Raw genomic sequence first — 144,179 nt, forward strand, 5'->3', positions numbered from 1 at the left:
TGTCTTCTCAATCAAAGTTTTTCTTTATTGAATTCATTTTCTACACTGTAGATTAATATTAAATACATCAAAAGAATTATGGTACACATATGGAATTGTGTAGTAAATAGGTTAAAAAAAAAAGTGTCCCCTGATCTAAACCTGATAAACTGAAATGATGATTTGGGATGAGCTGGAGCTTTACAGTGTGAAGAATAGGCAGCAACTTTTGTCCTGCAACTCCTTCAAGAAAACTATTCTAGGTGACTCTACTTCATAAAATCACTGAGATTAAAATAACAAGAGTATGCAGATCTGTCCTCAAAGATAAATATGGTACTATTGAATCTAATGTTTAAAACTTATTCGGTTTTGTATAACACTTTTTGTTTAGCATGTGTTTCTGTATAGACTTAATATAGTCTTCAATATTAAATTTACAATGTAAAAAAATCATAAAAAGAAAGAAAACACATTAAATGAGAAGAGATGTGTCCAAACCTTTGATTGATACTGTGTGCCCACATAGAAAAATGTCCCACACTTTTATTGGAATATGATAAAATTACCTCATGTTTGATCTTATGAGGATCCTCTTGCTGCTGATTGCGCTTTACACTCTGTCTTTGGTACCATAACTGCTGCTGTTGTTTCTGTTTTTCAACATTCTCCATCATTATCTTCATATCTTCATCCTGTTCTTCTTCCTGCTTTTCTTTCATCACCTTCTGCAACATCTCCTTAGTGAAGCAGCTCCCTTCATTTGCTGCCACCATGGAGTCGATCTTCTCCAGTAGAGCAGTGACCTGGGTTCGGTCGCCATGGTTTCTGTTGTTGAAGACGTGGTACCTGCCTTCACATCTTTGGATGAGGTCTTTAGTGTCTTGTCCAGAGTTTTCCATGAACTGTTCAATGGAGTCATCTCTAAGAAAGTCTCCTTTGGTGAACAGCACCATGGTGTATGTTCTAGAGTCCTCACCAAGTGTGTTGAGGATCATCTTTGTGGTTTTATTGGTGTCTCGGTTGTATCGTTCAATCGGCACTACCAGCAGGAACACATGTGGACCTGGTGTCACCATAGTGATGGAATTTGTGATTTCTTTCCTAGCGTTATCTGTTACAACGCCTGGATCAAACAGTCCCGGGGTGTCAACTACAGTAATCTGTCTACCGTTGATTTCACCTGTTTCTTTCTGGCAAACATTGGTCACTGTTTTTCCAAATACTCCCTCCTTGAACAGATTTTCTCGACCTAATATGGTGTTTCCTGTTGCGCTCTTTCCAGCTGCAGTCCTTCCCAGCAGGATGATTCTTATAGTTCTTGGAAAATCTGTTTAATTGGATCAATTATTTATTATTTAAAAATAACAGGTAAACATAAGAATTACTGTATTTTACTGCAATCTGTAGAGAAAACTTGAAAAAAAATGTGAAATGAACATGGGGTGTAGTGATACATCACTTTTAGCTGATTCTAGAGATAGGGGCTTAGTGTTGGCCATGCAAAGAAATGGCAATTTTTACACCAATAACAAGCTCAAAATAACTCCACACTTCATTGGTAGAATTCCGAGGGCCCTGAAATGTATATAAACACTGCTTATATAAACAGTGCCTTCAGGCAGTTCTCAACTAATGAGCATAATCAAATAGGCAAGATATAGACAAGATATAGAAAAGATATAGTATATGTATATTTTGGAAATATTTTAAGCAATAGCTGGAATTCATGCATTTCCAAAATAGCAATTTATTTGCATTATTAGCATTGTAAGCCTGTTGGGAGTATCAGTTAAAAACACTGTATTTCGGAATCCTGGGGGTGAATGAAATCTTTCACTACACGCCAAGTCCATTCCACAATGGATTACTCCTTTAAGGCTGAGCGGTTTTCAACAAATGAAAGTTGACATTTTAAGAAAGAAAACAAATAGTTTTTTTTCTCACCTTTATTTATGAGCATAGAATTTGTTCTTTTCAGCCCATCAACTTCTCTCCAGTATTTCAGGTGGCTGTTGAATTGTGCACTATAATACATCTTCGTGGTGTAGTAGCTTTCTCTGTTCTCTGAAAGAAGCTCTTCAACATGCTCAATCAGCTCTAGAACCTGTGAACTGTAGTTAAAGAACAGCCGCCGTTCTCCAAAGTCTTTTATCACAGTCGTGACAGCCCCATCCAGCGGTTTGTTCTGAGGATGCTGAGTGATCAGCACTACAGTGTGATCATTGAATTTTGATCCAAAGATGTTCTGGATCTTCTCCAGTTCTCCTTTATCTTCGACAGTGAGACGTCCCTCAGGGAGGACGAGGAGAAAAGCGTGAACTCCAGGAGAGAGACACAGCAGAAAGTCTCCTGCATCACTTCCTCCTCTGAGAGCTGAGAGCTGTAGAGAGCTGGAAGCTCCACCAGGGTGATCAGACGTCCACATACTTCTGCTTCCCTTTTCACACACACTGATCTGGACTCTGATCTAAGCTCTCTCTGACCCAGTATCAGATCTGATATGGAGAACTTCAGCACTCTGTTACTCCCACACAGGACCAGATTCAGCCTCTCAGACCCTGAATAAGAAATGATGATCTGTGATTTGATTCAGATAATTACAGTAATGAAGAACTGGGTACATCCTGAGCCTGATCCTCAGGGACACAGATGGTTCATATATTTTTTTCGGTAACCAAATCTCGAAATCTCAATACATACGGATGATAAAATGTGGTTCATCTGGTGACCCTCAGGAGCATTTTGAGAACCTCTGAACAAAATCACCTCACTGTAATATCTAAAGTTTTAAAGGTGGTCACTTACGTGCTTTGGTCTTAGGGGCTATGCTTGGTGTCAGGTGCACCACCCCTCCAGTCTGCTTCTTCTGGTCTTTCTCATAAGATGACTCTTCCATTGCACTGTCCTTTACATAACCCTTCTTATTCTTTTGCACCAATTTTTCCACTGCCTTTACCAGATCAGAGGGATTACCGCCTGTGTCTAACTGAAAATGCTGGCCTCCGCATTTCTTAATCTCTTGTATGAGCTTATTCAGCTCGTGCGGATCCGTGCCAGTGCCTTGTTTCTGTGTTATCACTGTGGTGTGTTTTAACGCTGTATCAGAGAAACTGTTGAGAATGATTCTGATCTGTTCCCTGTCCCTCGATGTGCATCCATCAGACTGTAGCACCAGTACAAAAACATGAGGTCCAGGAGAACACAGAGCCAGGTACTCTCTCACTCTGCTGTGTATTGTGGTCAGGGGGAGCTGAGGATCGAACAGGTGAGGTGTGTTGATGAGAGTGATGTATTTTCCCTCCACCATTCCTCCAGCTCTCTCACTGTGCTGCTCTACTGAAGGGGGCGGAGCCTCAGTATCAAACGCGTCTCTTCCCAGGATGAAGTTCCCCATTCTGCTGATCTCTGAGCTGTTCTTCCCCAGCAGAACCATTCTCACTGCAAGAAGATGCATTCAACATGTTTATCATTACATCATTAAATCTCTCACCTTTTTAAGTAGAAGAACTTGACTAAATATGTGTATGCCCCACTGTATTTGTAAGCTCCATCACTATTTAATCAATGCAGACTCAAGGAATGAGGGTATAAGGTGGCAATATGTATTGTGACACGCCTTGCGCAGGGAGTAGAATAGGGCCCATAATTTGTCAAGTACCACAGATTTATTAAAAGTTGGTCAACCTACCACGTTTTACGGTTTTCGATGGAAGATCTTCCCGTTTGATCGGCAGCTTCTTTTTAACTTTTTTAAGCAGTTCATTAGTGTCATAGGTCAGGTATCCTCCACTGTTAGATTTCACCACCTGCTCGATCTTCTCCAAAAGACTCAGCACCTGCACTTTACGATCTCTCTCAGATTTTCCGATGATGAGATGCAAGGATGGATTACTTCCCTTCTGGGCTTGAGCAGCAGCACGGTAATTAACATCTTCATCTGGAGTTAAAACAATAGTGTACTTCATAAACCAGGGACTGTATGAGGTCAGGCTGTTTTTGATTCTATCCTGATCCTCTTTCTTTAATGTTCTGGACAGTACCAGTAGAAACATGTGAGGTCCAGGAGCACAGAGATACAGAGACTCTTTAATCTGCTCTGTGATCTGATCCAGTGTGTCTTTAGGATTAAGTTGGTGAGGTGCGTTGATGAGGGTGATGTATCTTCCCTCCACCATTCCTGCAGCTCTCTCACTGAGCTGCTTTACTGAAGGCAGAGTTTCTGTTTTAAACGCTTCTCTGCCCAGGATGAAGTTCCCCACTCTGCTGATCTCTGAGCTGTTGTCCCCCATGAGAATTATTCTCAGTTCAGACACTAAAGAGAAAATACCACAAGAACGTTACAATTGAAATAATTTAACAGTTCATTGCAAATGTAGGTCCTCTCTGCAAGAATACTACTCTCCTTTGCTGGCACCCTCTGATTACTTTTATTTTTGTACATAAGCAAGGGTTGATCTACAGATACAGTAGATATAGAATCACCAACGTAATCTGTTGTACCCATATTGCTGTTTTTCTTCTGTTTTGATTAAAGGCTGTTTTGTTTAAAGGCTACAGCGTAGATTTGATGCATAAATTGGCCTTTAATTAGCATCACTCCCCCAAGCACTATGTCAGGACCATTGTGGGTTGCAACGCTCAGGTAAAGGACAATAAATCAATCATACAAAAAACATTTAAATAGCTCAACACAACTAAAATTAAAATTTTTGTTTCTTCAAATTCAAACACAAAATACCATTTTAAAAATTATTAAACCCCTTAGTATTTATTAGAGCATTTACTCAATATTCTTGAGTTTGCATGCAGGCACCTTCTTCAAAAGCCAACAAAGATTCTATAAGCGATTCTCAGGCGACTGTGAAGGCCACTCCAGAATATTACAGGACTTTTTTTCTGAAACCAAGCTTTGGTGGTAGAGGAACCAAAGCAGCTCCATAGCATCACAAGTCACCACTATAAGTGAGGTGTCCTTTTCCCAATTGTTTTATTTTTCCACTTCCAGACATCCGCTGATATGTAGGGCCAGAAAGTTACAATTCATTTTTGTCACATTCATTCCCAAACTGAAATGAAACAAAACTGAGCCTTTATGGGTCTATATGAACCAGTAGTATGACGGACGGAGTGAATGAAATAATGTAAGTATGAGGAACTCTTCTAAAAATACATGTTGCTTTCTGTGTGGAAACTGAAATTTGAGCCTCAGTAAACCTTCCAACAGGACAATGATCCAAAGTCTTCACAGTCACATGACTTAAAAGAAAATCTTTGATGGGTCGTGAAGAATGCAGTTGCAGCAATAAACACAAGAATATTGGAATATAATAGAGGTCAGTGCCCAGGAATGGGCACTTCATTTACTTGAAGGCTGCAGGGTAAGCAAATTAAACCTGTTTAGCTCTACCCCAGCAAAGTGTGCATTTTAATTTTAGTTTGATCAAACTTTTCTAAACACACCCAGGGCCTTATTTTAGTGATCTACATGTGAGCTGTTAACTGTGTACCGTGCAGCTTGATTTATATATTGTATAAAACAATATTCTTCTGTAAATAATATTTTGGGAATGTCTTCACTGCACATCACATATTTTAAACATGTTCCACAGAAAAATAAAAGTTATTAAATTACACAGATCCATTTTATAACTGCACCTCAAGATATGCTGTTTATTTGTGAGCACTTCAACCTGAGGGGATGATCAGTTCTAGAGAATGTGATGAAACAGATATACTGTGCCATCTTTCAATGTACCTGACCAACCAGTTTGACTGAAGTTCTGGTGTGATGCCAGTCAGTGCATTCCTCAGATGGGTTTTTAAAGGTCAGTGAAAGAAAACAAGTTGCATTTGGTTAGAGAATTGTACTCACGTACCCATGATTTCTCTGGAGGCCATGAAGTCTGATTTGATTTGTTTACTCTGCAGTGTTGGTAATCTGGATTAAACAGATTCAGATTTTACTGAACAATGATAGGCTTCTCCTGTTGGAAAATAAAGATGTGTTATTGAGAATACTGTGATACATTAATATGATTTATGTTAACTGGAAGTAATTTTTACTTTTGAACCAATGTTTTCCTAAATGTTAAAATAATTAGATTTTTAATTCAGATTTTTTACTAAGAGTATTACTAAGAGTAATAACACCATATTCTGATGATTAGGGGGCAGCCACGTTTGTTTACTTTGATTTACAATGTCCAGAGCAGCAGACCATTGATATAGGTTACATCCACGTTAATATATGTACAGAATAAGTAATATAATATCCTCAGTTAGTTAGTTAATTCGTTAGAATAAGAGGAGAATTTTGCTTGAAGAGCAGTGTTTAAAACACAACACAAACATATCAGTGTCTTGAGGAGTTCCATTTAACTTATATCCACCACCTTTCACAGAAGAGGAGCTGGTAAATTAGCTAGTATTACATTTAATAAATATTAAATTAAATAAAAAAAATACTAAAATGGTTCTGTTTTTCACTAGCTAGCTAAGCTATATTGTACAAATAACTCTCAAGGTTGGCACACAGTGCTGTTGCCAAAATCCACATTTGTAAGTTTCATGGAGCTGTGTCTGTAACTAAATTTAACACATTTAACCAAACACCCATACTGCTCTTACTATTTTATAGATAATAAACAACACCAAAACATCCTAACCCAAGTTCTCGGTTCTGAAGCTCCAGTAAAGCAAGTCACACACACCACAGTTTCCCTCCAAAGAATGGTAAGAGCAGACATTTGAACATTTATGTGTATGTGTTAAATTTAGCTCCTTCAACCACAGTTGCAGCTCCTCTTCTCTGGAAGTCAGTAGATATAAGTTAGCTAGGTTAGCTAGCAAGCTCCACACAGCTCTCCTATCTTTTTGTGTTGTGTGTGGAAGCTGGTTACGTACAAGATTAAAAGGTCTTAAATTGTCTTAAATTTACTGTAAAATAGCTGTGAGTATTACATTTTCAGATGGTGAGTGTAATGTCAGTGAGAAAGTACATAGTTACTAAATATTAACTAAATATTATCAGGGAGAGAACAAAGGCTAACGGACAGCTAGCTAGCTAACAAACAAACATTAGTGTGAGTTAGCTAGCTATGTTACCGGGAAGAGAATTAAGGATAGTGGAGCGCTAGCTAACATTAGCGGTGAGCTAACTTATATACTATCTTTAGCGGCAAGCTAGCTTACATCCAAATGTTAGCATGAGTTAGCTAACATACTAATGTTAGCAGTGAGTTAGCTAGCTACATTACCAGGGAGAGAAAAAAGGTTAGTGGAGAGCTAGCTAACATTAGTGCTGAGCTAGCTAACATGCTAACATAATAAAGTTACCCACCCTACCTGCTAAATCTGCAAGCTTTACAAGTTTGTTTTTTGTGAGTTTCATGTTATCAAGCACTACTTTTTAAGATATGCCCAACATATGCTGTGTTGTCTCTGTTCTGCATCACAATGGACCAACATTGAAAAAAATATATTTATAAAGTATATTATGACAACATTGTTGGGTCTTAAATTATATCATATTATATTTATTGAGGTCTTACAAAGGTCTTAATAAGCATTACATTTGACTTTTAAAATGGTGCAGAAAGCCTGAGGTATGCTGTAAATAGCTGTAAATAAGGTTAAATAGCCTGTTGGAAGGTTAGGTTAGCATAGCTAGCTACTTTATTATTAGTATCCACAGCAGTACCTACTTCAGACTGCATTTTCTTTAAATATGATATAACCATAAACCATTTAATATAAATTGAACAGATATTCTAGTATACATTTGGTAGAAAGGGCCTCTAGAAAGTGGGTGGGTGCAGAATAAGGTGGATAGATGTTACCAGTCTATCATAGTTTTTTATTCAAGTGCCGCACCCACATTATTTGAAACCGTAAAGACCGGTCCTGCAATCTCTGCTGGAGTCGCTCCCTCAGCCACAGGCAGCTCTGCTATTTAATGTTGATTAAACTGGAATCTATTTTTTTTCTGAGAAGTAAAGCTTATATAATTTAGAAACTCTAAATGTATTACTATGAAATAAACAAGTGAGTGTTCTCTTCTGTTGTATCAAATATATATATATATATATATATATATATATATATATATATATATATATATATATAATACATATAATAATATAGCAACATTGTAACCTGAAGTGAGCTACTGGAAATCATTGTGAATAAAAGTAGACATACTATTTACTTTAGAAACTGTAAAAAGAACAACAATTACTTATTTAAGATATATTACAATACATAATAAGTGAGTTAAGTAAATATAAACATGTATGTATTAATATGACCCACCCTGGTGCTGAAATCTTCACTGCATATGCATCTGTTTCTTCTCTGCACTGAAATTAAAAACCTGAGGAGCAAGTGGGCGGCACCTCACTCAGTGAGGACACTCAGCTTATTTGCATAAAAAAGTGAAAGCAAGTTACACTACTGTCTTCATTTCACATTCAGCTATAGTGTTCATACAGTGCTCCATACTCCATATTAATCTGAGGTTTATGACTGTGTAATTATAATTTACTTATGTAAACTGTATAAATGTGTAGTTTAAACTGTGGCTGAATGGACTTTACAGAGAGCAGCTTTAAGAATCATTAAAAAGGTGTTCATACTAGACCCAAAAATAAGTAAATTATTTCAATTAATTGAGTAGCTCATTTTTTTTTGGGATGACACAGTCATATCACTTGTAATGTAAGGCTTTGATGGAGCTGCTCGGCCATGGAAACCTATTGCATGAATCTCTCTGCACTCTTACCCTAATCTGAAGCTACATGAAGTTTGGAGGTCTGAAGTGATGGACTCAGAAGAAAGTTGTTTTTGGCATCCGCTGACCCCGCTCTGGTATTTTACACTGACAGAAGGAGTAGATTTTATCTGCAGTCTCTTCCACTGTGTTATAATATCTCTGACAGTTGGCTGTGGAATATTTAGTAGTGATGAAATTTCATGACTGGACTTGTTGTACAGGTGCTGCATCCTATCACAGTACCACAGTGCTGGAGTTCACTGAGCTCCTGAGAGCCTGTTGACACTGACGTGATCGGAGGTTAGGCTCAATTATTTAGATGGGTGGATGAATATTTTTGGCAATATAGTGTTTTTAGCTTATAGGCTAGAAAGGCTAAATCACATCAGCGATTTTATCATTCTCAGACTTACCAAACAAACTGTAATTAACTTACTAATGTTCATAAAATGTTACATTACATTACATTACATTACATTTGGCAGACGCTTTTGTCCAAAGCGACTTACAATAGTCAAGTACAATGTAAAATAAGTTTAAAGGTAAAACATCTTTGGATAGGGATAAAAGGAGGACAAAGGGGAATAATAGGATAGAGGAGTGAAGGAGAGGAAGAAGGAAATGAGGTTAGAAGTAGTCAGTGTGTTAGAGGTGTTAAGAGAGTAAGTGTGGAAGGTTTTTAATATTGTGGAAAACCAACATGGAAAGGAATTCATGAGCATGAGATTTTCTATATGAAACACATTTCACATATACAGTACTTTGACAATAAGTGCCTTTAAACAGTAAATTCAGTAAATTAAAGAAAGATATGGTCATTTCCATACATTTTCAAATGTATTTCTAAAGAAATTTTAAATATATTTATTTACATGTGGGATGGCTTTTTCATTACTTACCCATCTTTTTAGCATTTCCTGTGCTCTCGGTCACAGGACAGCTGAATTACTTTGCAGTTTTAAAATAAAAAATATTTTCAATTAAAATACTGCAATACAGCAATGTTGTGTCTCAGCATTATTATTATTATTAATAAATGGGGAAAAACAAGCAAAAAGTAGGCTTTATATATCCGCCAATAAAAAAAAACATATTAGTCTATCACTATTCTGTAATAATAAAATATACCAGCCCTGCCTAAAATACTTAAAAATGAGATACAAATATTAATAGAATAGAATTAGATTAATGCTAGCTAACAGTCGAATTCAGCAGTAGACTTGGACTGTGTTAGCCCTGTTTTCTGAGAAGAATTAATAGATAATGTTTGATATCAGAATGATGTTATTGTGCTGGTTAGATATGGTGACAGGATATGTGTATTTTACTCTAGTCTTTATTACTCTAGTCTTCAGTTATAAAGGTCAGAACAGCAGCATAGTCCTAGCAGAGCTGTTTTGTTCACCTTAGTCACATTACAGTGATGGAGGCACCAAGCAAGGCGATTAATCAGAGTTCATTTTAATGCTTTATATCCTCTGTGATTAATTTATCAAAATTAACAAATTAGTTCGACAGCTCTGGTTACCATATGAGCTAATGCCTAGACACAGCTCCTAAGCTCTGCTACGTTTTATGTACAAAGATATTGTATTAAAAGACATAAACATGTTCAGCTGCTCAGCTGCTTCTGCTCTCAGATATCAGGGCGTTTATCTGTCAACCTGGTGGAACAAAGAACAGTGAAATGCCTACAGTATGTCTTAGTGCTTTTTTTTTATATAAAAAAAAAATAAAAAGTAAATCCAAGTAATCTAGTATCCGTAGGCACTGAAGGTAGAACACTTAAACACCACATAAAATGTCTAACATATTTAAATATACAGACATTTGCTCTTCATTTAAACAATAGAGGAGGACTGTTGGAGTCAGCCTCCCTAGCACCACAGACATCTACACGGAGAAGGGCCACCTGCATCAGGAAGGATTCCACCCACCCAGCACACACACTTTTTGTCCCTCTCCCCTCAGGCCGGAGGCTGCGGAGCATCAAGTGCAAAACAACCAGACTCAGAAACAGCTTCATTCCAAAAGCTGTAAGACTCTTAAACTCCACCTAAACAACACACTGTACTGAAACTTTACAAGGACAAATACTGCTTACAAACACTGTACCTTTAAACCGCACTGAGACACTTTATCTTGTACTGCTCTTAATTCCATTATCATGCTGCTATAGCAAAACTTGCACTCTGCACTTCATGTTGCTGCTACCTGTCTACTCTCCCTATTTCTTTTTGGGGGTATTTATCTTTATCTATTTTGTATATTCTATTTTTATGGTATTTCTTTATTTTGTTATCTTATTTTATCTATATATCTATGTTAACAACAGCTCCTGGGTGTAAACTGGATTGTGAGATCACAATTTCGTTCCACCTCATGTACCACATGTGATGCGAATGACAATAAAATCTCCTTGAATAGACATAAAAATAGAAATGTCAACATCATACACTGGAGGTTCCATGTTCCTATGTGAAAAGAAGGGATACATAACAGCACTAAATGTATGTTCAAATCACTTAAAAAATATTCAAAGTACATTTTTTTTCCATATACATTATGAAAATACACATTCAATGTTTTTTTCTGTATTTCCAATATTTTCCAAAAAATATGTTTTTTTAGACAATATGCATACAATTCTACTTCTGTTGTTAGAAACTATATGTACTTCCAAACACAAACACGCAAAAACGTTTTAATAAAAGTATACTTCGTTTTCATGTAAATTAAGGTGTATAATTTATGCTTTTTAAAGTGTGCTTCAGTAAGCACACTTAAATGAATGTATTTCTTCACATACTGAAGCACATTCAACCAACAGTATATTTATTTATGTTAACTTAAGTGCGCTGTTCAAAAATATATTTAAAAAAATGTACTTCAAGGTGTGATTTTGTACAACTGAGGATTTAGCCTTTAATGTATCACATATTGTAGTATTCTTATTTAAAAGTGTATTTGATTCTCATGTCATTTTAGTATAGTGGATTAGTGGTTAGTATGTCAGCCTCCTCTCTTTTTGCTTTCTCTCGTTTACTCACTATGCCACTAAGTGGCATTAAATACGGCTTAACATGCACTTAAGTGTAGTTATTTTTTTTAAGTAGCATGAAGGTACTGAACATCTACATCAATATACAAATTAGTATATTTGTAATAAACTTTAAGTGTATTAACAATTATGTTTAATTATACATTCTTAAATCTGCTTAAATTTGAATATGTTGTAAAAAATCTAAAACAGCTTTTTGCTTTTAAGTTGCACTGAAATATTGCTTAAGTGCAAATTAATTAAACTTAAGTTGCCATGAATTGTTGCAAAATAGTACATTTAGTATGTATTTAGGTATGTTTAAATGTTAATGTTGGAAGTATGTGCTTTTCATATCCTTTTTAGAAAATATACTTAAGTGCACTTTTCTTTTACAAGGGTTGTAATAAACTGCAGCTGAGCCATTTAAAATAATATTCATATGCGAGGAATCACACGTTTTCACCAAAAAATGCTAAACATTAAAAGAAAATGTTTAAAGACATTTCTTCAATTACATGCATTTAGTTACATTACATCCAGAGCTCATTAGTGAAAATAAAAATGTCTGTATAATTCAAGACTTTTTTGAAAATGGAATTGAATACTATTTTTGGCAAATATTCACTCTTCCTTTTTTCTGCGCAGTTTTATTATTTTTATAATACACTATTGTAGAATAATGATAAAAATACTTTTTTAAAAAAGAAAAGGTGTCTAAAATTCCCTTAATAACATTTGATGCTAACACATTATTTCCCATATTGTTACCATGTACTTGTATTAATGTAGGAGCTATTTGTGTGTTTGTTTGTTTACAGAACACAAATGGCTGTCAGTGCCAAGAAAATGAAAAACTCTATGCAGGGATACATCCACAAAATGTTCTACATTTTAGAGTCAGCCTCTAAAAATATTTAATCGCACTTTTAAAGGTTTTAAGAATCTGTTTAAGTCTGTTGTGCTGAAACTTATGTTGGTCTGATTTTAACAATAAAGAGCCTTGAGGAACTTCAAACAAGAGTGAAAAGATTAAAGTACCTTATGACGTTGGAAGAATTCAAGTTCAAATTTCATCTGGTTTTACAGGATTTACTGCAGATTAGGGGAAACACTTTACTCGCTGTTCTGTCTGAAGCAAACAACAAACAATAGACAAAAAAGTACTGTGATCATAGTACAAAATAAAACTATACCACAACAATAACAGACAGGACAGTGCAGTACCGATACAGTATAATAAAGTGCAGAGACATGTAACATACTACAACATATAGAACATACATGATCACAGCCAGGGGCGTCGCCTGGCCTGGGCTTCCAGGGCTTCCGGGGCTTTAGCTCCGAATAATTTTCTAGCAGCCCGGAATCGTTTTGCTCAGCTCAGCTGTACTATTAAAGCTCACCTTCCGTCGTTTTTTCTTTCATTTTAAAATGTCTAGTTGTGGTCTCTAGTATGAATGAATGACATGTGAGCCGTTTTTGTAAAAAAAAAAGGGCTCAGGTGTCTCTGTATAGCTCTTTTTTAATGGACAGTTTTAGGCGTGTGTCCAAAATGACCGGATTCCAGCTTTGCTCATGAATATTCATACATGCAAACAGCATGCAAATATCTCTCCTCTGATTGGCTAGGAGCACTGCGACGCCCCTCCACCGCTCTGCCGCTTACTGCCTCTCACCTCCTAACTGATGAGCGGTGATGTTGCGTCGCTTCAGCTCCGCCTCTGGGAGTTTCTCGAGCCAAGGTGGGCTGGTCTGTGAGTTTCTGCCTACGTAGGCAGAAAGATAATTCAAAATTCACCCGTTTTTCGGAGGGGGGGAGGGGGGATTTCTTTGCTTAGCTCCTGCAGACAATGGGGGCTGCAAAACAGTTTAATGTGCAGGTGTACACATTCAACTCGGAGAGACCTACTGTATTCCACAAAAAACAAGAAAAATCGGATTTTCGCGGAAGATGAGCTTTAATGAGGAGACAGGCCACTGGCCGTGTGTGAATGGAAAATCTCTTAACGCCAATCACGAGCCAGTTCAAGGATAAAGTTTCGCCTTTCAGGAGAAACAGCCAATCAGCTCGCTGGTTTTGCGGAGTGCGGTGGGCTAGTAGGGAACTAGTAGGGTACTATACTTAGTTTAAATAAGTTTCTTAACCCTGGTCTCTGCCCTAAAATTGTATGTTTTCCACCGGATACAACTGATCAGCTAATAAACTACACATTATAGTGTTAAACATTTTATAGCATAATAATAATATATAATATTCATATTATATATTTATATTAATTAAAATATATATATATATATATATATATATATATATATATATATATATATATATATATATATATATATATATATAATTAACTGAGCAGAGCCCTGGATCTTTACATACCCATGCAACTACCATGATTACAGCATTTACTGAGGTAGAGAGATTTTAGGTTTTTTAGAAGTAAGCAGCAAATATTGCTGATAGGAGACATTTCAGTTCCAGTGTGTGTGTGAGAGAGAGATAGAGAGAGAGAGAGAGTAGAGTGATGGGTGGGTTCAGTACAGTTCTTGGTGAGAATGGGAGGTGGAAGGTGATAAAGTATATTGATAAAGTCCCAGCACAAAGCTGAATTACCCAGCAACACTAGTTTGAGTACAGTCAAACCTCTGAAATCGACAGATTTTTCTATTCGCCTAGTATAAAACATGCTGTCAGTGGCTTAAAGAAATATATTTTTCTTTATAATGTTGCCTGTGTCAGAATATGATAATAAAGTCCCAGCGCAAAACTGTATTACCCAGCAACACTAGTTTTAGTACAATTTCTTACTTTTTATTTTATTATCTACGTTATTTAAACGTGTTTAGAAGTTTTAAAAAGCTTTTAATTAGTTTTAAACTGTAAATATTATTATTTCATACTATTTCATTTACAGCCTCAAAACTGATTTTTATTACATTTTAGGGGGACTTTTATTTTGACAGGAAATCGCTTTGGACTCCTGCCAAGTGTTGCTAGAATCACAATGCTGGAAGAAGCTCTTTCCTCAGTCTCCGCAGGAAGTAGAGGCGCTGCTGGGCTTTCTTTGTTATGGAGCTGGTGTTGAGGGACCAGGTGAGGTTCTCTGCAATGTGAACAGCGAGGAACTTGGTGTTCTTTACAATTTCCACAGCAGAGCCGTTGATGATCAGTGGGTGGTGGACACCTGGAGCTCTCCTGAAGTCAACAACCATCTCTGGTTTTATCCTCGTTTAGAGAGGTTGTTGGTTCTGCACCAGTCCGTCAGCCAATGCACCTCCTCTCTGTATGCTGACTCGTCGTTCTTGCTGATGAGGCCAACGACAGTTGTATTAGACAGACACTTCCAGTAATTTCTTTCCAAATGTGCTGAACTGTTTGGTTTACCGCATTGCACTCCCAACATGCATTTGCATCTTCATTTGAAAGACTGTGTATTAAACTATAGCAACTATAGCAAAGTGAGTTGGCAGAAAAAGTGACCGTAGTTCTGCCACTTTGCACAGTGGTTAAGATATAGGTGCTGCACACAAATTAAATAATCAAAACACTCACCATGGGCACAAAATTGTTCTCATGGGAATGTTTTATTTTATTCTTCCATATGCAATTTTAATGTCATTTCTTGTTATTTGATTAATATGAATAAAGGAAGTGAAACCAGACTAAGGAGTGGTTATCTATTTGTTCTTAGAGTACATTGTGGCATTATTGTTAATTTTTTTCAGTAGGTCTGGGTACTTGGCAGTTGAGGTAATTGACCATGAACATAGTGTTATACTGTGATTCTGGATCCTTGCTCAGCCAGTATCAGATTGTAGCTGTATTTCTGATCTGCTCACACAGCTTTGTATTTTATATTTTCTGTTGTAGTGTACTGATGTTGTTTGTTGGGTTAACAATAATACAATATTGCTACGCTTGCTGATTCATGTAAACATTTAAACTGTTCATTTTTTTCTTTGATACCATTAAACACAAAAATATGTCGTAGTCATTTACAAGAGTTTTCAGTCCTGTCTGCAAATTCCTGTAAATGTATTCTTTCACAATATTTTACTATGCCGGTTACTGTTATTAATATAATAATAATAATAATAATAATAATAATAATAATAATAATAATAATAATAATAATAATAATAATAATTATTATTATTATTATTATTATTATTATTATTATTATTATTTATTAAACCTCTTTAACTACTTTATGTTAAGTCTCAGAGTTCATCACAGGAACAATCATTGTACAAGATGTTATAACTACAGAATACCTTATATAAATAATTAAGGCTGTATTCAGGTTGTTTTGCTGTGTAGGTGGTGTAATAAGTGATCTTTGCTCTGTGTTTGGAGTGAATGGTTAGATCTTTGAACCGCTATAAAAGTATAAAGTTTATAAGATAAGAAGGTTCTGATGAAGAGCACAATTTGAGGAGAGCAGTGAAACCTGTTCCAGAGACATCAACTGAAGAAACAGATTACTCTGGATATTATCGGGATCAATTCCAGTAAAATAGAGTCTGATAAGTGTGAGTATTGTACAGTATGATAAGTGTGAGTATTGTACAGTTTGATAAGTGTGAGCATTGTACAGTTTGATAAGTTTGAATATTGTACAGTTTGATAAGTGAGTATTGTACATGTAGCCCTCTTTTACCACAGAGGGGGTGGTGTTTTTTTATTCTGAGTTCGTGGGTGTGGTTCTCACCTGTTACGCTCCAATTGTTTATAGTTAGCTTAACCTTACCCGATCTAACTTTACTACCGTACCAACCATATACACATAGAGTGGACACAGACACAGTTTTAGAAAGTGATTGTATTATAAAAAATATAAAACTCAGGGCAATGAAAAAACATCAACACAGTGTCAAATATAAAAATAAAATGAATAAATCTTCGGGATTTTCAATAGTCTATAATAAACCACTGACTCCCAATAGCAAATTTAAATAACCCAAGTGATATACACTCTATTACAATGTAGTTTAGCTTAGAGAACCTTAGCGTATATAATAGATCAGATACACTTAGCTTATAGAATAGATCAGCTATAGAATTTGTAGAAAGAGCTCTTAATGATTAATTTAATAATATTTAAACTAAGTAAACCAAATGCAATTGAAAATGAACAGATTTAAACAAAATAAGTCGTTTTCCCTTAAACAACTGTGAATAAACTTCTTTAAACCTGGTGAACACCCAGTGAAAGCTCACTTAAATGTGAACTCTAATATAAAACTCAACTCTATAATAGCTGAGTTCCCTTATGAGCATTTAGCTCTGTCTGTACTATATTACGGTGACCGGTCACTCTTTAGATACCCTTTATATACACTTTTTTAAAGCCGGCAAAACAAAAGAATAAAATAATAAAAGGTGCAGGCCTGTGCGTGTGTGGATCTCTTATCTTCTACTGAAGAAATACTTCAGTCAGTACCTTGGTGTGGTGTGCTTGCAAACTTGTCCGTCAGCATCTCTTGGTGGAAAACTGCAGAGCGTGTAATGGTGGCCCACCCGAGGAACTCCGAGCAATCCGGTAACTCGGAGCGCTATCGGGCAGCATTCACGTCCCTCGGAGGCTAGACTGAGGAACCCTGAGTGTTCCGGTAACCCAGGACGCTATCAGCTAGCGGTTCTTCCCACGTAGGTTGTTCCACACGGTAAACGCGCCAACTACAGTCCAATACACTGGATTATAAACTGTGTTAGAGCTCGTGCTGCGGTTAGCAGCTAATGCTAATGCTAATACGGTCAGCCTTGGTGCTGGGGAAAACTTCTCTGAATGACTCACCCTTATAACGCTATGAGCTGAGTGGCTCTACTGCTCCTTAAACTTGACTAGTAGCAGTTTTCTCTAATTTAAACAGTAACAGAACTGAAAATATATCAGACTCGGAGAACTGTGGAGTCTGCAAGCCGCATAAACTCCTCTCCTTCGTCTCTTTCCCTCTGCTTCTCCTTTTTTTTTTTCCCGCTCTCTGTCCTGAGCCCGCGCTTCTCTTTCTGTGTGTGAGGCTGCTTGTCCCTCCCCCGAACCACAGGACTACCCCGATAGGAGGAAACGCCCGACAGAGGATCTCCCCACCAATAACCCTTCAGAGCTCTGGCAGTAAAGCCAGATACTGTGACATACACTTCACTTTACCCTATCACAACAAATGAGTCAGCCAGCTACGCCCCGCCTGCCCAAAAGTCCCACCCGCTAGAACACCCCTCCAACAAAATATATTTCAATAAATGTTTAAATTGCACAAGGTTAGACTAGGGTTATGGATTTAACCCTGGGCTACATCCCCCCCTTTCTAAAAGGTCTGGATGTCCTCATCAGACTGCAGTTTCTACTCGTCTGAACTCCGTTCTGAGATCTTGCCCTTCTGGCTGAACTACGGTGGCACCCGTATCACTGAACGGTGATATGCCAATCCTAAGGCCTCGGTGTACAATCTCTATTGGTAGGTCTGCAGGTTTTCCAAGCTCATCATAGCTCAACCTAACTATTGGCTTAACTGTGCGCTTCTCTTTAACAACTGAGGGAAACCTCTTTAGAGAAGTTGCTTCTGAGAAACAATCACTACCGGCATGGCGTGACATTTCACCCACATTAGGGACCAAAGGCACTCCCCCCTGTTCAGGCAGCACATCTTCGGAACAGCTCTCCACAGCCTCCTCATCATCCTCCTGCTGCATCTCAACACACTCTGCATCAGGAAGTTCGGCTGACTCAGCTTCACTGCTGTCCTCCACTTCACTGGGGTTACTAGGGGTGTCAGCTCTGGTCGGAACTTTTCTCTTTGGAAATAAGCTCTTTAACTTGGACAGTTCACTTCTCCAGTTGGCAGTAGGCCTAGAGTAGAACCTCTCACCCTCAGACTCTGACAGATCACTACCGCTCTCTCTCAAAGGATGTTCACTCTTTCTCTTGGATATCTTGTTCTGTCGGGTGTGTCTTGCAGGAGCTTGTCGGGGACTGTCGTCTTGTTCAGCTTCTGCTCCTGGCAAACGAATCAGGCACCCCACAGGCAGTAAATGATCTCTGTGAAGGGTCTTTATCAACTTTTTCCCTCTTTCAGGCTGCAGGCGATACACAGGCAGGTTGGGTAACTTTCCCAGCACTACATATGGTTCAGAGCTCCACTTGTCTTTGAGCTTCCCACTTTCTCCAAAAGCACGAATAAGGACACGGTCTCCCTCCTCAAGCTTTTGAGGGCGTACACAAGCATCGTACCGACGTTTGTTTCTCTGATGCAGTCGGTCAGAATTCTCTACAGCCAACTGGTAAGCTCTTTTCAAATTACTCCGTAACTTCTCAACATACTGCTGATGGTGAACACCTTCTTCCACCTGTACGGGTGTCTCAAAACAGAGGTCGATTGGAAGGCGGGCCTCACGTCCAAACATCAGAAGGTATGGAGAATACCCAGTAGCGTCGTTACGAGTAGAATTGTAGGCATGCACTAGCAGTGCAACTTTTTGGCTCCATTGCCGCTTCTGGCTTGGCTTCAAAGTACCCAGCATGGAGAGGAGGGTCCTGTTAAAGCGCTCAGGCTGTGGGTCACCTTGAGGGTGATATATGGTGGTATGTGACTTTCTCACTCCAAGTAACTGAAGAACCTCCTTCACCAACTTGCTCTCAAAATCCCGCCCCTGATCGGAATGAATCCGCGCAGGTAACCCGTAATGGACGAAGAACTTCTCCACCAACACTTTGGCCACTGTCAAGGCCTTCTGGTCACGGGTGGGGTAAGCCTGGGCATAACGTGTAAAATGATCAGTCACAATTAAGATGTTAGAGATGCCTTGAGAATCAGGCTCCAAGGACAGAAAATCAATACAGACCAGGTCCAATGGGCCATTACTGGAGATCTGTTGCAGAGGCGATGCTCGGTGTGGAATAGTTTTTCGGACCACACACCTACCACAATTGTTGATGTAATTGGTGACATATGACATCATTTTTGGCCAATAGAATCGATCTCGGGTCAGCGCTAATGTTCTCTCAATGCCTAGATGACCAGACTCATCATGGAGAGACTTCAAAACTTTCTCTCTGTACTGCTCAGGCAGAACCAACTGAAGACCTGTTTCCTCTCCTGCTTTACTAGTCTTTCTATGCAAGACGCCATCCACTATAGAGAGTTTCTTTTCCTCTCTCCTGAACAACGCAAATTCAGGGCCAACATCGGAACTGCTAGAGGGCCATTCTCCCCTCAGCACTGCTTGACGCACTTTACCAATGACTGGGTCATTTTCTTGGGCAAGTCTCAACTCTTTCGAACTCACTTGTTCTGACAAACTAGGAGTTAGCTTAGTTGGGTAAGCGTAGCACTCAGGTATAGCTTGAGGAGATGCTCCCAAGCTTTCAATGCATTGTGACATCTGTGGGGACTTACTAAAGTTGACCTGTTTGCACACAGTCTTAACAGTGTGTGGAGACAACCATCCTTTGTCCTCAGCCGCGTTTCGGGATAACAAATCAGCATCCACATTCTCTCTACCGGGCCTGTACTGGATCCCAAAGTCATACGTGGACAAAGCTGCTAGCCACCTATGGCCCGTGGCATTCAGTTTAGCAGATGTTAGGACATATGTGAGCGGGTTGTTGTCTGTCCTCACAGTGAACTGTGCACCATACAGGTAGTCATGCAGTTTATCCACCACTGCCCACTTTAAAGCCAGGAACTCGAGTTGATGAGCAGGATAGTTTCGCTCTGAATTACTAAGCTTCCTGCTGGCATAAGCTACAGGTCGTAGACCCTCTGGAAACTGCTGGTTCAATACTGCACCCAACCCATCTAAGCTGGCGTCAACATGGAGGATGTAAGGCTTGTTGGGGTCTGCAAAAGCCAGGACGGGAGCATGAGTGAGGCAGCACTTGATCTTTTCAAAAGCTTGAGTGCACTCTGGTGTCCATCGCTCCTTGAAGGGTTCAGACTTTCGGAGATATGGCTGTTCCTTCTTGAGAGCTTTCCTTTTCTGAGTAGGAGGGTAACCTCTTGTTAGGTCAGTCAGTGGGCGCACAATAGCAGAGTAGTTGGCGATAAATCGCCTGTAATACCCACAAAATCCAAGAAAGGACTGCAGAGACTTCAAGTCAGTTGGTTGTGGCCAATGTGAGACAGCATTGATTTTATCAGGGTCTGTAGCGATCCCAGCAGCAGAGACAATGTGTCCCACATACTTTACTTGAGTCTGACAGAATTGACACTTATCAATAGAGACTTTCAGACCGTGCTCTTCAAGTCGGTCAAGGACTCTGAACAACCGTTCTTCATGCTCGGCGAGTGTCCGTCCAAAAACTATGACATCATCTAAGTAAACTAGACACTGCAACAAGTTCATGTCTCCCACCACCCGTTCCATCAGTCTCTGAAACGTAGCGGGGGCCCCAGTGATCCCTTGCGGCATTTTTTCGAATTGGTAGAATCCAAGGGGACAGATGAAAGCGGTCTTCTCCTTGTCTTGATCAGCCATCTCTATTTGATAGTATCCACTTCTGAGATCGAGGACAGAGAACCACTGACTGCCGGATAAACAATCAAGAGCATCATTCACTCTTGGGACAGTGTACTGATCTGGAACAGTTCGGGAATTTAGCGTGCGATAGTCAACACACATTCGGATCTTCCCGCTTTTCTTTCTGGCAACTACTATAGCTGAAGCATATGGACTTCGAGACTCTTTAATAATTCCTGCGGCCAGCAAATCCTGCAGGTGGCGGCGGACATCGTCAAGGTCTGCAGGTGCAAGTCTACGGGACCTCTCTCTAAACGGTCGTGGATCATTGAGGCGGATTTCATGCTCTACGCCCTTGGCAAGGCCCACGTCCCACTCGTCTACTGAGAACACGTTGGTCCTTTGAGCTAGTCTATACACCAACCTTTCTTTCCATGCCTTAGGGATGGGAGAGTCTCCGAAACAGAAGAGCTTAGGATCGATCTGGCCTTTTGTGCTTGTTGTGGCCTTAACTTCAGTCACTACATCAGCTCTGTAGATGTGTGCTATAATAGAACCCTTTGGAATGGCTCTATCCTTGACAGTCTCATTCTTGATCCATAACGACACAGTTTCTTGCTGTAAGTCAGAAGGAAGCAGTACACATGGAGGAAATGTGACACCAGACGGTAGCATACTTTGTGAGTCGATGACCAGAATGCTTGGTTTCTCTCCCTGGTTAACCACTGCTTTACAAACAGCATGACAGGACTCACCAGCAGGGATGGTCAGCGGGCCTGGACCTACCCACTTGACATGTCCTGAACATTCATCCACTGGCCTGTTTTTCAGACAGGATTCTCTGCAGCGTTCTGGAACAGTATTAACACGCCATACTTGAGCTTGGCGAGGGGGATCTTTATGTTTGGACTCACTCGGACCATGATAAAAAGATCTTGCATTTGTACCAATGATCACAGGCACCTGGTCGGGTCCTGGGGGGTCTGGACACACCAGTGCTAATATGGTCTTGGGCTTCTGACGCTTTACGTCTTCGAGGAACTCGATACTAACAGCCACATAACCTCGGTAGGGATAGCTTGAGTCTCCTAATCCCCAGATGGCAAGGCTAGAAATGGGTTGGAGAGGTATATGCTGCAGATGTTGTAGGTACCATTGTTCAAAAATAATGGTTACCGTGGAGCCGCTATCCATCAAAGCAGTACAGCTTCGCCCTTCAATGATCACTTGGCTCAATGAAGACTTTCCCACTAGACCTTCAGGGAGACTTGGAAGCTTGGGGGTGTACACTGTACTGGTCTTGACTTTACAGGCCTTAGCATTACTCTGGCTCACTGGAAGTTCAGCTTTGACATATGAAGCTTCAGTGTGTCTTTGTCTTTTTAACGCACTAATCAGCTTAGAGATGACTTTACTGGGGTCTTCAGCAGCCATACATCTCCTGCTTACATGACCATCTTCCCCACAACGGTAACAAAAGAAGGTCTCCTTCTGACTCTTCTCTGTAAACTTGTCTTGTGCGTCTCTGTGGGCTGATCTTGGAAATCGTGCTGTAGCATCTTGGCTCTGACTACTCCTCTGAATTTTTTGGGTAGTATCTTTAAAGGTGACTGCCATGGTCTGGAGTTGATGTTGCATGTCACACACTTGTTTCTGTAGGCACTGGACTACATTTCTCTCTCTCAGGTTGGATGTTTTGTTAGACTGCCTTGGTTCATCCTCCACCTGGGCTTGTGAAGCACCCAATGTTTTCACGGACAACTTAGAGAGTTTTGTCTTTAGCTGCTCAATCTCAGTTCGCAGTTTGGCTGTTTCAGAGGGGCTTGTTAGTGTATCCTCGGCAGCACTAAACTGTCGCACTGTAGCTTTGGATGTTCCGGTTGTGTTCTTTTGTCGCACCAGTAGCCTATCCTCTTCCTCACGTACTTCATTTACCAGCTCAAGAAATTTTGGAGGGCGGTTACGGCGTTCTCTTATGCGTAACTGCACCAGCATCAGTTCAGACTCAGTGGCCCCTCTTAGCAGTTGTTCTATACGAGCCCCATCTCGCTGAGTTGGTAGAAGTCCTCCTTTCTGTACAACTTTGGTCAAAGCTCGCTCAATTCGTCTCAAGAAATCTGACAGTTTCTCCCCAAAGTGCTGTCGCATAGATCTGAAAGCTATGTACATGTCTTCTCCAGACTCTGTGGAGCCAAAAACTTTCTCCAGAGCTGCTATGTAGTCATCAGGGGTAGCATCAGGATCATTAGCCCGAACAGCTTGGGCTATATCAAATGCTGGACCCTTTAAACTCTCCACTATTCTCTTTCGTTTCTCACGAGCTGGGAGCTCAACTTCATCTACCATCAATCGGGCTTGTTCCAACCAGACATCAAGGCTCTCTTCTCCAGCTGGAGTAGGGACAATGCCTGAGAAGGGTCTAAGCCGTCTGAACGCATGGTTGTCATATGAGGGTTTTGCAGACTTTTCGATGAGAGTTTCAACTACTTTGAAAAAGGTATCCATGGGAATGGACGACGGAGTAGCTTGCTGAGCAGGTTCGGAGTACGGGTGGTCTTCTAAAGGGCTTGGTACTGGTTCTGGAGCGGCAGGGGGGGTGTCTTTGGTCGCCATTACTACAGGGGTGATATCATCAGGCCCAATAAGTGCCCACGGCCTACCCCCCTCTAAATGAGTGAACTCACGAGGTACATACTCTGCACTGACCTTACCTTTGCACTCACATAGCACAACAAGACTTTGGGTCTGTGGCTCAAATAAGCGCCCCCGTACACGCACCCTCCCGAGAGCTTTAATGTGTTCCAGAGCTTTCTCAATATCTCCTGTCTCAGTATCTTCAGGTATCTGACTCACTACTAAAGCATGGCTTGGATCTACACCCTCTCCCTTACACCAATTCTGCAGCAGCGACATTTCAGCATCACTTAGAATACTAAAATAAACGTAGAATATCAGTGTTTCCAAAAAAAAAAATTATTTAAATAGTCCACTCACTGAATATATGGAAGGCAAATAATACACAGCGAAATTTACTATGACTTACTTATTAGGTTAACAATAAGAATAGCTATGGTGGGGTATACAATGGTATATACAATATAGTTAGAAATCCCAGCGGTGCCTCCAATTTATGTAGCCCTCTTTTACCACAGAGGGGGTGGTGTTTTTTTATTCTGAGTTCGTGGGTGTGGTTCTCACCTGTTACGCTCCAATTGTTTATAGTTAGCTTAACCTTACCCGATCTAACTTTACTACCGTACCAACCATATACACATAGAGTGGACACAGACACAGTTTTAGAAAGTGATTGTATTATAAAAAATATAAAACTCAGGGCAATGAAAAAACATCAACACAGTGTCAAATATAAAAATAAAATGAATAAATCTTCGGGATTTTCAATAGTCTATAATAAACCACTGACTCCCAATAGCAAATTTAAATAACCCAAGTGATATACACTCTATTACAATGTAGTTTAGCTTAGAGAACCTTAGCGTATATAATAGATCAGATACACTTAGCTTATAGAATAGATCAGCTATAGAATTTGTAGAAAGAGCTCTTAATGATTAATTTAATAATATTTAAACTAAGTAAACCAAATGCAATTGAAAATGAACAGATTTAAACAAAATAAGTCGTTTTCCCTTAAACAACTGTGAATAAACTTCTTTAAACCTGGTGAACACCCAGTGAAAGCTCACTTAAATGTGAACTCTAATATAAAACTCAACTCTATAATAGCTGAGTTCCCTTATGAGCATTTAGCTCTGTCTGTACTATATTACGGTGACCGGTCACTCTTTAGATACCCTTTATATACACTTTTTTAAAGCCGGCAAAACAAAAGAATAAAATAATAAAAGGTGCAGGCCTGTGCGTGTGTGGATCTCTTATCTTCTACTGAAGAAATACTTCAGTCAGTACCTTGGTGTGGTGTGCTTGCAAACTTGTCCGTCAGCATCTCTTGGTGGAAAACTGCAGAGCGTGTAATGGTGGCCCACCCGAGGAACTCCGAGCAATCCGGTAACTCGGAGCGCTATCGGGCAGCATTCACGTCCCTCGGAGGCTAGACTGAGGAACCCTGAGTGTTCCGGTAACCCAGGACGCTATCAGCTAGCGGTTCTTCCCACGTAGGTTGTTCCACACGGTAAACGCGCCAACTACAGTCCAATACACTGGATTATAAACTGTGTTAGAGCTCGTGCTGCGGTTAGCAGCTAATGCTAATGCTAATACGGTCAGCCTTGGTGCTGGGGAAAACTTCTCTGAATGACTCACCCTTATAACGCTATGAGCTGAGTGGCTCTACTGCTCCTTAAACTTGACTAGTAGCAGTTTTCTCTAATTTAAACAGTAACAGAACTGAAAATATATCAGACTCGGAGAACTGTGGAGTCTGCAAGCCGCATAAACTCCTCTCCTTCGTCTCTTTCCCTCTGCTTCTCCTTTTTTTTTTTCCCGCTCTCTGTCCTGAGCCCGCGCTTCTCTTTCTGTGTGTGAGGCTGCTTGTCCCTCCCCCGAACCACAGGACTACCCCGATAGGAGGAAACGCCCGACAGAGGATCTCCCCACCAATAACCCTTCAGAGCTCTGGCAGTAAAGCCAGATACTGTGACATACACTTCACTTTACCCTATCACAACAAATGAGTCAGCCAGCTACGCCCCGCCTGCCCAAAAGTCCCACCCGCTAGAACACCCCTCCAACAAAATATATTTCAATAAATGTTTAAATTGCACAAGGTTAGACTAGGGTTATGGATTTAACCCTGGGCTACATACAGTTTGTTAAGTGTGAGTATTGTACAGTTTGATAAGTGTGAGTATTGTACAGTTTGATAAGTGTGAGTATTGTACAGTTTGATAAGTGTGAGTATTGTACAGTTTGATAAGTGTGAGGACTCTACAGTTTGATAAGTGTGAGTATTGTACAGATTGATAAGTGTGAGTATTTTACAGTTTGATAAGTGTGAGTATTCTACAGTTTGATAAGTGTGAGTATTTTACAGTTTGATAAGTGTGAGTATTCTACAGTTTGATAAGTGTGAGTATTCTACAGTTTGATAAGTGTGAGTATTGTACAGTTTGATAAGTGTGAGTATTGTACAGTTTGATAAGTGTGAGTATTGTACAGTTTGATAAGTGTGAGTATTTTACAGTTTGATAAGTGTAAGTATTCTACAGTTTGATAAGTGTGAGTATTCTACAGTTTGATAAGTGTGAGTATTGTACAGTTTGATAAGTGTGAGTATTGTACAGTTTGATAAGTGTGAGTATTTTACAGTTTGATAAGTGTAAGTATTCTACAGTTTGATAAGTGTGAGTATTCTACAGTTTGATAAGTGTGAGTATTGTACAGTTTGATAAGTGTGAGTATTGTACAGTTTGATAAGTGTGAGTATTGAACAGTTTGATAAGTGTGAGTATTATACAGTTTGATAAGTGTGAGTATTGAACAGTTTGATAAGTGTGAGTATTATACAGTTTGATAAGTGTGAGTATTGTACAGTTTGATAAGTGTGAGTATTGAACAGTTTGATAAGTGTGAGTATTCTACAGTTTGATAAGTGTGAGTATTCTACAGTTTGATAAGTGTGAGTATTGTACAGTTTGATAAGTGTGAGTATTGTACAGTTTGATAAGTGTGAGTATTGAACAGTTTGATAAGTGTGAGTATTCTACAGTTTGATAAGTGTGAGTATTCTACAGTTTGGTAAGTGTGAGTATTGTACAGTTTGATAAGTGTGAGTATTGTACTGTTTGCTAAGTGTGAGTATTATACAGTTTGATAAGTGTGAGTATTGTACAGTTTGATAAGTGTGAGTTTTCTATAGTTTGAGAAGTGTGAGTATTATACAGTTTGATAAGTGTGAGTATTGTACAGTTTGATAAGTGAGTATTGTACAGTTTGATAAGTGTGAGTATTCTACAGTTTGATAAGTGTGAGTATTCTACAGTTTGATAAGTGTGAGGATTCTACAGTTTGATAAGTGTGAGTATTCTACAGTTTGATAAGTGTGAGTATTGTACAGTTTGATAAGTGTGAGTATTGTACAGTTTGATAAGTGTGAGTTTTCTACAGTTTGATAAGTGTGAGTATTATACAGTTTGATAAGTGTGAGTATTGTACAGTTTGATAAGTGAGTATTGTACAGTTTGATAAGTGTGAGTATTGTACAGTTTGATGAGTGTGAGTATTGTACAGTTTGATGAGTGTGAGTATTGAACAGTTTGATAAGTGTGAGTATTCTACAGTTTGATAAGTGTGAGTATTCTACAGTTTGGTAAGTGTGAGTATTGTACAGTTTGATAAGTGAGTATTGTACAGTTCGATAAGTGTGAGTATTGTACAGTTTGATAAGTGTGAGTATTGTACAGTTTGATAAGTGTGAGTATTGAACAGTTTGATAAGTGTGAGTATTCTACAGTTTGATAAGTGTGAGTATTCTACAGTTTGGTAAGTGTGAGTATTGTACAGTTTGATAAGTGTGAGTATTGTACAGTTTGATAAGTGTGAGTATTGTACAGTTTGATAAGTGTGAGTTTTCTACAGTTTGATAAGTGTGAGTATTATACAGTTTGATAAGTGTGAGTATTGTACAGTTTGATAAGTGTGAGTATTGTACAGTTTGATAAGTGTGAGTATTGTACAGTTTGATAAGTGTGAGTATTGTACAGTTTGATAAGTGTGAGTATTGTACAGTTTGATAAGTGTGAGTATTGTACAGTTTGATAAGTGTGAGTATTGTACAGTTTGATAAGTGTGAGTATTGTACAGTTTGATAAATGTGAGTATTGTACAGTTTGATAAGTGTGAGTATTCTACAGTTTGATAAGTGTGAGTATTCTACAGTTTGATAAGTGTGAGTATTGTACAGTTTGATAAGTGTGAGTATTGTACAGTTTGATAAGTGTGAGTATTGTACAGTTTGATAAGTGTTTTTACATTGATGAATAGAACTCAAATATATAACAGTTATTATAAATATAAAAGTTAAATATATAGCATTTTTTCTGAAGGTGTAAAATAGAGTACAACTTGATTTACATGAATAAAGTACTGTATCACAGTGGTATTAAAATAAGTAAATATCAGGAAGCAATATTTTTAGGTTGTTTTTTCAGGTTGTTTTGCTGTGTAGGTGGTGTAATAAGTGATCTTTGCTCTGTGTTTGGAGTGAATGGTTAGATCTTTGAACCGCTATAAAAGTATAAAGTTTATTCAGATAAGGAAGTTCTGATGAAGCAGAATATGAGGAAAGCAGTGAAACCTGCTCCAGAAACATCAACTGATTAAACACATTATTCGGTGTTATTTCTGAGAGAAAAATGAGAAGTGGCTTATTATCATTTAAACCAGATCACTCAAACCAGTTATAAACAGGCATTTTTGTTGTGGTTGGGGTAGATGTTGGACCCAAGTGCAGAGCAGACTGCAATATTTTATTTTATATGTTTTGAGAACCAATTCTACAATTTCTTCCCTCATGTCTATTGCCCCCCCGCCTGGCAGTCTGCAGTGAAGCACTGCCCATCACATTTTTAGAAGAATGAGAAGTGCTGAGAACTATGTGTAGTTTATAAAAAGTGATTCAATCTGATGCAGCAGATGAATAAGTATTAGTCAAGGATGTTCAAAACCCACAAAACAGAATCCCAGTTCATGGTGCACATCAGCAGCCGGAGTCCGAGATAGCACAATTGACCATGCTCTCTCTTGTTGGGTAGATAGAACTTTCTTCCCTCATCACTCCTATTTTGATGTTGGTGTTCCTGTTGTCTGGTGTATCAGAGCTAGGTTGGGTTTCCTCTGAGAGCGTTGGCAACCCAGTGATTCTGCATCAGCAGCAGAGGCGGAGTCTGACTTTACATGTATTGAAGAAGGCATGTGTTCATCTTCACTCTCCAAGTGATAGGGGCTATCGGAGAGTTTCATGTGAATGGGGATGGGGTACTTGACTTTATGAATTAGGGGAAATGTGATGAAATTAGAAACTGGCCATCTTTAAAATACTATGAAAAATGACTAAACTAATATAAATAAATAATAAATGATATTGCACTCCCCACGCCCAGCGACCTCATAAACAGAAGAAAATGATTAAACTATTAACAGTACTTGAACATTCTCTGTCTCTGCTTTTATCATCCATTAATAGACTGTGTGAGGCATTTTTTACCCTTAGTAATTACTCCATGATTACTGCAATAAACAGTACTTGAAGAAGTGAAGCCACCACCTCAGACTATTTCTCTGTTTAGCTTGCCCTCTAACTTATAGCACTATACAGAGACACTGTCTGGTAAATAAGGGCAGTATTAAGATGAAAACATAATATAAATTGGTGATGAGTATGGATTGAACCTTATGATTGCAAAAAGGAGCAGCTGGAGCCATTATTGACTGAACAGAGGTGGGGCAGTTTTAAAGAAGCTGGCTGAGCACTGCAAATTTGGAGATAACTTATCAAGATGCGCTGTGTACAGATGGGTGTGGGGCCTAAGCACTGAGGCCATGCAGGTAAAGCTCTTGACAGAATCTACACCCACATACAAAAAAAGCAGTGGATACAGCTATGCCAATGGAAACAGTAGCAAGAGAATCTTAGCAACTCGGCCATCACCACATGCCCCAGATGTGTCAAAACGAATCACAAGGTGCCTCAAGGACATAAAAAAAAGGCAGAGCAAAATTACACCCAGATAAAACGGGAGGCATTGGGGATTCTCTTTGCTTATAGGCTTATCATGCTTTTCTCTATGCATGGTATTTTACCTTGCTGGCTTCTGTACTTGCTGCCCATAATTACACTATTGTGTACCGAAGCGCTGATGACCAGATGAAGCACTTTTGCCAGATTGCTGTTAGATACGTTGGAAGCAACACAGTTTTTTGCCCGAGCTGTATGAGTCCAGTCTAATGTTTGACTTTGTTTTTTATAAGTAAACCTTTGAAAAGAAGATTCAGACTCTCTCGCGTTTTTTCAAATACTGGTTGTTAGACTGACAGCAAAAGGTGGTACAAAAGAAGTTGCAAGAAACGGAGTGCCACTACAAATAGTAATGCTGATCGATTGTCCCATGTACCACTCCCACCAGTACTTCTTAAGAAAGATTGTTTGATGTGAATAATGCCTCACACAAAAGAGCTCTCAGAAGACCTAAGTTCAAGAATTGTTGACTTGCATGAAGCTGGAAAGGGTATCAAAAGTATCTCTAAACCTTGCTGTTCAAGTGTCCACGGTAAGTAATAACTTGTTCCTCAGAGATAAGTATACCACTAAAGGAAATCAGGTTTACTGTCTTTTATTCGAAGATTTCACATGGCATCCACACTGAACCATCAGCACTCACATTGCACATCTTCTGATCTAGTGTGTGGCTTTTTGCCTGCTTGCTATATATAACTTGTCTGAATAGCGTCACCTAATGGACTGAGGTGGTATTACATTTCTTCTTAGGTGACTTGTAGTAATACCTGGAGATACCACATTAAGACAGACAGTGCACAAATGGAAAAAGTTCAGCACTGTTGCTACTCTCCCTAGGCGTGGTCATCCTGTAAAGATGATTGCAAGAGCACAGCACAGAATGATCAATGAGGTGAGGAAGAATCCTAGAGTGTCAGCTGAAGCACATGCTAACATTTTTGTTGACAAATCTACAATAAGGAAAACATTAAACAAGAATGGAGTTCATGGGAGGACACCATGGAGGAAGCCACAGCTGTCAAAAAAACACATTACTGCACGTTTGAAGTTTGTAAAAGAGCACCTGGATGTTCCACAGCACTACTGGCAAAACTGTGGACAGATGAAACCAAAATTGAGTTGTTTGGAAGGAACACAACGCTATGTGTGGAGAAAAAAGGCACAGCACACCATCATCAAAACCTCATCCCAACTGTGCAATATGGAGGAGGGGGCATCATGGTTTGGGGCTGCTTTGCTGCCTCAGGGCCTGGACGGATTACCGTCATCAACGGAAAAATAAATTCCCAAGTTAATCAAGACATTTTGCAGAAAAAATTAAGACCATCTGTCCGCCAACTGAAGCTCAACAGAGGATGGATGATGCAACAGGATAGCGACTCAAAACATATTTTTTATAGAAGTAAATAAACAACCAAATGGCTTCAACAGAAGAAAATACGCCTTCTGGAGAGTCCTGACCTCAACCCAATTGAGATGCTGTGACATGACCTCAAGAGAGAGATTCACACTAGATATCCCAAGAATATTGCTGTACTGAAACAGTTTTGTGAAGAGGAATGATCCAAAACTCCTCCTGACTATTGTGCAGGTCTGATCAGCAACTACAGGAAACGTTTGGTTGAGGTTTTTGCTGCCAAAGGAGGGTCAACCAGTTATGAAATCCAAAGGTTCACATACTTTGTCCACCCTGCACTGTGAATGTTAACATGTTGTGTTTAATAAAACCATGCAAACATATAATTTTGTGTGGTATTAGTTTAAGCAGACTGTGTTTGTCTATTGTTGTGACTTCACTCTTAATTATACACAAGGACAAAGAAGTCAGATGCTTAGGTTATTAAGTTTCTAAATCATGAGGTCAGAAACTAGTTTTCTTCCCCCCAGGATGTGACTGGTGCCCCAGCACTAATTGCTGTCTTACTTCCTAGTTTGATGTAATGTAATTCTGCTTTTCACGCCTATTTCCTACTTTTCTATTAAATATCTTATATAGATAAAGATAAGTTTTAAAGATAATTCTCAAAACTCCCAACATTCAACAACAGTCTTTTGCCTCCAATCAGCCACAGACCAGCAGAACGGACAGCACCTTCTGCCTTGATGTGCAACCTGTTCATGGTGATGTCTTACCAATAAGGTAGCTTCTTGTGGTCCTTCTTGGGGAAACTAATGAGATATTTCTCTTCCCAGAGTATGTCAGCCAAAGGGATGCACCCTTCAACTCTCAGCAGGCCATCTGCATCTACAATGGGGTTCAGCTTTCTCAAAGGCCTGGACTTGGGGATGACATTACCCCTGGAAATACATTTAAACTCTTCTGCAAATGCATCATGTTGAGCATTTCTCATTATTATAAGTTTTGCTTGTGTCAGTGCACCTGTTTTGCTGTCCAAACATTTCAGACAGGATCTGACCTTGTGTATCAGTTGCCCAAAGCTCTACTGAATGTCTTACAACTTGGAGAAATGATCAAATCGATATGACTCCAACTCAGCTGTAACCTGCTATGGGTGTATATCTTTGTCTACATCATGGTTGTGAGTAGGAGTCTCTGTACAAGAAATCTGAGCCTTTAAGCCAGTTGGTGTCTGCTGGCACTGAGCGGATCCCATGGTCTGCAGTATTTTGTTCTGTGCTGACAAATTTTCACTGTTCAGGACTTGTGGACCTCTTGATACGGGCAACTCTTTTAGCTATTTGGATGTGGGGCTAACTTTGACTTGCCCATGAGAAATCTAATGTGACTGTTTCCCTATGTGTCTGTTGCTTTGAGGTAGGCTACTGCTAATATGGCCATAGTGGATGCAGAAGAAGACAGTTCTCTATATCTTGCAGAGAACAGAGAAACGGGCACATAGGTTTTGTCTATCTAAAGCTGTTCAAGCTTACAGAGTGAGTCAGTCCACAGTTTCCACTGTTCTTCCTTTAGTGCTGGTAGAGGATCATCCCATTCAACTTGTTTATTAGACAGCTCTCTGACCAAAGCCTTTCCTTAGATAGTTACAGGTGACACGATTCCCAAAGGATCATAAAGGCCATTGACAGTTTTCCCCTTCTAGTGAATGTCTTCTGTTCTCTAGATACACAGAAGGTGAAGGTGTCAGACTGCAAGTTCCTAGACTCCATTGTATGCAAGGTGTCTACAGTTAACTCTAAATACACTTTGGCCCTCTCTTCAGGGGGAAAGGCGTCCATCACAGCCTGGCTGTTGGATGCTATTTTGTGTGCTATACTTGAATCTTGACTCTTGATGCTTGACATTACTTTTGTTCATTTTAGGACCGAGATGGCTTCGTCTTCATTGGAGAATGAGGAAAGCCCATAATTGACATAGAAATTCCTCATGATTAATTGTTTAGCTTCATTGTTTAATGATCTGCTTGTTTGGGTTGTTATCTTCAAACCAGAAAAATCTTAGGAAATTGCAATGTTTTTCTTGGACAATGAAACAGTAAAACATCTGTTAAATATCTGCTGTCAAAGCTATGGGCTCTTTCCAGACGCAAGATGCAAGGTAAGTAAGAATTGTTCATGTCAGGCCCTCAGAGAAAAACATTGTTGAGGAAAAGGCCCTCATGCTTGGAGCTAGAGTCAAACTCCACATGCATCTGGTCTCTTTTCTGTGGCTGATAGACACCGAAGATTGGTAAGTACCAGCATCCTTGTTGTGGTGTCAGCACTGGAGCAAGCTCTGCTTGGTCTGCTTCAAACATTGCTTGCATGAATCTGAAGAAGTGTTCCTTCATGTCTTTTTTCTCATCCAAAATGCAGCGCAGGGACATGAAACGATTGATGGCGTGTTTTATGTTTTTGGGTAGACGCGTGGCCTAAAGGGCAGAGGTGCTACCCAGCAGTTTGCTTCATCCATGTAGAACTCCTTGTCCAAGAGGTGAAGGAAATGCTTATCTTCAACAGACATGCCAAGCTGATCATCAAGCCGTGTTCTTTGAAACACATTACTCTTTAGACTGTCTACCTTGTTACTGTGACTGAATGCAGAAATGCTTGGGAAGCTGTGGGGAAGCTCTTGGCTGTAAAATTTCTCTTTTACAACAAGGCTGCTGGTGCATAGGCTGAGAATGGAGTAGCACCCACTCAGCAGCACACTGGTTCTAAAAACATTGACACCTGTCGTTCTGTATTCGTTGCTGAGTTCCCAGTTGCTGTGTGGTTTCTTCTGCACAGTGCTAGCATACTGTTGTGAAATCCAGGTGGCTTGTCTTCAGGGTGAGTGATGGGATTCCAATTCAATAAACTCATGGTCACTGATTTCACTAGATGATATTTTACCCAGATTCTTGCAGTTCTGACCAGGCTGGTGAAGTGGTGAATGTGAGGTTACAGTTCTAAAGCAGCGTAACCTTATTTAACATTGGCAAAAATACATTGACCATTGGAAGAGCTGCCTTTTTACTATTCTGCCCCTGCTCGTGTGTGTCTACAAGCTAACAGGTATGGAAAAATCCATATAGATACTAGCTTTAGCATTTAGAGTTAACTTTTTTCCATTAATTAACAAAGGTGTACATCAGAGATAGTCTCAGTATAAAGTTATACAACAACTAAACATAAAGAATACTCACAGGCCAATGTTTTCCTGGCCATATAATGCATAGTACCAAACTGTGAGTGATTAGTTCCTTTATTCAGCTTAAACTACCTACGGGAACACTGAAGGTTCAAATAAATGCAACTGCAACAAATCCTGACCACTAGATCTCTCTCTTTGCCCAATGTTAATAACAAAACATCACACACAACATTCATTAAACCTGCACATATAAAAAATATTGATCCCAAATAAATATTGCAAAAAGCAAATAATTAAGGAACTGGCATCTCAATATTTTTATCCATGTAGTGTAAATGTCCCTTTAAAAACTGCTCACTGAAAAATTGTCTATCATTGTTTCAAAGCTGTAACCCTTTTAATGCCAACAGAACTTCACAATGAAATATTACTAGTCATATTAATCCAGTGTTTTAATCCAGTGGGTTCTGTGTAGCATTTCCTGTCTATATAAGCATGATGTGATGGAGCTTTTTTTCATTGCAATTCTGTTTTTTTTTTTTTTTTTTTTTTTTTTAAGGTTCCTCCAAAAGCAGCAGAGAAATCCAGTCATAAAGAACATGATGAACATTGTCCTCCTGGGAAAAACAAGTGCTGGGAAAAGTGCTTCGGGAAACACAATCCTGGGAAGAGGGAAATTTTCAAACAAGAGTATAAAGAATCAAACACCTGGAGTTCAAGATGGTTGTGTGTATATTGATAGAGAGATTCTCATTGTGTACGACACACCTGGACTCTTTGATCCAGAAACAACAAATGAAGATGTGATAAAACAATGGCAGCTTCTCCTTCATTCAGTCCCATCAGTCTCCACTGTGTTCCTGCTGGTGATGAAGATCAACAGATTCTCTTTAGAAGAGAAGAGAACTGTTGAACTCATAGAAGAGTTTTTAGGAGATCAGCACCTTCACAACACCTGGATCCTCTTCACCAGAGGAGATGAGCTGAGTGAGGATCTCACTATAGAAAAATGTATATCAGAGACTGAAGAGCTGAAGAGAGTCCTACAGAGATTTAACAACAGATACCACGTCTTCAACAACATCAAACACGATCCTGATCAAGTCAGAAGACTGATAGAGAAAATCAAAGCAAATCAAAGTAAGTATATTTAGAGTTTAAGAAATAAATAATTAAATAATACCTTTTTTATCTTGTGTTTAGTACCATGATGTGTTTTTAGAACTCAATTCAACATTTATTTTAACATATTATTGCAGCATCGTAATCCAAAACTATTTAAGGTAAGAAGCTAAATAATGCTCATAATGTTCTACAGTGCCCCATAAGTGATGTTCAGGAGATTATCATATTAGATTTTATTTCAGTTTAGATATGCTTTACAAGACTGTAGTTTACCTTGCATGTTAATAATAATAATAAATATTATTTTTAAACGTATTAAGTTGTATTGCGTACATGGAAAAAAAAAAACCTTTTTGAAGAGAGTCTGGTGCCACAAACTTGGCAACACAGGCAGCTTGACACTTGCTGTGAGCATAAAGCATTAAGTTTACTGAATTCTATTAGGTGTCTAATGATGATAAAACAGGCCCCTGATTAATAACTGCCACAACTACTCAAAGTCGGAAGACATTTTGAATTTCAGTGATATCCGAAAACCTCCCTCTTTAGGGAAGGCCAATTCAGCTGTTATGGACATTGTTAGAATGTTATCCATGCTAATCAACAGCAGGTCAGACAAACTACAGACTATGATTTACAAAAAAATACACTGGCCAAATTACAAGCATGCATTTGTGTCCCTATGTAAAGATGTGAAATAAGAGGGAAAGTTGAGAAGTCAGGTTGACATGTTGGAAAAGTGCATCACTGAGATAAGGTGGTATTCCAGGTGGTGGAACCTCAAATTACATGGTGTGTCTGAGAAAGTGAATAAGAAAGAGGAGATTAAAATATGTCAGGCTGTACTGCCAGAACCAGACGAGTGGTTACCTGATGTGATGGACGCGGTACACTGTGTCAAGAACTGCACGAAGTGGGGGTGCATTCCCTGCTCAATTAAAGCACATATTTAAGGTGACTGTACTTCCTGATTTCTCCCCCAAATGTCTGTTATTTTACCTGGCAGTCGCGTCTGCAAACTTGCGTGACTAGAGAAATTCTGAGGTGCTCGGCCTAACACTAACACTTCAGAAATCCACAGAACGTAGGCCGTTTTCATATCAGCACTATTTGGTCCGGTGTGATTAAGAACGTGATCCGGTGTTGATCCTCCAAGCTATCAAAAATACTCCTTTTATTTGAGCTAAACTGCTGATAAGGCGCAGTTTAATCTGATATATTAGTTAGATAATGCAAATTACCACAGCTATGAACAAAGTCTCTGTTTCTTGCATGCACGGTCTGTGCAGCTTTCACTGTTCGGAGCTGTGCGACTCGGTTTACTACGCGTACATCTGTGCTGTACGTCTACACTGTGCTACACTTTTTGAAAGTGCAGCATTTCAGCGTTCAGTGTTAAAACAGCTTCACACTGCACAGATATACGTGCTGGAACTTTCTTGCTTCCGCAAAAACATATTTACTTTTTGCTCCCTCGCCAGACAGCTCTGACCAATCAGAGGAGACAGTGTGCTCACGTGGTTTATTGTTGTGCTTTTTGGTGCATTTAGGTGTATGTCTGTGCGAAACAAAACCAAACAGAGGGAGAAAACGCTCCAAGTAAATAAACTCATCAACTGATCCGGACTATAGAAACAAACTACAGATGTGAAAACACCTGAGCATGAACAATACAGACAAGGTCATTTCAAGGCATTTGGGAGCCCCAAGCAAAATGAACCCTATATCACCCCTCCCAACTGCCGACACCCCTAGACCACAGCACAAAAACCTATACCTGACCACCCCACCTGCCCACTGCAACTGTTCACATTAACTTTATATCAATAAAAATTTTTTGATAATTCAAATACTCCTTTTATATGATTCGTTAACTGCACACATAGTAATGTTTACATCTGAACATTTACAAAAAAAAAAAAACAAAAAAAAAAAACACCACCATCCCATTACAACCAACATATCCAATATACATAAAAAAATAGCACAGTAACTTTTAACAGTGTCGTTGTACTTTTCTGCATTGATTGTCACAGAATTTAAAGAGGTGCTCACACAGTTTGTTGTTGTTGTTGTTGACTCAAAAACACCGCGTTTTTGCTGTGACAAGTCAGGGCATTGCGCAAAAGCAGCGGAAAGAACCATGAAATTGCACTCAACCATACTTCAGGATTACATTTATCTCCACATTTGCCAGCTTCTGTGGTTGCTAAAACTGGACATGTGTGATATACTGTCTATTAACAATAGAGAAAAGTTGCTTATTTTCTTGTGCTTTTTTTGCTTGTCCTGAATCTTTCAGGCTCTCCGAGGTTAAACCTGGTCCTGTGTGGGAGTAACAGAGTGCTAAAGTCCTCCATATCAGATCTCATACTGGATCAGAAAAAGCTCAGTGCAGACTCTAGATCAGTGTGTGTGAAGAGAGAAGCAGAAGTATGTGGACGTCTGATCTCCCTGGTGGAGCTTCCAGCTCTCTACAGCTCTCAGCTCTCAGAGGAGGAAGTGATGCGGGAGACTCTCCGCTGTGTCTCTCTCTGTGATCCTGGAGTTCATGCTTTTCTCCTTGTTAATCCTGCTGGTCCTCTCACTGATGAAGATAAAGGAGAACTGGAGAAGATCCAGATGATCTTTGGATCAAAATTCACTCACTACACCATATCAGTCATCACTACAGAGTCTCAGCAACAGTCAGTAGAGTTGAATAAAGCTACTAAACAGATCCCCGAAACATTTCAAAGACACTGTGTTAGTGTTTTGGATGACAGCATGGGGTCAGTGCTCATGAATGAGGTTGATCTGATGTTGAAACTCAACAGTGGAAGCTGCTACACATCCGGCATGTATTTAGAAGCACAGGTGGAAACACAGCTGAGATACAAGACTGAGAATGAAGAACTGAGGGAAACCATCAGACTATTATCAATGAAGAAAGAGACACAAGGTAAGTACATTTTATTGTGTTTTCACAACGAATAAGTAGCAAACAAATATGCTGAAGGATATGGAATAGGTGAATGGGTTTAAATAAAAAAAAGGATTCAGAGAGACTTTATTGTCTTTTTTTTATATCACATGTGTAACATTAGGTGGAATGAAACTGTAATCTCATGGTCCAGTTCCACCCAAAATACCAATTACTATGTAAGATTAAATAAAAAAAAGAATAAAAATATAACATAGTTCAATGGACATAATATAAATAGCAAAGTAGGGAAGTAGCAGCAACATGAAATCCAATTCAAATCCATAAAGAAACTTGCACAAAGAAAAATTATATCCAAAGAATTTCTTTGTATAAAACATAAAGTGTAACTCACAGTAAAATAACTAATTAATTAATAACGTTTTATTTATTCAGCAGATTCAAATATTCTAATAAAAGGAACAAAATGTAAAATGTAAGACATTGTAATAAATTACAGAACTCTAGTCTGTTTCACATTGTAATTAATATTATTTTTTAAGGGACTGACACTATTATTATAAATTTATTTCCATTTTTTCTTTAAATTATTTTATTTAAATGTAAATATTACATTATTTCCATTATTAAACACTTAAGCCTTAAGTTTTTTTTTATTGTTTGACACCACGAATTTAATCCTGTACAGAAAAATGGCAGTGAATGTAGTGTTATTATATAGCAGGGGTGTCAAACTCATTTTGGCCAAGGGCCACATTGGCATATTGGCTGTCCTCTGAGTGCCAGATGTAACTTATAAATGTAATAAAATGTAAACAAATGTAATATATCTATTAACATAAATCCTTTTAATTTGTCATGTTATGAAATCCAAAAACTCCATCAATCAAGAACCAAACTATTCAAGTGAATAGAAATGACATAAAATACAAGTTATATTAACTTTGATCAAAACGTCTGATACTGAAAAGAGGCTTAATAAATATAAAATCAAAAATTGTGAGCTGTTAAGAACATGTGACAGATTTAGCATTTCCTCATCCAACCACTAGTCGGAGCTGCAGCAGCAGCAGTCTTTACTTAGTCAGAGCAAGAGTGTCTGTGTGCAACAGGGGCTTCACAGTGCATGTGCACTGTCAGGCCCCGGAAATGCACTCTCAAGCTCCAAACTTTCCTGCGTGGCCAATGAAATTAGGTGTGGGCTAATTTCCAGCCCCGGAAATGCAGTCTCAAGCTCTTTTTTACACTTTTACGCTTCTGAAGATTTATAAGAGTTTTTAAATCCATAGTGTGTTTTGCGATTTTACAAACGGTAACAGACATGACAACAGCTAGCAAGTGTAAATGATGAGTGTAGTTTGTGCGCACTGTATCTGTTAATAAGCAAATAAGAGACCAATACATGCAGAGAGCAGTAGAGATATTAATATTAATTAACCGGTTATCTCTAAATTGTCTTGTATTTTTGATTGACTTGTAGCTATCACAGATAACTCCTCCTCTTAATCCTAGTTTATAGCGCTGATATAAAAATATTTGTGCACATCAATTTTAGGTTGAGTCAACATTATGTTTTTATATGTTTTATATTGTTTGTACTAAACTTTATTTGTATTAAACATGTACATCTTCGTATTTTATTATACCTTGTACTGACATTCTGGTGTATAAAGGGGAATTTAAACAAAAAATCATAAATTATATATTATTTGAAGGGAGTTTGTCTAAAAGCATTGTGAGTGTAGCGCTTGAGAGTGCATTTCCGGGGCTTGACAGTGCATGTGCACTGTGAAGCCCCTGTTGCACACAGACCCCTCTCGGCTACAGGGCTCAGCTGAGCCAGTCTGGAGCGTTTTTACAGTTTTTAAAGTTCTTCTGTGTAGTGTTGTAGAAATGAAAATGAAAGGTGGGCTACCCCCACCTCTCGTCCGGGGTACAACTCCCCTGCGTGTTCGTTTGATAGAGAGAGTCAGACAGGTGGAGTGAAGTTGAAAGCAAACCAAGTATTTATTACAAAGTGCTGAATATTCAGGAGAACCCACACATGAAAGACCGTCTAACAGCCGTCCCAGCATAAGTTCTGACCCCCCTACTGATCTGACTCCATGTATATACCCAAAATGACGTGAAATCGGCCGATGAGGCGTTGCTAAAATCATCTCATGTCAGCATGCATGGTGTTACGTGTTAGTGCTCAAGATTTTACTGTCTGACTGGGCCGCTGTTATTTGGCCTTGAATGTGTCCAGCCCGACAGTACGATATTGTTCCAGTAATTAGACAGTGTTGCACTCCCATGCGCGCATGTCCTCCTTAATTTGACAGGTGAAGGACTTTACGTGCACAGAGAGAGAAAGACCGTATTGTTTGTCCAAAGGTCTCCTTTGTATTAACTCATGGTCATGCAGAGTGCATTATCTGATGATTTGTAGCTGTTAGTTAGAAAACATGCAATCACACAATGAGTTTCAGTGAGGTGTTACTGGCGCGTGATTCGTCCGCCATACAATAGGTCTATACGTTAGTAAACCCCTTACGTATCATGTGGGTTAGTTTGTCACAATAAGGTTCGTGTTAGTCACATGCTCGTTAAAAACAATGTTTCACTATGTACGTGAAGAATATATGGTGGTTCTTGGTTAGCCTTCTATATAAATGTGTATAAAATATACTGTGAGTAATAAAATGATCAAATATAGTGTGAGTATTGGTTAATGCATACAAAATACAAGGTTTCACACGATGATTATGTAATTTTAGATACTAAGATAAGTAATCATGATTGTGAGATACTTGTCAATATACTCAAGGTAACACAAGGTTTCTTCATAAGATTTCCCACAGTAGGAAATAAAGGTTTTAACCCCACTAACCGGATAATACAGCTCTCTACAGTTCATTTTTCGGTACCACTTTATAATAAGACTACCTTTATAAAGGGTTTATAAATGGTTTACAATTAGTTTATTAATGGTTACTAATTAGGTTGTAAATGCCTTAAAAACCATTAATAATCAGTTATAACACATACGTAGAAAGGGCAACAATGACCTGTTGTTTGCCAAATAGTGAACCCACAGCCATCTATATTGTTAAATTTCAGATCTTTTCAGATACTCACTTACTTTGTCTTCTCCATCTAACTCAACTTGCTTCTCCATCTCCATATCCTCCATCAGTCAACATCAGTTTAACCATTTAACTCCCAAGTTTAATCATTCCACCACTAACTCTTTTAGTCATTTATAATAATGTGGTGTATATTATCATATGAAATAATAAAATTGACATCTAAGGGCTAAGCAATAATTACCCTTACCTTGACATGTTCAGCATACTATCTGAAATCATCCTTGGGGTTGTCACAGATATTGATATAATGTTGCCAGGTGCTAATGTTCAAAGAACATGAAAGTGCTGTTGTGATCCTTAAGGTTGAGTGGCATCTTCTTTAGGACAGCATTCCAGATGTAACCTTCCTTTACTGGTTTGCTGCAGGCAATTTCACTGCAAGTAATTACTGCAGCTCCCAGCATGTAGTTTTCCATTTTGCTTTTGCCTATCAAGATTTTCAAATTGTAGATGAGTATTTGTTAATGAGTTACAAACACTTATAACCACTAAACAGGAGCCTTATTTTAAAGTGTAAAACACTTCACTATTTGTTAATGAGTTACAAACACTTATAACCACTAAATAGGAGCCTTATTTTAAAGTGTAAAACACTTCACTATTTATTAATGAGTTACAAACACTTATAACCACTAAACAGGAGCCTTATTTTAAAGTGTAAAACACTTCATTATTTGTTAATGAGTTACAAACACTTATAACCACTAAACAGAAGCCTTATTTTAAAGTGTAAAACACTTCACTATTTATTAATGAGTTACAAACACTTATAACCACTAAACAGGAGCCTTATTTTAAAGTGTAAAACACTTCACTATTTATTAATGAGTTACAAACACTTATAACCACTAAACAGGAGCCTTATTTTAAAGTGTAAAACAAATCACCATTTATTAATGAGTTACAAACACTTATAACCACTAAATAGGAACCTTATTTTAAAGTGTAAAACACTTCATTATTTATTAATGAGTTACAAACACTTATAACCACTAAATAGGAGCCTTATTTTAAAGTATAAAACACTTCACTATTTATTAATGAGTTACAAACACTTATAACCACTAAACAGGAGCCTTATTTTAAAGTGTAAAACACTTCATTATTTATTAATGAGTTACAAACACTTATAACCACTAAACAGGAGCCTTATTGTAAAGTGTAAAACACTTCACTATTTATTAATGAGTAACAAACACTTATAACCACTAAACAGGAGCCTTATTTTAAAGTGTAAAACACTTCATTATTTGTTAATGAGTTACAAACACTTATAACCACTAAATAGGAGCCTTATTTTAAAGTGTAAAACACTTCATTATTTGTTAATGAGTTACAAACACTTATAACCACTAAACAGGAGCCTTATTTTAAAGTATAAAACACTTCACTATTTATTAATGAGTTACAAACACTTATAACCACTAAACAGGAGCCTTATTTTAAAGTATAAAACACTTCACTATTTATTAATGAGTTACAAACACTTATAACCACTAAATAGGAGCCTTATTTTAAAGTGTAAAACACTTCACTATTTATTAATGAGTTACAAACACTTATAACCACTAAACAGGAGCCTTATTTTAAAGTGTAAAACACTTCACTATTTATTAATGAGTTACAAACACTTATAACCACTAAACAGGAGCCTTATTTTAAAGTGTAAAACACTTCACTATTTATTAATGAGTTACAAACACTTATAACCACTAAACAGGAGCCTTATTTTAAAGTATAAAACACTTCACTATTTATTAATGAGTTACAAACACTTATAACCACTAAACAGGAGCCTTATTTTAAAGTATAAAACACTTCACTATTTATTAATGAGTTACAAACACTTATAACCACTAAACAGGAGCCTTATTTTAAAGTGTAAAACACTTCACTATTTATTAATGAGTAACAAACACTTATAACCACTAAATAATTTTTGAGTGTAAAACACATGAGTAATCAGTCAGTCACATTTAAACAATAAAAATGCAATGACAACAGAAATAAGAAAAAAAGTTTTATTTACACATTACTCCTGAGTGTTAAGGGCACTCAAATTTAAACTGTCATAACTAAACATGCATAGACCTTTTAGCATGGTATTTAAATTGTATAAATAAAATGTATTTGAAATAAAAATATAAATAAAATGTATTTAAAATAAATAAAATTGACCAATACTCAAATTAAATAAGTCTTTAAAGTCTCTTAATCTTAATCTTCACAAGGTCTATGTCTTCCTAAACAAAGAATCCTAATCAAAATCTAAACAAAACCTAAAGAAACTAAAAATATACCTCACATACTGATATATGTATGTACTGATTTTTCTTTTTCACTCAAACTTGAACCAGTGTGCCCAATACACTTTAAACACAATCAAGTGTACATAACCATTAAACAGGTTTGTTTCTCCTCATGGGGAGGAGGGTACCCTTAGCTTTCATGATTTCTATTTTTTCTTTTAATTCTTCATCTTTCTGAATAGCAGCCTCACAGCGCTTAGCAAATGCCAGCACTGTCTCTCCAGTAGACCTCTTGGCCAGTGTCTCCTCATAGACCTCAGGAGCTGCAATAGCGAGCTCTCCAATCGCTGAAGTGCACACCACAGTGTTTCTGTCAATGCCGTGCTTCTGGAACGCTTTGGTCATGGTCTTTGTCTTTGGCAAGGTTTTGAGGATGGATCTGTAGCGGCAGACAATTTCACTCGGTGTTTGTACTAGGCAGAAAAAAAACAAAACATTAAGTTACTTTGAAAAAGGTTTCACTACACAAAACCATACGCTTTGTTTCAGCTAGAGCTGGACGATATGATGAGGTTAGAAACAGACAAAAAGGTACCACATTTATAAAGTAATATCAGCTATCTAACTATTTCTATTCAACATCTTACATACTGCACCACATCCAGATAAACAAGACTAATTTCGCAGTCTTTGCACTTAAACATGCAGCTGGGAAAAGTTTTTAAGTGGGGTGAATACAGATGTACAGTATGAGAACATTGTTTTTGGAACTTTTACTATTTTACTAGACTCTGCAAAAATAAAATGAAAAACATTGAAAATGATCCTTTCATTCTAAAATCAATAGGCAAGCATACTCTTAAAGCTATTGGATTTCAGAGCCTGAACTACCCATTACATAACTGTTCTACTGGGTTGCATCCTTGATTTTAAGCCTGCCATTTAACAAATACTGTCACATGAATTTGTCAAATTAAGAAAGATCCAAAATCTCATGGTTACATGATTAATTTTACGCATCAATTTACAATATTGTTAGCAATAAAATACAGAAGTCAAATGGTAAGAAGTACTTTATTCATCATTGGTAAGCAACAGCATAACAATGTTATTAAAAAGAATTCAGATACTTACTGTACTTGGTTGGTCTTGCATAAAATGCACACATTTACTTTTTTTTTTTTAAACATACTGCATGGCTCTCACAGAATTACATTTTAAACTAGAAAAGGTAAAGTTCGTGAACGAACTTTAAGTTGGCTTGGAAAAGAACACTAATAACGTTAAAAATTTAAAATGGTTGCTAAGCTGTTTCTGTCTGAAGGGTGTGAAGAGTCATTGATATGCTGTTAACCTTTGGCTAAACGCTAAATGCTAAAAATGCTGAAATCTAAAAACGTTTCTTTAAACGCTGAAATCCAAAAACGTTTGGTTCAACGATGAAATCTAAAACCTTTGGTTAAATGCTGAAATCTAAAAACATTTGTTCAAATGATGAAATCGTAAAACTTTTGGTTAAGCTTTTGATTGCTAATGTGTTGCTAGGCGGTTGCTTGCTATCATTTCTGAAGTGGTTGCTAAGCTGTTGCTAGGCAGTTGCTAATATTTTCCAGGTGGTTGCTAAGCTGTTGCTAACTGGTTGCTAGGCAGTTGCTAACATAAACCAGGTGGTTGCTAGGGTGTTGCTAGGTTGTTGCTAAGGTGTTGCTATGGTATCCAGGGTGGTTGCTAAGATGTTGCTAGGTGGTTGCTAACCTGTTGCTAGGTGGTTGCTAAGGTGTTGCTATGGTATCTGGGGTGGTTGCTAAGGTGTTGCTAGGTGGTTGCTAGGTGGTTGCTAGGGTGTTGCTAGGTGGTTGCTAAGGTGTTGCTACTGTATCTGGGGTGGTTGCTGAGGTGTTGCTATGGTATCTGGGGTGGTTGCTAAGGTGTTGCTAGGTGGTTGCTAAGGTGTTGCTATGGTATCTGGGGTGGTTGCTAAGGTGTTGCTAGGTGGTTGCTAAGGTGTTGCTAGGCGGTTGCTAAGGTGTTTCTAAAGTGGTTGCTAGGCAGTTGCTAACGTTTTCCATGTGGTTGCTAAGTGGTAGCTTAGTGGTTGCTAGGCAGTTTCTGTCATTTCTAAAGTGGTTGCTAGGCAGTTGCTAACATATTCCACGTGGTTACTTAGTGGTTGCTAGGCAGTTGCTGTGATTTCTAAAGTGGTTGCTAAGCTGTTGCTAAGCAGTTGCTAACGTTTTCCAGGTGGTTGCTAAGGTGTTGCTAAGTGGTTCCTAGGCAGTTGCTATCATTTTTAAAGTGGTTGCTAATTGGTTGCTAGGCAGTTGCTATCATTTTTAGAGTGGTTGCTATGCAGTTGATAAAGTTTTCCAGGTGGTTGCTAAGGTGTAGCTAACTGGTTGCTAGGCAGTTGCTAACGTATTCCAGATGGTTGCAAAGTGGTTGCTAGGCAGTGGCTATCATTTCTAAAGTGGTTGCTAAGTGGTTGCTAGGCAGTTGCTAACGTTTTCCTAGTGGTTGTTAAGGTGTTGCTAAGTGGTTGCTAGGCAGTTGCTATTGTTTCTAAAGTAGTTGCTAAGTGGTTGCTAGGCAGCTACTAACATATTCCACATGGTTGCTAGGTGGTTGCTAGGCATTTGCTAACATATTCCACATGATTGCTAAGTGGTTGCTAGGCAGTTGCTAACGTTTTTCAGGGGGTTGCTAAGCTGTTGCTATTTGGTTGCTAGGCAGTTGCTATCATTTCTAGAGTGGTTGCTATGCAGTTGATAACGTTTTCCAGGTGGTTGCTAAGGTGTAGCTAACTGGTTGCTAGGCAGTTGCTAACATATTCCAGGTGGTTGCTAAGTGGTTGCTAGGCAGTTGCTATCATTTCTAAAGTGGTTGCTAAGTGGTTGCTAGGCAGTTGCTAACGTTTTCCTAGTGGTTGTTAAGGTGTTGCTAAGTGGTTGCTAGGCAGTTGCTATCATTTCTAAAGTGGTTGCTAGGCAGTTGCTAACGTTTTCCTAGTGGTTGCTAAGGTGTTGCTAAGTGGTTGCTAGGAAGTTGCTATCGTTAATAAAGTGGTTGCTAAGTGGTTGCTAAGCATTTGGTAATGTTTACCAGGTGGTTGCTAGGCAGTTGCTAACGTTTTCCAAGTGGTTGCTAAGTGGTTGCTAGGCAGTTGCTAACGTTTTCCTAGTGGTTGCTAAGGTGTTGCTAAGTGGTTGCTAGGAAGTTGCTATCGTTAATAAAGTGGTTGCTAAGTGGTTGCTAAGCATTTGGTAATGTTTACCAGGTGGTTGCTAGGCAGTTGCTAACGTTTTCCAAGTGGTTGCTAAGTGGTTGCTAGGCAGTTGCTTTCATTTCTAAAGTGGTTGCTAAGTGGTTGCTAGGCAGTTGCTTTCGTTTCTAAAGTGGTTGCTAAGCTGTTGCTAAGCAGTTTCTAACATTTTCCTGGTGGTTGCTAAGGTGTTGCTAACTGGTTACTAGGCAGTTGCTATAATTTCTAAAGTGTTTGCTTAGTGGTTACTAGGCAGTTGCTAACGTTTTCCAGGTGGTTGCTAAGGTGTTGCTAAGTGGTTGCTAGGCAGTTGCTAACGTTTTCCAGGTGGTTGCTAAGGTGGTTGCTAAGCAGTTAATAGGTGGTTGCTTACATTTCTAAAGTGGTTGCTAAGCGGTTGCTAGGCAGTTGCTAACATATTCCACATGGTTGCTAAGTGGTTGCTAGGCAGTTGCTAACATTTTCCAGGTGGTTGCTAGGCAGTTGCTATCATTTCTAAAGTGTTTGCTAGGAAGTTGCTAACGTTTTCCTATTGGTTGCTAAGTTGTTGCTAAGTGGTTGCTAGGCAGTTGCTATCATTTCTAAAGTGGTTGCTAGGCAGTTGCTAACGTTTTCCTAGTGGTTGCTAAGTTGTTGCTAAGTGGTTGCTAGGCAGTTGCTATCATTTCTACAGTGGTTGCTAGGCAGTTGCTAACGTTTTCCTAGTGGTTGCTAAGGTGTTGCTAAGTGGTTGCTAGGCAGTTGCTATTGTTAATAAAGTGGTTGCTAGGCAGTTGCTAATGTTTACCAGATGGTTGCTAGGCAGTTGCTAACGTTTTCCAAGTGGTTGCTAAGTGGTTGCTAGGCAGTTGCTTTCATTTCTAAAGTGGTTTTAAGTGGTTGCTAGGCAGTTGCTTTCATTTCTAAAGTGGTTGCTAAGCTGTTGCTAGGCAGTTTCTAACATTTTCCTGGTGGTTGCTAAGGTGTTGCTAACTGGTTACTAGGCAGTTGCTATAATTTCGAAAGTGTTTGCTAAGTGGTTGCTAGGCAGTTGCTAACGTTTTCCAGGTGGTTGCTAAGGTGGTTGCTAAGCAGTTAATAGGTGGTTGCTTACATTTCTAAAGTGGTTGCTAAGCGGTTTCTAGGCAGTTGCTAACATATTCCACATGGTTGCTAAGTGGTTGCTTGGCAGTTGCTAACATTTTCCAGGTGGTTGCTAGGCAGTTGCTATCATTTCTACAGTGGTTGCTAGGCAGTTGCTAACGTTTTCCTATTGGTTGCTAAGGTGTTGCTAAGTGGTTGCTAGGCAGTTGCTATCATTTCTAAAGTGGTTGCTAGGCAATTGCTAATGTTTTCCTAGTGGTTGCTAAGGTGTTGCTAAGTGGTTGCTAGGCAGTTGCTATCGTTTCTAAAGTGGTTGCTAAGTGGTTGCTAGGCAGTTGCTTTCATTTCTAAAGTGGTTGCTAAGCTGTAGCTAGGCAGTTTCTAACATTTTCCTGGTGGTTGCTAAGGTGTTGCTAACTGGTTGCTAAGCAGTTGCTATAATTTCTAAAGTGGTTGCTAAGTGGTTGCTAGGCAGATGTTAACATTTTCCAGGTGGTTGCTAAGGTGTTGCTAAGTGGTTGCTAGGCAGTTGCTAACGTTTTCCAGGTGGTTGCTAAGGTGGTTGCTAAGCAGTTAATAGGTGGTTGCAAAGCCCTGGCTGGGGTGCCGGGGTGTCCAAACTTTTGACTGATAGCTGCTCCATACAGCAGCTCCTCCATACACTTACAGTACTGGAGGAGCAGGGGAGAGAAGGGGTTCCGTGCGCATTAATTTAAAGATCTCGATAAGATCTATAAGCTCGCCGAATTTGGTGTTTGTATCTCAAAAATTGTGGCGGTTACGGACGTTTCAAAATTCGCCCCATTCATTCCTATGGGAAAAAAATGTCTTTAAAAAAATACCTTTACGAAGTTTTTACGAAAACCGTACGATATATCGCTTCAAAAAGCACAAGCAACCTAAGTTATAGGTACTACGATACTGCAAAATTTCGTGATTCTACGTTAAAAGCTGTAGGAGGAGTAGCGTTACAGAAATTGTGGCGAGAATAATAATAATAAGAAGATTACGAAGAACAATAAGTTGGCTTTTCCAAGCCAACTTAAATATGTGGCATTCATGGCTCTCTCAGCCAAAAAGATTCCCAAATAGCAACAATGTTAACTTTAGAAAACAAGACCTAACTCTAAACCTAAATAAGAGAATGATCATTTTTGCATTACCTATATATTCTGCAAGTACATAGAGATATCTGTAACAATTATTTGATTCTTACCGCGCTGCCGAAACGTCTTGTGCTCTCTCTTGTGTTTTTTGGCTGCCTTGCTGTGCTTCTTTTTGGATTTGCGCTTCTTGGGGGTTGAAGATGAGGATGAGGATGAGGAAGAGGAGGACATGGATGACGTATTGGAGGTTTCCGAATCATTCACAGTGACTTTGTTGTCCATGCTTTCTTGCATTGCTGAAAAGTACAAAAAAGAACAACAGAGATTTTAGCCTATATGTTTACTTATTTAATACAACAACTATTGTTATTTTACTATACTGTAAATATTAAGTGGCCTATATAGTAAAAAGTAAGGATATGTTATTTTTTACTCCCCCAGTACAGATATCATATAATGTTTATAAAACCAGCTCCTTGGTTAATGTCTGAAATGAAATAATTCTAGCCATGTACCTGTGAGGGCAGACAACTGTCCACGAAGGAAATCTCTCTCTTCTTCCAGTTCTTGAATCTTCTTCTTCTGCCATTCCAACTTCTCCTTAAGAAGGTTCAGTTCTTGCTTCTCCTTGTTAAGAAGCACTACTGCAGTAGGGGCTAGGTCAGAAGCTGAGCATAAAAACAGATATATAAAAATCAGAATGGCACAACAGCTATTATCTAACAAATTACACTGTGTGTACCATTTATTAATTGATCCAAAATCAGTCCATGAAGGGCAAAACAAATGTATTAAAATTCAATTTTGAAGCTTTGAAATACTATTACCAGCCTAAACCACATTTGCAAGTTGCCAAAACACTTTTACCAGCCCAAAACCTTTATACAAACAGCCAAATGCCGAAATGGCAAGTCAGATGGAAAAAGGAGGTACATACAGATGACGTTTGTGTCAATCAAAGTGCTTCTGGGACAAAACAAATGGAGGTGTGTAGCACAGCAAGACATGTGGAGGGGGTGAGTATACTTTAAAAACAATGAACATCTCTGCCTAACTAGTGTTATAGTCCACTTACTTTCGTTAACATCTCCAGGGGGTTTAGACTCAGCCTGTGCATTTTATGTGTTTATGTGTTCTCTTTAAAAAAAAAAAAAAACTTCTCACAAGAAAAATGGAAGGGCCATTCCATACAGGGCCGGTGTGACTGCAGGATTTCTTTCCAAACCTGCTCATTTAATCAGTCAGTCTCAACAACTTAGAACTTAAGCCTTAAGCCACACTGACCCTTTGCAGACAGGTTTGATACCTGTGGTTTCATGTTACCACCACAACCACTTCATATTAATTTGTAAAAGAGCTTTGCCCATTTGTAGCTGTGTTTTAGGCTGGTAAATGTCTTTCTGCCATTTGTAAATGTATTTTGGGTTGGTAAGTGTTTCAAGAATGTGTTTTTATTTTTGTACATTCGCTGATATATAGGCAATACTGACAGTTCAAAATGTGTACAATGTAGCCATAATCACATCTGTTCATCATTTTATATTTCATTTAACTAATCTCTGTTAATCTTATTTCTGCCATTGATCCATAAGCGTCCAAAACCTATGAAAAGGTTAATAAATATGAATACTGGGACCGTTGGCCAGCAGATATATTGTAGAACCAATGTGTCAAATATAAAGCCCAAGCCAAAATCCTATCAGGTCCATAACATTATTTTAACATACCATTAATATCAGCCAGTTTCACAATGTGTTGCAGTACAGTCCCCAGCATTCACTGCAACATGATGTGCACTAAAACCCCTTCCCCCAACAACAGTATAACAGACAACAAAAACAGTTGGCTTCAGGAATAAAGTCTAATATTAGGAGAATAAAGTAATATTTTGTGGAAAATGTAGGCTGTTTTGATATTAAAAAGCATGGATATTAAAAAGCATGGCTTACTGATGTTTTATTGTTACGGTTAGATAGTACAGTGTCCAGATTTTGCCCTGTGGTGTCACCACTAAAGTTTAGATTTAGATCTGCCCGACCCCATGTCCGACCTGAACTCGGCTGGGTGAGGCTCAAAAAAATGATTAATAATGTATAATGTATAATTATAATGTACTGTTTTCAATGATATTTTTATTTTACCAAAAGCTATTGCGTGATAATCACAATATAGGAAAAATAGCTTGTTTAGAGAATATTTTATATTCTTAAACACTGTCAATTTTAATAAAGCAGATGAAAGTAATTGTAAAGTATGTTTATGTTCTTGGTCTATTTATAATATTGAAAATATTATATATTCCAAAAACCAATTTAAATTATATTAAATTAGAGGAAAGTCATTCAGACATCATTCTTGTAGCCTAATTTATCGATGTTTAGGCCTGTGGATCATTGTTCGCTTTCTTTGTGTTTTCTTTTTTCGGACATTTGTAATAAAACCTTTTTCTTAAATATAGACATAATTTCGCTCGTTCAAATTATTAAAACAAACCTTAAATAATAAGTCTATACTTAATTAAATTAAATTAAATTTTGCTCATTCAAACGAGCTCATAATGACAGTTTATGGGGCGGCACGGATCGGCTGGATTTTTTTGGACCCGATCTATTTGCCACTGGTAGCGGAGCCTTCGGCTGCCCCGCCGACGCGTGTCCGCGTCTGGAGAGAGCTTGGAGAAACGCTGTGGTAGATAAACGTATTAAAACTTGTCGTAATAACGATATATCTATGTCGTTTTTTTTCTCATAAGTGGCCGCAATATGCTTCTGTACGGCACTAAACCGGTCAAGATACCCTTCCCCGTTCTTAGCAGCGCCTGACTCGACCTGGAGATGGACGCGCAGTTAGCGCCAGATCATAATTACTGCACTACTCCAATGAACTCAGCAGTGACAGATGCTTTAGCAAACGAGAACGGAGCACTAAGGAGAAAAATACACGAACTCGAACACCATAAAAATATTAATTTAAAGGAACAATTAGAAAAATAAAAATAATATTTGAAAGGGAGAATTAGAAAATAAACTTAAAACTAAAAATATTATTTAAAAGGGAGAATTAAAAAATAAACTTAAAAGAAAAATATTATGGAAGAATTAGAAAATACAGTTAAAACAAAAATATTATTTTAAATGGAGAATTAGAAAATACAGTTAAAACAAAAATATTATTTTAAATGGAGAATTAGAAAATACAGTTAAAACAAAAATATTATTTAAAATGGAGAATTAGAAAATACAGTTAAAACAAAAATATTATTTAAAATGGAGAATTAGAAAATACAGTTAAAACAAAAATATTATTTAAAATGGAGAATTAGAAAATACAGTTAAAACAAAAATATTATTTAAAATGGAGAATTAGAAAATACAGTTAAAACGAAAAATATTATTTGAAAGGGAGAATTAGAAAATGCACTTAAAACGAAAAATGTTATTTGAAATGGAGAATTAGAAAATGCACTTAAAACGAAAAATGTTACCTGAAAGGGTGAATTAGAAAATACAGTTAAAACGAAAAATATTATTTGAAAGGGAGAATTAAAAATACACGAAAAACGAAAAATATTATTTGAAAGGGAGAATTTAAGAAAAATACACGAAAAACGAAAAATGTTACCTGAAAGGGTGAATTAGAAAATAAACTTAAAACGAAAAATATTACTTGAAAGGGAGAATTAAAAATACAGTTAAAACGAAATATATTATTTGAAAGGGAGAATTAAAAATACACGAAAAACGAAAAATATTATTTGAAAGGGAGAATAAAAAAAAACACGAAAAACGAAAAATATTATTTAGACTCTAGACAAAAGTTCTGCTACAAATAACAATATGCAACATATAATAATAATAATAATGATAATAATAATAATAATAATAATAATAATAATAATAATAATAATAATAATTAGACAATAAGACAAATCCAAACGCTTTAAGATCTCTTTTAAGGCCTTTGTGAACACTTTTATAGTTAACATAAATACACCATAGTTCTGAAGCATACTAGTATGATCATTCTTATTAACATTATTATAAGTAGTAGTATTAGTACTATTATTGTATTTGACTTTGACTTTGTAGTTAAAATGCACACTAAAGTCTAGCTACTCAACTAAACTCGGAATGAATACATTTGCTTATTTGCCTTGTGTTGAAAGCAATTTCATGTCTGTGGCACTGAAATATACGTGAAGGAAAGACGTTAAACAAGCTAGCTCATGTCAGCTAGCTTAGTAAGCTCTATAGCTAGCTAGCTAACTGCTACGCAGGCTAGAAAAACCGGGGAAAGTTGCAGGCTTACTGAATAGTTTAGTCAACTAGCTTATAGATAACGGTATAACACACAAAACCTACCGTCTCGCTCATCTGTTGAGATTTGGGTCTTTTGTTGACGCTTTGGGAGCCTCTTTGGACGAGTACTGGAAGCAGAAGTTGCTGAGGTACAGGGTTCTTTTTCATGCTGACCGTCCATGATTTTTCAGGCAAAAAATAAACGTTGTCCTTACGGTTTGCAAGTCCTGACGGGATGATGGCATGAGTCATCAACAAGTTTGACTGTGATTGGATGCTTCTGTAACGTCGGCTGCGGTTGGATCTATACTTTCTAGCGCCAAAATCTTGTTTAGTTTGTATTTTCAGAAGCAGAGGGCACCTAAGAGATATCCAAAACAGGTAAGCAATCTCTTAACGAATATTTTTGTCATTTGTAAACATGTACGATCTATTTAAACAGCAGGATAAATGCAATGAGATCAAAACGAATGATTATGCAGTCCTATACTGTGTAAAAGCTTGAAAACCCTTATATTTTCAAACTACTCCATTGGTCCGTGCACAACCCAGTACTAACTTCACTCTGTTTCGGGTTGTTATTGCAAGGCTTCATATAAGCTGGTTTCATTTATTTATCAAAAACCTATTAATTCATTAATTTGTTGTTTTCACTGTTCAGACGTTTAACTTAACTATTTTGGATTCTATTATATTGTGCTTTAGTGTATAGTTTTACTTGTGTGAATTGTTTTTTCTATATAAATGAAATGGCTATACATATAACTAAAAAGCTTGTATAATAAGGTATTTCAGAAATGTTCTTGACAATTGTCGGTGTGTACACCTTCAGCAGAATGTCACTGGAAAGAAAGTTACGGGCCCGGATAGAGGGAAAACAAACAAAGCGCAAGACATTGAAGCTAATTAAGTGGTTGCAGAGGAAACACCTTCTGAAGGAGAAGCTCAGATGCCCTCTCTGCTTCCACAAAATGAAAATGTTCTCTGTGACAAAGAAGGACCAGTACATCTGGTATGATAATCTCTGTCATTGAATAGAACATCATCAGACTGCTACAATGAATATAATAAACATAATTCTTATCCCTTCTCATTATCATCATTACTACTACTACTACTACTAGTACTACTTAAACATAAATCAGCAAATCTAACAATATGTTTAATTGCTTATAAACTATAAATAGTAATGTAGTGTAAGGTTTGTAGAATATATCATGACAAAATGATAGTGTAGAAGCACACGATGATATATGTTTGTAATGTTCACAGGTGCTGTAAAAGAGGTCATAAAAGAGTCTCAAAAACCATCAGAGCTGGCTCCCTCTTTGAAAAGTCTAAATCATCTCTCCTCAACTGGATGAAGTATATTTACAGGTGCTATGCTGTGTTTTTGAATAATGAAAGATATGAGATAGTATTTTTTTTATAAATACATTATAACCACATCAAGGTACTCAAATGGCTACAGAAGTCAATGTTTGTTATTACATTATTTCTCTTTACTACAGATTCTCACAAGGACTGAGGCTCAGGCAGATTGATATGATCAGTGATGACATTGCTGGCAGCTCTACAACTTTGTCTAAAATGGCAAGATGCATTCGAAGGGTCTGCATTTGTGCAATGGAAAGACAAAGAAGAAAGAACAGGCAGTGTCTTGGTGGTCGAAAAGAATTTGTTGTGATAGATGAGAGCTGCTTCCGTCATCAGCGAAAGGTTTGTACACCTTTTTTAGTTCGTTTTAAAAGTGAGCTTCTTAAAACACCATTATTTTGTAGTCCACACATACTAGGTCTGTGACAGTAATGACTGTTTCTGATGATGATTTTCTTTGAAGTTAATTGTGATTCTTGGTTTATTATATGTAGCAAGTAAAAGCCTAAAGCAGCCTGTTGAGCTGGGGTGGGTATTGCGAAAGCGATTAATCTTAGTGAATAACAAACAAACTAACGAATGACGCGAGTAAAGAATGAGCCAGTTCTAAGAGTGTTTCCCAAAGAGCTTTGCAAAGTGAAATTAACGAAGGAGTTTAAAAAGCTGTTGACTCCTCCCCCGAAACAGCCCGCTTAATCGAACTACAAACATCGTTTTAACACTGCCAGTATGCAGTATTTATTCACTATTATGCCAAAAACATTTAGAAATGTGTTGTACTTAACATTTTACATATTCTGAATTTTTTATTAAAAAGGGTGTACTTTGGCATTGATAAAATACTCGTAAAGATACATATATCTAAATAAATAATCAAAAGTCTAATCTATTTTGAAAGATAAACTTTTTTTTCTATTATTAATATACCTTATCCTCTTAAGCTCCAAGCCTATTTTTACCATTTTCCGCCTGAAATTACATACTCACATTTGAAGGCTTATCACTCCAATATTAAATTATTTAGAGTCAATTCTATGAATTAATATCACTAAGAAGCCTTTACACAATTCATTTAAGGCATTTTAATTATTCAATTGAACATGTAATGGCCAAAATATGGTAAAAACCAGGAAAAATTTTAGGCGCTTTTCAGATTTTCTATTAATGTTTTTTATTTTCAGACACATAAAATGAACTATTTATATGGATGAAGTGTTTTGACAGCTCTATATTTTACTATAATGTGTTTACAATCATCATATAAAATTTTAAACTGCTACCTATTACTGGTTAGAAGTTATAGTGATTTGAACCAGTAATGATCTTTTCTTTCTCCAAAGGACTGGAAACTTTATAAGAATAAAAAATACCACTTTTATAACTCATTTTGCAGTAAACTCTGGGTTTTTGTGTGGTCTACTCATATACAAACAGAAATCCGCAGTGTCTCTTTAAGAGCGGTTGTTCTGCTGAGTGGAAAGTCTATAAGAGAAAGTTTCTATGGCCAAGCATCTCTCTTCCTTAGCCTTTCAGCTGGCCGAGCTCGCCACCTGATTGGCTGAGAGACCTCATTCTCATACCGTCCTGTCCAGTAGGCTCCTCCCTGTCTGGCTGTGGGCCAGAATCGGAGCAGCGTCGAATAAAATGCTTTTAATTCGGAATTAAAGTTTAGATTCCGTCTCACATTATTCAGAATGGTGTATAACATGTCCGCATTCGATCAAATATGGACGTCCGATAAACGGAAATATGAAAATTATGATTTAATATTTTCATAACCAAGGCATATTTCGCCCTAAATGTTTATTTTCTGAAAGGAGATACAGCTATATAACTGAAAAGCAGAGATTCTAAGCTTTAAAATGTATATTGGGTGTCTATATTGAACCTATAACTATTCATAAACACAGCCAGATATTAAATATCATATTTTTCTGGCCCGCCGGCGGGCCAGAGCGTGTTAAGAGGTTAAACTAATATATCTTATTTATTATATATTATACCAATATCAATCAATAGTAATATTAATGTTATATTAAGTTATTATTATTATTATTATTATTATTATTATTATTATTATTATTATTATTATTATACATAGACGTATGCTCCTGTATGTCTATATGTCTTTATAAATATTTATTACTGTTAATAAATAAATATATATATATATATATATATATATATTTTCAAATTATTTATTTATTTACAGGAACACATGAGTTTATAAGCAAACATTTTAAACCAACTAGAATATGTTTTATACTTGCACACTTGGTATTTTATGAGGAAGAGTCACCTGGAATAGTTTTCTCAGCATCTTAAAGGAGATTCTGGAGCTGCTGAACAATAGCTGCGGCTTTTCCTTAATGCTGTGAAGCTCCAGGTCATCCCAAATCACCTCAAATCACCACCTCAGTTGGGTTTAGGTCAGGGGATTGTGAAGGCCATGCACCTTTTTGTTTAATAGATAATTCCATATGTGTCAATTAAAAGTTTTCATGGTTTCAATATTAATCTACAATGTAGAAAATAAATTAAAGAAAAAAATAATAAAAACATTGAATGAGACGTGTACAAACTTTTGACTGGTACTTATATATTTGCGAGCTGATACACCCCAGAGTTTGCCCAGATGAACGGCCACAATGTTGGTTAGAAGCACCTGATTAAGGAATAATATTAAATATTACCTGCACATTCACTGATACCCTTTACAATACGTGTAGGTGTGATTAAAGACACCGCAGGCGTCCCCTGCACCGGACCTACAGTACCAGGGATTTTCCCAATAGCATGGAAATATATTGTGTGGTGCTGTAATTCCTGGCCTGGTGGGAATTGTGTATAAGTGCATGCATGCCACAGTAACAGCCTGATTACAGAATCCACGGACTTGGAGACTTTGCAGCTTTGCTTAAACCGTGAGCATCATCTGCAGGAATTGACTGATTGCATTCATTGCAGTATTACTGTCAAGAGCTCTACCTTCACTAGTCTGGATTTTAATTTTATTTATTCGTGGGTTTGATTGGTCAATTCCAATATACCCAGCTAGACTACAAGCTACAGACAAAGTTGTCATTATAATATAATATAATATATTATATTTGATTCAACCACAAAAATAATATTTTTTCTCCCTCAAAATTGGCGGCCCCTGGTGTTTACGGTGCTGAACTGCAAGCAGAATCCCCTTAATGCATTTTTTCTGAATAACGACTGGGTGAGGGCACTCGTTAATCTGCGAGCGAGTTTCCGTAGTACTTTAGTTACGCAGGGTTTTGGGAAACACTCATTTAATTAACGATCAATCTTAAGTACGAGTTAACGTCGTTCTTAGCGTTACAAAGCTTTCGGGAAACCCACCCTTGTTCTGCTTCCTAGCTGTTTATGTTTATTAACTATCAAACATTAAATACACAGAGATTATTTGCCACGGCCCTCTTAGGAGTTATTAACAAATATCTGTTCCTATATATAAATAAAAAGACAATAAAAAATCTGATTTGTGTGTAAAATTTAAGTGGATATATTTCTGTATAGTTATTCCTATGTACCTAATTGCTAATATAACAGTTTGGAATAAGATGTGCAATATTTTCTGTCATTTGTATGCATTATACTGATAATTCACCCTTTAAAATATATATATTTTTTTGTTTGTTTTTTTTTTCAGTATGCGCGGGGCCGGTTTGGAAATACCTGGAGGAGGAAGAAATGGGTCTTTGGAATGATGGGAGTCAAAGACAAAAGACGGAGAGTAGTGTTGAAACTAGTGGAGAAACGATCAAGACGGCATCTTGTCCCTCTGATCAGACAGCATGTTAAGGCAGGAAGTAGCATAATCAGTGATGAGTGGAGGGCATACAGGGTTGTGTTGAGAAACTTTGGGTACAAACACTATACCACAAACCATAGCAGGTGGTTTGTGGATCCTCGGTCCGGTAGCCACACACAACATATTGAAAGAGCTTGGGGGATCATCAAAGGACATATCCGTAGACTGAGAGGAAATCGTACAGAGGCTTTGTTGAAGGAGCACCTCATGGTACTTGAATGGTCATCCTGGCTTGGTTCTCGTAACCCTGATGGGCCACTTGGACGCCTGTTCAAGGATATTCAAAAAGCCTTTCCAGTATGAATGTCATGATCTATTTTCAAGTGCTCTAATTGTCATTCAGCAACGACTGTTTTAATGTCTGAATCAGTGGAACTGAAAAGTGTGTTTTGCATGAATGAAAATGTTTGGTTGTTTCTGTTGTAACTAGGCTTATATTTCATGTGACAAAATCATATTAGCTGTGTAAATGTTTGTAAGTCATGAATAAATAGTGAAGTGTTTTACAGTTTAAAACAAGGATCCTATCTGGTGTTTATAAAGGTTTCTTATTAATAAATAGTGAGTTAAAATAAGGCTCCTGTTTAGTGGTTATAAGTGTTTGTAACTCATTAATAAATAGTGAAGTGTTTTATACTTTAAAATAAGGCTCCTGTTTAGTGGTTATAAGTGTTTGTAACTCATTAATAAATAGTGAAGTGTTTTACACTTTAAAATAAGGCTCCTATTTAGTGGTTATAAGTGTTTGTAACTCATTAATAAATAGTGAAGTGTTTTACACTTTACAATAAGGCTCCTGTTTAGTGGTTATAAGTGTTTGTAACTCATTAATAAATAGTGAAGTGTTTTATACTTTAAAATAAGGCTCCTATTTAGTGGTTATAAGTGTTTGTAACTCATTAATAAATAGTGAAGTGTTTTACACTTTAAAATAAGGCTCCTGTTTAGTGGTTATAAGTGTTTGTAACTCATTAACAAATAATGAAGTGTTTTACACTTTAAAATAAGGTTCCTATTTAGTGGTTATAAGTGTTTGTAACTCATTAACAAATAATGAAGTGTTTTACACTTTAAAATAAGGCTCCTGTTTAGTGGTTATAAGTGTTTGTAACTCATTAATAAATAGTGAAGTGTTTTACACTTTAAAATAAGGCTCCTGTTTAGTGGTTATAAGTGTTTGTAACTCATTAATAAATAGTGAAGTGTTTTACACTTTACAATAAGGCTCCTGTTTAGTGGTTATAAGTGTTTGTAACTCATTAATAAATAGTGAAGTGTTTTACACTTTAAAATAAGGCTTCTGTTTAGTGGTTATAAGTGTTTGTAACTCATTAACAAATAATGAAGTGTTTTACACTTTAAAATAAGGCTCCTGTTTAGTGGTTATAAGTGTTTGTAACTCATTAATAAATAGTGAAGTGTTTTACACTTTAAAATAAGGCTCCTGTTTAGTGGTTATAAGTGTTTGTAACTCATTAATAAATAGTGAAGTGTTTTACACTTTAAAATAAGGCTCCTATTTAGTGGTTATAAGTGTTTGTAACTCATTAACAAATAGTGAAGTGTTTTACACTTTAAAATAAGGCTCCTATTTAGTGGTTATAAGTGTTTGTAACTCATTAACAAATACTCATCTACAATTTGAAAATCTTGATAGGCAAAAGCAAAATGGAAAACTACATGCTGGGAGCTGCAGTAATTACTTGCAGTGAAATTGCCTGCAGCAAACCAGTAAAGGAAGGTTACATCTGGAATGCTGTCCTAAAGAAGATGCCACTCAACCTTAAGGATCACAACAGCACTTTCATGTTCTTTGAACATTAGCACCTGGCAACATTATATCAATATCTGTGACAACCCCAAGGATGATTTCAGATAGTATGCTGAACATGTCAAGGTAAGGGTAATTATTGCTTAGCCCTTAGATGTCAATTTTATTATTTCATATGATAATATACACCACATTATTATAAATGACTAAAAGAGTTAGTGGTGGAATGATTAAACTTGGGAGTTAAATGGTTAAACTGATGTTGACTGATGGAGGATATGGAGATGGAGAAGCAAGTTGAGTTAGATGGAGAAGACAAAGTAAGTGAGTATCTGAAAAGATCTGAAATTTAACAATATAGATGGCTGTGGGTTCACTATTTGGCAAACAACAGGTCATTGTTGCCCTTTCTACGTATGTGTTATAACTGATTATTAATGGTTTTTAAGGCATTTACAACCTAATTAGTAACCATTAATAAACTAATTGTAAACCATTTATAAACCCTTTATAAAGGTAGTCTTATTATAAAGTGGTACCCATTTTTCAGCCAAAGCAGCTAACAGCAGCAGTTCAGAGCAGCCGTCACGGAGTCACTGCTGGGATTACATTATAAACAGGTCAGTTAGCGCGCTGCTAACCTCATGATGTTTATAACGTTAACTACGGAGTTTAGTGGACACACCAAGGCTGCAAGGTTAGACTGTTGAAGGCTACTGAAGACTATTAAAGGCTATTGGAGGTTATTGAAAGGGTTATTGGGGGAAGAAATCAGTACAGGCTGGTTAGATAAGTGATTCACGTCTTCGTCCTTTGCTGCGGTGAAACTGTGACTAGCGCTGTCACAGTGATGTTTATTAACGTCATTAAAACAGATTTTGTCAGCTATTGTCTTATAAATATTTACACAGAACTTATATCTCTCCTAAAAAGCATTTATTTTGGTCAGTAACACTCTTCGTAACACAAAAGGCATACCAGTCTTTCGCCTTGAAGCACAGCCGTCCGTCTGCATCAGCTTCTCTTTTTCTGGACATTATGGGATAAACATTTGTATGTCTCAATTCCACCCGCGAAGTTACACCTTCCCTCCGGCAGGGTTTCCACATCAATGACTACACTGCCGTGTAGTGGCAGTAAGCCGTAACTTCGCGGGTAACACAATCGACAAGCATTGTGGGAAATGTAGGTTTTGGTCAAAGAACGCTTCTGACCTATTTATTATAGACACTAAGATCTTACAAGCTCTCGCGGGCCACATAAAAAGACGTGGCGGGCCACATTTGGCCTGCGGGCCTTGTGTTTGACACATGTGTTATATAGGTATTAGAGACTACTCTTCTGTGAGTGTTTTTCATATCATAAATTATTTATTTATTTACTTTTTTTGTAGAATTTTCCTCAGATACAGGAGGTCTAAGAATTGTTCTCATGGGGAAGACTGGAGTGGGGAAGAGTGCTACAGGAAACACCATCCAGCAGAAAGAGGTTTTTAAAGAGTTAATTTCTTCTAAGTCAGTTACCAGCGTCTGTCAGAAAGAATCAGCTGAAGTCAGACGGAGAAGAGTCACTGTGATCGACACTCCAGGACTGTTTGATACGAGTATTTCTAATAAAGAAATCATAAAGGAAATCGTTAAGTGTATCACCATGGCTGCACCAGGTCCACACGTCTTTCTGCTGGTGCTGACAGTGGGACGCTTCACACAAGAGGAGCAGGAAGCAGTGAATATGATCCAAGATCTGTTTGGTAAAGAATCCAGAAGATACACCATGGTGCTCTTCACCAGAGGAGATGATCTGCGGGGAACAAGCATTGAGGATTATATTAAAGATTCCGACCACAGCTTACAAAACATCATTAAGCAGTGTGGAAACAGATACCACGTGTTCAACAACAGAAATCCTGAAGACCAAACCCAGGTCACTGATCTACTGGAGAAGATCGACTTCATGGTGAAAGTGAATGGAGGAAGCTGCTACACTAATGAGATGTTCCAGAACACAGAGAAAGCTCTACAGCAAGAAAAGGAGAGAATTCTGAAGGAGAAAAAGGAGGAGAGAGAGAGAGAGAAAAAAGAACTGAGAGCCAAATATGAAGCTGAACTGGAAAAACTGAAGATGATGATGGAGGAGGAACGGCAAAGTCTGGAAAATGAGAAAAAAGGGGAAACAGTAGGAGCACTAATTGGAGCAGCAGGAGGAGCACTAATTGGAGCAGTATTAGGAGCAGTAGGAGGAGCAGCACTGCTGAAAACTAAAACTAAAAGTGAGCAAAAATAATGTAGGACAGGTGATGAAACAGTCTGTGTTTGTTGGGTTAAATGTGTGACTGAAATGCTTTATAAACTGCATGTAAAGTGTAGCCTCTACATTTATCCCATGAAATTCTCACTCCTGCTGATCAGAACATTAATCTCTGTTATCTTACACAACAATTTACAGCTTAGATATTTTAATTTATATTTTTTTCTCATTTATATTTCTTTAGTGTATTTAAAGAGTTTATTATGCCTTTGTTGGAGTAACTGTCTCTACTGCCACAGAAAGACTTTCTCCAATACAACAATACTGTATCTGTGTCAGCAATAGCTTCCACTTGTAGTAGCTGAAATAAACATTTGTAGATATAGTTTATGTCCATTTTTGTCATATAATGAGAATAAATTACACTATGAATATATAATAGTGAATATATAATTAGCAGAATGAAATTTTGATTTAATTGTTTTCAGGTTTGTTGTGGGTGAAGTTTGCTGATTAGGTTTTTACAGAAGCTTTAATCACACAATCAGTAACAGTAACAGTAAAGCTGAATTCTGCATTCCTGCAGGTAAAAGACAATACCAGCACAAATTATGAATAAACAAATCTGTCCTTATATATTTAATTAAATATATTAATGGAAATTATTTTTTATTATGAGCTGTGAAATATAAACCCTGAGGAAATCTGCAGCTTCATTTAAAATGTGATAAAGAATGTAGCAAGTAAAACTGTTGTAAGCTGTAATATTATTCTGTATTATCTTTATATCTACTGCTTATATTCAAGTTTATGATTGTTTCTTTAACTAACAGTGACTGTACTCAAATGCGGCTTCTAATAAACTTATTAACTCTTACTTTTGTAATTGTGTTTATTAATGCTTGTTTGTTCTGCAGTATATAAGTATGCAGGGGTCTTAATTACCATGTGTTCCACTCTATATAACACTGTTATATCCAGTATCACTATTACTATTCTTGTTATATGCTAGTAAAGCGCACAGTAGTACATCATTCATTAACACTCCTTCATTATCTAGCATTGAAAGAAGTTCATCTCTTCAGTGGTTCATGCACTTAAAGACCTTAGGAGAAATGTTTTTTGACAAAACATAATAAGAAGTAATAAAACGCTCATACTGTATACTGTTAGATTAAGCTAATTGAAAGTATTTAGTCAATTATTCTGGTTAGTAAATCTAAATCTTCTTCTTGAAAATCAAGTGTAAATCTGTTTCTTATTGTTTGGTTTAGTCTATAATCACCTCAGACTGAAGACTGGAATTGCTGCAGTTTGAGCTCCAATAAGAAATAATAACAAGGAATGATATTCCCTCTACATTATTCTATTCGTTTACAACGGTCTTCTCATCATCCAAATTTTTTACATTTAATTTGTCGGAACCATGAATCAAGCACTGTTTATTCAGGAAATACTGAAACTCTAAAATACTAAACTCTCAATAAACTTTCCTGATGTGATTATTTTATTCTTGCTGATAATATGAACACCAGCAGGTGGTGCTCTGTGCACTACAATAGACATATTTGATGCTAGTTGCCTAAATTAGGCTACAGAAAATATGGAAAGGAATTAGCGCCAAATTGAAAAGCAAACACTATCGTGGAAAAATGTAAATGCAAACCAAAAAAAAAGGATTGCTTTTCCACACTAACATGCAGAATAATTGGCAAAATGAAATGCAAAAACGAAATTACATTAAATTCCACTGCACTTGATCTCTTTATTGAAAAGCAGTACACAATATTGAACAGTTTCCATCATTTTGAAGTCTAACTTACTACCAAGTAATATCCAGAAGTTCTTCATAGTTAAAGAGTGTGCTCATAATCTTAGGGGTTTTGCTAAGTTTTCATCATGCAAAGCTAGAACTTCCAGGAAAAAAAAATTTGTGTGTCTGTATGTGGAGTTAAATTATGGAATAGCCTGGACTCCAAACACAAGCAATGCCAAAGTATTCATAAATTTAAGTTACATTATAAAAAGATGGTTTGGGATCAGTATACAGTGATTGTGGGTATCTGTCTTTTATGATTGTTTTTTTTTTTCCTTACCATTGCATGTTTTGTTGTTCTCTTATCACTGTTGGTATGTGCTTTCTATGTTTGTTTTTGTTGGTTTTGTTTTTTTTTTCTTCTTTTTTTATTTTTTCTTTGTTACCGTAACTAGTATTGTTGCCCTCTTACCATTGTTGGTATGTTGTTATGCGTCGCTGCTTTATAGTATTTATAGTATAGTATATATAGTATTTGAACTTTCTTTACTACCGTCGTTGGTATCTAGGTTAGTGGATTCTGGGAAGTGTAGTTACGTAAGCTATGTAAGTTATGTTAATTTTGCAGAAAGGTGTCAGGGCCAGTAGGGCTGGGGCGGTATTGATTTTTTATAACCGCGGTAAAAAACTAACGCATCACCGCGATATTGCGGTTAACCGCGAGACCCCAAACCACCCCCCCCCCCCCCAAAAAAAAAAAAACACCACAAATTTATTGGTAACAAATCTTTATTCTTCAAACCACACAGCCTACATACAACCTCTACATAAACCATAAATACAGCATAACAAGTGAACATATGCTGCCTGTATAATTCGTCATTGTACAGCTAACCTGTCTTTTTCCGAGCAGACTTTTTGAAGGAGGAGCTTGTCCGCCTCCCCCTTCTCCATCCATAGATCTATTTTAGGGCTGGCCCGAATAGCGGTTTTGAGCTCAGGATATTCGGCAGTAATTGGTAGCGAATATTCTAATATTCGTTTAAAAAAAAAGACGAATTAATCCACAGCAAAATTTTCCACTGACCCCCGGCCCCGAAAAAAATATCGTCGCTGTCCAATGAAAAGCACTTATCTCCAAAACAGCAACTTTACAGGAGAGGGAAAAAACCTTCTTCAATTTCAATGGAAGTCAATGTAAAAAAAAGTTTATTTCAGGTCGTTTTGAAGAGTTTCTATTGGTCCGTTCATCAAGAAATTTTGGCACAGTGTAAGGGACAGTTTGTCTGTTCAAATTATGTAGTAAACTAAAAATCGATAAAAATGGAGATAAGTGTTTTTCATAGGACAGCGACGATATATTTCTCACCCCTTTCCTCGGGCCGTTCGGGCTCAAGGCTCAAGAAGTCTGTGATAGGCATCTGTTTTTTTTTTTTATTCACACTCTTCTTATTTCTCATTAAATATCTACTAGATACAGATTATATCTGTACAGTATCATTTATTTCACTTCCCTCCTGAATATTTGGAGTGCATTATGTCTCCTTATGTTGTGTAGTTATGTAGTTTTCACCCCAGAATTTCTGCTGCCTCACACCAGGCTTCGGCTGCATCGCAGGGCAGGAGCGCAGCTGCGTTACGGCTATTTCGTTTGAATTGTGCAGTGCAGAGTATTACAGATTTTGTATTTTTGCACTTGGGCTGTTAGCTCAATATTAAATATTTCGTTTGTTTATAAATTATTTTATATTCTTAAACAATGTTAAATTATATTCGATTGGAGGAAATTAATTCAGACATCATTTCTTTTTTGTCCCGTTACCGTTCTGCAAAAAAAATCCTTCTTTTAATCCCGCATCAGCCCGCCACATTGCCGCACCTGCCCCGCGGTCCTAAATAAATTTAATAAATTACATTTAGTGCTTAAATTTAAAAAAAATATTTATTAAAACCGCGCTGAATAGTGCGGTCACGTTTCTTACCACATTACAAAAAAAAAATTGGTGTGTGTGTGCGCGTGTCGGTCCATTCCCCGCTCCTTTTTTGTGCTTAGGGTTTTTTTGTTGCGTGCATGAGAATCACTGCGTGATTATTACAATTTTCTTAACTATTTATTAATGTGCTCCCACATCCTCTGGATTGATTAAACTCCTGTTCCCGCCAATAACAATTCAGTTCTGTCTGTGCCGCAAGATATCCTGACGGGACCCGCGTCATATAATATGTTGATTAAAATGTCGTGACGTTAAGAAATCGGCTCGCAAGAGACAACCGACCAAAAAAAAGACATTAGTTCCATTTTAAAATAATAGAAACCTGTCCTTTATGTTTGACAATTTTTGTTTCACTTTACGTGTCCTTACTCATCTGAAGTTTATTTATCTGAACTGAGTTTCATATGGTTATATTTGTAGCGGTTCTGAACTCAGTTCCGCGTGCTGTGAAAGAGACAAGGCGCAGCGCATTTTACCTCAGACTTGGTCAGATAACAACATTTCAGTAAAGATGGTGGTTATAGTTTTATATCATTGCTTTGCTGTTTGAACTACACTTCAACCAACCTTACTATTTTTACCAAGACTGAGGCGCAATGCCGCGCGTTCTCCGCGGTGCTCACGCAGAACAGCCAGCAGCCAGACAATGAATTAATATATTTTACTTTCTCAAAATGTGACCACGGAACACCTTACATGGCTCTATGGTTTACCTTGAGGTGGGTGAATTAGTTTGATGTGTTGGCGAGAGGTGCAGACACCACTTTCCGGCAAATCTTGCAGATGATTCTCTTCTGTTCTGAGTCTTTTTCTTCCTTTTTTCTCAACTTACTGAGCCTGCCCTGTAGCTTCCATTTCCGAGCCAATATTAGTGCTGCTAATCTTCACTCTCTTCAGCAGCCTCAATGGAGACGAAGTGAGCAGGGGACTCCAGAGCTGTTCTGACCTCAATGAGTACCACGCACCGCGTTTTGCTTAACCCATTCGCTGCCGCGCCAGTGCAGCGGCAGCACAGATAAATGACAAAAAATTTTATATTCGATATTATGAATTTTGAGATCGTTTGACACCAATATCTATCGCGATCAAAATATATTTGATATATTGCACAGCCCTATAGTGTAGGACTTACACTTGACATATTAATACTGAATTCACCACAGTTGTGCTTATATGGAGCATTTTACAAATTGCTCAAAACGCAGTCAATCAGATTTGACAGCCATAAAAAAATGCGGTAATGACGGTAATGAGCTCATCACCGCGGTGACGTCCCATAACCGCGGTATTGCGGTAATAAAATTATCGTCACAGCCCTAAGGGCCAGACAGGAATGAGACTGGTGCAGATACAATAAAATAACTTTATTAAAAGTTATAGAGTAGACAGGGGTAGTCAACGGAAACAGGGTCAATACCAATAAGACACAGTGCAGAGAAACCATACCATAACCGGAAGACAGTCCAGAGTTCATACACAGGTAGGTCGTATCACAGGGTAGGCAAAAATCCAAAATACTAGAAACAGTCCAGGTCATACACGGATATCCAACACAAGGGAGTTGGCAAAAATCAACGTCGGTAGAAAACAAAAACAAGATCATACACAGATAAAGGCAAGGGCAAGAGAAACGCTTTGTATTGTAAGAAATACCAAACAGATACTCGGCGAGGTGTGAGCGTGAGCATGGTCCTTAAATACTGAGGATAATCAGTACTCGGGGCTTCCTGGTGGCGTCATGTGATGTGTCATGTGATCGGGAGTGTGTGTTATGTCATGGAGTGGTGCGTCCTGGGTATTGTAGTTGTTACTGTGGGAATCGCAGATAGAGCTGAATGTGGGAGACACAGACATGCTTTCAGCACAAGACATGACAGTACCCTCCCCCAAAGGACCCGGAGCGGAGGCAGAACGGGGCCGACCCCGGCGACGACCACCCGGCGGACAGGGATTACCGGTGGGAGGTGCAGGTGTCGTAGCGGAGGTGCCGGACAGACGGGGCCCTCCAGAGCGTGGAACCCGACGAGTTGGAGCAGAGGAGGTCGGAGGACGCTTGGGACGTCCATGGGGCCTAGGAGCAGGCTTACCAGGAAAACGAGCATGAAACTCCACGAGCAAGGCAGGGTCCAGCACGTCCTTGGCAGCCACCCAACAACGCTCCTCCGGACCATACCCCTCCCAATCGATAAGGTATTGGAGTACACCCCCACGTCTGCGTGAATCCAGCACCTCCCGGACAGCATACGTGGACGACCCCTCCCCCTCCACAGCCGCGGGCGGAACATCAGCCGGTGCAGCGTCAGCGAGCGGACCCGGGACCATAGGCTTGAGGAGAGATACATAAAAAGAGTTATTAATACGATACTGAGGGGGTAACTCCACCTTGTAAGTGACTTCATTAATTTGCGACAAAATCTTAAGAGGGCCAATAAACTTAGGCAGGAGTTTCCTACAACTACCCTCAAACCTAAAGTCCCGGGTAGAAAGCCACACCCGATCTCCTGGTTGGTAATTAGGGTTGTCACCACGGTGTCTGTCAGCACGCTCCTTGTACACTCGCAGTACCTCAGAGACTTTACGATGCGTGTCCTCCCACACCTGCTCACTACGCTTCATCCACTCATCCACAGCTGGCACATCAGTGGACACCGCTGTCCAAGGAGCTGGAGGAGGCTGAAAACCCAGAACACACTGAAAGGGAGTGAGACCAGAAGTAGTGTTAACTAAGGAGTTTTGTGCTATTTCAGCCCAAATGAGGTATTGTGACCAATCAGTGGGATGTTTGAAGCAGTAAGTACGGAGGAATTTCCCGAGTTCCTGATTAACCCTCTCACACTGACCATTACATGTAGGGTGGAACCCAGAAGTGAGACTGACATGTACACCTAGGTGTTCGAAAAATGCCTTCCACACACGAGAGGTAAACTGAGGACAATGGTCAGACAAAATATCTTCGGGGATACCAAAGTGTCTAAATACATGCGTATAAATAGCCTGAGCAGTTTGGAAGGCAGTAGGCAGAGCTGGGAATGGAATAAACTTAACCCCTCTAGAGAAACGATCAACAACAGTGAGAACAGTAGTATAACCCTCAGATACAGGCAGATCAGTAACAAAATCAACAGAAATATGCGACCAAGTTCTCTCAGGTACAGGGAGAGGAAGTAGCTTACCGGCTGGAAGGGTTTTAGGCGTTTTACATTGCACACAGACAGAGCAGGAGGTAACGAAAGAGTGAATATCAGCACGCATTGAATCCCACCAGTAACGGGCAGAGAGTAGCTGTAACGTGCGTGTGACACTGGGATGACCGGAGGTTAAAGCAGAATGAGCCCAGGTGACTGGACGGGTACGAACGTTTTACCCTGAGGACAGTCCTCAGAATTGGGTCGATTAGCGTTACTTTGGCGAATCTGATCATCTAACTCCCATTGAATGGCTGCGATCTGAACAGAGGGAGGAAGGATGCGTTCAGCCTCCTGGGGCTGGGATGTGCTGTCCACAGTGCTGTAAACCCTGGACAGCGCATCAGCTTTAGTATTACGGTTTCCCTGACGAAACGAGATCGAAAAGTTAAACCGAGAGAAAAAAGAGACCAACGGGCTTGTCTAGGATTAAGTCGTTTAGCCGTGCGGAGGTATTCTAAATTCTTGTGATCAGTATACACAGTAAACGGATGAGCGGACCCCTCCAGCCAGTGACGCCATTCTTCTAGAGCTAATTTCACAGCAAGAAGTTCCCTATCCCCTATCCCATAGTTACGCTCCGCAGGGGAAAGCTTGCGCGAGAAGAAGGCTATGGGAAACAATTAGGAGGTATTCTAAATATTCTAAATTTAGGTATTCTAAATTTAGTGCCTAAATTTGGGTGGCGACCCACTACGTTGGGAGAGAACCGCGCCAACTCCCGATTCGGAAGCGTCCACTTCCACTACGAAGGGAAACTCGGGATTAGGGTGCCTAAGTACAGGGGCTGAAGTGAACGCTGCTTTCAGCTCAGAGAAAGAGCGCTCAGCTTCGGATGACCACTTCAGAATTTTAGTAGCCCCCTTAGTGAGGGCAGTAAGGGGCGCAGCAATGGAGCTAAAGTTACGGATGAACCGCCTATAAAAATTAGCGAAGCCGAGGAATCGCTGGAGCTCTTTTATGGTCTGGGGCACAGGCCAATTAGTAACGGCAGTTACTTTATCATCGTCCATAAGGACACCGGAGGAACTGATAACATAGCCGAGAAATGTGACCCTTTGAGTGTGGAACTCACATTTCTCGGCTTTGGCAAACAGGCTATGTTCTCTCAGGCGTTGGAGAACTTGGCGGGCATGCTGGATGTGTGTGGGGAGATCTGGGGAGTAAATAAGGATGTCGTCTATAAAAAGGACAACGGAGTGATTAATTAGATCGCGGAAAATGTCATTCATAAACGACTGGAAGATGGCTGGGGCGTTAGCGAGACCGTAACTCATGACCAGATATTCGTAGTGGCCGTTGGTGGTGGAAAACGCTGTTTTCCATTCGTCACCCTCCCTGATGCGAATGAGGTTATAAGCACTACGGAGATCGAGTTTGGTGAAGTATACGGCATTACGCAATTGTTCTAAGGCTGCTGGAAGCCTCTCTCTACGTGGGAGTACGTAGAGAGAGAGCTGTTCTACATGTAGAGCGCTGGCCTGAAGGGTGAGAGGAAGAGTCTGCTGGGTCACGGGTTTGGAGCGCACAGTCTTTCCATCGATGGCATGGATGGAGATTTTTTAGGGATGGTTTTAGATTTTTTTTAGGGATGGTTTAGGGAGATCTTTCGTGGGTACAGCGTGCTCCTCCACCAGGTCCAGGCTGATAAAGTTCCCCTCCGACCCAGAATCTACAAGCGCTGAGACACAAAATACATCCGTTGGAGTGGTAATAATAACAGGCAACATGAAACATTTTTCTATAAGTTCAGAAACAGGGGTACATACCACGTTAGCGCGTGGAGTGCACTCCATGCGCTGTCCCAGAGCAGACGCTTGAGCAGAATTGGGCCGGAGGTCACAGTTAGCTCTCAGATGACCTGGATCACCACAATAGAGACACAGGTGAAGGCGAATGCGACGCTGCCTCTCAGTGACGGATAGTCTGGATCGTTTGATGTCCATGGGCTCAGAGATGGGTGCAGGCGCAGATTCCGGAACTGGATTCCCGGACTGGAGTAGTACAGGGCGAACCACGGGAGTGTGGCTAACAGCTTTGGGCTTTCGGGAAAGGAGCTGATCCAGACGGATAGACAGAGCGATAAGCTGATCCAGGGTGAGTGAGTCGTCCTTGCATGCAAGCTCTCTTTGAATCTCGGGGTTAAGTCCGTGTCGAAACATGGTAATGAGAGCAGGGTCGTTCCAACCGCTGCTAGCAGCTAACGTACGGAACTCCAGAGCAAAGGCTGCTACAGATAGTTTACCTTGCTTTAAGCTAATCAGGAGCTCTCCACTAGATTGCCCATAGCGTGTATGATCAAAAACGCTGCGAAAAATAGACAAAAAAGTGTCGTAGCTGGATTCAAAAATGTTCTCCCAAATAGCAGTCCAAAGCTTTGCCAGACAGTCGAGAAACTATAAACCCGATTTTAGCTTTATCAGATGCAGGAGGAGAGTTGCTAAAAAACACGGAGCACTGGAGCAGAAATCCATTACACTTCTCAGTGTCACCGTCATAGACTTCGGGTTTACAAACAGCGAAAAAGGGAGTAGTGGTCTTGTTAGGGCTGACCACAGGACTAACCACTGGGCTGGGGTTCTGGGTGGACAAACCCCGGAGATGACTTATAATTTCGGCTAGCTGCTGCTGTTGGTTAACCTGGTGGCGTGCTAGCTCGACAATAGCTTGAGTCACACCAGCGAGCGTTTGCTGGTGCTGACCTAAAAGCCGACCCTGGTTAGCCAAACCAGACTTAATAGACTCTGTATCCGCAGTCTCTGTCATTTCGGCCGAGTATCTTGTCAGGGCCAGACAGGAATGAGACTGGTGCAGATACAATAAAATAACTTTATTAAAAGTTATAGAGCAGACAGGGGTAGTCAACGGAAACAGGGTCAATACCAATAAGACACAGTGCAGAGAAACCATACCATAACCGGAAGACAGTCCAGAGTTCATACACAGGTAGGCCGTATCACAGGGTAGGCAAAAATCCAAAATACTAGAAACAGTCCAGGTCATACACGGATATCCAACACAAGGGAGTAGGCAAAAATCAACATCGGTAGAAAACAAAAACAAGATCATACACAGATAAAGGCAAGGGCAAGAGAAACGCTTTGTATTGTAGGAATTACCAAACAGATACTCAGCGAGGTGTGAGCGTGAGCATGGTCCTTAAATACTGAGGATAATCAGTACTCGGGGCTTCCTGGTGGCGTCATGTGATGTGTCATGTTAATGGAGAGTGTGTTATGTCATGGAGTGGTGCGTCCTGGGTATTGTAGTTGTTACTGTGGGAATCGCAGATAGAGCTGGATGTGGGAGACACAGACATGCTTTCAGCACCAGACATGACAAAAGGGGTGGGTTTAAATAAGTTTTCTTCTTCCCACTCCTTTTTGAGTAGCTGTATTGTATATGTTCTGCTCAAAATAAGAAAGCAAAATAAAAACAACAACAAAAAAAAACATTGTTTATTTCCTCTTTTATCCTGTTGCTGAAAGACATTTCTTCAGGTTTAAAGTACAGATTAAAGTACAGCTTCCTCACTCTAGGCTAGCGCCAGAACCTTATAAATGAGGAGTTGAAAGAAAAGCTTGACTTCCACTCAGGTAAAATAAACTGATACTACAGCTTTAAATTTTATGTTATTTTTTGTTTACACTATTTGTCAGACTTTATAAAGGTATTATTTTAAGAGAACTTACTAACTAGTTTGTATTAAGTGAATAAATACACATAGTAAACAATAAAACAAGTGAAATATAAACAAAACAATAATATACGGTAGCATTTTTATTCTGACACATTATGTACTTTTTTGAGCATCTTGTGGATAATGTCAGTGCATAAATTAAACTGACATACTGTTTCACTACACAGAAAGTAAACAGTCCTGGTTAATTGGAAGAAGTGCAGCACAATATAAATACATATTACTGTACTAGATATGAAAGAGAAATTAAATATCAGTTCTTTTACAATCTGCAATTACAGATACATTTTATCTGTGTCAAAATATCATGATTAATATTATGTATCATGAAAATGTTTTCAGATAATGTGTTAAATTATATTTTTGCTTTGAGCAATAGTGACTGGAACTGAAAATTCTGCTGGATTAAAAAAGTTCACAGAGCAGAAAGTCAATTTAATCAAGTTTTATCATGTAAAGTCAAAGTGCTGCAAGTGCACGTGTATAAAATAAACACTTTATAAAAATGCAATCTACTTCTGCTGCATGGCTTATAAGCACTCTTCCAAGCCACGGGTTATGTGCTGTTCTCATAATTAATAGCTTTTAAAAGAGGGAAAGAACTGCTGACCGCCAAACTGAAAACCAACTGCTTTACTGATGAAGCTGAATTGTGCTGTGGTAGAAGCAGTGGTGGGAAAATATGTTGTGGAACTTTAGGTGGTTTGGAGGAAGCACGTGGTACAAGTTCACCATCCCAGCACTCGTAGCCTTGTGTGAAAATAAAGTTCTAAATGGTGTGTGGAACTGAAATTACAAAAATGTTACGAAATTTGGTGTAGAAAAAGCCAGCTTTTACTGTATGGACAAGTGTTACATACAGAGAACTCAAAAATGAGAGATTATTCTCCTAATAAGGCACATAGGTTTAATGAAATTAAAAAGAGCCATTGTAAAGAACACTAGTAGAGTGGAAAATAGACAGAGAGCAGGTGGCGAGAGAAGGGGAAAGAGACAGAGAGGAAGAGGAAAATAGAGAGAGAAGAGAGAGGAGGGAGAAAGAGTGGGAGGGGGAGAGAGAAGGGGAAAGCAGAGACTGTAGAAAAGATGGACGCCGTGTCATTCAAAGAAAATGAAGCCAAAATCTTCCGCCATGTTGGTGTATTTGGTAAATCTGATCACTCCTCCATCCTGCTCCTGGTGCGCCGCTGGTCTGACCAATCAGATGCTACGCTTCAGGACTGTTTTGATCACGTGGACTGGGAGATATTTCGTGATTTGTCAGGCAGCATCTACAGTACAGACCAAAAGTTTGGACACACCTTCTCATTCAATGCGTTTTCTTTATTTTCATGACTATTTACATTGTAGATTCCCACTGAAGGCATCAGAACTATGAATGAACACATGTGAGTTTTATGTACTTAACAAAAAATGACCTGGCCTCCACAGTCACCAGACCTGAACCCAATCCAGATGGTTTGGGGTGAGCTGGACCGCAGAGTAAAGGCAAAGGCAACAAGTGCTAAACACCTCTGGGAACTCCTTTAAGACTGTTGGAAAACCATTTCAGGTGACTACTTCTTGAAGCTCATTGAGAGAATGATGCCAAGAGTGTGCAAAGCAGTAATCAGAGCAAAGGGTGGCTATTTTGAAAAAAACATGTTTTAAGTTATTTTACCTTTTTTTGTTAAATACATAAAACTCCACGTGTTCATTCATAGTGAGAATCCACAATGTAAATCATCATGAAAATAAAGAAAACACATTGAAAAAGAGCTTTTGGCCTGTACTGTACAAATTTTGAGACTCGTGAACAATCATGTTTTTTTTGGAGTATGAACACTGAGGAAACGTGCGTCTAGGACCCGTGGACCGATTTTATGTGGTACACGGCGCTCGTGTGGGGTATTTACATTTACATTTAATTGTTTCACTAGAACCGTCACGCTGCCACTGCTCCTTCTGTTCTATATAAAAGCGCTGCTGGTCTTTGCTGCATATTCTGGCTGTTAAGATGTTTCTTTGAGATAGGTACCACTTTAGCTGCTGTTAAATTGTTGTTTTTCTTCATTTCTTTTTTTTCTCTTCCTTTGTTTTGGTTTAGTCGTCCAGACACAGTTTATTTACTTTATTTGCTTTTTTTGTAATATTAGCTTTAATTTTTTTCTACTGCTGCAGATAAATATTTCGAATTGATATTTTGGAATTTGTTAGATTATATTTCTTATAGCATTTTGAGCTTACTTTAGTTGGTTGTTTTTCTTTGTCATATCTATTTTTCTGTCATTATTAAATGTTATTAGCTTTTTAGCTTCTAGCTTGTTGCTAGATTCTTATCATTTAGCATACAGAACGTCTCAGTGATCTTTTTAATGAATGTTGATTTATTAATTTAATAGCTATACCTAAGTATTTTAAGCCAGACAGACACTGTGTGATTTTAAATGAGTTCATCTGCACTTTTGAATGGTTTGTCCTGTTTGTCCTGAGGAGCTGCTAGACATTGATCAAATGCAGCCCGCAGGCAGAAACAAATCCAACTAGAACCGACCCGATCCCGCACGTTCTGCCCGATAAGCCATCATCATCTCGGCCCCCAAAAGTGTCCATTAGCTTGCTTCACAGACGTGCCAAATTCTCCCGTGAGAACGTGAGGTGCGCAGCGCACCAATGAATTCATGCGTTGAGCTTTAAACTTGCGGATGGATCAGCACAAAAATCACAGTGTGATTTGTTACATTAAAACACAGACCGCTTTCTTCCGCCGAAGTTGACAGAGCCCGAAGAAAAGCGGTGGGAATTCTTGGCCGGCCTGAGTTTATGCAGTGGGTCAGACAGGCTTGCATTCAGGCTCGCGTTCAGGCTCGGGTTCAGGCTCTCGTTCAGGCTCGGGTTCAGGCTCGGGTTCAGGCTCGCGTTCAAGCTCGCGTTCAAGCTCGCGTTCAGGCTCGGGTTAGGCTCGGGTTCAGGCTCGCGTTCAAGCTCGCGTTCAAGCTCGCGTTCAGACTCGGGTTCAGGATCGGGTTCAGGCTCTCGTTCAGGCTCTCGTTCAGGCTCGTGTTCAGGCTCGCGTTCAGGCTCGCGTTCAGGCTCGGCTTAGGCTCGGGTTCAGGCTCGGGTTCAGGCTCTCGTTCAGGCTCGCGTTCAGGCTCTCGTTCAGGCTCGCGTTCATGCTCGGGTTCAGACTCGGGTTCAGGATCGGGTTCAGGCTCTCGTTCAGGCTCTCGTTCAGGCTCGTGTTCAGGCTCGCGTTCAGGCTCGCGTTCAGGCTCGGCTTAGGCTCGGGTTCAGGCTCGGGTTCAGGCTCTCGTTCAGGCTCGCGTTCATGCTCGGGTTCAGGCTCGCGTTCATGCTCGGGTTCAGGCTCGCGTTCAGGCTCGCGTTCAAGCTCGCGTTCAAGCTCGCGTTCAGGCTCGGGTTCAGGCTCGGGTTCAGGCTCGGGTTCAGGCTCGCGTTAGGCTCGGGTTCATGCTCGGGTTCAGGCTCGCGTTCAGGCTCGGGTTCAGGCTCGCGCTCAGGCTCGCGCTCAGGCTCGCGCTCAGGCTCGCGTTCAGGCTCGGGTTCAGGCTCTCGTTCAGGCTCGTGTTCAGGCTCGCGTTCAGGCTCGCGTTCAGGCTCGCGTTCAGGCTCGGCTTAGGCTCGGGTTCAGGCTCGGGTTCAGGCTCTCGTTCAGGCTCGCGTTCATGCTCTGGTTCAGGCTCGCGTTCAGGCTCGGGTTCAGGCTCGCGTTCAGGCTCACGCTCAGGCTCGCGCTCAGGCTCGCGCTCAGGCTCGCGTTCAGGCTCGGGTTCAGGCTCGGGTTCAGGCTCGCGTTCAGGCTCGCGCTCAGGCTCGGGCTCAGGCTCGGGTTCATGCTCGCGTTCAGGCTCGGGTTCAGGCTCGGGTTCAGGCTCGCGTTCATGCTCGCGCTCAGGCTCGGGTTCAGGCTCGCGCTCAGGCTCGCGCTCAGGCTCGCGCTCAGGCTCGCGTTCAGGCTCGGGTTCAGGCTCTCGTTCAGGCTCGTGTTCAGGCTCGCGTTCAGGCTCGCGTTCAGGCTCGCGTTCAGGCTCGGCTTAGGCTCGGGTTCAGGCTCGGGTTCAGGCTCTCGTTCAGGCTCGCGTTCATGCTCTGGTTCAGGCTCGCGTTCAGGCTCGCGTTCAGGCTCACGCTCAGGCTCGCGCTCAGGCTCGCGCTCAGGCTCGCGTTCAGGCTCGGGTTCAGGCTCGGGTTCAGGCTCGCGTTCAGGCTCGCGCTCAGGCTCGGGCTCAGGCTCGGGTTCATGCTCGCGTTCAGGCTCGGGTTCAGGCTCGGGTTCAGGCTCGCGTTCATGCTCGCGCTCAGGCTCGGGTTCAGGCTCGGGTTCAGGCTCGGGTTCAGGCTCGCGTTCAGGCTCGCGTTCAGGCTCGGGTTCAGGCCGACAATTTAAACTCTAGTATGCAGAATTCTGATACTCTGATAACTGATAACAGCACTCGGTTCAGCAGAACAAAACGTTGAGAAAGCACAGAGCTCTGCTGACTTGTTCAGACACAGTTTACATAGAGGCAGATATTGGCATTTTTTTGTAATATTCCTTTATTGTTCTACTCTTCTGCTGAGCTTTTCATTTTTGATGTTTTGAAATTCATTAGATTAAATTTTGTTGGGCGTAGTTTAGTTGGTTATTTTCCAATTTCATTTTTATTTTTCATTTATTATTAAATTCTGTTACTAATTTTCCATTTTAATGAGCAGGCCTTATTTGTGTATTTTTAAATAAATAATAAAGTTATCTGTATATTCTGTTTTATTTTAGAAATCTACTTGTTGTAAATACTGTTCTCTGCACACTAATGGAAACCTGCAAATTTTTTACGATAAAAATCTTGAATCTTTTTGAATCTTGGGAAATATTGGGAATATTCTTATATCAGTTATGTTTATTTAGTTAATACATATTGGCCCTGTATTACTAAATAATTTGAGAAATCAATAAACACAATTCCACATTGCATCATAACTTTGACTTGATATGGTTGATATAATACAGTCATCCTGCATCAGTAAAAGGTTTATATCCATTACTCATGACTGGAATTGATTGTATTAACGTTCCTTTGGTTGCAATAACTAATCTAAAGGCAGTGGAAGAGCTCTGTGAAATAGCATGTGTGCTCCCAAAACGGGAGTCATCTATAGATTACGACTTTAATCTTGTAATGTGACGACTTTATTCTATTAATATTATGACTTTAACCTTGAAGCCAACTGGATTGATTTCTAATTTCTAGTTCTAATTTTATTATTTTTAATATTGTTATTTTGTCAGTATATCAACGATATTGTAACTATTAATGTTTTATTTTAAAATGGGTATTGTCACTGATTTCTCAGTTTGATTCTGATTCACAAGGTCCCGATTTGATTCAAAATCCATTCATTTTGGTAAATTTCAGTTACAATAAAAATTGTAGTTTGATTATAAAATATATGTAATTATACAAGGAACACTCAAACTTCCATTATTAAAATATTAGTGTTTATATTATATAGACTTAACACAACAGTTACAATCATTTTATTAATATAATTTAATGTATATTAGTTAATTGCGACACTGTGCTTCACATCGCTGTACGGGTTTGGAACGACCACTTTACTCAATGGATTACCTGTGAGTAAAACATAACGTGGTTCCAGAACATTAATGAAGCTTCGGACGTAACATGCTTCATAAATTTATTTATTTGCAAATAAAAGTGTAAAATTGACTCAGACCCACTAGTTCAGATTTGATACTATAATATGCATAATGATAATAAAAACACAACAAGCAAAGTGAATAATGTAAGAGGGAAAACTTCATTAAATTCAAAGGAAAAAACAGCTGAGCAGAGCTCTTCTCCCCTGCTATAAGAGCCTGGCGTTCCCTGTGGACAAAATAATCTGAATTAGTAACAGCGCTTCATAGAGAACACGAACAAAATTCCACTATTTACACATTAAATCACTCAGTTACAGGTTAATCTACAGTAATTCAGTCTATGGGGAACATGGGCTAATTCTAAAGACCGATTCAGGTTTTTTTATGAATCAATATTAGATAATTTAAATAAAGATCGATTTAAATTGAAAAATCTTTTTTTAAACACACCCCTAGTGCAATATGTGATATGGACTGTCTCAGACAATGTACAGTGGACTGTGGTTCTGAAGAGACACAGCTTTGTAAAGTTACTTGGGTATTCGATATTTAGTGGATATTCATGTTTTGGCTGTTCTCTTGCTCACACACGTCCTAAACTCTCCCAAATTACAGAGGAACAGAGAACAAACTACAAGCATTAGATTCTCTCAAAACATCCAACTTTTGTTTCTCTGAGGATAGCAGGAATTGCTGAGGCAGGCACGGAAGCTCCTAAGGGACGGTCTGTAATGTACCGACCCTGATTAACACGTAAAACATTCACAGGGCCTTTAATTGAATTTAATTGAACTATGACAAACCTATAGGACATCCTGATATAAATTTACTTGGCATCCTTAGGTACACACCAGATAAACATACAACGTTTAGTTTTAAAAAATATGACTTGATGGTATTTTTATAATTTTTTTTATGAATAAATTGCTAATGTAATGCATTCATATGTCATATAGATAAAAAAAAATCACTTGTAGACTTTAGAAACACACCTGATAAGCATACGACAACCTTTAGTTTTGAAAAATATTACTTGGTTTCATTTTAATTAGTTTTCTTTAAAAAATAAATTGCTACTGTAGCACACCCATATGAAATATAGATATAAAATCACTATATAAAGATGCATCTGATGAACATACTTTAACTTTTAGTAAAAGAAATCGTTTGAATTTGTATACATTTTTTAAGGAAATAAATTCCTGCTGTAATGCACCCATATGAAATATATCTAAAATTACTTGTAGTCTTTAAGACACATCTGATAAACACTACAACTTGCTTAAATTCTTCTAAAACTGCAAATAAATTATTTTTTTAGGGAAATATATTGCTACTGAAACACACTCATGAAATATACATATAAAATTACTTGTAGTCTTTAGAGACACATCTGAAGAAACATACTACAACTTTTAGTTTTGAAAAATATGACGTTAATCATGATCAAAAGAAAAAATAAATCTTTTAATAAAAGAAATTGCATCTATTTTTTTGACATCTCCCATCTACTTGTAGTCATATATCTGATGAACATACCATAAGTTAATACCACTGTCATGGTTGACCGGGTTCAGGCTCGCGTTCATGCTCGCGCTCAGGCTCGGGTTCAGGCTCGGGTTCAGGCTCGCGTTCATGCTCGCGTTCAGGCTCGGGTTCAGGCCGACAATTTAAACTCTAGTATGCAGAATTCTGATACTCTGATAACTGATAACAGCACTCGGTTCAGCAGAACAAAACGTTGAGAAAGCACAGAGCTCTGCTGACTTGTTCAGACACAGTTTACATAGAGGCAGATATTGCCATTTTTTTGTAATATTCCTTTATTGTTCTACTCTTCTGCTGAGCTTTTCATTTTTGATGTTTTGAAATTCATTAGATTAGATTTTGTTGGGCGTAGTTTAGTTGGTTATTTTCCAATTTCATTTTTATTTTTCATTTATTATTAAATTCTGTTACTAATTTTCCATTTTAATGAGCAGGCCTTATTTGTGTATTTTTAAATAAATAATAAAGTTATCTGTATATTCTGTTTTATTTTAGAAATCTACTTGTTGTAATATGAAATATAGATATAAAATCAGTATATAAAGATGCATCTGATGAACATACTTTAACTTTTAGTAAAAGAAATCGTTTGAATTTGTATACATTTTTTAAGGAAATAAATTCCTGCTGTAATGCACCCATATGAAATATATCTAAAATTACTTGTAGTCTTTAAGACACATCTGATAAACACTACAACTTGCTTAAATTCTTCTAAAACTGCAAATAAATTATTTTTTTAGGGAAATATATTGCTACTGAAACACACTCATGAAATATACATATAAAATTACTTGTAGTCTTTAGAGACACATCTGAAGAAACATACTACAACTTTTAGTTTTGAAAAATATGACGTTAATCATGATCAAAAGAAATAAATAAATCTTTTAATAAAAGAAATTGCATCTATTTTTTGACATCTCCCATCTACTTGTAGTCATATATCTGATGAACATACCATAAGTTAATACCACTGTCATGGTTGACCCAGGCAGGGAGACGAGGGGACGGACGCAAGTGCAGGTAGGGTGAAATAAATAATAATTTAATAAATAAAAAACAAGTAAACAAAGAAACAAGGAACAAGTAAACATGTAACAAAGATAAACGAATAACCAAAAACCAAAACAAACCAGTGAAACTAGAGAACTAAATAAATAAACTAAACAAAACAAGAAGTAGTAATGATAAACAAACAGGGAGTAAATAAACAATGAAACAAACGAGGGACTGAATAAATACAAAACTAAACTGGGCAGGGATTAATATATACAAGGAAATAAACAAGAAGCTAAACAAGACTATGAAAATTAAACTAAGCAGGGCAAGGGAGAAAACAATGGAAATAAACAGGGAACTGGAAATAAACAAGAAGATAAACAAAGGACAAGGGCTAAGGCTATGAAAACGAGGTCTAGGCTAGAGAACACGAGAACGACAAAACAACAGAGGTTAGTGCAAAGACCGACGAGGGACAAGTGACAGAGGAGGGCTATTTATAGTAACATGAAACACACAAGAATTGGAAACACCTGGGGAAGGGGCGGAGCTACAAATGAGACATGTGGTGGAAAACTACTGAGACAAGGGACACAGAGGAGCAAAGGTCACGTGGGAACAACACACAAGCACGAGAACAGACAAAACAGGGTGAGGACGTGACAACCACCTCATTGCCAATTGATGTAAAAATGTATAGGCTATTAGAGAGTGCTTATATGGACACATTATTATATGATATATGATGATTGGCTAAATCCCTCCAAATATCTGTTGGAATGGTGGCCATACTTGAGTTGTGCTTTATATGGTATCTTACAGAAACTGTACATTTCTCAGTTTTCTGCAAACTGTATCTTTTCATGTGACAAAACTATTGAAATGAGTCCATAATTTACAGTGGTTTAGTTTACAGTGTATATTTATCAGGTGTGTCTCTAAAGTGATTTTATATCTATATAAAGTATAGAGAGACAGGATACTTGATCTTCAGCAAAATAACAATTTATTAAAGCAGGGATCCCTGGGAACATCTTCCAAAATCAAGAAAAGAGTTCAAAGAATATTTCACACACACAAGACACATATTGCGAGCAATATGTTTACCTACTTGCCCCGCTGTGGCCTAAAAATTACTTTGAGAATTGAATAGAGGAGTTATCAGCTTGGTGTCTCCTGCCGGCTGCCTTCTCACCTGTTACATTAGTAGAACACACTTAGTACCCCTTACACAAACACAATGAGTCTATTTACTGAAACATTATAAAACCTCTGCTACTGCTACTTTAAGTCACAGCAGTTTTTCCCAAATGTTTAAACGCATTTCTAAAAACTTGGCTCAGTTTCTCAAAACTTTAAACACAAACTGAAAATTATTAACTCCTTTGTTGAAACTCTAGAAATCTCCAGCAAAACTGATTCCTTCCACCAAAACAACACACACAGATATTTTATGCTTATTTCTTACAGAGCATCAAATAAACACTGACTAGATAAATTCAAAGCACTGTTATCTGAAGTATTTGGTTCTGTTTTTGACTTCATGAGGCCGCTGTACAAATTCAAATGCATACAAGTCCATGGAAATATGTTGGCTTCCCCCCCCCCCATTTACAGTACTACACAAATGTAAGCTATATTTACTGTATGTAATATGTTGCAAAACTGTAATTGTCACCTATTTTCACAATGAGAAACATGATAAGGAAAATTCACATACAAAGACGACACAAAAATGTATTTATTGCAAAATGCAAAGAAACAGATCACTGTTCTTCAGACCTCTGATCTCGGTCAGGCAAGAAGACCTCATCTACATCAGCTGCAATATTCTCCCTCGCCAAACTGCGGGGAAAATGCCTTGCATGGCAAATCCATCTTTGGCAATCATCTGTGTGGATATCATCACATGCCTCCCCTATTACATGAAGTAGAGCCACATGCTCGTGGGGTCTGCGTTTGTACACTTTCCACCTTCATGAAGAAAAGAATTCCTCTATTGGATTGAGAAATGGGGAATATGATGGAAGGTGCAGCACAACAAACTGTGGATTTAGAGAACCAATCATTGACCAGAGCTGCCCAGTGGAAACTTACAATATCCCAGAGGACAACATAGGAGGGCTGTATCAGTCACGTGAGGCCTCTTTTATACTCTGACAAGTGATTGAAACGTTCGTTTACATAGCTGCAACTTGTGTGAGAATACTTGGTAATTAGGGTTTTGTATTAGAAGGTCAGTGATTCTCAGGTGACAAATGTGTTCTAAATGGTGCAGTTTGTGTTTAGTGATTTGTAAAGCTGTGATTTAGAATGATATTTGAGTGAGAACATGTGGAATTGTGTTTAGAGTTTAGCAGTTTGGAGTCACAATGTTGTGAAGAGTTTTACTGGCAGGCCCTGTTTTGTAAGTAACTGCTAAGCATCAATGCACACACATTATTCTGAGTATATAAGAATTAAATAAATACTGATTAAGTAATTATTTAGCCATTGTTATTGAAATATTGTTTTTTTTTATTATTTAGCAAATGTTATTGAAATATTGATTAAATCATTATTTGGCAATTGTTAGCATAAGCACCAGTACCTTGACTTCACACAATCTATATTTTTCAAAACTAACAGTTGTACTATGTTCATCAGGCCTGTCTCTAAAGACTAAACGTTTAAATGAATAAATAAGATAAAACTTCTGCTTGCTGAATTGTGAGTCTGTGGTAACTAAACTAGGCTAACACTACTTATGTAGCTAGTTAGCTAGAAAAATGTAAGAGCAGATAAGGCCAAAGTCTGATCAACCTCTTTGTGTAACTGTGAGGAAAAAAGGCAATTACCTGGGTTTTATGGTGCAACTTTAGCTAACTATATTTTATTATTTATTACGGAACTAGATTAAATAGAACCCGTGGTGGATTCTGAGACTGAGGTAACTGAACTAGGTTAACGCTAGCTCAGTTAGCTGGATGAGGCTAAGTTCAGATAAGGCAAAGTCAGAGAAACCAAAACTTTGTGCAACTGTGAGGAAAAAAATACTATTTATTTGTTTTTATTGTGTAACTTTAGATTTTACTACCAAACCAGATTAGAACCTGTGATTGAGTCTGAGGTAACTAGTGTCACGCTAGCTAGGGTTGCCACCTTTCAGAATTTAAAATAAGGGATGCCCACCACAGCTCATCTGGGCCATGTCCACCACAGGATCGACACCTGTGAGACGGGGCATCCACAGCAGTGGTATATTTTATTTTGTGCTGGTGTTTTTAGTAAAACACTTATAATATTTTATGTGATGATCACTGGACACTGTATTGGGCAAAAATATTTTGACACAAAATATAGTATATTATATTATATATTATAGTGTTCTATATTATATTTATATTATATTATATGACATTTTCTCTTAACAACTGTTTAATTTATTTATTATTTGTTAATCTATCAGTTTTTGTTCTTTTAATAACCATATATAATGTGTATATTGGCTTACACTCCTGTACGACTGTATATTAAATAAGTAATCATTCATTCTATACAAAACTTAACATCCTAAACAATCAATCAAACCACAATATTCTACTAAAACAGGGGTCTACAATTAAGTTTAAGATATTTTCCAAGTCATTACATGGCGTGCAACAAGGTGGGGTAAACACGCCGCTCCTCATGCGAGATTGAACCCGGGTCACGGTTCAATACTCTACTGCTGCCCTGGCTAGTGAATTGGGACGCGGCTGGGAAAAACGCTGTAATAAGGAGATATGGTAGCCGAGAACGAGCGGCAAACGAGAACAGCCTGAGACTAAAGTCACGCTGAGCGTGACAGAGAAACAGGAGAGGGACAGACAAAATCACAGGCCAGATATTTCATGCTTTGCGGGCCAGACTAAATGAAGCTCTGTCCCATGCACTGACATCTTCTGGCAAAAACATGAACATGGGGATGAAGAACTGTGACACTGATGCTTATTGTGTCTTCTGTGTTTTTAAGTGTTGGCAGGGTCACTCTCCTGATCCAAAATGTGGCGCTGACACATTTTACAGTGTGCTTTAAAAGGTGTGTGGTTTTAGAGGAGTGCCGGAGTGTGGGGGGTGGAGTCTGTAGGTAACCGGTGCAGCAGCACACAGATGAGCAGAGTAGAGGGAGGAGGGGTTTAGAGTTGATGCGTGTAACAGACATATGGATTGAACCAATATGGGATGTGTCCAATCCACATGTCTGTCACGCACACATTTTTTAGTTGCCAAATAAAGGATGATTCTGTATTTTATGGGACAGGTGGCAACCCTAACACTAGCTAAGCTAGCTAGGTTAGCTAGGTTAAAAAGCCAGTATCCAGTAGCCAGTAAAAGTATATAGTTAGCTTTTTTTGTCTTGTTGTTTAGATGACCCATTGTTTGGCCAACTGTGAGGAAGGATTCCAGTTAAATCATACAGTTAGCTTTTTTGTTTTGTTGTTTAGATGGAAATGTATGGTGTTAATGTTTACTTAATGGAGCTTCTGTGAATCATATTGAAATATTGAAGTGTGGTGATATGTTAAAGCTATTTTAGCTGTTGCTGGTTTAACATTAGCTAACCTAGCTATGTAGCACTGAAGTTCTTTCAACATTAAGAAAATGTTTAAAAAAAATAAGGTTAAAATCTTTCCTAGTTAAAGTAAAAATGTTTGTGTGTTGGAGGGTGTGGAGCATGGACAGCATGAATGTCTTAAAAAAATAAAAGGTTAAGAGCTAAAGTTAACAACTATTTCTTAGTCATTAAATTGTTTGGGGGGTGGTATTTGGGTGTGTAATTGGAGGGGATTGTTTAACTAAAGCTCTGGTCTATGTAAAATGTTTTTGTACAGAAGTAGCATTAAATTACATTTTAAATATCATGAAATAAAAAATAAACAGTTGAATGAAATATTTTTTATTGTTAATTTAACCAAAACATATTGGGCCCTATCGTAAACCCTGCGCAAGGTGTGTAGCGTGGCGCGTTGCCATCGTACACTCCGTCAACAGTCTATTTTTACGCCTTGCGCACACGTCCTTAAAATAGCGATGGATTTTTTGAATATATTAACGCCAATGGCCATGGTGGTCTGGAAATGATGTGTGTTCAGGTACATTTCTGGCGTGTTTCTATCTTGGCGGCAAAGAAAACATTGCGCACTGATCCGGTAAAGCACGTCTACGTCGCGCAACCAGAGCTGAATCACCCTGCACTCCAAAATACCCCATACCATCACTTCTCTACCACAGAAAAATAAACCTCACCCAGAGCCTTCAGCAATCAACCATAAAAATAAAATGTACTAAAAAATCTGCACAGTAACTATAAATTATTATTAGTTATATTTATTTCTGTCAGTTATAAGGATTTATATTTATGTTTAGTACACAGAATAAATAACTGTAGCTTAATATAGCAGATATAGGCATTCTGCTGTTTAAGAATTTTAACAGATACTTATTCTCACTCAAATGCTGTAGTTTTAGAAATAAAACAATTAAAAGAGAAAAGCACTTAGACTGAACATAAATTTATTTTATTTCACTTCACTATTATTTAACTAAAAGTTCACTTTATTATTATTTTTTTATATATATGAAAAATAAAGCACGTTGTCACCCTGGTGTCTGGTGCTGCCCGTCAATTATATAAAACTCAAAACTTTTAAAATACATAGAAACATAAAGCTATATGTTATCTTCGTTTCTTATAACCAGGGCAAATTTAGTAAAATATTAAATATGTTAATTCATTAACTAAAATCTGGTCCAGCGCTCTAAAATGCCGCAGTCACGTGTAGTGGAGCTTGACAGCGTGGGATTACCTCTGTTTTCTTGAAAAAAATCGTTTTAATAAATAAGGTCGTATCAAGTAGTAAAATTCATGGTAAACTCACTATATTTACACCACCATATTTACTGATAATTAATCAAGAGAAATCAGGCAAAATGCGCTCCACCTCTCTCTCTCTCTTTCTCTCTCTCTCTCTCTTTCTCTCTCTCTCTCTCTTTCTCTCTCGCTCTCTCTCTTTCTCTCTTTTTCTCTCTTTCTCTCTCTCTGTAAATGCTCAGTAGCATTGTAAATGAGGGTCCCCCTCCAGTGTAAATGATGGTTGATTGCTTGATTAAAATTCAGTGTTGCAAACCCAGTTTTTACATAAACAATAAACAGAATAAAGAATAAAATAAATTTACTCTTCTCTTATATGAGCTGCTGGTGTATCTTCACAGCCTGACCCGCAGTCAGTTTACTATGCGCTCTTAAAATAGGAATGAACAGAAGTCAGCGCGCTCCTGTGTCTTAAAGGGGATGGATACAGATACACTGATTGGTTTATTTCACGTTACGCCCAAAACACACCCATGAATAACTAAGAGAATTAAAACACACCCTTTGCGCGGTTGGAGCTGCGCAAAGTGTATTTTTCACGCCCTCACGATACCAAAGACACAGGACACGCCCCTAAATCTAGCTGCTCAAAGTGCAATTACCTAGTGTGCTGTATAGATCACTAAAATAGGGCCCATTGTGTGTCTATATTATTCTTTATTCTAAATTAAGTCTAAATTAGACGTTGTAAATTCGTCTTCAAACCAATGTCTTTTCAACAACTATAAAAAAGACATCTTTTCACCTTTCACTTTTAACCTAAATTAGATGTTTTAAATTCATCTTCAAACCAACGTCTTTTCAACCACTGGAAAAAGACATATTTTCACTTTCAACCTCAATGGAGCGTAGACACTGCCTTAGGTGTAATACAATTATTTATTACAAAGACTAAGACAATATCTTCAAGGCGGTCCTAGGCCAGCCCTGGAGAGAGATGTTGCCCAATTCTGATGTTCCTGCTCTCTCTCCCTCCCCAAGTGTCTGGAAACACTTAAACATACTCTAGACATAGAGACATCCATAGGAGGAGTCTACCTAAAGGAATGGTAACATACATTAGTGAAGAGAAATAAAGAGAATATATAAGATGAAAATATACTTCACTTTATAGTAGCAATTTTTTTTCTTTAAAAAATTAATAGCATGCCCATGTTAATTAATAAAAATACAACCAAGTCATATTTTTCAACACTGAGACATATTTGTCTAAATGTTTATCAGGTGTGTCTCTAAAGACTACAAGTGATTTTATATCTATATTTTATATGGGCATGTTACAGTAGCAATTTATTTATAAAAAAAATCAACCTAGTATTTTTTTTTTTTCAAACTAAAAGTTCTAGTATGTTTATCAGGTGAGTTTCTAAAGACTGCAAGTGATTTTATATCCGCATGTCTTATATGTGTCCGTACTTTACAGACAGTCCCATAGGAGCTTCAGCGCCTGCGGCAGCAATTCTTCCTATTTTCAGTAAATATTCTAGGAGAAACAGAAAGAATGGGTGTTTTGAGGAAATCTAACATTTGCAGTTTGTTCTCTGTTGTTCTGTCATTTGGGGGAGTTTATGACAATGTCTGTGAGCAAGAGAATGGCTGAAACGCAAATATCTGCAGAATGTTGAACATCAAACTAACTTTACCAAGCTATTTAAAAGAGTGTAAATAAAAGCAGCACAACAGCCAGGAAGCACAGACCATTGTAAAGAACACTAGTAGAATCATTAATCAAGCACCTCAACACAAGAAGAGAAAATAAAAACTGCAATGGGCTCAGTTTGCTTAATCTGGGTGTGATGCTATTTGCAGTGGCGTGCACAGACATTTTGGGGGGCAAGTGCTCAGGGGGGGGGGGAAAGGGCACTTTCTAGCGCACTTTTAATTTTACTGCCCCCCCCCCCCCCCCAAGCAAATCAGTCCATAACTGGGGCTGTATGTGGTCGTCCTCACGTTATCTATCATTCATTTGGGCTAGAGCGGCTAGTTTATCTGGTGACCAGTCGGCTAAAGATGCTTAGTAGTTTGGTGCTGTATGAGATATTTTACTGCACAACAAAATGATTTCACTTTGGGTTTAGAGGGAAAACAGTAGGATTTTACTTGATGTGTATGTTACCTGGCTGGTGGGACACGGGGGAGAAGAAGCCTGTTGCCGTGCGTGCTGTGCTGAAGACTAGCTGAACTGAACTGCTGCTGCAGCGCATCTAGTGTGCCTTGTCTGGGACCGCGTGGGGTCACGTGACAGAGGAAGAGAGAGGTTGGGTGTGTGTGAGCTGATTTCAGGGCATTCTGTTTTCACTCGTTTTTAATCACTCAGGTTTTCAAAAGATCATTTCAAACCGGCCTCAGTAAAGTCTTAATAATAACAATAATAATAAAAAACGAAGTTTCAAAAGGGCACTTTGGTTGATAAAGGGCAGAGTTGGTGGTGCTTTAGCTGATATCTATGTCTGCATGCCTCTGGCTAACTGTACCATTTTAGAATAATTTCTGTTCTGGGGAAATCCAGATCAGATCTGATTACATCCTGTAGACAAACTGTTATTCAGTAGTGAGTTTCAGAAACCATCTGACTTACAGGAATAGAGTCACGTGGTTTAGAAGAAAAGCTGGGTGTTAGCTGTAGAACTCCCCCTGTGTGGTTCTATTGGGGCAGGCAGTAGAGCGTGTTGTAGACCTTTATTTTGAAATCTTGATTTGCTGTTGTGCTAAGTGTTGTTGCTACAGTGTCAGATTGATGTCAGGCTGTGGAAGCAGTACAAAGTTTCAGTTTGTCTTTCAGCAGATGAGCAAACCTAGAAGCAAATATGAACTGAAAAGGCAGTGCACACACTAAACCCATACTTTATTTGAACTCAAATGATTTAAGTCTGTTTTACATAAAATTGGATATTTCTAAACAATACTCAACTATTTTGAGTTAGTTGAACACTTGTGGGCACAGATACATTTAAACTGAGAACTTTGAGTTGAACCAACTTATAATAACTGAGTTTAGTCTGTTGTCATTGGCAGCTTCTTTTCCATTGGCTCCTGTCACAATCTATTTGCATACTCAAGTTTTTATTCTCCATTACATAAAAAAATGTGAGCAAACCGGCTGCCTTAAAAAAGTTAAGTAAACTTATCGGGTCTTCAGTATAACAAACATAAATAACGTTAAATCAACTTCCCGTGTTTTGCCTGTTCTCTTGCTCACATACAATGTCCTTAACTCTCCCAGAGGAACAGAGAACAAACATTTAAGAATTAAGGTAACAGGACTGAGTGTTGAGATTGAGCTCCTCATTCATAGTTACAATCAAATATCAAATATACAGAAAAACAAATGAGGGAACTTATTTTTGATCTTCCCATGATCTTCAGAAGGACCAACTGATGTAACTTCCTGTTCCAGATGTTTCAGATAGGGTAATGTTTTCACAGTAACAGGAATAAGTGAAACACAGGAACACAATAAAATGTGTATTTTAACTTCAATAGTAAAGATTTATTCAAAAATATATATTTTTAAAGCATAGATGGATTTGGTGTCACACAACAATGCTTTAAAAACAAGTTTTTATTCATGTTTTAAGTATGTATCTTACTTTTGCAATCTGGTCAATATACAAGAAAAATATATTTTAAAATTATTTTGTGTGCACATTTATATATGTAATTTCCTGGGGACATAAATAGCACAAATTATAGACACACCTGATGCTGTCAGTCTGCCTGCTGTAGTCACTGTTGCTACCAGTGACTCTAACACCCAGCATGCTCAGCCACTGGACTACAATGAGGCTGCTGAGCATGTGATGCTGCCGCGCTCTGCCTCACCTTCTTTGTGATTGATTAATTACTTGATTACTCTCAGGTGTTTCCCATGTATATAAGATCCCTTGTTCCTCTCCCTGGTTTCAGAGTATTACCTGGTTCTCCAGCTCTGTTACAACGAGTTTTCAATGCTATCCTGTTTTTCTTGTTATTGACCTGTTGTTATTGTTCTGTTCCCTGACTGCTCTCTTACCTAGCCTTTATGCTATTGTCTTCTGTTACCAACCTCCTTCTGTCCTTTGACTACTCTCCTTGCCTTTTTTTTTTCAGATTCTCTGTTGCTGACCTTCTGCCTGGCCCTCACTACATTTCTGTAGTCCCTTGTTCATGTTGCCCTGTATATATCTACCCTGCCTACCTTTGTTAACTTTTGTATAATAATCTCTGTAAATAAACCCCCTGTTTTTACTCAGCACGAGTCTATATAAGGTACATATTTGTTTCTTTTAAAATAAAGAGCCAGTCTGTTTTTGTTCATTCTGTTATTATTTTTTTGGCAATACTGTGATACCTCTGAGCTTTAAAAGTGATCTGTATAGTGTTTGTTATACCTGTTTTGCAGAATAGTATGACAAGTCATACTCCTTTAATCTTTTTGAATTCCCCACTTAAATATAAATATATAATATATAAATATAAATATTAAAACTTAAATATATTTTATTGGAATTTTATGTGATAAAAACTGGTAAAGACATATCACAAAAGACTTGCAGCTGGAACTGCAGCAGAAGGTGGTCCTACAAAGTATTGACTTAGGGGGTGGTTGAATACAAATGCACGTCACATAATTTTATTTATTAATAATTTTGGGAAATGTATCATTTTTGTGGGTGTAAAAAGTGTAGAAAAGTGGTTTGACTAGATTTTTCTCATACATGCATTTATTAATAATCGTACAGGGGGCATTCTGGGGTGGAAGAAATTTCTTAACAATGCTATTTTAAAGCCTTGGAACTGTACACACTAAGAAAAGTAAGTACAGATTTGTACTTAAAAGAGTACAAAGCTTGTCGCTGGGGCTGTACCTTATATTAAGGTACAAAACAGTACCTTTCAGTGTCCTTTTTTATGCCAGTAAAGATTATAAAGATTATAAACATTATCATCAACTAAATATGGCTCAAAAACGTAATGCTCGAAAATTGTCTGGCTTTCAAATAAAAAAATGTTCAATTAAAATATATATTGTTTATTAGTGCAGTGATGCAGAATACTGAATGTGCCCTTTGGCTGGTTAAATGATACAAATTTGTACTTATTGCTGTTAGAAATTACTTTGTACTTCAGAGGGAACAAATCTGACCCTGTAAAGACCATACAATTATGAAGAGTGTACCTTTGAGTACAAAAAAGTACTCATATCGTACCTTTTTTTTAGAGTGTATGCATAGATATTATATAGTCATTTTGGCAGAATTGTATTATACTGCCTCCATTTCCTTGCCATAGAAGCTTTCAATAATGGGTTAAAATCTAGCAAATAATTACTTCATATTCTTGCATTTACTGTGCAAAATAGTACAGTTTTATTATTTCTTATTAGATGTGAAAATTACAGAACAATATTGAAATGCTGAGATCAATGTGCTGTTGTTGGCTATAACACACTAGCTAAACTAATATACTAAAATATAAAAAGAGCCACTGCACTGCTTTACTGAACATAAACTACTGATCTAGAAAAATATATTCATCCTTACTAACAGGAAATAGTGTGAAGCATATCACCATATCAGTAATGTAGAGTTCGATTAAAAAGGTTACATGAAATAATGTTACTGTTTCTTCTATCAATCCAAACCACCAGTTTTTACACTTCAAATGTGTCATAAAATGTATAAAACTCTACGGAAAAGATAACTGATGGGATTAGCCTTCCGTCCCTGTAGCCTTCCGCTTTCTGTAATCATAATACTTTAGGTACGTTTATGCATGCATTCTGGAATCGTCCAGAAGTATCAGATTTCTGGAATAAAGTAATTGGAATTATCTCTTTATTAACTGATACAAATAGGCATCTTTTCCTGGGTGTATCTATAAAACTTACAAAAAATGAACATAAACTACTAATAAATACATCATATTATGATCACACACACAGAGGACATTCTTTTGAGGAAGAGCTGAGTGTTACTTTCACTTTCATAGATCACATGACCTCTGTAACTCCTCCTCCTCATCCTCAGCTCCTGCAGCAGCTCTGATTTCACAGTGATGGAAGATTCTGGAATAAAGTGTTGTGTGTAATGAGTGTAGAACAGAGTAACGCTCTGACTGTGTAAAAGATCATGTAAAAATTTGATTTTAATAAAACAGCAGCTAAAGTTCCTAAACTACAAATCCAGAAGCTGGTTTTACAGTAGTCCCTTTAATACTGCAGTTATCAAGCTTCCCCTCCCAGTGTAGAGCTGCACTATAAAAATATACATATATATATTCCTCACAGACTACAAATTAATTCACAAATTAGTCGGTTCATCCATTATATACATGTTATTACACTCAATGATCATTCGATTGGATTAAGGTCTCAAACTAACATTGACCTAGCAGAAACAGAGAACTATAGTTCTCATTCTCTTGTCGTTTACCGCTGTCTCTTTGCTGTGAAGATGCTTGAAGATGAGGAAGAAGACATTGCCTTAAGTGTAATACAATTATTTATTACAAAGACTAAGACAATATCTTCAAGGCTTCCTAGGCCAGCCTTGGAGAAAGATGTTTCCCAATCTGATTGTCCCTCCTCTCTCTCCAGTCTTGTGATCTAAACAGTTTATATAGCTTTCCCACAGTCACTCCCATAGCTCTCATACCAAAACCACCCTATGTTTCAACCACCCCATGTATAGCTTCACCATATATGGAGATATATCCCGATTAGAATCAGTTAATCTCAAACCCAAAGTGGGAGTATCCTCATCTCATACACGGAATTATACATGGGAGGGAGAGAGAGAGAGAAAGGGAGGGTGGGGGGAGAGACAGTGTATAAAAGAGCTGATGGGAGAGGGGACTCAGAAGTCATTTTTCATTTGAGTTTGAGAAAGACCACAAAATGGCGCAGAGTTATGGTAAGAATTTAATTAAATTATTTGAGTTACATTGTCGAAATTGATTAATGTATGTGATTTATGCATTGGAGTCTAGATTGATTACATTTGTATTTTCATATATAGTCAACATTTCCGTTAGTGTTTTAGGGCAACTCATAAAAAAAAAAAAACATTGACTTTCGAATATTACAAGAATAATCCATAATATTACAAGATTGAAGTAATTACTTCAAGATTAAATTCATAATATTGCAATAATAAAGGTGTGGTATTTTGAGGGAAATGTAGTTGGGCTAACTATTTGGGCTGTTGTTCAGAGGGAAAGGAGCATTTTCTGCTCATGATCTGTTACAGGGCTGCTGTGATTATCATCAGTTATCTATATTTATGACCTGCTGACAGTGCCTAGCCTAGCATAGCCTAGCCTTCGGCTTGCCCCGCCGTGAGATGCCTCCTGTGTCGGCAACACTAAAAAAATTTAAATAGCTGGTCTAAATAATAATACGATGCTTTAAGATGTTTATTTGACTTTATATTAAAGTTTGGATGAATGTAATCATTTGTTTCACAAAATGTATTATAGCTGTGACCAAATGTAATTGTAAGATGTTAGACAATAATATCATATTACACTAAAACAGTTATCCTGTTTATACAAATTATTTGTATGTCTAATCTAAATTACACATGTATGCACATTATATGCAAATTGAACAATTTAAACATGCTATTTATCATATATCATTACAAATCAAAACTATAATGCAGATTTTATGAGCCCATGCATCAGTAAAAGGTTTATTTCCTTTATTTGTGACTGGAATTTACTGTAATTATGTTCCTTTTGTTCTTTCAGTGTTGTTTTGCATGATGTAAGAGAGTAATTTACCACACTTTTCTTTTATGAATTTGACCATTTTATAATAATGTTTGACAAGATGAAGCCACAAAACATCTGCCCTTAGTGCATTCCCCCTCCCTGCATAGAACTGCACAATACGCTATTGGAGCTTGGAGGTGAGGTTAACTGTAGTTCTGGTTGGGGTGCGTTCTCCTTTCAGAGCAGATGAATCTGTTTACTGGTTATGTTCAGTCAGTGAGTGAGAGAGAAAGTGTGAGATCAGTCAGAAGCTGCTGGGGAAAGGTCTTTAGAGGATGTGAGAGTTATACACAATTTCATTCTTTTCAGCGTAGGCTAGGTTATCACAACAGAGGATAACAGAGATACAATATTTTGTCTCAATCAGTTATACCCTCTTTGTAAATCTTGTGTTTTTCTTTTAATACTTTATTAGATTGTTATACAGAATCTAAATTTCCAATGAAGTAGTAAAATCCTTTAGTGTCTTGAACAATCATCTTGCATTGATTGTTGATGCACTATCCTGTGTCCAACCAGAACAGTCCCCTACCTCTGTGTATTCGCACTTACTGCAGGAAGATTTAGAACAGATTTAGAAAATAAATGCCAGGGTCTCTAAACATGCATCAGCAAGACAGTCAAGCCTGCAGTTCGAGGCTGGTCAGAGACACCAGGAATGACATTTAGTCATTTAATTTAATTGAAACTGGTACTGACAACAGGGGTTATGGATATTCTGTAGACAGTATTTGGTTTGGCAGTATGGTTCTTTAGGTGGAGGACCAAGAGTTGTGATACCAAGATGTTGTGTTTGAAAAATCAGAGACAGGAAACCTGATTCCCAACGTCAGTACACAGCATTTATGCCACATACACTGTAGCAAATCTGCAGATTTTTGTGATTTATATCTTTGCTGCTCAATTTATAAGTTTCGGAAACGAGTCAGTGTTTTAGTACTGTTACTATAAATAGTTGTTTGATTTCACTATTTTTTTTACAATGTAATAAAATGTATACGGGTAAAACTGTTGTATTCTAGGGTATTCTAGCTTTAGGGTAAGCTTTCACTGTTTTGCATTGTGAATGTTCGAAAACATGTATCTCAAATCATACATGCATGTAGGAGAAAACAATACCCAATTCTGAGTAGCATTTAATTATATTGAAATTATTTTGATCATTTTGGAACCTTAGTTTTGGCAAAGCACAAAGGAAATACATGTTTTTGTAAATCACACCAATATTAGTTTTAGTATGTAGTGTTTAGAAGTAAATTAAAATACACTAAACTAAATATAGGAGGAAAATTTTAAATATATTTACAATACTTACAGTAATAAGCAGCAGTAAGTAACTTAGTAAGTAAATAAGTTAGTTAAAAAATATTTTTTTGTAAAAGTTTATATACATAAATTGCTACTGTTACGTGCCCATATGTCATATAGATATAAAATCACTTGTCTCTAGAGACACACCTGATGAACAAACTACAATTTTTAGTTTTAAAAAATATGCCTCAGTTGAATGTCTATACATTTATATTTGTATAAATTGTCACACGCCCATATGAAATATCCATATAAAATCACTTGTAGCCTTTAGAGACACACCTGATAAACATGCCTAAATTGAATTTCTATTAATTTGTCAATGTAAAAAATATAAAACACTAAAGCCTACGAATGATTTTATATCTATATTGAATATGGGTGTGTTTTAGTAGCAATTTAATACACACGAAATTATAAAAATTCAACCAGGTCATATTTTTCTAAATTAAAAGTTGCAGTCTGCTTATCATGTGTGGTTCTATAGACTACAAGTGATTTTATATTAATATATCATATGGACATGTTACAGTAGCAATTGTTTGCATAAAAAAAAAGTCAGCCAAGAAAAAAAATCCAAAACTAAATGATTTTTCTTAAAGACTGCAAGTGATTTTATATCTACATTTTATTTGAGTGTGTTACAATAGCAATTTGTTTCCTTAAAAAAATAACACAAGGGGCGCCGAGTGGTCCAGCGGTCTAAAGTGCTGCCACTATGAGCAGGAGGTCGCAGATTCGAACCCCCGCTCATGCAGCTTTGCATCAGAAGGAGTAAAATTGGCCCTGCTCCCTCTAGATGGTGCTCTCTTCCCACATCACTCCTATGGTGATGTCTGCAGCACAGGGCGTCTGTGAGCTGATGTGTCAGACCCAAGTTGCTGCACTTTCCTCAGAGCACACTGTCTGCTTGGCAATGCTGCATCAGCAGCAGCTGGAAAAGAAGCAGTGGCTGGCTTCACATGTGTCGAAGGAAGCATGTGTTAGTCTTCACCCTCCTGGTGTGTTGGGGCATTACTAGTGATAGGGGGAGTCCTAATGAGTGGGTTTGGTAATTGGCCTTGTAAATTGGGGAAGAAAATGGGAAAACTAGAAATGAAATTATAAAAAAAACCCACAAAAGTAACCAAGATATTTTTTAAAGGTTTTAAAGGTATATTTATTAGATGTTTCTCTAAAGACTATAAGTGATTTTGTTCTTTCATATATCTTTATCCCTATCTCCTATCAGCAATATTTGCTGCTGTTAGAACTATAGACTCTCTGTACCTCAGTAAATGCTGTGATTATGTATATTCTATATGTTACAGTATGTTACATATCTCTGCCCCTTATTCTCACTATGCACATTTTATTATACCATATTTGTACTGCACTGTTCTGTCTGTTAAACTGTCTCGTCTGTTGTATTTATTGTAATGTTATTGTTTTATGTTGCATCGTTACACTCTTGCACTTTATGTTTGTCTATTTGTAATGTTGGTTCATGGTTCCGGAGGAATGTAATGTCATTACACTGTGTACCTGTACTCAGATGTAGTGATTGACTCTCTTGACTTGACTGTTGAGTCAAGTTGACTGTTAAGTCATATTTTTTAAAAACTAAAAGTTGTAGTATGTTTGTTAGGTGTGTTTCTAAAGACTGCAAGTGAATTTATATCCGTATGTCCCATACGTGTGTCACAGTAGAAATTTATTAAATTGTTCTGTGGATGTTTACAGTATTAATTAAGTTCTGTACATCATAGACGGTCCATTAGGAGGTTCAGCAGCAGTTTCTGCAGCGATTTCTGCTATTTTTAGCAAATATCAAACTGGTAAATGAGCTGCAGAGGGCTCTGATGTCTCCATCGCTCCTTAAGTAGCTTTCATTTAGCATCCTTAGCAACAAAGCTGGAAAAAAACCAGATTCTTAGGCTGTAGATGTGACTCAACACTTTGATGCACAATATACACCAACCCCCTCTAATAAGCAGCATAGGTCAAAAATTCTGCATTTATTTTCAATGTAACTTCATGTACGGCTGAGAGTTTCTATGATATAGCAATACATTTATTCAGTCATTCAGAATGTAAGGTATTCCTCAATTAATTGTTTTTGTTCATCATACATCCTTATTTTATTTTTTACTTTTTGAATAAAAGCCCTTTTTGTATCACTACCCCTCTAATGCACTTATGTATTTTGTTTAGGACGTTTATTCTAAAATTCATCAAATATTTCAGTTATTGTCACCAAGAATATAATTATCACAAAAATACCCTATACATAAATAACTTACTACACACTTAGCTAAGCTAGATTAGATTTAGATCAACTAAAATAAAATATGTTAACAGCTAATAATAATCACTTGTATCTTTTTGACAGGTAATGTACTCATTCTCATGGTAACCTAAAACTAATTAAATATTGCTGAGCTGTGAAATGGTAAATGTCAACCATGTGTGTAAACCTGATGTAGAAATACAAAAGCTTCTTTCAAGGATTCAAGGAGATTTTATTGTCATTCGCATCCCATGTGCTACATGAGGTGGAATGAAATTGTGATCTCACGATCCAGTTTACACCCAAGAGCTGTTGTTAAAATAGATATATAGATAAAATAAGATAACAAAACAAAAGAACACAATAAAAATAAAATAGATAAAGATAAATACACAAAAAAATAAAATAAATAGGGAGAGTAGACAGGTAGCAGCAACATGAAGTCCAGAGTGCACGTTTGCTATAGCAGCATGATAATGGAATTAAGAGCAGTACAAGAAAAAGTGTCTTGTACACTTTATCTAAGAAAGTAAAAAAAGAAAATAAAAATGAAAATTGGTGCAGAAGAAACCCTCAGCCATGCATAAATTAGCATAGAAAATAAATAATTTTGGTATAGATACAAAAAGGGCTTTTATTTAAAAAGTAGGAAAAGAAAAAATAAAACAAGGATGTATGATGTTTAAAAACAAGTTAATTGAGAAATATGTTGAACACTGAATGATTAAATTAATTTATTGCTAAGATATGGAAGACTTAAATTTAACCCATTTTCACGTTTGACGTGGCCAGGAAATCTCCCGCAAAAAGCGACCTGAAAATTCAGGTTTTAGAATGAATAAAGGAGGTTTTTACAGGCACACTGGCACCAATAAACACAGTATTCTGACCCTTTTTAGAACTGCTGCTGCTTTAACATGATGTATTAACAGAGCACAAGCTAATACTGTATCATAATAATGAATCAATAATATAAGGTAGTTTATTTATGGAGGGAAATTTTGCTAAATGTGAGCATATTCCTATGAACATTGTGGATTTTAGCTCAATACTTACTGTAGATATTAACGTTATATTTAATTATGTGGCAAATTTCTAGGTTTGCATGCTTTGCTAAAACATTTAACTGGTATATGCTGCCATGTGTGATGAAAAATCATGGACATCCTTGTATCCCACTTTTCCTAAAATAACTGGTGATACCTAAAAGGTTCCATATTTACTATGGGAATCAAAATGAGGGAGAAAGTGTGACGTTTGTTGCAACCCTAGAGAATTTTTGGAGCATTGTAAAACTAGTGATGTATTACAAAACAAAATCAGGCACAGAAACGTCATGAAATCCAGTTAAAATCCGTAGGGAACTTGCACTTGCACAAAGAAATATAAAATCCAAAGAATTTGTATAAAACATAAAGGGCCCTATTTTATCGATCTATACACTTGGTAATTGCGCTTTACGCAGCTGGATTTAGGGGCGTGTCCTGTGTCTTTGGTATTCTATGGGCAAAAAATACGCCTTGCACAGCTCCAACGGCGCAAAAGGCGTGTTTTAATTCCCTTCATTTTTCATGGGTGTGTTTTGGGCGTAACGTGAAATAAACCAATCAGTGTGTCTGTATCCATCCCCTTTAAAACACAGCTGCGCTCTGACTTCAGTTCATTCCTATTTTAAGAGCGCATAGGAAACTGACTGCGCATCACGCTGTGAAGATACACCTGCAGCTTATATAAGAGAAGAGTAAAGTTATTTTATTCTTTGTTCTGTTTATTGTTTATGTAAAAACTGGCTTTGCAACAAAGAGAAAGAGGCGCAGCGCATTTTGCCTGATTTCTCTTGGTTAATGATCAATCATTTGTTGGCTTTAGTGAGTTTAATAACATGAATTTTACTATACTTGTCCAACCTTATTTATTAAAACATTTTTTTGTTTTTTTTAGAAGACAGAGGTTATACTGCGCGCAATGCACTTTGCCTGCCTGCGACATTTAAGAGTGCTGGACTAGATGTTAATAAATGAATTTATATATTTAATATTTTAATAAATTTGCCCTGGTGATAAGAAACGAATGCTAACATATAGCTTTATATTTCTGTGTATTTCAAATGTTTTAAGTTTTATTCAATTCAATTCAATTCAATTTTATTTCTATAGCGCTTTTTACAACAAAGGTTGTCACAAAGCCGCTTTACAGAAAAAACAGGTCCACGCCTCTTATGAGCAGCACCACAGGGATGCCAATTTTATGGTGACACAGTGGCAAAAACTCCCTTTAAGAGGAAGAAACCTTGGAAGGAACCAAGACTCAGTCAGGAACCCATCCTACTCGGGTTGACCCGCTCAGTACAAACAAATAACAAACAACAAACAAATAACAGAACAAAACAGTACAGAGAATTAATGTGAACTACGGCTAATATAACAGGTACTAATTTATGAATATAAGAATGTGATGGGCACAAACTATAGCGCTATGTCTAATACAGAAACAGATTCTGAGTGTGCTAATGTTAATCAGTGCAGGGCTGCAGAGCCGGAGAACAACACAGCGGGCAGTGGAGAGCCAGGCTGGGAACATCAGGAACAGGGCATCTCCATACATGTAAAAGAGATAGATAGAGAAAACAGAAAGGAAAGGAAGAGAAACAAATGCAGGAGTTAGAAAGGTTGTGTAATAATTCTGATGAGTAGAAGGACAGGGCTGATTCCTGAAAGCTGGAACCACAGACGGACACATCCAGGCAGACCGGCCAGCCAGGCGTCTCAGCACATAGAGAGATAGAGAGAGAGAACAGAGAGGGGAGGGAAGAAAAAGGGTTAGAATGGGTTTATAAAACTCTGGAGTGGGATGGGGCACTTGGCAGCAGCAGCTCAGGACATGGGGAGAGAAAGAGAAAGCAGATGATTAGGACAGGGTTTATATTTGCTGGATAAGCTGTAAGAGGAAGAAAATTGTAATGAGACATTACTCAAAAGCTTGAGCAAATAGAAATGTTTTGAGTCTAGATTTAAAGATTGAGAGTGTGTCTGAGTCCCGTATATTAATAGGGAGGCTATTCCAAAGTTGGGGAGCTTTATAAAAGAACGCTCTTCCTCCTGCATAGTTTTTTCTAATAAGCGGGACTAATAACAGGCCAGCGTCTTGGGAGCGGAGTGAACGTGGCGGATTGTAAGGAGTAAGGAGTTCCTGTAGATACTGCGGGGCCAGACCATTGAGGGATTTATACGTCAGGAGAAGTATTTTATAATCTATACGAAATCTAACAGGTAGCCAGTGTAGGGATGAAAGAATAGGTGTAATGTGATCGAACTTTCTGGTTCTGGTAAGCACTGTAAGCGGCTGCATTCTGAACTAGCTGGAGTTTATGGAGTAATTTATGTGGACTTCCAGCCAACAACGCGTTGCAGTAGTCCAGCCTGGAGGTTATGAATGCATGTACCAGCTTCTCAGCATCTTCCAGAGAGAGTATACTGCGGATTTTAGCTATATTTCTTAAGTGGAAGAATGCAATTTTGACTATGCTACATATGTGAGCATCAAACGAGAGAATTGGGTCAAAGATGACCCCAAGGTTTCTCACAGTTTTACCAGGTATAATTAAGTGACCGTCTACAATATTGACATTTATGTTTTTATCAATATTAGGACCTAATAGAAGGACCTCAGTTTTATCAGAATTAAGTAAGAGAAAGTTGTGTGTCATCCAATTTTTAATGTCTTTAATACAGTCTGTTATTTGATTTATACAGAGCTCCTCGTTGGGTTTAGCAGATATGTAAAGTTGCGTGTCATCAGTATAGCAGTGAAAGTTAATACCATGCCTACGGATAATTTTACCCAGTGGTAGCATATAAAGAGTAAAGAGTAATGGACCCAGTATTGATCCTTGAGGGACACCATATTTTACTCTAGACTGATAAGAGCAATCGTTATTTAAGTAAACACACTGGAATCGATCTCTCAGATAAGATCTGAACCAGGTGAGGGCTGATCCTTTAATTCCTATAAGATTTTCTAACCTATCAAGTAGAATAGCGTGATCTATGGTGTCAAAGGCAGCACTCAGATCTAGCAGTACAAGGATGGCAGTGCTGCCCCTATCAAGAGCTGAAAGTAAATCATTAGTTACTCTAAGTAGAGCTGTTTCAGTGCTATGGTTTTGTCTAAATCCAGATTGAAAAACCTCATGCATACTATTACTTTGTAGATACAAGCGCAGCTGCTTAAACACAATTTTTTCTAGGATTTTGGCTATAAAGGAAAGATTAGAAATTGGTCTATAATTAGCAAGCTCGCGGGGGTCCAGATTTGGCTTTTTGATAATGGGCTTAATGACCGCCAATTTAAGAGAATTGGGTACGTAGCCCATGCTAAGGGATGAATTTACTATTTCTAGTAATGATTTTCCCACCTTTGGCAGTGCCTGTTTAAATAATTGTGTGGGTACTGGATCTAATATACATGATGTTGATTTTGATGAGTTAATTACACTAAGTAAATCTTTTTCTGTAACCGGGCTGAAACACTCTAGGTGTGCCTCAGAGCTGGACCAGCATTCATCGATACCTATACGTAAATTTTGGGAGTGATACTGAATTTTTTGTCTAATGCTATTAATTTTATCATCAAAGAACTTCATGAAATCATTACTATTAATGTCGACAGGGATAACGGAGCTAGTTTGTTTTTGACTGCCGGTGAGTTTAGCCACAGTAGTGAAAAGGAATCTAGGATTGTCTCTATTTTTCTCAATAAGCAATGAAATATACTGGGATTTTGTTTTAATTAGGGCTTTTTTGTAGTCTGTGAGACTATGCTGCCATGCTAGCCGGAAAAATTCTAGTTTTGTGTGTCGCCATTTACGTTCAAAGTTACGAGCGGTTTGTTTTAATGTACGTGTGTGGTCGTTATACCATGGTGCTAGCTCTTTATCCCTGATTTGTTTTATTATTGTCGGCGCTACGCGGTCAAGGTTAGAGCGGAGCACAGTTTGTAGATTTTCTGTTTTGTGCTCGAGATCATGTTCATAGGACGGAAGGGAGATGGTTAAGTTGGGGAGTTTATTTACAAATTCATAAGCAATTGCGGTTGTTATTTTACGCTTGCTGATATAGCGGGGCGGGAGGAGGATATTTTGATTAAAAACTATTTCAAACATAATTAGATAATGATCGGATATTGAGTCATGTTGAGAAAGAGTAACTGTATTCTTAGCCTCAATACCCAGTGTCAAAACTAAGTCTAATGTATGACTACATCGGTGAGTGGGGCCAATTACATTTTGTTTAAAGCCTAGAGCATCTAAAACTGATTTAAATGCAATTTTTAGTAGATCCTGGTCCTTTTCAAAGTGGATATTAAAGTCTCCAACAATTATGATCTTATCAGAAAGAAGAATTGCTGCTGCTAGAAAGTCAGCAAATTCACTAATAAAATTTGAGTATGGTCCAGGAGGACGATACAGTGTTATCAGCAGAAACGAATGCTGCGTTTTGGAAGCAGGAGACGGGCCTGATACTTTAAGACTAAGAACTTCAAACAACTTAGCATCCAATTGTGAGTTTTGAGATATACCTAACATTGAGTCATAGATTGTGGCTACACCACCGCCACGACCAGAGCTGCGTGGGTAACTGAAATAGCTAAAACCTGGGGGGGTAGACTCATTTAAAGTGATATATTCATCAGGTTTAATCCAGGTTTCACACAGACATAGTGCATTAAGGTGATTATCAGTAATAATATCATTAACAATAACTGATTTTGGTGCTAGTGATCTTATATTTAATAGCCCTAGTTTCATACGGACGCTGCTGGTACTCTGAGAGACGGATGCTGTTGTTTTAATTTTAATAAGATTATTAAAACAGATTTTCTGAGTTTTTCGGTTTCCAGCGACACAGGGGACAGACACAGTCTCAATCCTACAATGTAAAAATGCACTTGTATCTGAAAAAGGCACATAATTAAAACTCACGGTCTTATGCACAGGAAAGTGGCAAGATAACTCACTAGAACAATGTATATTACTAAACTGCCCATTACTTAGACCACTAACCTGGCCGGTATGACTGGTTAGAGCCAGTCAGTCCCGGCGTAGCACCGCCTCAATGTTACCAAAGAGGACGGTGGATCCCAGGCGGCTGGGGTGAAGCCCGTCTCGGTGGAAGAGGGCTGGACGCTCCCGAAACTCTCCCAGTTGTCCACGTAGCCAACTCCACTAGCAGAGCACCAGTCCCGCAGCCAGCAGTGGAGAGCGTAGAGGCGGCTGAACGGCTGGCTCCCGCGGCGGTAGGTGGGCATCGGACCAGAGATGAGGAGGCGGGCGCGGGTCAGTCTGCGAGCTGTGTCCAGAAGAGTGCGGAAGTGCTACTTCAGGACCTCACTGCGCCGGGCGGACGTGTCGTTGGTACCCACATGCAGGATGACGGTGCCGGGGTCCCCGCGATGCCGAAGCACCGTAGGAAGCCGCCGGGCGACGTCCAGGACCCGAGCTCCTGGAAAACACGACACTGCAGCATTACCCTTAGCGTTAGACACCTTTAAATGCCTAACAATGGAATCTCCGACAATGAGGGTACTGCCCTTATCTGTTTTCCTCGGGGCTGGTGGAGGTGAAGGAGGCGACGGCGACGAGCTGAGGACCTCAAACCGGTTTGCGGATGCAAAATCCGGCTGAGAAGGTAGGCGGGAAACACCCTTTCCTCGGCCGTGCTGCCGCTCCCAGGCCCCTCCCGGAGCGGGGGTGAAGCAAATGACCGCCGGGGTATTTTATATAATTGACGGGCAGCACCACACGCCAGGGTGACAATGTGCTTTATTTTTCAGATATAAAAGTGAATTTCAGTTAAATAATAGCAAAGTTAAATTAAATAAATTTATGTTCAGTCAAAGTACTTTTTTTTTTAATTTTCCATTTCAAAAACTCCAGCATTTGAGTGAGAATAAGCATCTGTTAAAACTCTTAAACAGCAGAATGCCTGTCTGCTATATTAAGTTACAGTTATTTAGTCTGTGTACTTAACATAAATATAAACCCTTTTAACTGAAATAAATAACAAAAATAAATATAACTAATAATAATTTATAGTTACTGTGCAGATTTTTAAGTATATTTCATTTTTATAGGTGATTGCTGAAGGCTCTTGGTAAGGTGTATTTTTCTGTGGTAAGGAAGTGATGGTATGGGGTATTTTGGAGCGCAGGGTGATCGTGATCCAGTTTTGGGTGCGTGCCAGTGACAGTTGAATTTTGACGTCTTTTCACAGGATCAATCGCGCAATATTTTTTTCCGCCACCAAGATAGAAACACGCCAGAAATTTACCTGAACACACATCATTTCCAGACCACCACGCCCATCAGCGTTACTATATTCCAAAAGTCCTTCGCTACTTTAAGGATGCGTGTGCAAGGAGTAAAAAAAACTGTTGACGGGGTGTATGATGGCAACGCAGCGCTACACGCCTTGCACGGGGTGTACGATAGGGCCCAAAGTGTAATTGAGAGTAAAATAACTATTTAATATATACAATTTTTTACTCAGCAGGTTCAAATATTCAAATCTAAAAGACAACAAAATGTTAAATGTAAGATATTGTAATAAATTACAGAAACTCTAGTCTGTTTCACAGAATCACAGCATCTTGTTGTGACACCACATCATTAATAGAAATATATTTCCATTTTGCCTTTACTTTACATAATTTCATTTAAGTGGAAATATACATTATTAAATACTTAAGCCATAAGAAGACGTGTGATACATTTTTTTTTATAATTGAAACCACTAATTCAATAATGTTCTGCAAAAATGGTAGTGAGTGTAGTATTTTTTTAAATAGGTATTATAGACTACTCTTCTGTGAGTGTTTCTCTAATCATACATAATTTTTATTTTTTGTAGAATCTTCCTCAGATACAGGAGGTCTAAGGATTGTTCTCATGGGGAAGACTGGAGTGGGGAAGAGTGCTTCAGGAAACATCATCCTGCGTAAAGAGGTCTTCAAAGAGTTAATTTCCTCTAAGTCAGTTACCAGCGTCTGTCAGAAACAATCAGCTGAAGTCAGACGGAGACGGGTCACTGTGATCGACACTCCAGGACTGTTTGATACGAGTATTTCTAATAAAGAAATCTTAATCGAAATTGTTAAGTGTATCACCATGGCTGCACCAGGTCCACACGTCTTTCTGCTGGTGCTGACAGTGGGACGCTTCACACAAGAAGAGAAAGATGCAGTGAAGATGATCCAAGATCGGTTTGGTGAGGAATCCAGAAGATACACCATGGTGCTCTTCACCAGAGGAGATGATCTGAGGAAAATGAGCATTGAAGATTATATTAAATATTCTGATCACAGCTTACAAAACATCATTAACCAGTGTGGAAACAGATACCACGTGTTCAACAACAGAAATACTGAAGACCAAACCCAGGTCACTGATCTACTGGAGAAGATCGACTCCATGGTGGCAGTGAATGGAGGAAGCTGCTACACTAATGAGATGTTCCAGAAGGTGGAGAAAGCTCTACGTGAAGAACAGGAGAGAATCCTGAGGAAGAAAAAGGAGGAGATAGAGAGAGAGAAAGAAGAACTGAGAGCCAAACATGAAGCTGAGCAGGAGAAACTGAAGATGATGTTGACAGAGGAACAGCAAAATCTGTTAAAAGAGAGAAAAGAAAAAGAGGAAGAGTTTCAGAAGAAAGAAGCTCAAATAAAGGAGGAGACAAATGAGGAACGAAAGAAAGAGCTGGACGAAAAACTCAAAGAAGACAGAGAGGCGTTCAATAAGGTGATGGAAGTGAAAGAGCAGGCCTGTAAAAAAAAGATGAAGGAAGATCAGCAATACGAGAAAGAAAAGTACGAGAGGGAGAAAGAAGAAATGAGGAAGCGGAAGGAGGAGGAGGCGAGGGAGGAGGCAGAAAAGAAATTGTGCGATGAAATAGAAAGAGCCACTAAAGTAGGAGGAGCAGTGGGAGGAACAGTGGGAGGAGTATTGGGAGGTGCATTAGGACTTTTAGGGGGACCAATAGGAGCAGCAGCTGGAGGAGCAGCAGGAGCAACAGTAGGAGCAGCAGTAGGAGCAGCAGTAGGAGGGTTTATTGGTTGGTTTTGTAAACGTTAGAGGATAATGTTAAGACAGTCTGTGTATGTCGGGTTAAATGCGTGATTTATATGCTTGATGGAACATAAATGGTTATTGGACTAAAAAAATACTAAAGTATGAGACTAAATATTAAGATACAAGGGAATAAAACACAAATCATTTATGACTATCTGACTTTTTATTGCAGCATTACTGCAACATAAATAACATGAAAATACAAATAATAATCCTCTCTCATTGATTGGCTGTAGAATGTAATCTCTGTAACATGTACTTTGTGAAACTGCATGTGGGGTATAGCTTCTACATTTATCCCTCAAATATCAGATGACATTCTCACTCCTGCTGATCACAACAAAATGAATCACTGTAACTTTAAACAACAGCTTACAAATGAGTTATTCTTGTTGTCCACTGTGTAGATCAAAATCCACCCTACTTTTAAAATCTAGCTAACAATAAATGAGTTTAACCTTCTTTTGAGTAATTGTCTCTACTGCCCCTTTATAACAAATTTTGGAACATTGCTGTGAAAATTTGATTGCTTAACTTCTCCCTAAGAAAATAGACAATTTGGTGAATCGCCATCATTCCAGAGAACACAGTTCTGCTGATGCACAGCTCATTTCTGTGGGCTTTACCCCTCTTTAACCCAAACCTGGCATTATGCATGGTAAATTAATGTTTGTGTATATTAAAGAATTCCAATTAATTAAAAAAAAACTTCTCTTCATGGTAGCTGAATGGATAAATTAGTCGAGCTGTCTACAAACATTTGGAGATGTAGTGTATGTCCATTTGTTTTGTCATATAACAAGAATAAATTACATTATTAGCACAGTGAATAATAAATCATTCGCAGATTGAAATAGTTTTCAGGTTTTCCACAGTTGTGGGTGAAGTTTACTGATCAGGTTTTACAGAACATCAGAAGAAAGAATTCTGAAGTCCTGCAGGTGAAAGACAATACTGGCAAATATTAAGAATACACTCAGCAAATCTGACATATATTTTTAATCATATGTATTAATGTGAATCCTTATATAATGTCCTGTAAAATATAAACTATGTGAAAATCTGCATGTTTTGCATCTGCATTTTAAATGTGATAAAGCATGTAGAACAAAGCAAGTAAACAGTTAAATTACTGTCTAAATATTAAGCTGTATTATTCTTATATCTACTGCTCATATTCAAGTTTATGATTGATGATTTAACTAAGAATGACTGTACTCAAATGATGCTTCTAATAAACTCATTTACTCTTATTTTTGTAATTGTGTTTATTAATGCTTGTTTGTACTGCAGTACAGAATTATGCAGGGGTCTTAATTACCATGTGTTTCACGCTATATAACGCTGTTATAACCAGTATCATAAATACAATCAGTATTATCTCTTAGTGAAGCACACAGTAGAACACTATTAATTAACACTCCTTCTCTTCAGTCCATGCACTCAAAGACCTTGGCAGAACTGTTTTACACAAAACACTAAAATAAGAATAACTCTGGATACTGGATACTGTTAGATTAAGCTAATTAATTTAATCTGGTTAGTAATATGTTGAGAGCAAGGCTGGTTACACAGCAGTGATTTTATAAACCAAGACCAGATTAAATAATTTGAAATTCAAGTGTAAATATTTTCTCAAGTTTAGTTTAGTCTATAAACAAGAATTGCAGAAAACTAAATAACATCTCTACAGAAATGTGTGTAAAATCTCACCCCCTGCTGGTCAAAACAGGCAATTCCTTATCATGGTTCATTTTAAAGACTTTAAATATCTGAACAGAGTAAAGTGTGTAAATAATGTGAAGTGTATTAAAGTGTATAACTGTTTATGACTGTTAAATTTACAGTTAGAAATGTCTGAATGGTTATTAGTGCTGATGCTGTTAAGGACATAATAGACAAGTATAAATTATATATAATTACAATTCAGCTTAATTCACTTAACTTATTTATATTACAATTCAGTAATATTAATAATCTATTTATATGTACATAATCATTCCTGGACTGTCTATATAAGATATATTTGTTGTTGAAGTTGTAGTGAGGTTGGTTTGTAAGACCAAAATAATAATACAGTTTCTATATTTCATATTGCATTACAAAACACTAGCTAAACTCTTCACTGCTCTGTGATTGGCTACAACACCTTTAGCTGAACCCACCACTGCTCTGTGATTGGCTAGAACACATTAGCTCAGACTATTACTTCTCTGTGGTTGGTTACAACACCTTTAGTTCAACTCATCACTGCTCTGTGATTGGCTAGAACACATGTAGCCGATTCTGACTTTCACTTTCACATCTTGAATCCTGATTTTCAGCTCACGAAATGGAGTCGACAGCAGGTAAGAAACAAACACATAATCTTTCTTTAAAATCAGCTAAACATGATTTACATCGAGCAGCACTTCTAATAATATCAAGTTAAATTGTGAAATTGAATTTAATCAAACTCTGAACTGTAGTTTGATCTACAGTTGTTGGAGCTGCAGATCTTGTTTACAATCCAGCGCTCCTCAGATCTGCTGCAGCACTTTCATAATTACACCCATGACTCTATAAAATAGAAATTAAATCTCCAAATAACTCTACCATTCTCCTGAAACTCAGATCAACACAGCATTTGTCAGTATATTTAATAAACCTTTTAGCTCCAATATTTTCTGTATTTAAAACGATACAAATGAAACTTATAAGAAACTTAAAATACTAACTACAACATTTCAACCTATAACTAATGTATATAATAAACCTATAACTTAACAATATGTAAACAGAGTTGATCTAAACAAACATAAAACATATTACCTGCATATATCACCTATATTTCCTGTATGAACATTACAACTGCTTCAGAGAAAGAGACAGCAGTGTGTATATGTACATGTAGAGAACTGGATAATAACTGAGATCATTTTTATGGTTGTGTTTTATGGTTGCAATTAGAGTATCAAAGTCTAAGATGGACTGAAAACTACTGAAAAGTGGCAAAGATCGATTTACACCCACAAAACTGATCAATTAATATGCGATAAGTAGCTGCGTTTTATTGATAAGTGACAAATCAAACTGAGAATTTCTTAACTTTATGCAACTGAATTATGATCACAAGTGGTGGATATAAATTAAAAGGAGCTCATGAAGACCCCCACATTTCTGTCTTGTGTTCAAAACCCTGCTGTTCAAACACGTGTTCCTCTTCTTTTAATTAATGTGACACCCTGTAACTACCTGAGCATATTATTTTATACTTATTCTGTACTTTATTTATTATCACTGTGGGTGTTTCCTATATCAATATTTCGCTGCTGCACCAGACATTCTAACACAAAGTAAACAAACAATTACAATTTGTGTGCGTTAGACACGGGGTCTCACCCGTGTACACGCAGTGCAGGGGTGTGTGCTTTTCTAAACTCCTCACCTACGACTCATACGGTTGGTATGTCCCTGTGGTGTGCATTCTTGAAAATTAGAAATCCTTTCAACTAAGCAAAATAAAAAAGTAAAATAAAGTTTCCTCTATCCAATTTATTATCCATCCTTTATTCCAGCATCCCACGTTGGCTTTATCTCCCCTCAAATTTACAAGCATATACTAGTATTTATATTGCCACCACTAATATAAATATAATTGCATTGTACATTTCTTACATTTGTTCTTTTATTAACATTTAAATATCCACTATTAAAGTGTAAGCTGAATGATTTGTTTTGTAGGTATTTCTTTTTTAAATTTTTTTTTCAGTTTGTTTCATATAATCTAAATAAAAATGTACACATATGGGTTATTTCTGTAAGCTTGTGTGTTTTTTGTATATATAAGATTAATATATATATATATATATATATATATATATATATATATATATATATATATATATATATATATATATATATATATATAAGATTTGGGAACTTCTGTTTTTGTTTGGAATTATTTAAATGGTAATGATTACTTTATTAAATTGTTAGAATTTAATTGAAACTATTGAATTATTGCACTGAATTTAATTTAACTTTCAATAATGATTTTGAATATTTCTTGAATGTTTAATAAACGAACAGCACAGCTTTGCACCAGTTAACAACTTGTCTGTTTCTCTTCCTGCTGGTTTGAAGTTTGTTCTGCGTCCAGGATGTCCTAGACTGGTAAAAATTGGGGGCTTTGTCCGAGAAACTGCTGTCCTTGCGGTTAGTGTGTCTGCACAAAAGTGACCACAGCCTGAGGATGATCTACAGAGCAGAAGACAGGCTTTAAGAGAAGATGGCATCATCAGAACCATGGCAGGTACTCTTATGAAAGATCCACAAGACGTTTCCACTTCATCCACTGGCATCATCTTTTGACAGTAATGATAATTTAAAACAGGCTTTCTGAACCTTAGCTGTACTTTATTTATTTATTTCTTGGATTACATTAGAGTGACATTAAAGGTATTGAGCCTAAAAGATACATGTAAGGCCAGTCTACTTACTTCTCAGGCTACAAAGAGTGAACTGTTGGCCACAAAAACAACTACCTTAATCTAACTTAATCAGATCAACCCAGTCTTTACAAATTTGCCTTTGAACACAAGATTTAACCCCCTCTACTGAAACAACTAATGCAGTTACTGAAGACTGTTAATGTAAACAGTTAAAAGAGATTTATGGGGAAAAAAGGAGATCAAATACTTAGTTGAATGTGATACTAAAACATTTAAAGACTCTGTTACAGACCTACTGCGAGAGTGAGTTACTAAGTTAAAAGAGTGTGGAATCAAATTGAGGCCTAAGAAGTGAAACTTGAAGTGACTTTCAGGAGTTTTATCGTTATTTTGTAAGATTTCCTTTGTTTGTTTGTCTTGTGCAAAATCTCAGTAAAATTTAACGTAATCATCCACGTCTAAGCCAACTAAAGGCCACACTTCTGAACAGCTGCCCTCTATAAGTGAAGTAGTATCATAAGCACAGTGCTGTTGTGAAAGGTTTGTTAAAGGTCACCTTCTGTCGTTTTTTCTTTCATTTTAAAATGTCTAGTTGTGGTCTCTAGTATGAATGAATGACATGTGAGCAGTTTTTGTAAAAAAAAAGTGCTCAGGTGTCTCTGTATAGCTCTTTTTTAATGGACTGTTTTAGGGGTGTGTCCAAAATGACCGGATTCCAGCTTTGCTCATGAATATTCATACATGCAAACAGCATGCAAATATCTCTCCTCTGATTGGCTAGGAGCACTGCGACGCCCCTGCACCGCTCTGCCGCTCACTGCCTCCCACCTCCTAACTAATGAGCGGTGATGTTGCGTCGCTTCAGCTCCGCCTCTGGGAGTTTCTCGAGCCAAGGTGGGCTGGTCTGTGAGTTTCTGCCTACGTAGGCAGAAAGATCATTCAAAATTCACCCGTTTTTCGGAGGGGGGGAGGGGGGATTTCTTTGCTTAGCTCCTGCAGACAATGGGGGCTGCAAAACAGTTTAATGTGCAGGTGTACACATTCAACTCGGAGAGACCTACTGTATTCCACAAAAAACAAGAAAAATCGGATTTTCGCGGAAGGTGACCTTTAATAAGTTAACAAATTCACCAATTTTTGCTTAAGCAGATTTTAACCTTCCATTTGTCTTTCATACTGATGGTTATGGATCTAAGACTAAAATAAAAAAAATACCATCTGCATTCTGGTGAGCAGGTGTGTTCAGCTCTGCAGTGGACAATCTGTGACAAATTCTGGGATAATTTTTACTAACTGCACGCAGTTTAATGTGTATACAGTCACTTAAGTCCGTTTTATGGCCAATCTCAATGTACTAGATAGAGGATTTGGCTGATTTTCATTTTGACATTGAATATTGTCCTTATTCGCATACATTCTTTCTCGATTTTTTTACCCATTTAATAATAAAATTGATTAATATACAGAAACATTCCCTCCAGAAGTCCTCGCTACAATATGGAAAGGAAATAAAGCACTTAAAGTGGAAGAGGTGCCATGAGTGGCTGCTTTGAAACTGGCCTCTTCAAAATCCCATGACCTGAGGGAGGCACAGCAGAAGGATTTGGCAATTGATGTATAATGTATGAGTACTGACAGCTTTGCTGCAAATGTTAAAGGGGACATGGGTCAGCTTGTCAATGCTCAGACCGTGAGACCAGTTCCGCTCACTGTATAAAACTGTTCTGCATGGCTGCTATCCCAGAAGAAAGCTTCTTCTAAAGCTGACGCACAAGAAAGACCAAGAGTTCAAAAGCGTGAGTTACTGGAAGCATGTCCTGTGGTCTGATGAGACCGAGATTAACTTGTGTGTAAACTTGAGTGGTGTATTCACTCTTGTGACATACTGTATGTTCGTGTTCACAGCAGTTCAGTGTACAAGATAAAATGGATACTGGGCTTGAGTGAATAATACTGAAGGAAATGCTGAGTTGTGCGTCCTACAGTGCAGTGTATTTTTCTACTGTATGATTTATCTCAGATGGAAAATGTGTTCTAAGTTTCTATTTTTTTAAATAGACCGCCACTGAAGAAATTGTATGATGTTCTCCTGATAGAAAAGATCTTTATTATAATTAAGATAAAAACTTTTTTTAATTTTTAATTATGACAAATCTTTTATCTAATCTTTTTTATTTGGGTTCTCTAAACATTTTCTGCACAGTTTTTATGTTTTGTTCTCTATTAATTGTGTTGAGAAGATAATGGATTGAATGTGATGTAGTCTAATAGACCATTGTTCTGTTTCTGTTCCAGAGGGAAACGAGACGACTGTAGGACAGGATGGCTGATCTGAGCTTCAGTAAGTTCTGTTAAATTCTTTTCTTGTATGCTGATTAGTTTAGAGGACCAAACACCACTTACTGTACACCTGGACATACAGGTTAAAACAGAACAAAAACCAAATAACAGGGATGAAGACCAATATCTATACTCTAACAATAAACATCATTTTAAATATTTTAGACTGCAGTGATTCCAGACTTAATTTGAATAAGCTCTGAGCCTGACCCAACCCGTTCCATAAACTGTCATTATGAGCCTGAGTAAGTAGAGTTAAAACTGACTGTTAAAACTGACCTTTTTAACTACAATTTTGGTACAAGGCACAGCTGCTGTTTATCCTTTACTTACTTTTTCATTAGGAATAAAGACTTTATCTCAGTCTATCCAGGCTGATCCAGGTATATCCCCTTTGTGTAATAAATAAATAATAAAGTCAGTGGAGGCCATCCTCTCTCAGTTATGTACTCTGTCTTAAGATTTGTACGTTTTGGGTTTCTGAAATCTTAAAGGTTTACTAGTAGCCAGACCCAGTTCTTATCATATAATCATTAGGGGTGTCAAGATTCTCTAAATCCTTGATTTTTATTTCCGATTTTAGGGTTACGATTCGATTCGATTTTCAATTTTCTTTTTTTTTTACAGCAGAGAGGATTTAGATTAGTAGATTAGAATTTCTGTAAACATGCAGAAGTACCTTTGATTAAGCCGTGGATTACACAAATGACAAAAACAGTACATTTTACTGTACTTTACTGTACTGAAATTTAGATTTGTACTGAAGAATTTACTTAAATGATATATAAGGATCTGAAACCTCTTATGATTATTCCTCAAAGGAGACCCAGGTTAAGCCAGGTTGAGCGTTTATGGGAAGGTTGTGGGTTGGGTATGTTTATTTTTTCTGTGTTTTACTTGGGGTATTATTACTATTTGCTACTACTGCACTCTTACATGTGCTAATATCTGCTTCAACATTCAACATTAATAATCTAAATAGCAACAATTAATTTAGTTCACAAGTTTATCAATGAATCTTCTCCACCTTTCACCAGCCACCACTGGGTCACATTGCTCATAAGAGGCATTCAGTAAAATCAACCATTACCACAGACCCAACATTTACATCTCTTACAACATTCACAAATTCTCATGCTGCTTTATAGCCTTACGCTCTGGATTCTACAAACCTGCCAAATCTGCTGTACTCACAGCCATGTTCCATCTGCCTTTTTCACACCTTCCACTGACATCCACATTCTGAATGCTGGCACCTTAAACTGTCATTAAATTACGGAAAATAGACCTGCTCAACAAAACCACACCCACAAATCACATCCCCTCATGACCCTCTTGCTATCTCTGAAACAGTATCAAGCATCACGAGCCACTGGTTCCATTTTCACATTTGCCACGTCCTCTTACTTAGTGTTTTTCATCCAACCTCTGAGGCCTCTTATTATAGTCTATGGGCCCTATTGTACACCCTGCGAAAGGCGTGTTGTGGAGTTTTAGGAATATATTAATGCTGATAGGCGTGGTGGTCTGGAAGTAAGGTGTGTTCAGGTAAATATCTGGCGTGTTTCTATCTTGGCTGTGGGAAACACTGGTGCGCTACTGACTGATTAAAACCCTGACAACAGTCAACAGTCAGCCGCGCAATTACCCAAGCAGGATCACAATGAGCACTGCGTACCCTAAGCAAAATATCACATACTTCTTTACCACAGCACAAAACACCTCACCCAGAGCCTTCAGGTATCAGCTATAAAATAAAATATACTTAAAAATATTTCACAGTAACTATAAGTTATTATTAGTTATGTTTTTCTGACATTTATAAGGATTCATATTTATATTCAGTACATGGAATTAATAATCGTAGCTTAATATAGTAGATATAGGCATTCTGCTGTTGTGAAATATACAGCTCTATAAAGCTATGTGTTAGCGTTCGTTTCTTATCAGCAGGTCACATTTATTAAAATATAAACTATAATAATTCATTAATTAAAGTCTCGTCCAGCACACTAAAATGCCGCTGGCTGCTGAAAATGGTCGAGTGCACAGTGGAGAGCACGGCAGAGCTCGCGCATTGCCTCTGTCGAAAAAAAAAAAAAATAGGCTACAGATATAAAACTCAGTTTAGTTAAATCAACTTAAGATGAGTAAGAACCTGCAAAGTTAATCAAATATAAAGGGTAGGTTGAGGTTTTGAATGTGAAACTAATATCAGTTAGTCAGTGTTGCAATCCCAACTTTTACATAAACAATAAACAGAATAAAGAATAAAGTAACATTGCTGTTCCCTTAAATGTGCTGCTGATGTGCAGGTCAGTTTCCTCTGCTGAGACACGTAAAAGCACCACACTGTTAAGATACAAATGCGCCAAAGTCACAGCGCATCTGGCTCTTAAAGGGAATGATTACTGGCACACCCATAATTAATTGAGAGAATTAGTACATGCCTTTTGCACGCTTCGAGCTGCACAAGGCGTATGTTTTTCACGCCTATATGATACCAAGGACACAGGACACGCCCCTAAATCAAGCTGTGCAAAGCGCAAATGACCAGTGCACAATATATCACTTAAATAGGGCCCTATGTCTTATATCTTTAACTTAATCTTGTATTAATACACTCCAAGTCATATTAAAAGTGTTATGACCTATGCTATCTGATACTTTGTAATTCATGTTTATGTATATTTTGATCACTTTGTGGAGATCAGATTTTATATGATCTGTGTAAAAAAGCTAATTATTTTTAATCTTCTGGGAAAATCAAGTATTACAAATTCACAGGCAATTAATTGTCACTGTGTGCTTTTATAATATTGTTAAAGAAATATTTTCTGCATTCAGGGAGAAGACGAGATGCTCTCAGGATTGTACTCCTGGGGAAGACTGGAGCTGGGAAGAGTTCTACAGGAAACACCATCCTAGATAAAGATGCATTTAGAGATGATGCATCAGTGACCACTGAGTGTCAGTAAGAAACAGCTGAGGTCAATGGAAGACAGATTACTGTGATCGACACTCCAGGACTGTTTGATACTGGAGTTGGAAATGTGGAGATCCAGAAGGAAATCACTAAATGCATCTTCATGGCAGCTCCAGGTCCACATGTGTTTCTGCTGGTACTGAAAGTCGGACAGAGATTCTCAGAGGAGGAAAAAAAATCTGTAGAGATAATCCAGAACATGTTTGGAGAAGAGTCAGTGACCTACACCATGCTGCTGTTCACTGGAGGAGATCTTCCTAACGACACAATCTTTCAGTACTTTGGAGATCCTGGATCTGATATTAGAAATCTGATTGAACAGTGTGGGAACAGATTCCACATCTTCAACAACAAGCAGATCAGAAACCGAATGCAGGTCGCTGCTCTGCTGGAGAAGATCGACTCCATGCTGGCAGTGAATGGAGGGAGCTGCTACACTAATGAGATGTTCCAGCAGGTGGAGAAAGAAAAGCAGGAGCGAGAGAAAGAAGAACTGAGAGTCAGATATGAAGCAGAGATACAAAACAGAAAAAATGATGAAAAAAAATTTGCAGAGCAAGAGAAATTAATATTCTCCCAGCTGGAGAGACAGAGAGCAGAGTTTGAGAAACAGATGAAGGAACATGAAGAACTGAAACATCTACAAAAGGAGCTGAAGATCCAAATCCAAGAGGAAGTTAAAACTAAAGAAAAGCTGGTGGAGGAACTGGAGAGTGTGAGGAAGAGCTCTGAGGAGAAATCTAAAGAGAAGGGTCTTCAGCTGATGAAGACGATGGAGGAACTGGAGAAAGTGAGGAAGAGTGCTGAGGAGAAATCTAAAGAGAAGGAGCTTCAGCTGATAAAGATGACGGAGGAAATGGAGAGAATAAGAAGCGCTAAGGATAAATCTAAAGAGAAGGAGCTTCAGCTGATGGAGAAGATGAAGGAGTTGGAGAGTATGAGGAAGAGCGCTGAGGATAACTATAAAGAAAATGAGCTTCAGTTGATGAAGACGATGGAGGAACTGGAGAGAATGAGGAAGAGTGCCGAAGAGAAATCTAAGGAGAAGGATCTTGAGCTGATGAAGATGATGGAGGAACTAGAGAGAGTGAGGAAGAGTGCTGAGGAGAAATCTAAAGAAAATGAGCTTCAGTTGATGGAGAAAATGAAGGAGTTGGAGAGAATGAGGAAGAGCTCTGAGGAGAAATCTAAAGAGAATGATCTTCAATTGATGAAGACGATGGAGGAACTGAAGAGTGTGAGGAAGAGCGCTGAGGAGAAATCTAAGGAGAAAGAGCTTCAGATCACGGAGAAAATGAAGGAGTTGGAGAGTATGAGAAAGATTGCTGAGGAGAAATCTAAAGAGAAAGATCTTCAGCTGATGAAGATGATGGAGGAACTGGAGAGTGTGAGGAAAAACGCTGAGGAAAAATCTAAAGTAAAGGAGCTTCAGATGATGAAGATGACAGAGGAACAAGAGAGAATGAGGAAGGGTGCTGAGGATAAATCTAAAGAGATGGAGCTTCAGCTGAGGATGGAGGTGAAGGAGATGGAGAAAAAAATAGAAGAGTTGAGAGCAGGTAATAATGACTTTTATTTTCCAATTTTATGCCAGTAATATATCCCAGATCCAGGACTCTTTTCAGCTGCAGATGTATGTATTAGCATAGTACTGAATGTTCTCGTGTTCCAACCCATACATTCCCCGCCTTTACAACTGCAGATATATAAACAACAGAGATTCAGACACATTGGCAGGTCTGTATAGAACCTTCAAGAGGGGTTGCCAGTTGAATACAGAACCCTCACTGGGGGGTTCTGACAATAGTTCTGACAATAGTCTGAAGATACTCATGTGAGAGAAAATATTTTATTTAATACTTAAAACATATATATATATATATATATAGTTATATATAGTTAAAATTGTTCTCGTGATCCCAATATCATGTCTCTTCTCATCTCATGACCTGTGTTTTGTCACACCCTAACAGTCAGATATGCTATGTTAATATTTTTCGGCTGTTGGCTAGATATCTTTATCAGGCTTGGTAACAACACTTCCTGAAGTTAGAAGTCTGAGAGTAGATAGATTTGTAAAAAAGAAAAAAATGTAGCCAGAAAAAAAGATAAATACTGTTTTAGGAAACAATCACAAAGAGAGCAGCAGTACAGCCATGTTTTTATATGTATTACTGAATTCTGTTTTTGGTAATATTATGTGATCTATAAGTGAGTTTTTCCATTGAATGATGGTGATATTTTCCCTTGATTTTCAATGTGTGAGGATGTTTTGTTTTGGTGATGATTAGCGCCCTGTTTTTCTCAAGTTTGAATTTGAAGTGTTTCCAAGTAGACAGAGCAGAGTTAGGTGGAACCGCTATAATAAACTGGTATAGAGTTGTAAGAGATATATAGTATTATAATAGTTTATAATGTTTAGATTGAATAAAGGAGCAGCTATAATAAACTGGTGTAGTGTTGTAAGAGTTATACAGTATTATAATAGTTTATAATGTTTAGATGAATAAAGGAGCAGTTATAATAAACTGGTGTAGTGTTGTAAGAGATATACAGTATTATAATAGTTTATAATGTTTAGAGTTAATAAAGGAGCAGTTATAATAAACTGGTCTAGTGTTGTAAGATATATACAGTATTATAATAGTTTATAATGTTTAGATGAATAAAGAAGCAGCTATAATAAACTGGTGTAGAGTTGTAAGATATATACAGTATTATAATAGTTTATAATGTTTAGATGAATAAAGAAGCAGCTATAATAAACTGGTCTAGTGTTGTAAGAGATATACAGTATTATAATAGTTTATAATGTTTAAAGTAGTGCTGGCAACATTAACAAGTTTATTTTTAGTTTATTTTTTTGTTACGCATTATGTCAGTTTGTGTGTGGGTTTGCCTGTGTCTTAAAGAGCCAATCCTTGATACTCTTTGACAATCGTAGCTTCCTCTCAGTTTGGGGTACTTCCGTCATTTCTGCCACTTTGCTGAGTAGTTGTATGTCAGCCTTCATTACCTGATTCGTCATCCACTACCTAATCACTCTTGCCGTCAGGTGGAATGAAAGATAATGGCATTTACGCATGCAACTGTGGATCTATGATGCTGGGTGGTTGCTCCTCACTCTGGCAGACTTCCTCTAAAAGATAGTCTCAAGAGGTCGGGTGACATGTGCACCCTCCATTTTTAGAAAGGGGCGTTGATATTCAAAGTCTCTTGATACATGCTACTACAGGTGTAACTTATTATGGTGACATGATACATCGCAAGTAAAAAAAAATTAACACCAGAGGTCAGAATTACGCTAGTGCTTGGCAGATAAAAACAGTGGAAGATATGAGCAGAAGATATGTCTATAATTTCTGACTGATGCCAATCAGACAACCGCTTCTGATGTCCGTCCCTTTTTATTAAGCCTGTCAAAAGCCAGAGATAGCTTTCCAGCTTCCTGAAGGGGTTTGATATGGATCTGTTCTTTCTCTTGGCTCGTGGGAGCTGAGGGCAAGCCTATAGAGCTGGGTTGTGCGCTACAGTTGTGGCCACTTGCTATGCTCCCCTTCCCTGGTGTTTGTTGCCTCTCCATGGCATTTAGTGGATTGATGCACTTGCCATGACAAAACTCTGGCTTATGCATGGGCAGCTGATCCTCCAGGCTGTGATGCCTCTGTTAGGGTTGCCACTCGTCAACCCCCCAGCCAACTCCTGGATCTGGATGTGATTTTGGCAGAAGATGTCAGTGAATGGGACAGACTGTTGACTGTTGTGGTCTGAGGAATTGTTTGGAATGTTGAGTTTTGTGTTAAATGATTGATCATTTATTTAATATACAGTAGTATAAGCCAATACAAATATTATATATTTCTCATATATCTCATAAATCTCATAAATGTATTTCTCTAACTTAACCCATAAGAGCCCAGACCCATTTCTGAATATTAATACCAAGTTCAAAATAAATTCAGATGGTGTATTGAGTTAGTTTTATCTCCAGCACTAAACCAGCACTCCTACATTCTATAAATAAGGTGAGATGAGCAAACACACATTCATGTCTTGTGATGCTCTTAGGATGTTCAGTATATGTCACTATAGGGACTTCATGATTGAAAAAGCGCTGTAAAGATCACACATCTTTTAAAGGGTCTGTGACAAATACATCACCATGGGCTCTTTTTGGTTAAAACTTTCTTTTACTTTATTTTTCAGGAAGAAAACTCAGTGGTTGGAGCAGAAGCATATCCAGACAAATATGAAGCACAACAAAAAAAAGAACAATTATTAATTAAACTTAATCTTACAGAAAAGTTTAAACAAAAACTGAAAACTGCAGATGTTCTTACAATAAGTAAACCATGCACAGAGAATGATATGGTTCAAACTTTCCTACAAAGGCTGCTGCTGATGAACTACAGAGCAAGATGTGGAGAATCTGGTCAAATTAACAAAACTCAGATACCGTCAGTTACTGAGAATGATGATGAAGATGATTTTTATACTGAACTTTCCAAAAGCAATTCTGAAGAAGCAGTTCAGTCCAGTCTTGTTCACCCCATGGATGTTCAGATGGCCGTGTTCCACTGCTCAGATAATTTCCTAAAGCAGCTGATAGTGACTAAGCTTTCACAGTGTCAGTACGCTCTGCCTCTACTGGTGCCAGATCCCTTCACAGGAGAGATTGAGTTTCCACTGTGGACGTTCCGACAGATCAGGAAGAGCTGGAAAAGCACTGATATCTCAATGAGGACAATCAGCGAAGAAAAAAGTATTGCTACTCTAGAAACTCCAATGGTTTTGTTTTTCAGGATTGGTGCCACATCAACATCAAAGTCTCAGCTGATGAACAGACTGATCAATGAAAAACACGACACATTCTTCCACAGGGACTGTCCAGGAAGCAGCAGAAATCGTCTACTGATGGACGGAGTGGTGGAGATTGCCTGGTACTGCCCATCTGGGAAAAGTACTGATCATTTCACTGATTGTGTGGCATTCTGTAATCTACACGGTGATGCAGAAACTCATGAGAAACAGCTGGAGATTCTGACTGAAATGTCCTCAGTGAATGTGGTGGTTTTAGGTGATCAAGAAAAAATCAAAAGATCAACAAAGTTGCAGAATCTTTATAAACTGTCAAAACCTATGATTTGTCTTCTGTCTGAGGAATCTTCATCTGTCACTCAGTTGAAGTCTGGAAAATACAGAATTGGAATTAAACACAGAAATCAGTCTGATGTGTCTGCAGAACTAAGAAAAGCAATTGGAGAATTAATTTCTAAAACTTTCACACTTGAAAAGTTGGCAGAACTCTCAGATATCAAAGTTGATGAAGAAAATGGAGAATGCAAACAAGGCAAAATATCAGCCCAAAGAATGACAAACTTCCTAGATGAAAAAGGCATTTCCACAATAAAGGAAGCACATTTCCCCTGCCAAGGGAGACTGTGGAAATATTGGTGTCAGAAGAACAAGGAACTACATCGACCTCAAGGTTGCAACATAGAACTAACAAGAAGCAGAATACAAATGGAAATGGAGGAAATCCGTGAGCAGCAGAAAGCATGTGGCCTCACTGAATTCATGAAGTTATTTATAGAAAAACTGAATACACAAACTGCTGATGAGCAGTGCAGATGAGCAGATGATCAACATCTTTCTGGACAAGCACAACTCAGATCTGTCATCCCTCCAGAAGGACTATGATGACAAGTGGACGAAGATTTTGAATCTAAAGAAGAAGCATGATAAATCTGGGCAACTAGAGAAGGAACCAACAGAACTTGAAAAGATTTCAGAAAATCTTAATGCTGCAAAATTTGGCTTAGAGCACATCTTTAGGGAGATTGGTCAGATATATGAATCACACATGTCTGTGAAGAAGAATAAAAAACAAGCAGAAGAAAAACTGAATAGACTTTGTCTACCAGAACTTGCAGCAGATCTGATTATATCAGGATATCCACTGGAGCTGATGGACGGTGATGCTGCTCATGTTCCTCTGATCTGGGTTTCTGCAGTTCTGGATGAACTAATCAGAAAACTGGGAGACCAGAGAGTCTTTGTGTTGTCTGTTCTGGGAATTCAGAGCTCAGGGAAATCCACCATGCTCAACACCATGTTCGGACTCCAGTTTGCAGTCAGTGCTGGAAGATGCACCAGAGGAGCCTTCATGCAGCTGGTGAAAGTGTCTGAGGAGATGAAGGAGGAACTGAAGTTTAACTACATTCTGGTTGTTGATACTGAAGGTCTTCGTGCTCCTGAACTGGCTGGAATGTCAATAAGACATCATGATAATGAACTGGCAACATTTGTAGTGGGGCTTGGATCAACATTTTTGGAGAAAACCCATCAGAGATGCAGGACATCTTTCAGATTGTTGTTCAGGCCTTCATGAGGATGAAGAAGGTCAGACTGAACCCCAGCTGTGTGTTTGTTCATCAGAATGTTACTGATGTTGCAGCTGGAGATAAAAACATGGAAGGAAGAAGACGTCTGCAGGAGAAACTGGATGAAATGGCAAAGCTTGCAGCTAAAGAAGAAGTTTGTGAGGCAGAAAGTTTCAGTGATGTCATTGCATTTGATGTACAGGAAGATGTGAGATACTTTGCACAGCTCTGGGAGGGCAGCCCACCAATGGCTCCACCAAACCCATCCTACAGTGAGTGTGTTCAGGAACTGAAAAATACCATTCTCAAAAAAGCCCCTACATCTCACACACTGACACTGTCTGAATTCAGCACACGTTTAAAGGACTTGTGGAGTGCACTCCTTTATGAAAATTTTGTCTTTAGCTTCAGAAACACACTGGAGATCGCAACTTACAGAAAACTGGAAGCTGAATTTAGTAAATGGACCTGGACCCTGAGAAGTGTCATGTTGAGTATAGAAGATAAACTTCTGTATAGAATAGAAAATGGAGATCTTCATGTGGGTGAAAACGACCTTATAGAAAATATGAAGAAGACACGAGAGGAAGTGACAAAGTCAATGATCCAATTCTTTGAGGAGGACAGGGACAAAGACACTCTGATTCAGTGGAAAAGCAGATTCACTTCTAAAATTTAAGAACTTTATGATGAACTGGTCATAGAATCAAAAACAAAACTGATTGAAGTCATTGAGCAGAAGAAGACTAAAGAGACGCTGGAGAAAAGAAAGACAGATTATGAAAAGAAGCTCTTTAATCTGAGCAAGGAGCTGGCTCCGAGTCAAAACAAGGAAAAGACAGATGAAGACACACTCAAGAGAGAATTTGACAATGTATGGAGGAAATGGATCACTGACATCACAAAAGACACACCAAAAGTTAAGGACATAGATTTTTGGGAGGATGTTAGAAGAATCTTGTCTGAAAGCTTTGAAATGTCCCTTGTGCATGAACGTCTTTCACAGGAAGCCTATAAAACTATCAACAGTCTGGGACATTTCTGTGATTACATTGTTTTGAACAAGAATGACAATATTTCTAACAAGAGTGAACAACCTCAGACTCAGGCAAAGAGAGGATGGACTTCAAACCATGTGCAGATTGTGAGTAATATTTTTAGGAAGAAAAATTATGCTAATGCAGAGGAGCACATCTTAATAAGGGACCTAATCAGTGACATTGTTGAGAAAACATCACAGATAATTAAGGCAATATGGCGTGCACAGTCTGGCTACAACAGTGGTCAGGTTCAGCAAATAATAGATTTAGTCAAAAACACTGTAAAAGAATATCAAATAAAAAAGCAGAGCTATGTGTTTAGGAAAGAGTTCACCGTGGATCTGTGCCTGTTTGTATGTGACCTGACAAAACCCACATTTCTTGAACAATTCAAGAGAGCAAACAATCCAGAACATTACCTGGAGAGTCAGAAAGAGCAGTACTATAATGTCTACAAGAACTTCTGCCAAGGTGCCACAACAACAGCAATATTTGGAGAAGTTCTCTGCAGCAAACTTGAACCATCAATACTGCAAGCTGTTTACAATGAAACTGCTATCAATGTGGCAGCAGAAATGAGGGCTTCAATTCCTGCATTAAGGAGTAACAGATCAAACCTGGAGAAGCATATCCTGAGAACCCTTGCAGAGGAGGAGAACTTTGAGAACTACAGAGAATACATTCACAATCCCAAACAGTACTTCACAAGATTCATCTTGAATCAGGCTCTCAAGTACCTCAATAATGAGAAATACAAGATTCAGACCATTTTCAGAGGAAATTTGGAAAACAAAAAGCTGAAAATTAACAATGCAGTCTATGTTGCAACAGACGAGGTCAGAAAAAAACATGGTAATGCCAACATGTGGATGAAATGCTTTTCCAAAACTCTAATAGAAGATCTGAAATTCACTGAAATCTCAAATGTTGATTCTATGGAAATCACAGACTTTGATTTTCTTAGCAAAATTTTAACTGAAGGTCTTACAAAAATGGTGATAAATCTGCATGAAGCAGATATAAAACTGGAAATGCTCCAGAAGAGGTCAGAGGAGATTTTGATTGATCATTTCTGTCAGTGTTGCTGGGCCCAGTGTCCTTTCTGTAAAGCCATCTGCATCGGCACAATGAAAGACCATGATGGAGAACACAGTGTTCCTTTCCATCGGGCACATGGAATCAGTGGGATGTATTACAGAGGAACAGTGAATCTTCGTTCTGATTTCTGTACAACTGCGGTTCAGACTGATAAAAGATTTTTGCCCAGTGGAGAATCAAAGTCAGTTCCTTACAAACAGTACAGAACAGCAGGAGGAGAGTACGCTACCTGGAACATCACCACCGACTGCTCTGAGCTGCCGTACTGGAAATGGTTTGTGTGCAGATTCCAGGAGGACCTGGAAAACCTTTACAGTAAAAAATTCCAGGGGTCAGGAAAAATTCCTGATGAATGGAAGAAGTACACCAAGGAGGATGCTTTAGAGAGTTTGAACAATTACATATAAAGACAAAGAGAGGTTAAATGAAATCATTCTCATATATAATGGATTCTTGCACTTAACAAAACAACTTCTAAATGAATTCTCACGCAAATCATTAATTTTAGGACAAAATATTAAGTCTTATTTTAGTTTATATGTCTACACAATAAAATGGTCTAAAATAAGATTTTGGTACATTGCCTTACACTGAATGATTTGCTTCTTTTATATCAGTTTCTTTTTTGCATATAGAGTAAAATGTATGTGATGATTCTACTGCTAAAAATCCTATTTAGAATCAGTGTAACAAAAATGTATTTTTCTTTGCCTTTTTAATAACGCTATCCATGTAAACTGATGTGAGCTCAAGTGGAAATCAAGTGGTAACTTTTCAATTTCTAATAACAAAACTGCATTTTTATAGCATTACAGTTGATAAGGGATAAAGTAAACTGTTTACCCTTATATGATTCACTCTAATCTATATCACTCTTATATTGATCACCTTTTATATACCCACAACTGCATGTGTGTGTTTCTGTATCTTTCTCAACTGAAAATGTACTTCTTTATAACAATGCATCTATATTCAACTCATGCTGTGTAAATGTTGTTCAGTAGAAAAGTAGGTGAAGCAAACTGTCCATTGTAATAAGTAACAGACAGGAATATTCAGGGTTTTATTTTCACTCCAAAATGTGATTGTGCACAGCTGCACTTGTGCTGCACTGGTGTTCAAAGTTCACTCTCATCCCTTCACCTGCATCTCTGTGCTTCTTTCTGCTTGTATTTCTCTTTTCTTAATAAATATATTTCTCATTACAATGGTGGCTCTGCTTTTCTTTACTGGCAGTCACTAAACTGATGTTAGAAAAAAATAACATTAGACACACATACTGGTTGGATCCTGGTTGAATCAGTGAAATATTCTACATTAAAACAGTACACATACTGGATATATGGGTGTAATTAACCTGGCTAGATCATATTAGTTTCATAGTGTCCTGAAAGAAATTCTTACTGACTTACTGACAGAAGGTACAACAGTGTCACACTTTTCTCACCTGATTAGGATTTCCACCCCGTCTCGTAAAATACAGAAACGTGCTTTCAGGTAATTAAATGTTACGTCCGGTATTGAACCAACACAATTTGTTTCCATATTTCAATAAATGTCCAAAACACACGTCTGTCACACACACTGTTTTTTAAAGACTAATGAGTGATAATTTAATTAATATACAGCAGTATTAGACATTATCCATTCCCATTTAAAAAACAAATAACATATATAAAACATACCACCGCTGCAGGCGCCCCACCCTACAGGAGACAGGCTCATGGTGCCAGACGAGCAGAGGTGGGCGTCCCTTACTTTCATTTCTGAAAGGTGGCAACCTTACACCTGAATGAAATGGGAGGCTATTATATGGGTCACCAGGATGCCCCCACTGTAGACACAGAGACATAAAAATGTCAGAATGTATCTGTGCAATCCACAATAGTTCAGGAATAAAAACATTCTGTGAGCAGATCAGATCAAAAAGGAGCTTTTTCATTAAAGCACATCACTGTATCATTTACAGTGAACTAAATTCCAAAGGAAAGAACAGTCCCCTTGTTAAAACATGTGGATGTTTAAAGATGTTTTGTGGTTCTTTTGCTGCTTCAGACACTTGATGCCTTGAATGTCTGCATGACGTTATAAAATCTGAAGACTATCAAAAAAAAAAGTGCAGTGCAGGATCCAGTGTCAGAAAGTTGGGTCAGTGTCAGAGGTCATGGATCTTCCAGCAGCAAAGAGTAAAGCATTCTTCAAAAATCATTATTCTAGATCTACATTCTATAGAACAAGTGAAGAAATCACAAAACAACAGCTTAAAATATAGTGTTCAGAATTCCAGTAGAAATAGGTAAGAAACTCATTACCAGGTACAGGAAGTGACTGATTTTAATTTTAGTTTTCAGTCCTGACGCTGTCAGTCTGCCTGCTCTGGTGTTTTACCAAATATTATGTTTGGGAAATATTTATTTAAAGATAACTTCCATAATTATTTTTTTACACTCATAAAATATATTTATAGGCTGATAGTTAGGGAGTAAAGTTGTTCCAGTGTCTCAGTCATGAGGAGAAGTGAAGACTAACTTTATTGTATTTATTTTTGTTTGATTCAGTGATAGTTCAGTACTATTCTGTTGAAACTTAGATTACTACACCTGCATATCAGATAGACTACATGTTGCCATTTAAGTCCACCTATTATAAATCTACAACTCTCAGTATATGCACTGTAACATATGTATGAGCCTTTTATAAAGACCAGTAGGTGGCATTGCTCTACTGGTCAGTGATTATATATAATGTATAATTATATATAATCGTTTTCTGAAAATATGATAAAAGAAAAATAATAAATGTTACAATTTACATCCAGTCTAAACTGGGTCTAAACTAATCTCTAAGCAGGGAGTGTGGACACAGAGCAGAATAAAGAAGAGCTGATTTTTGTTTTACTATCAAACAGTCATTACACTAAACTATTCCAAGAATGCTAACAATTTGTGTCAAAATGTTACAAGATATTAAAGGTCAGGGGCCTCATGTACTAAAGGTGCGTACGCACAAAAACATTGCGTACGCCATATTTCACGCTCACGATCAGATGTACTAAATGTTTACTTGAACGTGTGAAAGTGCGTTCCCCCACGGAACTTTTGTTTCGGGCGTACGCCTTTTTTTTTTACGTATGTATTGTGTTTTTGTCATTTGGCGACAGTTAGAGGCGATGCATTGAAATTACAACTATTAAGATATTCTTTATGCACACATTGTAGTCAGCATTACTGGGTAAAATAAAGTTAATAAATCAGACAATTTCATTGGCTTACATAAATAATCGATCAACGTGTTTCCACTTAGCTTAGATTATATAAACATGCGCTGGAGTTGTTGGAGATGCAACGTTGGCATCATTGGAAAATATTGCTAATGGCCAAATTCATTGAGAGCACATTTTACGTGACCATTATGTTTTTTTGGCCCAAGATGATGACTGGCTTATAAGTGTCAGGGATGACCCAGGCAGGGAGACGAGGAGGCGGACACAGGTGCAGGTAGGGACGAAACGAATAATTTAATAAATATATATATATATATAAATAACAAAGATAAACAAATAACAAAGAACACGTAATAATAATAATGTAAACCAAAACAAACGAGAGGAACTAGTGAACATAAACTCAACAAACAAGAAGTACTAAATATATATATATATACAAACAGGGAGTAAATAAACAAAGAAACAAACAAAGCTAAGAACATAAACAAGGAATAAACAAGAAACTAGAAACTACCAAAAATAACCAAGAAATAACCAAAACTAAACAGGGCAGGGATATATAAATACAAGGAATATACTAGAAACAAAAACAAAGCAGGGTATATACAGGGAGCTAGGGAACACGGAGCTAAACAAGAAACTAGAAAAAAACAAACAAGAAATAAACAGAGAAAAACACAGAGCAAGGACTAGGGCTAGGAAACGCGGAGAAACACAGAGAGACAAAACAACAGAGGTTAGTGCAAAGACCGACGGAGGACAAGGTGGCAGAGGAGGGCTATTTAAAGAAACATAAAACACACTAGAATAGGAAACATCTGGGGAAGGGGCGGAGCTACAAATGAGAAACAGGTGGAAAAGTACTGAGACGGGAGACACAGGGGAGCACAGGTCACGTGGGGAAGACACACAGACACGAGACGAGACCAGGATGTGACAATAAGCCGTTTTAGATTTCCAAGAGCATAAGAGGATAGATAAGAAAACAAGCTGAGTGTGTGACGTGTGGCTTCTTGGTGAGCAACTCATTTAAAGAATTTAAATGAAATCATTTATTATCCCTCTTAGAATAATACAATTTAAAACATGGGTAATTATATGCTACGCATATATAATAATAATAATAATAATAATATAATTATAATAATAATATTTTTTATTATTATTATTTTATTATTATTATTATTATTATTATTATTATTATTATTATAACTTTATACTCTGCGTAATTGAGGGAGAAGTCGTGGCAGGTGTGATGTTTTCGTGCACTTGCGCTCGATTTTAAGTTGATTGTGATGTACTTAGAGAAAGTACTTGGGATTCTGCCTACGCACGGTTTGATAAATCCGGATTTTTTTGTGCGTACGGAACTTTTCAGGTCTGAACGTACGGAACGTTTTAGTAGGAAGTCCACGCAAGTCTTAGTACATGAGGCCCCAGATGTGTACAAAGTAATGCAATATCTATTCATTTATTGTTTTCTTTCTGAAATTAAGGGTGTTCATGCTGCTTTTGCTGTTTTTCAAGGGTATTAAAATAGAGTTTATCCTGCTTTTACTAGATGATGAAGCATTGCTGTGACCATTTATAGTAAGTGACAACACCATCACAACTCCCTTCATTTTGTTACCTCATCTGAAAAATATTGGATTGAGCTCCATATTTCCAGAGAACACTGTTCCACTGCTCCCAAAGGAGCGTCCATAGACATTCGGACATATATTGTAGTGTCATTTTGCCACCATGTACAGTGGGTATGGAAAGTATTCAGACCCAATTTAATTTTTCACTCTTTGTTTCAATTCAGCCATTTGATAACATCAAAAAAGTTAATTTTATTTCTCATTAATGTACATTCAGCACTCAATCTTAAAAGAAAGGGTCTGAAAACCTATGAGCATGTGATATTTCAGTTTTTCTTTTTAATACATTCAGCACTTAATCTTAAAAGAAAAAAATGTAGGATTTTTTGCAAATGTATTAAAAAAGAAAAACTGAATATCACATGCTCATAGGTTTTCAGACACTTATATTTAACTCACATGTTGTTCACTTCTTCTGATCCTCCTTGTTCTCCTCGTTCTCCTCTACTCGTTGAAGTCAAGCTGTGTTTATTTAAACTGATTGGACTTGATTAGTTCAGGCACACACCTGAATATAAGAGCTCACAGTGCTGTCAGAGCAAATGAGAATCATGAGGTGGAAGAAACTGCTCAAGAAGCTCAGAGACAGAATTGTGGCCAAGGTTACAAAAAAAATTCTGCAGCTCTCAAGGTTCATAATTCTTTAATGGATGAAATTTAACATTTGGGCATTAACGTTAGGCGGTTTGTGTGGAGAAAACCAGGCACTGCCCATCACCTGCCCAATATAATCACAACAGTGAAACATGGTGGTGGCAGCATCAAGTTATGGTAGCGTTTTCAGCTCCAGGGACAGGACAACTGGTAGCAATTGAAGGAAAGATGAATACGGCCAAGTACAGAGATATCCTGGAAGAAAACCTCTTCCAGAGTGCTCTGGACCTCAGACTGGGCCAAAGGTTCACCTTTCAACAAGATAATGACCCTAAGAACACAGCTAAAATAACAAAGGAGTGGCTTCGGGACAACTCTGTGATCCTTCTTGACTGACCCAGCCAGAGCCCTGACCCAAACCCAACCCAGATAGCAAAATTACATTGATTCAACATTGAACTGCCATCAGGAATAATATTGAATCAACATTGATTTCTGATGTTGATTCAGCGTTGGAACTGCTCGTTATGTCTAACATTGAATAAATGTTGAATAAACAACTGAGGCCAACCCAAAATCAACGCTCATTCAACATTGAATTACTGCTAGGAATAATCATTGAATCAACATTGATTTCTGATGTTGATTTAGCATTGAAACTGCTTGTTATGTCTGACATTGAATAAATGTTGAATAAACAACTGAGGCCAACCCAAAATCAACGCTCATTCAACATTGAATTACTGCTAGGAATAATCATTGAATCAACATTGATTTCTGATGTTGATTTAGCATTGAAACTGCTTGTTATGTCTGACATTGAATAAATGTTGAATAAACAACTGAGGCCAACCCAAAATCAACCCTCATTCAACATTGAATTACTGCTAGGAATAATCATTGAATCAACATTGATTTCTGATGTTGATTTAGCATTGAAACTGCTCATTATGTCTGACATTGAATTAATGTTGAATAAACAACCATGGCCAATCCAAAATCAATTTTCAATCAAAAGCTAAATGCAGTAAAAATTATTACAAACTTGTAGTTGATTCAATATTGATTCAAACAACTTAATATATAAAATGACCCTTTACTCCACAAAATAAAACTCAAAGCATAATTAAATTTAGTTACATTACTTTATTTCACAAAATTACTTAGCAATAAAACATTTTGAATTGATTTACCAGTTTAGGGTACAACCCATACTGGTTATGACAACAAACTTTTTTTGCAGTAAACAGCAACGTGAAAATGGCAAAAACCAACCAAACTTAAACAAATTTATATAACGTAATAAAACAAATGAACCTTTGTGTTTTGTATGGCGTCACATCGATGTCAAGAGTCAGGGGCGCAAAAATAACAGGTGAAAAAAATTAACCAGCGTATTTTTATGTTTTGCGTGTGTAATTAATTTCTCATGAGCACAAATGTGAAACTCGTGATCAAAAAAAAAAAAGCGTGTGCGCGCTGAACAGCTTAATTTTTCTCTTCTTGGGTGTTTTTTCCTCTCGAATTCACAGTTCTCCTCGGGTGCCATGCAAATTACCTGCAGCTACAGTTTTCGCTCAAGTGAGTTTTTTGCGCACAAGTTTTGAAAGGGGTGGCTTTGACAGTTTGGGGGCGGGGTCAGGGTCGCCCTCCTCAGCGAATGCTATTGGCCGATATCTCCAGGGTTCGTGACGGACCGCCTACCTCCACGAGGGAGGAGACAGAAGGACAGCAGGAGAGTTAGCTAACTGGCTATGCTAACATCCAAACATCTCTGGCGCGCCGGCTCTGTCTGCACGGGTTAGCATCAGAAGCGACCAGCTCTCTGAGCAAACAGCACTACAGCACTGAAGCCGGACAGACAATGCCAGAAAGTCTGGTCGCTCCTGGCACTAACCTGTGCAGACAGAGCCGGCGCGCCAGAGATGTTTGGATGTTAGCATAGCCAGTTAGCTAACTCTCCTGCCGTCCTTCTGCCCCCGCCCTCCTCCGGCTCATGGAGGTAGGCGGTCAGTCACGAACCCTGGAGATATCGGCCAATAGCATTCGCTGAGTGAGGCGACCCTGACCCCGCCCCCAAACTGTCAAAACCACCCCTTTCAAAACTCCAGTGCAAAAAAAACTCACTTAAGCGAAAACTGCAGCTGCAGGTAATTTGAATGGCACCCGAGGAGAACTGTGAATTCGAAAGGAAAAAAACACTCAAGAGGAGAAAAATAAAGCTTGAGAACAATATTCTGTTCAGCGTGCACACAATTCCCCCCTTTTTTTTGCTCACGAGTTTCACATTTGTGCTCACGAGAAGTTTATTTACACACCCAAAATGTAAAAACACGCTGGTTAATTTTTTTTACCTGTTATTTTTGTACCCCCGACTGTTTATATTGATGTGATGCCATAGTTGTGTGTTACAAAAAAACAACAACAAAAAAAACTTAAAGCAGTTAGAAAAAAATGTTACAATATATTTTTTTTTTTTTTCATTTTCTTTCTGGGAAGGCCACCTTCTCTTTCTGGAGCATAGCGCAGCCACTTCATTATGACATCTGCAAATGTCATCAATGTTAAATCTTGATGTTGACGGCGGGCTGCAGCTAAAAACAGACAATAAAAAAAAAATTATATATATATATATATATAAAAAACTTTCAGGTCACCATCAAAAGCACTTCAGCCATTCATTTAAATACCAAATAGACCACTATATTTGGGTACAACCATAGACTGTATATAGCTGGACAGAGCATCGTCTCTTAAAAGTGAAGCCACCACAGGTCGGGCGCCCCCTGCTGTTCGGCTGCAGAAAGCTGTGTAACCCCACCCATCCCCATAGGTTTCAATGGCAAAACAGATAACTTTCAATCATGTTTTTTTCTAATATACTGTAATTCTACCTCCATTATTTAAATGCAACAGCTAGTGTAACCTCTGCTTATATTGTCAAATTTTTATAATCCCACAGAATTCGGTTTTAAAAATATTATTCAGGTGTGGTTATTGTAAAAGGGCTGCTTATGGGCGGGACCAATAACAGACCGTCAGCTCCGCTCCGCCCCGCAGCCTGTGACCTCGAGGCAGCCCTCAGGGGCGGGGTTATTTAAATGAGTAGGTTGCTATCCACTGTCTTTCTCCCTCCTCTGGTCTCTACTGCGCATAATCAGGTGGCAGGATCGCCAACATGGCGGAAGATTTTGGCTTCATTTTCATTGAATGAATGGGAACAGAGACACGGCGTCCATCTTTTTTTACAGTCTCTGGGTACAACAAACTATACTGTGAAATTAAATAAAACAAATAAGTTTCATATACCATAAGAGTATACCGGCAGTGTTGGTGGTTATACAGTATCAGTTAGTTTGCTACTCTTAACAAAGAAATTACAGCTAAATATTTTATAATCACTTCGGTTTCAATTAATAAAAACTGTTACATGTGTTGCTCTTACTTATTTAATCATTATTTAAATGATTAAATAACCAAAATGTAAATGATTCCTAGCCTGTTTTCCATTTTGCCATGCCTTAGCTGACTGTCGGCATGTCACATGACAAAACACAGCTCAGGCGTCAGCCGCAATTTACTTTTCCCCTGCTAGAATAGAATTTTTGAACAAGATTCTGGGTATTAATGTCTTAATTCATAATGCTTTATCTCCTGATTTTCAAAACATCAAAAAAATCTGATCATAACTTTTTATGGGGACCTATCTCCTAGCTCTCAATACATCACAACAATCTAACCATCAGGTATCAGTTAATAATCTGACTGTATACATTTTTACTGTGATTTTTTTTAAATAATCATCCTGTGAACATGACATTTAAGGCAATATAATGTGTGTGTTAAAATGTTGTCATATCCCATAGGGCTTTATGGATTCGCAAAATTTCCCAAATCTGACAGTCAGGTATAAGTCCTAATTATATAATTCCTGAAAAAGAACTGCTGATTATACCACAGTTAATATTGGGTGACCCCTGTCAGTCAAAGGCCTTTTAGTAACATATAACATTTAAAAGTGTAAAATCTTGTTATTTTGAATTTATAATTGTTCTTTTATGTTTCTTAGTTTAGGAACCTTTCTCACATTCTCCCAACCACAATCATTCCCAGCACTTCACTAACACCAACAGTTACAGTGGTGTTTTAACTAAGGAAGATTCTAGGGCAGGGGTTTTTAATTAGTAATCATTTTTTTTGTTTTTCAAGGTCCAGTTACAGGGTAAAATAAAATGCACACTTATTCTATCCACTGACAATTCATGTAGGATAATAATAATCTTATATATAATCTTCTTTAGGATTTATATAGTTAGCTTGAATCCTAAATGTCTGATTTTTTTAGATGTTTTGAAAATCAGAAGATAAAGGCTTAATGGGACATCAGTACAATCTGAGATTAATACAATGAGACAATAATACTGCATCCTATTCAAAAATGCTATTTGCCATGAAAAAAAAAAGAGTCATTCACTGGACACTGGAGTGTTTTGGTTCCTGCTATAGGCCACTGAAGTCGGGTCGTCATTTTGTAGTCAGCGTCATGATGTTTATGCCCATATTTGGGGTTTCGTGTCTAAGCAGTCCATGTAAACGGCGAATTTGAATGGTCTTTCAAAAACTGGTCTCTGTCACATTCTGTGGTTAGTAAATATGTTCAGAACCCTGTACGTTTTACTCTGTGTACATTTACCTCCTAAATATCACTGGATCCTCTGAATTTCGAGATTGTTTAAGGGGAGTAATCAGAAAAATGCTAGATTTAAGCTAATGCTTATCTGACGTCACAGCACAGTGGCTGGAAATGACCTCGGACTGGATTCTGCACAACAACAGCGAACTCCGGTCAGATCACATTTTGGATTATTATGCTTCTTAACAGAGGATCATTAAAGCATTTAAACAGGTGAAAACTCTTTCAGTAATGTTGAGCAGTGTGATGTTGAGCGGTGTGATGTTGAACGCGGTGTGATGTTGAGCGGTGTGATGTTGAGCGGTGTGATGTTGAGCGGTGTGATGTTGAGCGGTGTGATGTTGAGCGGTGTGATGTTGAGCGGTGTGATGTTGAGCGGTGTGATGTTGAGCGGTGTGATGTTGAGCGGTGTGATTTTGAGCGGTGTGATTTTGAGCGGTGTGATTTTGAGCGGTGTGATTTTGAGCGGTGTGATGTTGAGCGGTGTGATGTTGAGCGGTGTGATGTTGAGTGGTGTGACGTTGAGCGGTGTGACGTTGAGCGGTGTGATGTTGAGCGGTGTGACGTTGAGCGGTGTGACGTTGAGCGGTGTGACGTTGAGCGGTGTGACGTTGAGCGATGTGTTGTTGAGCGGTGTGATGTTGAGCGGTGTGATTTTGAGCAGTGTAGTCTGTGTTAGAGCTTTAAAGGGCAGATAATAAGAGAAAGTGGCTCTCAGTTCAGCAGCGCTTTCCCGGAGGGTTTAGTATTTAACTACGGTCATTAGTTTATGCTAAATAAAACACCTGACCCAAATAATCAACTAACAACTAATTAATCAATTAATTAACTCACTACCTGCCCTCACTGAGGTGACAACGAACCAGAAACACCAATTTATTTCACTGCATAATAAAGATGTTAAAACGTGTTACAGCTGGTTCTGGAGAATCACTGAACTGTTTTAGTGATTTTGCACAAGAAATGAAAGTAGACTGTTGACTGGGTGTAAGACAGCGATGTGCCTTGCATAGGGCGTGCGATAGGGCCCCAAGTGTTAAGTTTTTCAAATATTTTTTTCCAAGGAACTATAATTTACAAAGATAAATTAAGAGAAGATGACAACTGTAAAGACCTACCAAATATGCAGTCTCTCAGAAGGGTGTCTTTGAATGGCCTTTTACATCCTTTCCCAGCCCAATTAAAGTGACAGGCCAACTCGTTTGTCAGTGATGACTGCAAAATGCGGCGTATTGTTGTCTCTGGTGTTCCACCACCCACAGCAGCAAACTTGGATACCTACAAGAAACATTTTTAATTAGCTTTGGTTTATTAAGTTTTTAATACCCTCTTTCACACTACATGATTTAAGCCTGGTTTTCGTCAACCACCTTTTGTTGCTCGCCGACAAAACTCTGTTCATGGGTAAATTAGCGACCAGTCAGCACTTGGTCAGTGATGTGAGCTGTTGGCGATGCCCAGCAGATATCTAGCATATTATATATCTAGGCAAGTTGGTGACAAAGAGTGAAAACATTGACTACATATAGCTAATGGGATCGTGTAAAAAGAGAACCATGTAACCACTGACCCAATTCCTCTAGCACACTGAGGCAGTTCTATGTTCATTGATAAATATTCCTATGACGTCAAAATAGGTTCACACATTTTGAGATCCAAAAGTATAATCCATAATCAATAAATACAAAATGTTGGTCTTGCTTTCAGTTAGAGAACTTTCTTGCTTTTAGTTTTGACCCCGTTTTTAATGGGTGGGGACTAGTTGACCATTGGCTGCTGGAAATAAAACCCTCCCATAAAGGTTTATTTATTTATAGCAGCCAATGACTAGACCCCATCCATCTGTAAAAACAGGGTCAAAATTGAGACATAACTGTGAAAAAAACAACTGCAAACAAAGTGAAGGTAAAACACAAAACATAATTCAATATTAAATATTCTGTTTACAAACATTATTAATAAATCTTGATATAATTTTTATCTTTTTTTTTTCATGTTCATGGATTATACCTTTGGTTCTTGACTGCCATATATTCCTCTAGCTCCCTCAGTCCCTGCTACTCTTTCCCTTTTATTCATACTTTTGCTTCAATTCAGTGCAGTAGCAACTTGTAATGATGAAGATAAAGTATCTCTGAGCTGGAAAAATTAAAAAGTGCATACAGAGATTCATTGAATGTTTTTCCATGGTTAAGGGCAGCTGCATCCAAGTCTTACATCACATAACGCAAGGCAGACAAGTGGATACTTTTGGCAATGTAGTGTATCTCTGTGTATTATGCATTTTCTATTCTGACAATGTAAACTTACAAAACCTTTGTGTTACTTTACTATTGAACATACAATAAAATGAGGTCTTATTATGATAGTTACTGATAAGTACTTACGGTTTTGCGACGGACTGATTCAGTCTGAAGGTGTCTTTCTGCCTCCTCAAAATCCTCCACAGTCTTTAAGGGCAGACATAAAGCAGCACCAGGTGATTCCACACTCTCATACTGTGTTCCAATGCATTCCTTTATTTCTCCAACATCTTTCTGCAGTTTAAGGATCTCCTTTCTATTTTCTTTTATATCCTCACGTATATTAACCAACATGGTCATCATCTTGTCAACTGCTATGTCTGAAACATAGTAACAAAACAAGATTACGAAATATCCAAAATAACCAGTAGTGGCCAGCAGTCACTTGCTTTGACTCTTGATGTACCATTACCTCACAGAGACACCAGGCAGGCTAAGCTTTTTAACATAAGCTAATATTGTTAAAATCTATAATCTTTAAATCTTTAAACTCGGATTTAAAAACAAGTATCATACCTTTCAGGGCTTGCATCGAGTCTGGCCTTGTCGGATCTGCTCCTTCAAGAGAAGATCACATTGATGAACAATAGTTAAAGGGTAAAACTGTGATTAAATAATGAATTTAACTAACATGCTGTTTTCAATAATTCAACAAAAACTGGTAAACCAAAATGCAGGTTGGATAAAACTGTTGTGGCTTTAAAAGAAATATCTAAAATAGCCACTGACCGTATCTTAAGCTGGACAGCACATTGTCTCACATCCACTACATTTCTGGCATCTTTGCTGCCCATCCTCATAAGTTTTAATCGCAAAACATCTACTTTTCAATCATGTTTTTCTCCTCTAAACCATATTTCTGTCTTCAGTGTCTAATTCCATCATCTTTCCATGTACTAGTATCACTACATCTTTTTTAAAATATAAAAAAAATGCTTTTCTGTTCTATTTTTAAAAGTTGTGGTCATCATATGAAGTTGGGGATACACTTAGGGAATAAAGTGACTGAGAGCCTTGGCTGGAAACATTTTCTTCCTTACATGGAGCAGGCAACCTGCAAGCTAGTTGGTGGATCATAGCAATTATTATTTAGTATTTCTATAACCTGAGGTCACATTAACCGACACTCTTTTTACGGTCTGGACCAAGTGCAAATAATGTTTAAAATATCTTTAATATTCAACAGTGTGTGATGCCCCTTTCTCTGCAGCTCAGGGTTTTAACTGTATATTCTATAGGGTGACTGGAAATGGAACCAGGACATCAATCTTTTTGATCATTGATCTGGGCAAATAAAATGTTACTATCCATTTCCCTAATACTCATTTTGATGTTTTCATGTTACTGAAACATAATAATTTGTTATTTACTTACCATTTCTTTCATATTCTGTTACTTGCAGTGTATGGTACACTGGGCTGCTGCTGCTTTGGAAGTCTAACATGACAAACAAAAGGTCATTAAGTACCTCCTAAAACCTTTAAATTAACATTTAATTAATTAAGGTCACTAACCAGTAAAACACTGCTCAGACAATTGAACTGAACCCAAACCTGCAAAGAAAAAGGGTAAATCAGTTTATATTACATTTAATTCTGTAATTTCTGTTTTTGCCTAATCACTTGTACTTAATTTCTGCAATTCATAAATACTTAAAGATATGATTTTCTTGATTATTCATTATTTTTAAAGAAGTAAAATTACAGCTTCAGAATCACAACACCACTCTACTGACTTGTAATAAGCAAAGAATCTGACATTCACTAATGTTCTTGTATCTGGATTTTGTTCTTAACTAAGAACAGACTGCAAGAACACAGATCAGTTTGATTAAATTATAGTATTTTTAATGTATACATATATACATCATATTCTTTTTAATCAGCAGGGCGCTTTATTGCTCCATTAATGGCCCTAATTCTCATGTGATCCAGTACCAAATCCAGTACCCCCGCATGTGCAGGTATTTTCCACCTTGGGCTTTTTAGCCACTGGGACATTTCAGCGGATGTAGGCAGACCAGGAGGGCATATCGCAGCCATCTATCAGCCATGCTCTTCCATGGGTTAAGAACGCTAGGCTAATTTGTGGGGGGGAAAATCTTAAGAAGATATTGGTGAATGAGGCCCAATCCCGTCTGGATAGGGCTTTAGCTAATCATAAACAATAGTTGTCCAACTTACTGCTTTGATGTGGAAATGATTTAAGGACCTGTCCTGGTCCTCTGCCGAAGAGCTCTAAAAAGAACATAAAGAGTCTTAAAATAATAAATAAAAATATTTTAAATGCACATACTAGATAGATAAAGAACAAAAATCTGTCATATCAGACACAAAAAAGACAAAAAAAAAGATCACACTCATTTTCTTATATTTACACGTTAGGGATGTCCAATGAAAGTGTTAGTTTAAATTGATTGTTTAATTACAGAACAAAATAATGCATGTTTGATTCTAGGGCTGGACCCGAATATTCGGGTATTCGGATATTCGTTCGTTGAGTAGGTATTCGGTTTTTAATTTTGGTATTCGGATATTAATTTTTTTCTCCTTTCCAGAGCTCCACCTCACATCGGTTACAAAAGCCTGGCCAACAAAAATGATGTCTGAACGAATTTCCTCTTATCTAATATAATTTAAAATGGTTTAAAAATATAAAATTATTTCTAAGCAAACGAAATATTTAATATTGAGCTTATAGCCCAAGTGCAAAAATACAAAATCAGTAATAAGACTATGCCCTGCACAATCCTTAAACCGAAATAGACCAAGTTCAATAACGTCATTAACAATGACTTTCCTCTACTCTAATATAATTTAACATGGTTTAAAAATATAAAATAATTTCTAATATAATTAACAATGTTTAAGAATATAAAATACTTCCTGAACAAACGTTTTTTTTGTTTGTTTTTTTAAGCAAATAGCCTAAGTGTGAAAACACAAACAGCAATTTACTGGGCTGGCTTGCGCAGCGGAGAAACCGTGCAGCAGCAGCCTCCTAGCCTGCTTACGCAGCGGATAAGCCGCGGTGTGGGGAAGCAGAAATTCCGGGATGAAAACACATAGAAATCTGGGCTAAAAACACAGAAAAAATATGGGGTGAAAACACAAAAATCCGGGATAAAAACACCAAAAATCCAGGGTGAATATGTCTCGTCGGTCAGAGCAAATTGAACATTTTTCAGTGGATTAAAGGGGCCGTGATTTGCTTTTTTTTTTTTTTTTTACCTCTTTTTTTAAAAACGAATATTCGAATATTCGCTTCGAATCAGTGCCGAATATCCAGAGCTCAAAAAACGCTATTCGGGCCAGCCCTATTTGATTCCCTTTGACCAGTAATATCATAACACTTCCGGTTACTAGAATGTAATGGAGGAAAACAAAACAGTGTAAAGCGACCAGTGTAGAACAACAGCACTACTCAGCATCCTTAATGCATTACTGGCAGGCAACATACAAAAAAAGAAGAGGGCACCATTGAACTCTAAGAACATAGGTAGGGTGGTTTGTTGAACAGGGGTGGGTTTCCTGAAGGGTTCATAACGCTAAGAACTTCGTTAACTCGTACTTAAGATTGATCGTTAATTAAAGAGTGTTTCCCAAACCCGTGCGTAACTAAAGTACTATGTAAACTCGCTAGCAGATTAACGAGTGCCCTGACCCAGTCGTTATTCTTAACATTCTACTTAAAAAGCATTCTGCTTGCAGTTCACCAACTTAAACACCAGGGACCGCCAATTTTGAGGGAACAAAAATATTATTTCCGTGGTTGAATCAATTATATTATATTATATTATATTATGTTATATTATATTATATTAAGTTATATTGTATTATATTATATTATATTATATTATATTATATTATATTATGTTATATTATGTTATATTATATTATATTAAGTTATATTGTATTATATTATATTATATTATATTATATTATATTATATTATATTATATTATATTATATTATATTATATTATATTATATTATATTGATAACTTTGTCTGTGGCTTGTAGTCTAACTGGGCATATTGGAATTGACCAATCAAACCGTGGTGTCTTTAATCACACCTACACGTATTGTAAAAGGGTATCAGTGAATGTGCAGGTAATATTTAATAATATTTTATAATCAGGTGCTTCTAACCAACATTGTGGGCGTTCATCTGGGCAAACTCTGGGGTGTATTAACTCGCAAATATATAAGTACCAGTCAAAAGTTTGGACACGTCTCATTTAATGTTTTTTTTTTTTTAGTTTTTTTATTTAATTAAATGTCTACATTGTAGATTAATATTAAAACCATGAAAACTATTAATTGACGTATATGGAATTATCTAGTAAACAATCCCCTGACCTAAACTCAACTGAGATGGTGATTTGGGAGGAGCTGGAGCGTGAAGGAAAGCGTGAAGGAAAAGCAGTAATTATTGTTTAGGACCTCCAGGAACTACTTCCTTCAAGACGCTGAGAAAACTATTTCAGGTGACTCTCCCTCATGAAGATAATGAGATTAAAATACCAAGAATGTGCAGATCTGTCCTCAAAGATTTCGGGGGAGGAGTCAACAAAGACGTTCTTTACACTTACTCGTTAATTTTCACTTTGCGAAGCTCTTTGGGAAACACTCGCAGAACTGGCTCGTTCTTTACTTACGTTATTCGTTAGTTTGTTCATTATTCGCTAAGATTTATTGTTTTCGGGAAACCCACCCCAGATCAATTGTGTTAAATAACATTGAGCTTGTCTGACTTAATTTGATCATTCAGCACATTTTCGAAACACGTAAATTTGACTATTTTTTATGGAATTAGTTGCCAACAATATGCTCATGCCTGAATTTCTTTTGGCACAAAGAGTGTTTGAAAAGTAGTTTTAAAGTTAATAAATGTAACTGTTAATACATTGTTCTTATTGGGTTACAACTGCTGCAATGTCAGTCCCCCAGAACCCCTAAATGTTCGTCTTTGTAAAATAGGTGTTTTAAATTAGTTTTTTAAAATAATAGAATAGTAAAATGGTAAAATGTAAAGTTCTAACCATTATCTGCTCTTTCTTACTGCACCATATATGCAGGGCTGACTTCTAATTAGACAAATCAATGTATATTACTGTTACACTGAATAATGCATATGCTCCGACATTGTTTAGTAATGGATAAAATCTGTGAAAATGTATATAAAATAAAAAGGACAGTACCTGGTAACATTACTGGAGGGGGCTTGGCTAATTGTCTCTTTTTTGACTCTCTAGGGTCCTCATCAACATACTCACTGTAACGAGTATTAGTCCTGAACAAAATATTTTTGTTACATGAATGATACAGGATTCCCA

General features: G+C 37.8%; 6 protein-coding genes across 9 annotated transcripts; 4 read left to right on the forward strand and 2 right to left on the reverse strand.

Moving 5' to 3' along the window:
* Positions 1–2,101: 2,101 nt before the first annotated feature.
* Positions 2,102–5,951, reverse strand: LOC103045014 (GTPase IMAP family member 8-like). Its single transcript, XM_049473469.1, has 4 exons — positions 5,859–5,951; positions 3,671–4,294; positions 2,788–3,420; positions 2,102–2,540 (listed from the first exon to the last, which is right to left on the reverse strand). The coding sequence occupies exons 1-4, from the start codon at positions 5,878–5,880 to the stop codon at positions 2,191–2,193; spliced, it is 1,629 nt and encodes a 542-aa protein (XP_049329426.1). The 5' UTR covers positions 5,881–5,951; the 3' UTR covers positions 2,102–2,190.
* A 29,329-nt stretch (positions 5,952–35,280) lies between these two features.
* Positions 35,281–109,355, forward strand: LOC111192016 (GTPase IMAP family member 8-like). Of its 3 annotated transcripts, XM_049473460.1 has the most exons (4): positions 35,281–35,651; positions 37,939–38,577; positions 62,068–62,597; positions 107,416–109,355. In XM_049473460.1, exons 1-4 carry the CDS (start codon positions 35,381–35,383, stop codon positions 108,103–108,105), a joined length of 2,130 nt encoding a protein of 709 aa, XP_049329417.1. In that variant the 5' UTR covers positions 35,281–35,380; the 3' UTR covers positions 108,106–109,355. The 3 variants fall into 3 exon arrangements, with proteins under 3 accessions (XP_049329417.1, XP_049329418.1, XP_049329419.1); XM_049473461.1 differs by lacking the exon at positions 62,068–62,597 and having other exon boundaries at positions 106,886–109,355; XM_049473462.1 differs by lacking the exon at positions 107,416–109,355 and having other exon boundaries at positions 62,068–63,798.
* On the reverse strand, positions 43,648–52,584 carry LOC111192392 (coiled-coil domain-containing protein 106). Of its 2 annotated transcripts, XM_049473494.1 has the most exons (3): positions 49,903–52,584; positions 49,498–49,683; positions 43,648–44,412 (listed from the first exon to the last, which is right to left on the reverse strand). In XM_049473494.1, the coding sequence occupies exons 2-3, from the start codon at positions 49,679–49,681 to the stop codon at positions 44,090–44,092; spliced, it is 507 nt and encodes a 168-aa protein (XP_049329451.1). In that variant the 5' UTR covers positions 49,682–49,683; positions 49,903–52,584; the 3' UTR covers positions 43,648–44,089. The 2 variants fall into 2 exon arrangements, with proteins under 2 accessions (XP_049329451.1, XP_049329450.1); XM_049473493.1 differs by having other exon boundaries at positions 49,498–52,583.
* LOC111192391 (uncharacterized) lies at positions 54,490–59,478 on the forward strand. Its single transcript, XM_049473486.1, has 4 exons — positions 54,490–54,697; positions 54,958–55,062; positions 55,197–55,404; positions 58,742–59,478. Exons 1-4 carry the CDS (start codon positions 54,522–54,524, stop codon positions 59,204–59,206), a joined length of 954 nt encoding a protein of 317 aa, XP_049329443.1. The 5' UTR covers positions 54,490–54,521; the 3' UTR covers positions 59,207–59,478.
* A 2,876-nt stretch (positions 109,356–112,231) lies between the features above and the next one.
* LOC111196958 (trichohyalin-like) lies at positions 112,232–122,234 on the forward strand. Its single transcript, XM_049473466.1, is given in 4 exon segments — positions 112,232–112,396; positions 114,831–114,876; positions 117,723–119,420; positions 122,068–122,234. Coding segments are annotated over 3 exon segments (1,764 nt in total). The 5' UTR covers positions 112,232–112,396; positions 114,831–114,857; the 3' UTR covers positions 122,115–122,234.
* A 1,819-nt stretch (positions 122,235–124,053) lies between these two features.
* On the forward strand, positions 124,054–127,590 carry LOC107197320 (interferon-induced very large GTPase 1-like). Its single transcript, XM_049473488.1, has one exon. It carries the CDS (start codon positions 124,213–124,215, stop codon positions 124,921–124,923), a length of 711 nt encoding a protein of 236 aa, XP_049329445.1. The 5' UTR covers positions 124,054–124,212; the 3' UTR covers positions 124,924–127,590.
* The last annotated feature ends 16,589 nt before the right edge of the window (positions 127,591–144,179 follow it).

The sequence above is a fragment of the Astyanax mexicanus genome, unplaced genomic scaffold (genome assembly GCF_023375975.1).
Source record: "Astyanax mexicanus isolate ESR-SI-001 unplaced genomic scaffold, AstMex3_surface scaffold_38, whole genome shotgun sequence".
In the NCBI taxonomy this organism is placed as follows: Eukaryota; Metazoa; Chordata; class Actinopteri; order Characiformes; family Acestrorhamphidae; genus Astyanax; species Astyanax mexicanus.

Excerpts from the sequence above, each read along its gene's own strand:
- LOC103045014 (XM_049473469.1), bottom strand. The coding sequence starts at position 5,880 with ATGGCCTCCAGAGAAATCATGG. Across the intron at positions 4,295-5,858 it reads GGCCTCCAGAGAAATCATGG|TGTCTGAACTGAGAATAATT; the intron begins GTACGTGAGTAC and ends TTTTCTCTTTAG. Across the intron at positions 3,421-3,670 it reads ATCGAAAACCGTAAAACGTG|TGAGAATGGTTCTGCTGGGG; the intron begins GTAGGTTGACCA and ends ATCTTCTTGCAG.
- LOC111192016 (XM_049473460.1), top strand. The coding sequence starts at position 35,381 with ATGAAGATCAACAGATTCTCTTTAGAAGAGAAGAGAACTGTTGAACTC. Across the intron at positions 38,578-62,067 it reads AATGAAGAAAGAGACACAAG|AATTTTCCTCAGATACAGGA; the intron begins GTAAGTACATTT and ends CTTTTTTTGTAG. Across the intron at positions 62,598-107,415 it reads ATCCTGAAGACCAAACCCAG|GTCACTGATCTACTGGAGAA; the intron begins GTCACTGATCTA and ends GACCAAACCCAG.
- LOC111192392 (XM_049473494.1), bottom strand. The coding sequence starts at position 49,681 with ATGCAAGAAAGCATGGACAACAAAGTCACTGTGAATGATTCGGAAACC. Across the intron at positions 44,413-49,497 it reads CAAGACGTTTCGGCAGCGCG|TACAAACACCGAGTGAAATT; the intron begins GTAAGAATCAAA and ends TTTTCTGCCTAG.
- LOC111192391 (XM_049473486.1), top strand. The coding sequence starts at position 54,522 with ATGTCACTGGAAAGAAAGTTACGGGCCCGGATAGAGGGAAAACAAACA. Across the intron at positions 55,063-55,196 it reads TGGATGAAGTATATTTACAG|ATTCTCACAAGGACTGAGGC; the intron begins GTGCTATGCTGT and ends TCTTTACTACAG. Across the intron at positions 55,405-58,741 it reads GCTTCCGTCATCAGCGAAAG|TATGCGCGGGGCCGGTTTGG; the intron begins GTTTGTACACCT and ends TTTTTTTTTCAG.
- LOC107197320 (XM_049473488.1), top strand. The coding sequence starts at position 124,213 with ATGCAGGACATCTTTCAGATTGTTGTTCAGGCCTTCATGAGGATGAAG.